Source organism: Styela clava, chromosome 3 (assembly GCF_964204865.1).
Source record: "Styela clava chromosome 3, kaStyClav1.hap1.2, whole genome shotgun sequence".
Taxonomy (NCBI): Eukaryota; Metazoa; Chordata; class Ascidiacea; order Stolidobranchia; family Styelidae; genus Styela; species Styela clava.
The window spans coordinates 11,552,705-11,665,026 of NC_135252.1; the positions used below are offsets into that span (position 1 = coordinate 11,552,705).

Here is a 112,322-nt window from a genome sequence, read left to right on the forward strand (position 1 = left end):
GGTATTTAAACCGTCATCATTTTAGTAACTCTCATCCTAGTTTGTTGAGTCAAATTAGTTTAATGGTACTCATGGCTAGATGCCTCCGCAAAATAATAGGACAGTTTACCAGTGCTCGGAAATGTTTGTGTGCCGAGTATTTCCACCGGTACACTGAGCGAAAAATAACAGCTGCTATTCAAATAACAAGGTGAAATTGTAACAAGAGGGCATCTAAGAGTTTAAGAGCAATTCCCCGAACTCAATTAGAGATTTGGATCGGCTAAAAAAACAGTGGAAATTGGTATGAAGTGAGCCGCATGGTCGATTTATTCTGTCGCCAAGATGAAGTCTAAGGATCCCACGCGGAATCAATAACGTTATGTATTGAAAACGTACGCGGCGTTTCAGGTGTTGCATACTAGTTAGTATTAGATATGGAAACAGTTTTCTAGTCATACACAATTATTACATCCACAACTTTGTCATTCACGCCACCAGTTAATCAAGTAATCATTACGATGTTCTCGAAATCCCGTTGTTGACAACACGGAACAGCCTTTTGTTGTGTGTTTGTGGAGGAACGTGTATCACGAGAAGTCGCTGGCGAAAAAGTGGATGTCTTTGCAGTTTATTGGGATGGACGAAGTGAAGTGAAGTTACAGTTGCAGTTAATGAATATTATAATTATGATGTAATATGGTATTAAGTATATATAAACTGTTGCGGTGTCCAGGGTCTATTCCTGCTTAACAGACACCAACAATTCTGGATATCTCAGTCTCTATCATACATATTATATTAGACTCAAAAATTTCAGTTTAGTTTGATATGACGTTAGCCTGAATCTAGTCCGAAATGTTCTGCCTCAGCTATTTTTAATTAATCAATGTTCCATTTTTTACAGATCCGTCGGTTATAATAATCTAAAGTAGCCACCGTCGTAGGCCTAGTTTTAGTAGCATTACGAATTCGCTCCCAGTGCCGAGATGTTTTCACAACAAAATACTGTTCTACTAGTGATTCTTGCTCTTCTGGCTACAGCGATTATCGCAGGTAAGGTGATGAGTATATATATAATGTGGCTAAATATGACTATAAGTTCTTACAATCACGAACATCATTGCCGTACAGTACATAAGATGGATTGCCTATTACATTTTTTTAAGTAAATGAGCAATTAATTCGTGGTATTATACACACCTTCGACGTGAGCTCGTGTAAAAATGTGCGTTTTATTTTGTTTAAATATAATAACCTACTCTTTGTGTATTATTTTCCACTTGAGTTGTTTATAAAGGGTATAATCCTACGTAAAATACGTGTAGTAAAGTATTTCAAGTGTAATTGAAAGACTATCGTAGTGTTCTTGTATATATATAATGCATGGGCGCGGTTTTTCGCTTGCTCTTGTGATACTTTATTTTGGAGAGATCTTTGTTCTTGGCTGTTTCTTCAGAATTCCACCGACTCGGTCGTCATAAAACTGGTCTAACGCAATCGTAAGCTGCCGAAAAAATTAAAGCGTCCCATTTCGTTTAGGCAGATAAAGACCGGCAATGTACCCAATATGGTGTGCCGTTTCCCACATTTCGAATGTTCAAATTCCTCACCTGCTCTGCTCATAAATAGTAATCTGTTTTAATACATAATTTTTCTCACGCTCTACCATGACGATAAAAATTTTATTGCTAATTAGTTTGGAAACGTCTGTTTAGGTAATTTTAAAAATTCTCATTCTTGCTAAAGAATTTCTTATTTAGTAGGAAGTAGGAGTGTATGAATTGTTTCTTGATACGTTTACACACCATACAAAAATTGCTTGTAAAATGTTAAAACTTCTTCTATAGCCTGCATCAAGATATCGCTACATGTGCAAATTAGTTGTGTTGAAGTATATATATTGTTATCGCAAAATGCTGAAATCGAGAAACATGTATCTGGTCAATTACAATTTATAGAAATATAGATTTTTCTCGCTATCAGGAACAATATCAGTTGATGGCCACGTATACACATATTTAAATATATTCTTGTGTGGACTAACAACTTCCATGTTGGTATTTTATCAGACGCAAAGCCTAGCAAGAACAACAAGTCCAACAATCCTGATTCCAGTGATGATAAGAAACACAAGTCGACAAATGATGGCACTTTCACGGCAAAGACGGGAGTGCAAAACTATGTGGCCAAGTGTTGGATGTATTGTCTTCGCAAAAACCTGTATACCTTCTATCTGAGGTGCCAAAATGTACAAGATAAAAGTGAGTTGTGAAATCTTCAATTTCGTAGATAAAATGATTTGGGTCGACTCAGCATCTTCAAGTGAAGAGACTTGTGAATAGTTGTGATGCTGGCTGTTTGTGGCAACTGTGTGTAAATGTGCCACTGAAAGATTGTTTTACGTACCCTATGTACTTGTGCACCCTCCGCAACACTTAAGAGACCATATAACTTAAGACCTAATGATGCACAATTTCTTTTTCAGCTACGTGCATGTATTGCAGATATTGGTTGAGATGTCCAAGCGGCTATGGGTATTTTTGAGAGGTCAGTATTTGCTTTTACTAATTATTTAAATCAGTGGTTCTCATTTTCTGTTAAATTCCTCCCTTAGCCTATTTTGGAACTATTCCTTCTTCCCTGTGAATATACCTACTTTATTAGTTTAATCTTCAATGGATCCTTTGCTAGTTCTATGGCATGCCGTACTCCCACTTTTGTACAGTTTAGGTTTAGGTAGATTGTTATATGTTCATGAATAAGTAATAAAGTAATATTATATTAGTAATAATACAGCAAATACAAAGCAAAATTCCTCACCTAAAATGACAAAATTCCTCTCCGGCTGGGTAACGTCGATTTCAAAGATCAACATTGGAAAATATCTGCCCTAATCTATTTAACCTACTTATGGACTTCTAGAGATATTCCTGTTTCTGAAAAAACGTTATGAATGTATAATTCGAAAAGTGAATATTAGTTTATCTGTAATATTGAAAGTGTTTTTCAATTATAATTTAGTTACGTATATTCACGTGGATGTTAGTCAGAAATGTATGGATAAATTTTATATACGTGTGTTAGTTCAATTTTCTTCAACAAGTACTTTCTATAAATACGATAAAAATATTTTTACAGGTTGATGTTGTTACAACTGCAACCAGCCATTTCCAGAGTGTTCCACAGTCCCAACCGAAGATACTTGAGGCAACACCTATTTTGTATTGTATGGAATGTGATATGATTGAAGGGAAGATGAAGATACCTTGAAACATTTGCAAATTTGTATACCGGTACTTCTATCGCATTGGAAGAAACTTTTGTGAACATAAACTTTGAATCTCCCCAGATGAGAACATTGTTGACACAATTTCATTTCGTTTTTGCTTGCACAATCGCATCGGGGTTTTGTGTGTATTTTGATATAATAAACATTCATATTTGCACCTTTGTACACCTTTGTCTGAGAGTATCAGACGCTGGCCAATGAATATGTAGTCTATATTATGCGTTTCGAGGTTTGTTCCGGGCAAGTGAGAAGTTGGGAGAGTTTGGATCTTGTTTGTTGCAGTAAGATGTTCTAGAATTCTACAGTGTTGTGAAGAAAGAGGTAACTCTTAGTAGTTTAATGGGATGAACAAATCCTCTGTAAATCGAATAATCTAATTATTTCATGGCTGTTTCTAAAACCACTTGCAGGCCTTAAAAATAAACGTTCCCGCTTTCGGTGTTCTGTGACTAGATGCGAGATTCAACATTTGATGAAATTACGGTTTCGTCTAAGGACTCGTGCATGACTTTTGGTTGCAAGTGAATATTTCACTAATAGTGATTACCGTTTGTGTGGTTATTGCAACTGCCTTATGCATCTACAAATTGTTGTCTAAACAAAGTAAACGATGCCTGCCAACTGTAGTATTATGGCGGTTATTGGAAGGTTTGAGTCCTCTCGCTGCCAGCCGGTAGAAGATCAGATTTATAAAATCACAACATTACCGTGTAACATTCATTTTTTGCAACTATATATATATATTCTACAATGTGTATATATAGAAAATTACATAAAATACGTCTGTGTGCAAACTATTTAATAATGGAAAAATCTCATTCAATCTGTTTTTATCTACTTTGTTTTCTACCAACTATATACTGTATACAGTACACGAAAAAGTTCGTTATAAAGAAAAAGTGAGAAAAAATAATTAATGGAAATTTAAAAGTAAAAGCTCAAAATCTATTGCCATCTGCTAATACATAAAGTATAAATTTATTTCGGCTCATTGTGATCATCTGGTACACATAGATCTCCAAAATGTTCGGAACTCAGTTCAGATAGTCTAAATGCCATAGCACACGTTTACAACTTCGCATACATTTGGAATTGAGAAAGGCAAAAAACTAGACTAAAAAAAGTTCGAAAAATGTATATCTGAGTTCGTGCAGTGTGATAATGTTATTAGGCTATTGAGAAATTAGTTTACTGATTATGCTTTATGATTGATTGCAGTAATTATCTTAGGCTACGTTGATTGTTCTTCAAGATCCAAAGAATCTCTGTAACCGCTGTCAAGACTCAATGTAGATTCTTTCGTGAGATATTGATGATTATCTTGTGACAACTCTGCTTGGTCTTCTGCGAAATCTTCCCGAGGAGATACTGGATTCTCATCAGTAAAAACTGGCTCCTGCGTCTCTTCAGAAATAGTCGCTAGCTCTTGATCTATTGGATGTTTAATTCGGATATTTTCTTCCAATTCATCAACACATGATTTATACCTCACGTGCATGTCATCATCTTGTCCTACTTCGTCTTCCATTTCTGCGTAAGAATCTGCGTCGCTTCCATCGCAACTCCCACTCGTATCACTTGCCGGCTTAGCTACAATAACCTGCCTGGCCCAGAATTTTTCGTTTAGAAGAGAGTTAGGGGGATCTTCTAAGCTATCGCTTGTATTCTTTTCGTCCTCATCATCGCTGCTACTGATGTCAGTAATTGCTTGCTCGTCTTCGATATTTTCGATGTCTTCATTTGACTTCCCTGTCTCAAATTCAGACAATTTTGTGGGTGGTATAACAGTCGAATTAATAAGCGATACCTGAAAATAAAAGTGATTCTTAATTATCCTCAAGACGTTGTATTAAGCGTGGGTATTTACTGAAATGTGAAGCCGATTCGAAACCATCATAACCGTACGTTATCATTCATAAATTTTCAAGTCACTCGATATTCAAGTAAATTTTTGTTTCGTGTGAGTACTTCGACTTCGGGAAATATACAAATCAGTAAAATTGCCTTATAAACATACGTAGAAATACCTTTTTTGTGAGTGGAACTGTTTTTTCTTTCGTCAATTTAAAATTTAAGCTGACGTCACTACCTACGTCATCAGTGAGCTCACGAAAACATTGCCACGATGTCCCGCCTTCCCAGCTCATACCACTGAATGCAGGAGGCGCTTTGATTTCTCCTTGATTTTGCACCCAGGGAAGAAGTAGAGATTTACCTTTTAAAAGAACACAAAATAATAGTCTCTCATTACATATAGTATTTAATATTCACACTGCATAAGATGTTTAAAGTAATTATATATTAATATTAACGATGTGTTGTTTTGGACGGTTTTTATAATAATTTGTTGCGACTTAGCACCTTAGTAACTGCATGTTACTTTATTGCGTATCACTAAAAACAATAAACAACAACACTCGTGGAATTATTGCACTTGTTATGACGATAATATTATATATGACCTTACCTGGAAGGTTGATTTTCAAATCAAATTTAAAATCATAATCAGCCAGATCTGTTACCGATTCGTTTTCAGTATTCGGTCGAATTGTAACCTATGAATAATATAGATTCACGATAAAGAATTATATAATTGAATTTGTTAAGTTTCAGATATAGTGCTATAAAATCTTTAATTGACAGATTCAAATGTTGCGTGGCATGATTCATATCACATATACTCGGTTATGACATATGTATATTAATATAACATCTCAGTAAACAATAAACAGTATCGTATTATAAAAACACAGTAGTTTTACTGTTATTCACTGGTATGGATGCGTAGTAAAAATTTGTTTTTCGGTAGTAATAAACACTGCTCTAAGGATGAGTAAAAAGCTGTTATTGGTTGTTCGTGTAGCATTAAAAGCGCTTTCGTCACTACGGCAATATTTAGATATTCCCATATGGTGTAATCAGTGCATTATATATTAAGATTGGACCCCTGTGTTGCATTCCATACTTTCTCATAAAATGAGTCAAGTGGATATTTTTTGACAAGGTCGGCAACCGACAAGCCTGTTTCCTTTTACGAATAGCCGGACGAATTTTATATTTTTTAACAATAGCAATCAACTGCGTAAAATCGGAATTATATTTTTTCAATGTCCAATTAATAGTCGAAGTCTAAATCTGTTCCACTTCTATACATGAGATGTAACGAATATGTCACCTTCAAGCGTGTTCCACTCGGCATTGCATCCGGAGGAATTATAATTTTCTTGTTATTAGGAAGTTCTATTACTCCTTTGCCTCCTCCTCCCGAAAACTTGTCAAAACTTAACCTGCAACTGCTCCTTAATAAATTCAAATTGAAACTGTAATTAATTCAGTGTCTAGGAAGTTGCATTTTCATTCATTACGATTTAATTTATTTCGATTTTAAATGTAGGCTACACCGTATGAGTAATACACTCTGATTTTTTAATTTAAATTATTTTACGACATTTTTTTGTTCATTTCTGAACGACGTCCGGTGCTTTTCTTTTTTGTTATGTCATTTTCTTAATTTTACTTGATGTTCAGTAAGAAGAAAACATCTGATTTTTTCAAGATGCTAGTTTGAATCAATTGGTTAGCAGCCATGATCAATCAATTTTTCTATGTGTAAGCAATACGAATGGTAACAAATAAAACATTGTTATTTCTATGGAAGGTTCATTTCTACGATTGCCTCTAGATTACCAGGTTTCACATTGTTACCATTCAACAAGTCCTGATTTGGCTTCAGAAGCAAATGAATCGCTGAATATTACTATTATTTTATAAACATACTTGGCACTGAAAAAGGTTTTTATTCAGATTTAGATAAAATTATGGAAAATGCGCATTATGGCTTCAACTGCATTGGATAATAAGGAAAATAAGTACTTTTTTTCGATGATCCAGACGGCCAAACCCGGAAAAAGCCTGAGGTAGATGTTTAAACAAGTTACTTGAAAATATAAAAGATGAGAATTCTCTGCAAAATATTAGCACTTCCCGGCAGTCAGTTTTAAATATACCCATGTCCATGCGCATACTTCCAATCGAATATTGACTGACCTTCCTGTTGAATATCCGCCTTCAGATAACACAGATCGACGAGGATATATAACTTCAGATCGACGTCCTCTATCTCCGCGAATGAAAGATCCATTTTTATCATATTCTGATGATGAATCAAATGAATTTTGCCGGTCATTCAACCAATTTTGCACAGATCGATTTGTTCTAGGCGTCGCTCCGTACAACAGTTGGGTATCCTCGGCTTCTACAAGATCAGTTGTTTTTGTTGTTCGCTCTGTAAGGGTGAAATTTGAATCAAGATAATGAATGTCATGAAGATAAGTTTTTTTTTCCTCGAGTGGTATCAAAGATGATCAAGTATTACCACCCTTCCGCACTATAATATCATTGTATATAGGGATCTTTTAAGCGAAGTTTGTGACAGGCGAACTTGATGAACCGTATTTCCTAATCAAAATGAGGCAAATTGCCGCTAAAGCTATTTTTGCCATGTGCAAATTAAATACATGACTGATTATTACATCTCGATATATCGTACAAAAGTCACTTGAGTTCTATATTGTATTGGTATTTTTGTGTTGTTCTTGCCAGCGACAAGCTTCATACTTTGTTTGAAGGGGTATCTTTTATTAGAGCAACTTGTTTTCACTTACAAGTTGCATTTGCCAATTTTGCGGACTACATGATTATACAAAATTCAAATATCTACCTAGTAAATCGTTCTCCTCTTCTTCCAATACTTTTCGAATTTCTTCCGAAGCTGCAACCTCAGATGCACGGTTGCCGTTGTTGTCTCTCAAACGAACCTTATTTAGCATAAAAATGATTTTTTTACAATACGATATGAAAATGTAGAATTATACGAATGATATTCAGGAATATTTAATATTTCTTTGTAGTAGAGTCCGCGTGGTTTGTTTAGGTTAAAATTAGTAGAAATGCGATCATGTATACAGTGCCATACAATGTTTATATGTAAAACCTAACTAAACATACCAGCACATTCCAGATTCTGACACCCGTCCCAGCCATGAAAGCTGAATGTATCTTACCTTCGCATTAAATTTCAGCAGCAAGAGAACAGAATTATTTGTCGATTCTGCGGCCACGTGGAGCGGAGTCTGGCCTGAGAAAATATATAAAAGTCTACAGCATAAATAGGAAAAATTCATTTTTGTGTAACAATCGCCATTATAGAAGTTCCGTAGCACCACCGTACTAGTTATTGTCTTAACTTGTTAGAAAGTTTCGCAACTCGATCGTTTATCGCAGGGTTCTTCAAACTGGGGATCGTGAAACCCACCATCACCGAAATAAAGCCAAGATTCTTTCTTTTGTGCGAGAATTTGTAAGCACATCGGTCTCGTTAATCGTATTGTCGATTTTGTTATTATTTTTTTTAAATACTTCCTGTAATATTAAATTTGACTTGATTTTTATTTTAGTTTCTGCTGTTCGCGAAAACATTTGGCAGTGCCGAGTGGGTCGTGATGAAAGAGGTCTATGGTATTAGATAGAAATGGCATATTTATGAAAAAGTTTATCAAGGGATGGATGGAAAGTTTTATCTTTCATTTAAACATTATGAAATTCTGTTTACACCCTTATTCATATGCGGTGAAAAATCATGACTAAATTAGCTTACCATGTCTATTTTTTAAATTAGGATTCCCTCCAAATCTAAGTAGAATTCCGGGAATAAGCGGATCAATCCCCCTTCTCAATGCACAAGCATGCAGTGGAGTGTCGCCATCTACGTTGCTAATATTAGGATTTGCTCCTCCTCTCAATAACCATTCAATCACCTTTAGATCACATCCGCAACAAACTGCACTGTTTATGCAAAATAATGAATATTTATCAAATATTACGATCATTTCCTATGGTTTGAATGTGAACAATATATTATATTGGGGTTCTATTATTATAAGGGTTGACTCTATTTTATTGTCTGCATCTGTCATAGCCACAGAAGGGCACACGTCTATGGTTTCAGATTTTTATTGTTTTCTTTGCGGAAAAGCAATGCTGAAACACGGAAATGATATTATAAAATCGAGCTTTGAGAAGTTTTAGATTGGGCACTGTTGTACCGCAGAGAATCTTAAGAATCACTTAAAGCCATTTCTCGCTTCAGTTGAGTCGTTTATACTGTATGATGTAATTACGATGATTAATTAATTAATAAATCAATTAGTGATTGAGGTTTCATGTTTACCTGAACAAAGCTGTGTCTCCGTGGTCGTTTTGTAAGTTGATATTTGGTTTGAATTTCAGAAGTAATATAACTGATTCAGCATTGTTGTGAAACATGGACACGTAATGCAATGCGGTATCACCTTGCGAGTCTTGCTCATCTGCGTGCAAAAATTATCATCTGAATTATACATCTTGACATGAACACATTCTTATTTGCAAAATAATAGTGGTGACCTCTGTTGCAAAAATTTTGACCTGTACTCATGCCTACACCTAAAAACATTCTTTGCGCTTCATAGTATTATCTGTGTACATAACATTGTCTAATTTGCATTATTAGTAAAAGAACATTTCATTATTACACGTTGGTCATTTTTGGTTGAAATACGTCTGAAAGTTTCGGAAAATAGTCTATTGATGCAAAAATACGACATAGCTAAAAATGTCAGTCGCGAACAATAATTGTTAGTCAGTGAAAAGTCGTTGGGTGAAAATACACGTCTAGAGGAAACATTAACGAGAAAATGAGATTGCGAAGATGGCATCTTAATACGAATATAAACTGGCATAGATGTGTTCAAAGTGACCCTGTAGTGGGTCAAGAACATACTGCGCTACATTAATAATGTTGAATTTTGACTTTGCAATGTGCTACAAATCTTACTATTGATATATATCAATAAATATTTAATCAGCATTACCCGCGACACTCGACAAACGCTATAATATTTTACCAATGCCTCCTAAATACCAACGCTATTATATGACTTGGCAAACAGTTCCGATCTCTAGAAACCCTTGTCGTCAACTGGTTGCCTCGATTAATGACTGGAGATTTTGTAGACATATACTTTGTTATTTGATCAGCCCTGTATAAATTGGATTTAAAATATTGGCACCAGGTACTGTCGTTAATACTGTTGTGTAATGTCGTATGTGTTAGTTACGGCGTTGAAGCACAAAAGATATTTGATAAAATCAGATTTGGGCGTAATTCAAGACATGCACATTTATTTTTCAACAATATTTTCGGAGATTGAAAAAAAATTTTTTTATGAACCTACCTACGTCATATACTCGATTCAGCACAAAGCTCAACATTTTTAGGTTGCTTTTCCGACTTGCCGATCTGTGTAACGCGTTCATTTTTAACGGTTTGGGAGGTGGCGTTTGATTTTTTTGACCTAGTTCATTGTCAGCTGTTTCTTTTGCCATTGTATCAACCAGTTGATTAAACGCTTCATTATATTTCATATCAATTTCAGTAGCACTCTCCACTTTTAGTTTCTGGGGTTTGTTAAAATTTTCATATTCCAGCAGTTTGTTGAGGTCTCCACCTTTCTTGAGATATTTTTGCAATTCTGACAAATCTCCTTTTTCTGCAGCTTCATGCAAACGATGATTTATTTCATCCGTGGTTAGTGTATTTCCCATTATTATTTAGTCGCTAGGTCATAATTAGCTTGGAAACTGAGTATAAAGTAGAAATAAATAAATAGTAGATAAATTTAAACAAGGCAAATTTTATCCGCCGGGACGTGGAGTAACCTCTAATTGGGAATGTCTATTGTACTCTTAGTTATCAAAAGGAGTGAGTTTAGATATGACAGTAGTACACGTACTGAGTCTCCATATCATCATAGCAGTATGGACATAAATTACAATGACCCACTATCTAACTAATCTCTGAATATCATCTTCCTTCCTAGACCATAGACAATACGGCACACGCACATAAAAGAACGCCAAAGTCTTCTAATCTCGACCTAAATAAATTGTATTTCGTAATATGTTCAACGACTTCGTTTGGTAACTGATAGATTCGTACATCTATACTGATAGTTTAAAAAACGTGAGCATGTCATAAAGAAACCGTGATCTCTTTGTTCCTTGAGTTAATTAGTGATATCGTTTATTTTTCTTCGCATCTTACTATATACTTAACTGTAAATACGAATATCGAAATACGAATATCTCTGTATTTAATGAGGCCATATAACTTTGGATGCGTAAAACCTAAAGCACTTGTAAATTGAAGTAGATTAAAAGAATGTTTAATGAGTGAAAAAACACAAAATTATAATCGCAACTCCTGTAATCTAATTTCGTCAAACAGTAGAAACTGGACTATTTTACAGTTCAAGTTCTTTGAGGGTCATTAATTCTATATTTCTCACAGGAATGGCTCAATTCAGGGCTATCACATGTACAACTATCATCACAAAATTTTGCTCCAAATGAGTACGGACGGATTCATTCTCATCCTATCTAAAAGGTCATCCAGTAGTCTTTGGATTAAAGGTCAAACTTTAATACCGAAGTCTATACATAAACTGCTGATAAAAAAGTAAAATTCCAAAAAATGATATAGAAAGAATAAAAATGAGAGAGTTTTTTCAGTTGCCCGTGGATCACATATACGTCTAATACAATATTATTCTTGTTTAGTATATGTCACTACTTATCACTTAATTAACGGAAATCACGTGACAGATTAGATTATTGCTTATTCCGGCGTTTCATCACCGCCAGACAGTTAAAGGAAATATTTAATCATTGTATATATTACAACAGTGGGAGGAGTTACTATCACAACCTCATTCAAATTGAAAACTAATTCATACTATTGTCGTCACAACTCCAAATCTGAAACTCCGATCTTTTAGTTTGTTTAATCATTTATAAAATTCAATACTCTCATTGAAGAAGTACAAGCAAGTATTGCTACAATGCTAATTTAAAAAAATGCTAATTTAGAAATTAGTACGGTACATTCAAATGTTAAATTCGTTCCTTTTGTCCTAGTCTAATGAGTAACTCGGACTATTGAGAAAAATGAAAATAAATGATATTTCGAGAGTCTACTCTTATTTACTTTTGACATGAGCTTAGTCGGCAATTACGAAATGGCAGAATGGTGACAAACACACAATTCACGTGATCGAATTTGTTTTTTTATAGGTTTCTTATAAAATAGTTTTCTTCACATGTCTCAATTTTTTTAAATTTTGGTTGAATGCATTTTGTGCTTTATGGTGGTCGTTGGGATTTCTCCCTCCACGAGTCTACATAACAAAGTACAGTAACATTTGGAAAATCGCCATAAAAACATGCCGGTTCTACAACACTGACGGCCATTTTTAATATTTCGCAGTTTTTATTATTCTTAAACTTATTGATTTGATTATTGTAATCATACACTATCATGTCTGCATATATATGCCAAATGATTTTCTATACTCTTTCGAATCAGAGGAGGCCCCGAATATAGTTAACATTCCTGCAAGTTTTGACCTTTTGATAACTGACAACTTAATCGATTCAATCACACCTTAACTAAGCTGAGGTAAGGCGGAAATGATATTCGTGATTGAACAATTAAATCTACATGAATGATGACCTGTGATAAACAATTTGTTGCATACGAAAAGAATACGTCATATATAGCTAAATTGATGATAGTATGAGTTTTATACCCGCGCTAATAAGATATCACATCTGTTTTAGTTAAGAGCCATGCGGTATATTTTGAATGTGGTAGCAATAAAGATTTGCAATATGTTTATTTTATCACATCCTCGAACAGGTACAGAACATCCTTTTTGCTCAAAAAACCTATAAAACAAACCGATCACATGGACTGCAGGTAATCGTGTTTATTAGCATTCTTCCATTTCATATTGTTGACTAAGCATCGCATGTCGAAAGACAGTCATACCTACTAAATGGGAGTAAACTGGCAAAATGTATATTGTTTTATTTTTCGCATTTGGCCGAGTTACTTATCAGTCTTCAATCAAATCGAAAAAATTCACCATTTAAAGTTAACGCACTAACTCCTATATTCGTAATTTTTCATTTTTCTTGTGATTAACATTGTAACAATGCTAGCTTGTACTTCGTTAATAAAATTATTGAACACATGATATTTTTACAATATTCTCGGACAAATAGTTTTTTATATGGCGTTTCACGTGTTAATTACTCAATTCAGCTCTCATTCGATCAAATAAAAACTCTTCGAAATTCCTAATAAAAGTATTTAAATTGGGCGTGAGTTTCGCAATGACGTTGGTTTCTTATTAAAACAAACCGCCAACCCCAAACAAACATATTTCATATCTGGGCAATTATTGAAATAAACGAATTTAATAGTAGCTTACTTGAAGAAAAACGTTAGCTGGATCGCTTTGATGTCGTTATTAGAAATAAAAAATTTAAAGCTCCCTTTAAATATTTTTGGAAAAAAAAATGAAATACTACTAGAAAAAAGTTTTTTTCCTGTCTACGTTGTCAAACTGATCCTATCCCATAATATCTGCCTAATTTCGAAATAGGGTAAATCGAATATCTGAACAACCTTATTCATTTAAAATATAAATACTGTGTTAGATACAATTGAACTATAAAGCAGTTGCTCCTACCAAGCTTACCCGTTTTGAAGCTGAATTCGACCTCGACCATAAGTTGACCATGTACTTCTAACGCGTCATCAATACCAACTACCCAGGTGTCTTTAGGTGTTCAACAAGACAAACTGGGATTTCTTGAACTAACAATCAACAAATAGTTTGTTTGATAAAGCGGGCTATATATGGGCCACAAATTATACATTTGGTATATCCACGTACTATGTTTGTTCAATCGTAACTTTTAGGGCGATTAAAGTGAATGAAAATACATTGCTTGCTTTTAGGGAGGAGTGCACAATATTATAGGTGGTTTGGTACACTTCTAGAATCAAGTATTTTATTAAATGCTTTTCCGTGTAATTCAATTTTCTGTTCTTATTCAGTGTATGTTCTTAGTAATATTCTCAACCACATTCCTCAACCAACGGGATATGGAGTTGAATTTCTTTTCTTGTATTTTGGAGTGTTAAACTTGAATGGATCTATATTAGGGAAATATAGGTAGATGATAATGTTTATTTTCTACCACAAGGTAAGATCCATGTAATAAGGGCGTCGGCGATGATGTAGGACAGTGAGACCTAACAAAATAGCGACATTATCCGACCATAGTTTACATTAAATAAAGCAGACTGAATAGTATGGGTGGGGGAACATACTGTTTGCCACATACCACCTACAAATTCTAATATCGACCATAATTGTTTTGCGCTTGGTGTTAGGTTACTGGGTGAAAACTTAAATATGAAACGTAAATGAAGTTCTGTCATCAAATATGACTTATTAAATTTGGGTATAAGCTTAGCCCTGTTGTCGAATTTTACATTCGATCAAAAGCGAAATTATTATTGACTCTGTGGAATAAAAGAATGTTTCTGTGGTATATCTTATGAAACTGTACTATTTATTAAATCCATATTTTGGCAGTGGAGAGAATATGAGGTAAAATATAATGTGTTTTTATGTAAATTAATAAAAGGCACATGTTTGGGTTGATTCAAACCCTAAAGAATTGTGTTGAAACCACGGTACAGACATTACACACTTCAATATAGAAGTGACCATATGAAGCCTCTATGCTTTCGTAATTACCAACTGGTTGAGCAGTATAAATCGCGCGGTTATCACCAGATATCGACTTCCATTACCCCAAAGTTTTTTTATTATCGCGTCTCGGCATCATGGGCACCGCTCAGCATTGAACCACTTGGGACGCTATTGAGCTGTTATATTCTTGAATAACTGACAACTTGGCTCATATAGGTCAGGTGATCGAGGTAATAAAAGCTATGAATCTGTCTATGTTAATATATCAAATATTACTGGGTATGTGAAATAATACTATAAAAATTGTTTTATAATGAGAGAATGGGCCCTTCATTAGTCTTACATAAAGACGTATATGCTTGCAAACATAAATGTAACTGAATCGTTTGAATCGACGGTACAGCAACCTTGCTTTAATGAATGCAAATGAGAAAAGTGAAAGGAATTGCCTTTCACTGGAATCTAGAGGATAGAAAACTGTTTGGCTTCATTTTGAATGCAAATATTGCTTTAAAGTCTCTTTATTCTGATCAAACGCATGATTAGAATTTTTTGATATTTTCCAATTATTTATATTTTGTGAGGGATTCCTGTCAGATGTACGCACTGGCAAACGTACAGCAAATCTCACATTGGTAAATAATAATACATAGAGAAGGCGATTGTATTTCACAAACAACATTCAAAGTAAAAAGCCACAGTTTGAATAATATTGTTTCGTGGGATCAGTCTGCACGACCAGAGGATGTCATCGAGGCTTTGGAGTTTGGACTATAGCTTCGTCTGTTTGAATTCTTTTTATTATTTATCATATGTTTGTTAATTAAATCATCAAACTAACATGTATAAGATCGAACTTATTTATTAACGAGAAGCAAGTCACTTATTAAACACGTTTAGTGGACATAGCGATCGTTTTGTTGGTATGTTGTTCTTTGACACTTTTTGGACACCTAGTGGAAATATTAAAAAACCTCTTTTCTCTTTGATCACTGGACCAATTGCTTTGAAATTTTTAGTGGTTGAAGATGAAATTTTTCTTCAGAAGGCTATTACTTTTATTTATTTCAAATATTTCTGTTAGCTCTATGAGATTTGTTTTTGTTCGCTATGACGTCACTGAACGTTCTGAGGACGCATATGCAGGCACTCCTCTTTTTGATGACGTGCCTTCAAACGTTGGCGTGACGGCGGATTCTGAAAGTCGCAAGTTTTTCGAGGTTACCCGTGAATGGTGGTGATGCTAAAGGTACGGTAGACCGTACTGTACTGCTTTGCTTGGTGTGAATATATTTGTAGACTGTGGTCTAGACTAGAGGTACGGTATACCGTGCTTCACTGCTTCGCTTAGTGTAAATATATTTGTAGACTGTGGTCGAAATGCTTCGCTTGGTGTGAATATATTTGTAGACTGCGGTATCTGCTGTTATAATACGGTGATAAATCGAATAAGTTGGTTTTGCAGAAAAGAAGCGTCTGGCATTACAGGTAGGAAGGGGAATTGGAATATTTCCAATACGTCGATAATATCTTTGTCAACCAATTTGCGACCACCGTGTTTTTGTCTGTTTGATTGCTGTGATGTGGTGCTTTGTTTATAATTTGACAAGTTTTGTTCGAAATAACCGTGTTCTTAAAATATATGACGGTCAGAAATGCAATTAGAAGCCCAGATAGAGAAGTTCTGGTACCGTAACACTGAACTAACTCGTAGCTGTCAGAAGCTTGAAAATCCATACAAATATAAGAGATAAAAAGATGAAACTTGGCAGGTGGGTAGAGTTGTTTTTCTTTTAACCACATTTGAAGGTTTCGCGTTTCTACATTCAAAAGAGGGGGAATAGGGGGGGGGGGGTGCGCAATTGCGCATTTCCAATACGTCGATAATATCTTTGTCAACCAATTTGCGACCATCGTGTTTTTGTCTGTTTGATTGCTGTGATGCGGTGCTTTGTTAATAATTTGACGGGTATTGTTCGAAATAACCGTGTTCTTAAAATATATGACGGTCAGAAATGCAATCAGAGGCCCAGATAGAGAAATTCTGGTACCGTAACACAGCGCGATGACACTGAACTAACTCGTAGCTGTCAAAAGCTTGAAAATCCATACAAATATAAGAGATAACAAGAGAGCTATGCTCAAATATATGGACACGTAGAGTCACATAATTTTGATGACGTCATAGCGAAAAAAAAAGTAATAGCCTTCTGGAGAAAATTATTATCTTTAACCACTGAAAGTTTCAAAGCAATTGGTCCAGTATTCGAAGAGAAAAGCGACTTTTTAAAAACGTGTCAAAGAACAAGAACAACAACAACATAATATTGAAACGATCGTTATGTCCACTATGTGTCCAAAAAGACGAAATTTGGCAGGTGGGTAGAGTTGTGTTTCTTTTAACCACCTTTGAAGGTTTCGCGTTTCTACATGTAAAGAAGGGGGAATTTGCGACCACCGTGTTTTTGTCTGTTTGATTGCTGTGATGTGGTGCTTTGTTTATACAGGTACGTCACCGCATAAGATTTTTGGGGAACTGTTCTACGTGTTCATATATTTGAGCATTGCTCTCTTGTTTTTATGTCTAATTGCTACTTTGCAGTCAATGAATGTCTGAACGACAGTCTCTTTCTCCTCGTTCTTCTGGAATTTCGTTTGATACTAATCAAAGATAAACTTGGCAGACGCTAATTTGACATCGAAGGCCTCAAATAAGTTTTTATCTGTTTCCACTTCGAGAAAGATCGTTCGCAATTAGCAATTGTGCCAAGTAGCCAATTGTGAGTAATAAACAATATGCAATGCTCTAAGTAGGAAAAACATCCCAGCCAAACTCAACTAACGAAGCAATAAAATCTTTGCATTTATTGGAAAATCAGAGTTGCCTATGTTGAATTAAAATAATTGTTTGAAACATATAAACCTTTTTGAGGCGCTTACTTGCGAAACCATCGTTAAAATGAGCAGCAAAAATGTTGCAATTGTAGAATATAGGAAGAATTTTTCTGGGGACAAGGGTCGGGGAAAATTCTTTTTTGACTCGCCATCACCACAGTCAGTCACACACGACCTAATACACAATGTCAGCTTCTAATTAAATAAAAACACATTGAGAACAAGAGAGCTACGCACAAATATATGGACACGTTAGACCGAGCGAATCAGTCCTTACCGGTACCTTTGACGCTACCGGTACCCTCAAAAAAGTTCTAAATTTCCAGTAGCAAGAATTGTGCAGAATCAAAACGTACAGCCAGTCATGACACTGACTAAAATCTGTGTTCCCATGGATAAAAAATAATACAGCAAAATTTTAGACGAAATATCAAATTTCATAGAATTCACGCAAAATTTTGAAATAAATAAAAGTAATAGCCTTCTGGAGAAAAATTTTATCTTCAACCACTGAAAATTTCAAAGCAATTGGTCCAGTATTCGAAGAGAAAAGCGACTTTTTAAAAACGTGTCAAAGAACAACAACAACAACATAATATTGAAACGATTGTTATGTCCATTTCGTGTCCAAAAACGTGTGTAATACCGCAAACTCTACAGCTTGGCTATGATGCCCCATACAACGTGCTGCCCGGGGCGGTTTCCCCTTTTGCCCAATCCGATGTATATATATCGCATATAATTATTGATACGGTCGAGATATAGCAGAAGACAATCAGGGTACTTGGCCAACAAAATCTTCTTCATACAGTATTCCTGTTAATAGACAAGCAAAGATTTTATTTATTTCCAGGTGTCACAATAGCCCAAACCTGTGAACCATCTTGTTTCAACGATCTTTTTTTAATTTTAACTTGTCGCCTGCTGATTAGAATAATATATAATATATATATTCTTTCAGAATTTGTGTCATATTCGGCAAAGTAATTACTAAATGTTTATGTAGATGTATAAGCTTAGCAATTTCTCATTTATGCAGTTTTACAGATGTAAAATTTCATGACGACGGTATAGTTGGAGTTTGGTTAAGTGAATTAATTTCTTCAGAAAATGTCATGTACCCAGGAACTTGTTTTCGCGATACTTGGTTGAGATATGAGAAAACACATACTGCATAATCGTAACACACAAAGTCATATTCGAAACAAATGTAACAAACTAATTTTGGAGTTATGAAATCTAATATATTACCCAGTCTATAAAACTGACTCTTTAGATTTAGACAATTTGGCAATATTTATGAGGCTTCTGACTGAAATTATTATCAAAACAACTCCCAAATATTTAAAGCTTTTGGTTCTTTGAGTTTTATTATGACAAAAGCCTCCAAAACTTATGATGATAATAATTCCTTTCAATGAAGTTTGTATCAGCTTACGATTCGTTACTGCCGATTATCATCGACAATAATTATAGTCGTTGCATTGCGTTGAAGATTGCTGGGTAGTCCGTGATCGATTTGCGACCACCGTAAATGCAATTATAATTTTCTCGGCAAAAATTATAACATTGATTCTGGTATCTTTTTAGGGTCCCATGGATGACGATTGGAGAAATGTGAAAATAATCATACCAAATGGGCTCTGAAAACCCTAAATAGGTTTCCGGAGTTAGAATTGCTTTGGTCATATTTGCTTGGCTATTCCGGGTTTTGAACTTAGCCTGAACCAGAAACCACATGTTGCCTGATTCAAATTCCCCCACTTTCTATTCTCGTTTTATCCTCTAGTTAACGCGTACACAATCAAAGATTATTCCATTTCATTTTGAGTAAGTTATATTTATGCATTATAAACAAGCATAAGAATAGAAAATATCTGCATATATAGTTACTTTTGTGGTTGTTCCGGTCGGTTCGTCTTTATCCCCACCGTTGTAATTCCTGTCTGAATGTACGGCTATCTGCGGACGGTGACTCCTACCAACGTTAATTATCATTCTGAACAAGCGTTTTCAAAGATATTGGACAGACAGATCGAGGATTTTTCGGTTTACATACAACTTAGAAATACGTAGTTGATAAATGACCAGACGCAAAATGGGATCGATACAAGCGGCTGGCAGGGACGTAAAGCATAGTATTAGAGAAACATCTCTAATATGGTTTTAGAGAAACGTCTCAGGAGAAACAGCTCATTGAACATTCATGTAAAGATTTGTACGTCGTTGCAAATTGAAACACCCAAATTTCAAATTAATTGTATCATATCATGCGACTTAAGCAAATTTGAGACATATTTTGTACTTTGTTTCAAGTGGGCAATATAACAAAATATTGCAAGGAAACTTGAGTGTTTATTATTGGATTGTGTATATAGTGTTCAAAAATTTGGTATTTAGTTATTGTATATTTTCTCACAAAAATAACCATACGGGATTTCAGCTTCACGAATAAATGAGTATGAAGAAATGGTGGGAAATAAAAGTATGCCAATTGGAACACCTTTACTTTAATAAATGAAGCAATATTTCCGTGGAAACCATGAACCGTGAACGTGAATTCCGTGAAATATAGTAACAAAACGATCCATATCATGTTCACTTTGTGTCCAGCTGTTTTGCGTTAGTGAAATGAAATAAATTATTCCATCGTTTCTCACGAGGATAATTGATGATAATGTGATATTGATAATGCTGCGATTTGTTCCACAATATATGACATCATAAAAGGCTCAATTAACTTTTACAGCGCACCGTGGAATAGTTTAGTAGTATGTTGAAAATAAAGTAATTATATCATAAATCGCTCGTGAGAACGGAAACTTAGCTATAATGTATCTAATAGACTAGTTATGGCTACTAATAATATGATGCGGCGGAATAATAAATGATTAAAGTGCAACGATAAAAGCACGTAACTTATAGGCAATCCAATTGCTTCATTAGAGCGTTTATGTATCTTATTCATTTGATAACGCAGTAAAATTCGCTATAGATGTTGTACTTAAAAGCTATTGTAAACTATGTTGCTTCTATCCAGTAGCGAAAATTACTACTTGGTCGCCGAGAGCGATAAAAACAGTTTGAGCTAATCATTCTAGCTAGATAAAAATAAATAAATCTGTCAGAAAGTGTAGTGCATGAAGAATGCAGTAGAAAAGTCGTAATTGAATTCGCAATTATCACGATATATAATTGTAATATTGAAGACATTTTCAGTTTTTTATGTTTCAGTTTCCAGATTCAGTTTTTGATCAAGGTTAGTATTTGAATTTCCCAGTCCCATCACACAAAATCGATTGGACTAGCGCATGTTGGTATATATCTGAATACATTATTTTTTAGTTTTGGATCAAAGTTTTGATTAGTTGAGTGCTTTTATAGTGCAATCAGCGCCGGATTAACCATTAAACAATATAAGCACGCGCTTAGGGCACCAAGCAAAGAGGGGCACCACAGAAATTTTAGAGCAGAATTTTATATAGTTTATCGGTGTTTATTAATTAACCAGAGTTCACCAGACGACTCAGACTTCAAAATGTTCGCTTATTTTTCGTCTTCAAGTATCATATTAGCCTTCTTTATTAAAAATAAACACTGAAACTTATTTATTGAACACGAAATGGGCCTAAGATTCGTTTTCTTAAATTTTTTTCTTTTAGTATTCTCCTTGTTGCTGCATTTTTGTTTTAAAAAAATTTCTTTTCTTTTCAACAAATGGACCAATGAACTATTTACACTATGTGGCGGTTCCACGACCGCATTTCAACGATATAGTGGTCAGCGAAGTCGGGAGTTTTTTGATAAGGTAGACCAGGGTGGTCCAAACCCTGTCATGCTGATACATTCCGTGCGGCTCACAGAACAATTTTAGCGTATATTTGTTATGAAGGAACGTTTTTGAGTTTTTTTTAGCTATTCTAAGTGGGGTTGGGATCCCGAGATTCAAACCCTTTTTCTAACGCTGTGTGCCTTTATTTTAGTAAAAACATTCCTCTGTTTTCGAGCGTCGGCCATGTGACAGTAGTGACGGAACGCAAAGCCGACTTAACGCCGCACAATCCAGTTTTATTTTAAATAGGTCCCGAAATACCAACTTAGACGGACTTGGTTGGTATATGACGATAGCACTAAGCTTGCTCACGCTGCAAGGTTTTAAATTACTCGATATAACAATTCGTAATAAAATGAGTGTCGCAAAAAGATGACATGGGGAAAACACGGCGGAAACGTATTTCCTTGCCCATCACACAGTGTCTGGTTTGATTTCAAGTAATATCTGTCACGAAAGAATATAATTTGAAGCGACATTAAACGGGAGATGCGCAAAATGCGACGGTAATTCTCGGGAATTAACTTTAAAATAACTGAAGTCTTTATATATATATATATTATCTTTAAAAGAACGCCACCCATGCAACATAATAATAGTTTGATTAGAACGGTAAACTCTCGTTGTTTATTAAATTTAAAGTAAGTAAATTCGCGATATTTCGATCACTTTTGGGTTTTCTCCGAATTGGGACCCGCGAGACCTCCTCAAAAGTTTTTGCGGTCCTTCAACCTAGCAACCTTGAACCACCCTGAGGTATAACAACTAGGTACCGGTAAAATTTCAAACTACAGTTGTGACTTGTATCCTTCGGTATTTCGATTCACGTTGAAACTGGAGGCTTGAATCTTTATTGTCACACTCCTTCAGGATTTGAGCTCAACCGATATGTCGGCCCGATATTGCGTGTTTGCCGATATATCATATATATCGACCGTTTACGATATATATATCGGCTATATATAACAGTTAAAAAACCTAAAAATGTTCGTAAAAGTTGTTTTATTTACTGTTGGTTGTGATTATTTTTAATGGATAATAAACTTATGTGGTTTATTGTTTTTATAAATAAATTACACATGAGGGGGCACCAAAGTCTTCAGTGCTTAGGGCACCAAAGGGGCTTATTCCGCCCGGGGGTGCAATACTGTACACATATAAAATGTCATAAATGTAAAGTTAATATTTATTTTTAAAGTTTTGTTTATGTTTAATAGACAAACTCCCACTTAGTGTTTCTTTTGTCAGTATGATTATCAAAGAATTTCGCATCGTCTTACCAATCAGTGTGGAAGAATATCAGTTCGCTTATCGTTGGTCTGTCACTGAAGCCGATAAGAATGAAACTGGAGGTGGAGAAGGTGTAGAATGGGTTATAAATGAACCAAGAGAAAATGATGAGCATGGAAAGCATCAGTACACTCACAAAATATATCATTTGCTATCAAAAGCACCGTCTATTATAAGAAAGCTGGCACCAAGTGGATCTCTCCAAGTACATGGAAGATCATTCAACGGGTATCCATATTGCGAAACCATAATTACTAACGAGTATATGAAAGATAGTTTCCTTGTTTCAATTGAATCAAAACATGTCTCAGATTTTGGAAAAATAGAAAACATTTTTGGTCTCTCTAAAGATGAACTGGATAAAAGGCAAGTGATAAACGTTGACATTGTGAATAACCCAATCGATCCAAGAGATCACACAGCAGAAACTGATCCGAAAAAGTTCACATTTTCAAGAGATGGAGTTGCAAGGGGACCTTTGGCTGAAGATTGGATGGAGAAACTAAAAGAAAATGATTCGACCAAACCCCATATGTGTGTATATAAACTTGTCAAATGTGAATTTAAGTGGTTTGGTTTGCAGGAGACCATGGAAAAAAGGATAATGAAATTTTACGCTCGACTATTTCTCAATTTGCATCGCCAAGTTTATTGCTCAATGAAGGAATGGTATGGTGTTGATATGGATGACGTGTTGACAAAAGAAGAGAAAACCAAGGTCGAATTAAATGAAATGAGAAATATCGGAACTGTACAAGGGATGACAGAAAAATGAAGTGCGCCGAAGTATTGTATATTGCATCAAAATATAATCTCATTCAATTTCAACCTCCAAACCCATAGCAATTTAGCACACCATTTCCAGTAATCGTGTTCAGCTGGGTAAAAAAACTCTCCAGTTTTAAAATAAGAATGTTACGCTAAGCATTTTGGATTGCAAATTCTTGTTGAATAACACTGTTTTTCCGCACTATCAAACTGCATATTCACCGCATTATTATAAATAATGTTTTAGGGCTTGTGACTGATGTAGTTTTTCGCATGATGTATTATACATATATATACAGTATATCTAACAAGGCTTGCAATATATTTTATTAACTTGTAATTTGCTCTCGCCACGGTGACTAGTATTTCAGGGTGTGTGGTGCTGAGGGTCGCAATAAGGGTATGGGTCTTGTTCAGACACAAGAATGTCTGAACCATAAACCATAAATAAAACAGAAGAAATCGGCTAAACGTTCTCTTTATTATAAGCAACAAGCTCACGTAAACAGTGTTTTTCTTTTGGCCAGTTTATGATTTTGAAACCCCGTTTGTTGTGTCGTAACGGGAGTAATTCTTTCCTTGAATGAAAATTTAAATTTGTAGGATTGTTTTAACGACTAGTCTACTAAGTTGAAATCAATGGTATAAATGGCATCAACAAATCGTAATTTTTCTCCCAATAGGAGCGCAATGATTTTCAACACCACGAAATAAAAAGATAATTGAATAAGATTTTTCGGTCTTGTAGCAATCTTATTAAACTCGTAAGACTAACCATGTAAATTTATCCAATAATAACTCAGAGAATCCCGTTTCCATTCATCGATCGTTGAAACATGAGCATCTAATTTGTTTCTTTCAGAAATACGAACTTTTAGCAATCACTTACTTTTTGTATTAACATTGATGTTATTTCGCAAAACAGCTTACTTTGTACGAAATTATGAGTGTAAAGTATAAACCATAAACATTGCATATTAGCTCGTAGTGCAATTGTGTGTTATCGTGCTTTGGTATTTCAGAAGATTTCAACATAACCGTTGAAATGAATCAAGTCTGTTGCAGTATGCTTTGTCCTTTAAAATTTTAAAACATTTAATAAAGTAAATTTTGACTTCCGTAGTATACATTGCATTTTAGATTGTTTGTTTTCATGGAAAACGTTTGTACGTGTTCACACCCTACTATTCTTAGAACCAAAATCGTTTCCGTGCACTTTTTCAATGCTATTGTCAATATTTCAATAAAAAATGCAAAAAGTGATTTAGAGTGTATTTTTTTATTGAAATACCAGGCATCGCTGTGGAACTACAAAAACAATGGTGCTATTTAAAAGCTGTACATACTGTCGGAATAATGATTTACAATTACAATTAGAAATTCTTGTTGAATAACACGTTTCTGTCCTATCAAATCTCGTTTGTGTTGTCATAACAGGGGTAATTGCTTTCCTTGATGTTTTAACGACTATAAGGCTACTTAGTTGAAATCATTGTGATCATGTCAGCGGCACGAAGTAGGGCATATGTGCCCATAATATAGTTTTAGCTACCATTTTGGTGAATAGGAAATTGGATTTATAAGCATATAGGCCCATTTTCACATAGAACAATAATGTAAAGAGTTTGAATGCAATTTTTTTAACCATAGTGGAAGACAAATGACACGTTTCAGACTTGAGAGGTATTATTATGTGTTTTCCCTCGCTATTTTTGCAGCTTATTTCTGGTCATTGTACTGGCTTGCTCTTTTACATTACTCTGCGGCTAAAGCTTACCTTACACTACAGCATTGTTTAAGCTTATATATACAACACTTAAACTTTCGAGAAAATATTATGTATAATTTATAAATGAAATAATAACAGAGAATAACTGGCTATAGAGTTACTCCTCCGGTGCCGCAGTAGGTCCCGGTTCGTCTTTAATGAAATTTTCATAAAGAATTTTGCCATCCCCATTCGTGTCCATGTAGGCAATCATTTCGTCAACTTCGTCTTCTGTTAATGCCTCTCCAATGGTAGTCAATGTATTTCGAAGTTCAGTAGCATCAATAAATCCGTTTTTATCCTTATCCAGAATTCTGAAATAGAATCAAGATAAACACGTATTTAAATAATCAAATAAATTGTTACGGGTGAAAGACCAGTCGGGCGCCTGACACAATCTCATTTCAGGCATTTGACGCTGGATCATATTTTTTGTTATCAGGCCAGATGCTATTCACTAAAAACCCTCCTCAGCGGCTTTCGTTCAGTGATCTCGCAAAAATTAAGAAAAATTAAGATAAAAATGCCATGGGTAATGGTTGACAAATTGCAATTTTAGTTTCACCAAAGAGAGAATTTATCATCCAGCCCATCCATTAGCTCGCAGTAATGAGTCGAAAAATATCGAAGATAATCGCAATTATGTCGGAGGAATATGAACACAGGATGTGAATCTTCTGTTAAAAATTCACGAGCGGTTTCGATTCATGACCCTATAGTGACACCGCGTGTCCCATCACTATTTAATTAATAACTCGCTAATTATACGACATAATTATCCAAAATCAATAGGCTTCTGGTCCGAGATATGATGAATGCACATGCCAAATTTGGTGGAGCAGAATCAGCCACGCGTTCGTGAGGTATCGCGTGCATCTAACAGACAAACAGACAAATACCTATCAACATACTTACCGATCTAAAGATCGATAAGTAACAAGACGACTGCGAATGTTATTTTGATGTAATTTCGGGTATTTCATTCGTTTTTTACTATAGTCAAAAAATATATATACGAATATTTTGCTGCTTTGTCAAAAAAAAAATTTGTTATCCCTATTTGTATAATTCGGAATGCCCTCGGTTGTTGGAAATTCCTACATTATCCACAAGAATTTAACAGAAATAGTAAGATCACGAAGCGTCATACGTTACAAACACAACGCCACGAAAACAAGTAACAACATAATGTCATTATATAATAACACCATTTGACTTTTGAACTGTTAAATGTAGCCACAATAGTTTCGAATAATATTTAAGATAGATTTATCATTTGTTCATGCCATAAAGAAGCAAACTGAAAATGAAATGACCGTCAACGACACGCATGCACTTGTTTAGAATTTAAATTATCAATAATGAGAATTTACCCAAAATTTTGGGACATAATTTGTACTTTCTTCTACATGAGCAATACCAAAATATTGCTCAGAAACTTTCCACGTAACTTTCCACAAACAATATAAGTGCAATTGCATGTCCAGTATTGCGGAGGCAGTTAAAGTTATGTGCATTGTACATATGAAAATATAGTTTATATAGAAAATTGCTTTAGTTTAAATCAGGCAATAATTTTGCAAAAACCAATAAAAATCATCTCAGTATTTTGATAAACAATATTACGTTCTATCCATTCTATGTTTTACCAAATCTAATGAATATCTTATCACAAGGTTTCAGTTTTCCACCAGCGATTTCACTTTTCAACATACATAATATGCAGCGGTATCAAATCGAAGCAATGTCAATCACAATTGTGAGGCAATAACGCAAAATAATTGAATAGTTTGAATTGAACAACTTATGCATTTATGCAATAATTGATAAATAACAGCAATTAATATTGCAAAGAAATGAATGTGTGCAGAGATTCACACATAATTGACGGGTAATTCAATTGCTTCATTACAGTGATATAAATAGAATAAGTTTTATAACGATATGAAAATCGTTATGGCTATAAGGGTTCAGAAGTTCTTTTCATATAAGCTCGAACACGGAAACATTTTGCCAAGAGGTGCTGTTCAGGACATCGCACACGTATATAGTTTCTATCATCGATATTGATTAATATTGTTGCACACTTTGCAATCATCATAAGTTTAATAATGAAGAGGAAACTGATGTGCCATAGCTATTAATATATGACACGTTAAAATTGATTGATCGAGTGGAACGTGAATCACTCCTACCACATGAACAAATAATTGATATATATATATATATATATATATATATATACATTTTGTATTTTCTATGGCGCATTATTTAGGGCTGCTGGATTTAAAATCTATTGTTGACTGCGATGCTCTCAGTCAGTGAGTGACACTGAAAACATGAACATCACCAAGAACAGTTTTTGCAATTCACCCTAAATCCAGCGCACAAGACTGTCAATTTGAATAAATTTTGAAGTGGAGTATTTAAAAAATCTGCAGAGGCAGAATGGTTGATAAAGTTCTTGGTTTGCATGAAATCACAGCAATTGTTAGAGAAATTTTGATTCAGGTTATGACTGCACAGACAGCATTTTGCTTTTCGGTTAGCTAACGTTCAAGTGTGTTTGTTGATGGCCACATTCTGATTGGGTAGAACCTGTATTATTTATTTGAATTTATAACCTAAAAGACTACTAACGTCCTCTTGAAGCCTTGTCAAATATTGGTCAACTTAAATTTGATGCGAGCTCTAGGTTGGTGGTAAAAATGCCTGAAATCATTATTGAGTTTCAGTCTTTTGTTTCAATTACACAAATGCCACACCAGGTATATATTTTTGGTTTGAATTTTGATTAAAGTAGCAACAAAATTGTTGTTAGTAGCGAAACCTACTACAGTCATGGATGTTTCAAGATATATATATATATATACAAGGTGTCCAGATATCGTTTTGACCTTAAATATATATATATATATATTGTACAGTTCATTAATCAATTTTATAAGTTGTAAACATATTTATGAATACCATGTTCATCAGTTTCTTACTTTTGCGATGAACCGATGTCGTCATGATCTTACGCGATACGAAGTTGAACTCTGTTAAAATTTATTCCATTCTGATAAATATATATCTTTGTTTTTTATTTTCAAAGAGTTGTGTTTTACTTAGTATTTCTTTTTGTCAATATGATTATCAAAGAATTTCGCATCGTCTTACCAATCAGTGTGGAAGAATTTCAGTTCGCTCATCGTTGGTCTGTCACTGAAGCAAATAAGAAAGAAACTGGAGGCGGAGAAGGTGTAGAATGGGTGACGAATGAACCAGGTGAGAATGAGGAGCATGGGAAGCATCAATACACTCATAAAATATACCATTTATACTCAAAAATACCGTCTATTATAAGAAAGCTGGCACCAAGTGGATCTCTCGAAGTACATGGAAAATCATTCAACGGGTATCCATCCCATTGCAAAACCACAATTACTAACGATTATATGAAAGATAGTTTCTTTGTTTTAATTGATTCAAAGCATGTGTCAGATTTTGGAGAAATAGAAAACATTTTTGATCTCTCTAATGATGAACTGGATAAAAGGCAAGTGATAAACGTTGACATTGTGAATAACCCAGTCGACTCAAGAGATTACACAGCAAATACAGATCCGAAAGAATTCACATTTTCAAGAGATGGAATTGCAAGGGGACCTTTGGCGGAAGATTGGATGGAGAAACTGAAACAAAAGGATTCAGCCCAACCGCACATGTGTGTATATAAACTTGTCAAATGTAATTTTATGTGGAGGGGGTTGCAAGAGGTCATGGAAAATATGATAATGAAATTTTACGGCCGACTATTTCTCAATTTCCATCGCCAAGTTTATTGCTCAATGAAGGAATGGTATGGTGTTGGTATGAATGACGTGTTGAAGAAAGAAGAGCAAACTATGATTGAACTAAATGAAATGAGAAATATCGGAACTGTACAAGGGATGACAGAAAAATGAAGTGCGCCGAAGTATTGTATATTGCATCAAAATATAATCTCATTCAATTTCAACCTCCAAACCCATAGCAATTTAGCACACAATTTCCAGTAATCGTGTTCAGCTGGGCAAAAAAACTCTCCAGTTTTAAAATAAGAATGTTACGCTAAGCATTTTGGATTGCAAATTCTTGTTGAATAACACTGTTTTTCCGCACTATCAAACTGCATATTCACCGCATTATTATAAATAATGTTTTAGGGCTTGTGACTGATGTAGTTTTTCGCATGATGTAATATACATATATATACAGTATATCTAACAAGGCTCGCAATATATTTTATTAACTTGTAATTTGCTCTTGCCACGGTGACTAGTATTTCAGGGTGTGTGGTGCTGAGGGTCGCAATAAGGGTATGGGTCTTGTTCAGACACAAGAATGTCTGAACCATAAAACAGAAGAAATCGGCTAAACGTTCTCTTTATTATAAGCAACAAGCTCACGTAAACAGTGTTTTTCTTTTGGCCAGTTTATGATTTTGAAACCCCGTTTGTTGTGTCGTAACGGGAGTAATTCTTTCCTTGAATGAAAATTTAAATTTGTAGGATTGTTTTAACGACTAGTCTACTAAGTTGAAATCAATGGTATAAATGGCATCAACAAATCGTAATTTTTCTCCCAATAGGAGCGCAATGATTTTCAACACCACGAAATAAAAAGATAATTGAATAAGATTTTTCGGTCTTGTAGCAATCTTATTAAACTCGTAAGACTAACCATGTAAATTTATCCAATAATAACTCAGAGAATCCCGTTTCCATTCATCGATCGTTGAAACATGAGCATCTAATTTGTTTCTTTCAGAAATACGAACTTTTAGCAATCACTTACTCTTTGTATTAACATCGATGTTATTTCGCAAAACAGCTTACTTTGTACGAAATTATGAGTGTAAAGTATAAACCATAAACATTGCATATTAGCTCGTAGTGCAATTGTGTGTTATCGTGCTTTGGTATTTCAGAAGATTTCAACATAACGACTGAAATGAATCAGGTCTGTTGCAGTATGCTTTGTCTTTTAAAATTTTAAAACACTTTATAAAGTAAATTTTGACTTCCGTAGTATACATTGCATTTTAGATTGTTTGTTTTCATGGAAAACGTTTGTACGTGTTCACACCCTACTATTCTTAGAACCAAAATCGTTTCCGTGCACTTTTTCAACGCTATTGTCAATATTTCAATAAAAAATGCAAAAAGTGATTTAGAGTGTATTTTTTTATTGAAATATCAGGCATCGCTGTGGAACTACAAAAACAATGGTGCTATTTAAAAGCTGTACATACTGTCGGAATAATGATTTACAATTACAATTAGAAATCCCTGTTGAATAACACGTTTCTGTCCTATCAAATCTCGTTTGTGTTGTCATAACAGGGGTAATTGCTTTCCTTGATGTTTTAACGACTATAAGGCTACTTAGTTGAAATCATTGTGATCATGTCAGCGGCACGAAGTAGGGCATATGTGCCCATAATATAGTTTTAGCTACCATTTTGGTGAATAGGAAATTGGATTTATAAGCATATAGGCCCATTTTCACATAGAACAATAATGTAAAGAGTTTGAATGCAATTTTTTTAACCATAGTGGAAGACAAATGACACGTTTCAGACTTGAGAGGTATTATTATGTGTTTTCCCTCGCTATTTTTGCAGCTTATTTCTGGTCATTGTACTGGCTTGCTCTTTTACATTACTCTGCGGCTAAAGCTTACCTTACACTACAGCATTGTTTAAGCTTATATATACAACACTTAAACTTTCGAGAAAATATTATGTATAATTTATAAATGAAATAATAACAGAGAATAACTGGCTATAGAGTTACTCCTCCGGTGCCGCAGTAGGTCCCGGTTCGTCTTTAATGAAATTTTCATAAAGAATTTTGCCATCCCCATTCGTGTCCATGTAGGCAATCATTTCGTCAACTTCGTCTTCTGTTAATGCCTCTCCAATGGTAGTCAATGTATTTCGAAGTTCAGTAGCATCAATAAATCCGTTTTTATCCTTATCCAGAATTCTGAAATAGAATCAAGATAAACACGTATTTAATAATCAAATAAATTGTTACGGGTGAAAGGCGCCTGACACAATCTCATTTCAGGCATTTGACGCTGGATCATATTTATTGTTATCAGGCCAGATGCTATTCACTAAAAACCCTCCTCAGCGGCTTTCGTTCAGTGATCTCGCAAAAATTAAGAAAAATTAAGATAAAAATGCCATGGGTAATGGTTGACAAATTGCAATTTTAGTTTCACCAAAGAGAGAATTTATCATCCAGCCCATCCATTAGCTCGCAGTAATGAGTCGAAAAATATCGAAGATATTCGCAATTATGTCGGATGAATATGAACACAGGATGTGAATCTTCTGTTAAAAATTCACGAGCCGGCGAGCGGCGACTATTTAGGGCAACATTATAATTCGGTATGAATCGTATCATTTCTTGTCAAAATAATAACGAGAACATCGGTCGGAGACCGAAGACTTAACGATCGAAACTGCGGTTTCGATTCATGACCCTATAGTGACACCGCGTGTCCCATCACTATTTAATTAATAACTCGCTAATTATACGACATAATTATCCAAAATCAATAGGCTTCTGGTCCGAGATATGATGAATGCACATGCAAAATTTGGTGGAGCAGAATCAGCCACGCGTTCGAGAGGTATCGCGTGCATCTAACAGACAAACAGACAAATACCTATCAACATACTTACCGATCTAAAGATCGATAAGTAACAAGACGACTGCGAATGTTATTTTGATGTAATTTCAGGTTTTTCATTCTGGTTTTTTACTATAGTCAAAAAATATATATATATATACGAATATTTTGCTGCTTTGTCAAAAAAAAAAATTTGTTATCCCTATTTGTATAATTCGGAATGCCCTCGGTTGTTGGAAATTCCTACATTATCCACAAGAATTTAACAGAAATAGTAAGATCACGAAGCGTCATACGTTACAAACACAACGCCACGAAAACAAGTAACAACATAATGTCATTATATAATAACACCATTTGACTTTTGAACTGTTAAATGTAGCCACAATAGTTTCGAATAATATTCAAGATAGATTTATAATTTGTTCATGCCATAAAGAAGCAAACTGAAAATGAAATGACCGTCAACGACACGAATGCACTTGTTTAGAATTTAAATTATCAATAATGAGAATTTACCCAAAATTTTGGGACATAATTTGTACTTTCTTCTACATGAGCAATACCAAAATATTGCTCAGAAACTTTCCACGTAACTTTCCACAAACAATATAAGTGCAATTGCATGTCCAGTATTGCGGAGGCAATTAAAGTTATGTGCATCGTACATATGAAAATATAGTTTATATAGAAAATTGCTTTAGTTTAAATCAGGCAATAATTTTGCAAAAACCAATAAAAATCATCTCAGTATTTTGATAAACAATATTACGTTCCATCCATTCTATGTTTTACCAAATCTAATGAATATCTTATCACAAGGTTTCAGTTTTCCACCAGCGATTTCACTTTTCAACATACATAATATGAAGAAACATGCAGCGGTATCAAATCGAAGCAATGTCAATCACAATTGTGAGGCAATAACGCAAAATAATTGAATAGTTTGAATTGAACAACGCATTTATGCAATAATTGATAAATAACAGCAATTAATATTGCAAAGAAATGAATGTGTGCAGAGATTCACACATAATTGACGGGTAATTCAATTGCTTCATTACAGTGATATAAATAGAATAAGTTTTATAACGATATGAAAATCGTTATGGCTATAAGGGTTCAGAAGTTCTTTTCATATAAGCTCGAACACGGAAACATTTTGCCAAGAGGTGCTGTTCAGGACATCGCACACGTATATAGTTTCTATCATCGATATTGATTAATATTGTTGCACACTTTGCAATCATCATAAGTTTAATAATGAAGAGAAAACTGATGTACCATAGCTATTAATATATGACACGTTAAAAATGATTGATCGAGTGGAACGTGAATCACTCCTACCACATGATGGACAAATAATTGATATATATATATATATATATATACATTTTGTATTTTCTATGGCGCATTATTTAGAGCTGCTGGATTTAAAATCTATTGTTGACTGCGATGCTCTCAGTCAGTGAGTGACACTGAAAACATGAACATCACCAAGAACAGTTTTTGCAATCCACCCTAAATCCAGCGCACAAGACTGTCAATTTGAATAAATTTTGAAGTGGAGTATTTCAAAAATCTGCAGAGGCAGAATGGTTGATAAAGTTCTTGGTTTGCATAAAATCACAGCAATTGTTAGAGAAATTTTGATTCAGGTTATGACTGCACAGACAGCATTATGCTTTTCGGTTAGCTAACGTTCAAGTGTGTTTGTTGATGGCGACATTCTGATTGGGTAGAACCTGTATTATTTATTTGAATTTATAACCTAAAAGACTACTAACGTTAGCGGTTAGCTAACGTTCAAGTGTGTTTGTTGATGGCGACATTCTGATTGGGTAGAACCTGTATTATTTATTTGAATTTATAACCTAAAAGACTACTAACGTCCTCTTGAAGCCTTGTCAAATATTGGTCAACTTAAATTTGATGCGAGCTCTAGGTTGGTGGTAAAAATGCCTGAAATCATTATTGAGTTTCAGTCTTTTGTTTCAATTACACAAATGCCACACCAGGTATATATTTTTGGTTTGAATTTTGATTAAAGTAGCAACAAAATTGTTGTTAGTAGCGAAACCTACTACAGTCATGGATGTTTCAAGATATATATATATACAAGGTGTCCAGATATCGTTTTGACCTTAAATATATATATATATATATATTGTACAGTTCATTAATCAATTTTACAAGTTGTAAACATATTTATGAATACCATGTACATCAGTTTCTTACTTTTGCGATGAACCGATGTCGTCATGATCTTACGCGATACGAAGTTGAACTCTGTTAAAATTTATTCTATTCCGATAAATATATATCTTTGTTGTTTATTCAAAGAGTTGTGTTTTACTTAGTATTTCTTTTTGTCAATATGATTATCAAAGAATTTCGCATCGTCTTACCAATCAGTGTGGAAGAATTTCAGTTCGCTCAACGTTGGTCTGTCACTGAAGCAAATAAGAAAGAAACTGGAGGCGGAGAAGGTGTAGAATGGGTGACGAATGAACCAGGCGAGAATGAGGAGCATGGGAAGCATCAATACACTCATAAAATATACCATTTATACTCAAAAATACCGTCTATTATAAGAAAGCTGGCACCAAGTGGATCTCTCGAAGTACATGGAAAATCATTCAACGGGTATCCATCCCATTGCAAAACCACAATTACTAACGATTATATGAAAGATAGTTTCTTTGTTTTAATTGATTCAAAGCATGTGTCAGATTTTGGAGAAATAGAAAACATTTTTGATCTCTCTAATGATGAACTGGATAAAAGGCAAGTGATAAACGTTGACATTGTGAATAACCCAGTCGACTCAAGAGATTACACAGCAAATACAGATCCGAAAGAATTCACACTTTCAAGAGATGGAATTGCAAGGGGACCTTTGGCGGAAGATTGGATGGAGAAACTGAAACAAAAGGATTCAGCCCAACCGCACATGTGTGTATATAAACTTGTCAAATGTAATTTTATGTGGAGGGGGTTGCAAAAGGTCATGGAAAATATGATAATGAAATTTTACGGCCGACTATTTCTCAATTTCCATCGCCAAGTTTATTGCTCAATGAAGGAATGGCATGGTGTTGGTATGAATGACGTGTTGAAGAAAGAAGAGCAAACTATGATTGAATTAAAGAATATGTTAAATATTGGAACTGTACGAGGGATGTCCGAAACCTAAAATAAACTATAAAAACTCTATGAATATATTGTATACACACGTTAAAATCATGTTGTTTATTCAACAAGTTCATTCAAGTATTGTAATTCACAGTATGCATTTATATTATATGTATTTATTCGCATATAATAAACTTCATTCAACATTATTCTGACTGTAGACACAAATAACGAGATAACGGCGATTATTTGGGCGATATATTCACAAATGAAACTCCGCGAAATCTAAAACAAATAAACCAAAAATTTTGTGGTTAAAATCGGAATGACGCTTGCTAAATATTTCCAATCCCGAACTGAAATAAAAATAAAAAACAAGATGCGTCGAATATCGAAATGCTCAGCTCTACCGATGACGTAATATTCCAACACAAAAGCTTATAATGACTATATGCGCTGCGACTCCAAAAAATATTTCAATTTATGGTTCATCACGTGCCGTGTTTCTCTGTGCCCGAATATCCATCGCGACACGCGAACATAATCTTGTAGGCAATGCGATATTTCTACTGCGATGCCATCCTCATTGAATGGTGTATCGGAATCAGCCAATTGTTTCGGATTTACCCATTGTTGTCGCTTACGGCGTAGACAATATTGTTTGAAGCCTACTCTCAAGCCAAAATATTCCCACAACATTAACGAACACAGTAAGTAAGTCATTACCTGAATGCCTTTGCTATTTCGTCTTCAAGTTCATGTGGCGGTTTTACGAGTTTGGCGTATAAATCTAACATTGTCTCATAGCTGATGTCACCCATATACTGTGGATCAATTTCCTGAAAATAACATATATATATATATATATATATACAAGTAATGCGCATATAGAAAAGTACATGATGGGTATTTTGTGCCCATTCATATGACTAGGAGAACAATCGTAATATATCGAGAGCAGCAAAAGAGAATGCAAAATAATAAATATATATTAACCAAATACCAGTTTGTATTCTTCTATTTCTTCGAGTGTCGGAGTAAGACCCATTTTTCTTAAAACGTCTCCAGCTTGTTCGACCTGAATAGGGCCTCCTTCTTCTTTAACAAAACTATTGAACGCCTCCTTGAATAACGACTTATCTTCGTCAGATAACCTTTCAACCATTGCAATAAACTTTTTAAACCGCTGTCTTAAAATTATATATATTAACTCTTAACTGTATATAGTTTTTGAACAGTCGTGTGGTTTCTACCGCAAAACTTGTGTACTTATACATATATATATATGGTTGATGACGGTTACAGCTAAACACTTGTCAGCTCTAATCAAGTGCTTCCATTACTTGAGGTATCCAAGAGCTTTCCATAGCGCTTGTAAGTATCTCCTTTACAACTTCATACAATCGATTACTATTGTTTTGATCGCATTCGAGACATCACGATACATAATGGGGAATCGCAAATTCGTACAATTACCGAGGAATGGCCGAAGAAACCAAGACTCTTGATGGAGATGGCATACTGTTCTCAAAAGTTCCAAGCCTTTATTCTATGTGGAGAAAATAGTGCAGGTCGAGATGAACCATAGTATTTCAATCATTTCAAGCTCTAATACAACTCAATTCGAATGCTCGCATTCCCGTTAATATTAAAAACATATAATCATATTACTCCTAACATGTCAAGTGGGACACGTGGTTCAAGACATTTTGGAGACACCGGCAAAAATGTCGCACGTATTGCCTTACCTGCAACGTAATACATTGTATGAATTTTTGAGAACGTACCTCCTGAAATGAATCTTTCCGCAACAATGACTATACCTTACGTCTACTCGATAACAATATAGACGTTTTTTTGATAATGTAGAGGGACGCGCAACCGCGCCTTGTTTCGGTGCATTTTCAGGAAAAACGATGAAGGAAAACGGAATTCTGGTAGTGAACACGTGACGCACTTTTAGGATTCTACTTGCGCCTTCCATGATTCCGAAAAACTCGACAAAAGATTTTTGATTTTTACTTTTATTTGTCATGAACATAAACATTTGTTAATTACAACCATGATTGCAAAATAGTTTTAGTCTTATCTTTAGTCAGTGTCATCGTTCAAGATAGGATAATACAACATACATTCCCTTTTGCGGCCTGTCCTAAAAAGTCAAAAGACCACGCTCAGAAAGTTCAGTGCTCACGGTAAAAATAAATGTTTCAGTGCTGTTCGAACAATCTTAAGTATCAGGATGGAAAAGCTTAGACTAATTTTGACCTACAGATTGAGAGATTCTGGATGGGTGTTGATGGTTGTATGTATTATTCGAGAGAGTAAAAGATAGAGGCTAAATGTATCCTAACACAACATGGCAAATAATAAGAAATTCATAGTTTGAGACAAAGTTAACAACTGCTTCATAAACAAAAACAATACAAATTCAAAGAACTGTTAGAAGTGTGGCATCATGTATAGCAAGCATTCTGATTGTCATCCCATGATTGTTTCATTTTGCGACGTACTAATTAAGCTAAACCAACCCAGCACTATTACTTACTCTAACTAACACCCTACAATACATATTCAGTCAATAGTAAAACTTAGACACATTTGCAAAAACTTTATACATAAGTGATTTTCTATTTTGTTTGCTGTTCTTCAAACAATGGATATTTATCCATAATTTCTTTCCATGTTGTCACACCGCTCGAAAGATCTGCAACAATTTGTGGTAGTTCTTCAATCTGTAAAAAAGAAATCATTGTTAGGTACAAACGGTTTGTTTTGCAAAACTTTGAACTAGAATAGGTAGGTAGAAGCTTAAATTTGAAAAACATCTGTTCAAAACTTTATCAAAATTAAAGGGAAAAAATCCACTCAGTTAACGCTAATAAATTATTAGTCACCAGTGTTGGGTAAGAGTCTCTAAGCCCGCGTCAAGTCGAGTCAAAGGTCATTCCAACCTCGAATCAATCACTGGTCAAATTTGACTGGCTGATGACAAACCCCCGAGTGATGAGTTATCTTGTTCAGATACTTTGAGTCATTAATAAAAGGTGACTCGAGTTGAGTAGACTCAAAACCTAATCAACTTTGGTAGCCACTAGTCAATTTATTGCAGGTAGTATACTAGCTTATGTCAACAGTTATCTTGTAGTGGAGAAATTCGCTAATACATAATAAACAAAGACATTTTAACACAATAATTGTTTACATTAGGTACTATTGATAAACCTCAGATTTGACATGATCCTAGCCGAATCAGTAACACAAATTTTTTTTGGTAATTTGTGGGGGATTTGATCTTACCTTAGCTCTAATTTGAACTAGTGTGTCTCGTTCACGTAGAGTGGCAGTATGTGGTTCCATTCTGATTGTATCAAAATCAACTGTGATTCCAAAAGGTATGGCAACTTCGTCAGTTCTAGCATAACGTTTGCCAATGGAACCAGATGAAGTATCAACTTTATGTGAAACACCAAGTTTGGTTAAAAGCTCCGCTGCAAATAGAAAAATGTTAAATACTGAATAAAACAATGAAAAAATGAATATATAAACTAACAACAGAAGAGGTACTACATGGAAACCTCATATATTAATTTGATATTTGCTTACAAAGATAAGAAATTGTCTCAAATCCAGAATATAGTTATCGCTTCAGTTGATGCTGTCTATAACAGGCTTGCAATTGACTACACATATTTCGATCTATCATCTGATTTATAAGATTTACCAGTTTCCAGTGGGAATTAATTCATAATAATGTAGAATATTTTTGAGAACATCCTTGATTAAAACAACTTAATCTGAACAATGACATAATCACAATTATGAATTGATTGTAAAGTTGAATAAAATATAGGAACAACAAATCCTAACCTAATATCACTAGCATATATCCTCCCAAGATATTTCACGTAAGCATAATTACAACTTACACAATGTTCTTATAAATGGATCGAACTCTGTTTTATTGCTCAGTGGAAGTAGAGAACACTTATATGGTGATATGAGGGGAGGTAGCGAGAAAAACTGTAAAATAAAAATATAATACTCCAATACACTTGCATCAGTATTGATTAGAGCAGGGGTCACCAAACTACAGCGTCCTTTCATCTGGCCCGAAATAACATGAACGAAGTTTTGTCCGAAATTCCTAGTTTATTTCGTAACATTGGCCAATCAGCAAGATGCAAAAAGTGGCGTAACAATAGCTTCTTCGCATCCACTCAGACAGATTCCCAGTCGTAGTTATAAACATTACCTCGTTTTTGTGATTTTGAATGGAATTCGCTAGTTTTTGGTTGTGTTTCGGAAATTTAAGTATGAAACAAAAAGGTCAATCATAGGGCTGGGCATTTTCAATCGAATATTCGAATTGAATAGTAAATTATTTCGAATTGGTTCAGAGTAAAATTTCGAATTGCGGCCATCTTGTTTTGAGTCTTCCCACTAAGGGTCGAGGTGAAGCCATAATTTTTCAATGCAATCCTGACATATGACTATTTTCTGTAGTGGGTTATTGATAAAACGTGTTTCTTATTGTATGTAAACACTCAGTAATCTGTCTGAGTGATTTATTCTATGTTTTCAGTAATTCATTTGTTGACAGGAACAATTACAATAAAAAAGTCGTTTGCAATTATATATTTACAAGTATTCGAGATTCGATTCGAAAAAAAAATCTGATTCGATTCTGAAATCACCAGGTGTTAGTATATGCTCAGCCCTAGTCAATCATCATTTTGCCTTCTTAGAAGTTGTATTATTCTAGGAATAGCTGTGATAAAATACGCTCAAATTCTCTATCGGTACGCAACATATTCTGCGAAAGATGTACTCTTGGCACATGCTTTCGGCGAAACTGTTACTGGTTCGTTTCTTATGCTAAAATGAACGTTGATCGTGCATTTTGCACTAATAGTACTGTAATCTCTCGTGTACTGCTCCAACTTCACAAGTCACGTTAACTTTTGTACTGCTTACATGCGGCTATGCAGCAATGTTTTGCTAACATCTAACCTAAGGATAGTTGTCTAAAAATATTGTATATTTGTTTTACTATGATGTTCTCAATCTATATTCTGCAATATAGAATTTGATATTCAAGTCTTCAGAAATGTAGAATTTATATTGTTGAATAAATTGAATTGATTTCCAAACTTTTGAGAATTTATTGTATTGCATTGACAAAAATATTCGTCCGGCTCGTTTCAACACAGTTTGAGTCATACCTGGCCCGCAGTCAAAAAAGTTTGGTGACCCCTGGATTAGAGGCATCCAGAATCCAGATAGCAAGCTAAGTAGAAATACGCCAGATATAATGAGCATATAATTCGTTGTCATAGCCAGAGGTGGGGAGATAAAGAATGAGATAAAAATTTTATGCTTTCAAAGAGTATAGTAGAAATCGAGGTAGAATTTCAAAGTTTTGGGATTCATTAAGACAAATATACAGTAATAATTTGTTTTAAAAATAGAGATGAATTACAGATAATCAGTGATCTAATTGTTTTTCCAGTTTTTACATTTTAAGAACTTTTTCAGCGCTCCCATAGTATGTGCACCAAGATGGTGGACACCGGAATGTAGTATGTGTACTAGGTTAGGGTTAGGACACAATTTTATTCTAATTTTCCTTATTTTAGTTCTATCACGAGTTCGGGGACCAGCCAAGTGACTCCTGTAGTATTTGTACCTGAAAATTATGACCTAATCCCAACCTGGTACACATACTACGCTCCGGTGTCCGCCATCTTGGTTCACATACTAAACGAGTACCCTATTTTCAATAAGGCCTTTATGGTAATATTGTGAGACTTTCAGATAAAAACTGTACTAAATAATTCCTAGAATCAAAAAAATAGGAATTCGGAGTACTGAACCCAATTATTTACAGATCAATTCAAATATGATTGTTTTGATATCATTAAGAATGATCTGTTCCAAAAATGTATTCACATTCTACATATAAGTTAATCTGTGCTCCCGAAGTATGCGAACCAAGATGGCGGACATCGGAACGTAACATGGGTAACAGGTTAGGGTTAGGCGATAATTTTTTTCCAATTTTCCTAATTTTAGTCCTATTATCAGTTCGAAGACTAGCCAAGAGCCTCCGGTAGTATTTATACCTAAAATTATGGCCTAACCCTAACCTAGTACACATTTTACATTCCGATGTCCGCCATCTTGGTTCGCATACTTCGGGAGCCCCAGTTAATCACATATTAAACATCTTACTGTTCTCTGTTCATCTGCAGCACGTATCCTGAAATTATGTTCTAATGTGCTGTAGAGTAATCGACCAAATCCAAAAGATGGTTCGATAACTGAAGGAACAAATTCTTCCACCTATGAAATAACAAATGTACGGAAATCAAAACTCAAGAATACTTCATGCAAACCTAATGATAATTAAGTTTAGGATTGTCTTCTGACCTGTACAGTTTTTGAAGATTTCTTGAATTTCATCATTTCTTTAGTGATTCTGAATAGCTTCCCATCACAATCATTTAAATCATAGGATCTAGAAAAAAAAGAGTATTGCACAAATATCTGTCAAATAATAAATGAGTTCGTGGAAAATCCTGCAATTCCGTTTACAAAAAATTTGTATTCAATAACATGTGATCACGCATTTGACTTGGGAAGCATCAAATTGTCTCACTGAGCAATAAAAAAAATAATAAAAACGCTAAAGAATTGAGTTCAAATGAAATAATGCTATTAAAAAAATTGGGTTTTAAGAATTTTGAAACTCAAATTTAAATGTGACAAAACATGTTGTTTTGTCAACAAAATCTAGGATTTATGTGTATCTTATTAATGATATGAAATAAATGTATGGGTTTATTAATTGATTGCAAGGCAGCAACCTAGAACCGCGTCTGTAGGTCATCATCCTATTGTATTAGACAGCTTATTATACTACATAAGTTGAAACCATATAAATCCCAATTCCGGATACTGGATATTGATCTAATAAATATGTTTCGTTAAAATACTGTATAATGTGAATATCAAGCATCAGTATTCATTGAATTTTTGTCTTTAAGTGCTGATGAATGACTTACAAACTTGCATAAAACATTCCCATGTTCATAAACCCAGCGAAATTTAGATTTTTCTCAACATTATTTAAATAGTAGATCTTACCCATCAGCTTCAAGTTTACTTTCTAGATTTTTGATTGCTTCTTTGTCAAGATTTGATAATAATGATTGCAAGGCTTTTGCTTCAGCTTTGAAATTTTTTCCGATCAATTGCTTGTTTGGAATCATTTCCAATACTTCAACTACTTTGTATGAAACGAGTTAAGAAAAAAATCCAAATGTTGTAATATATTTGATAAATGATTGAATACGGCTACAAACTTTATTTGGACAAAATCATCAATACATCTATAGGGTTCAGGTTTTCAAAAGAATTACTCAAATTTTCTAACAAAAATATACTTCAATTTTATTGTAGTCGCACATATATTAAAGTGATGTGATTTCAAAAAAAGATGTATAACTTGAGCTTTGAATAACTAAGTTGACTCATCTTGCTAATAAAAACACAAAAAAATATGTATTTTCATACCAACTCGAAAACACAGTTCAGTCCATATTGTTAACAGCTGTAATGTTTTACTTTCATAAGTTTTTTCGAAACAATTACGAGAGCAATAATGATAAGTAATTTTAAAGTTTAGGAAAAAGGATATAGGTTCATCAAGTGGTCGTGTTGCTACAAGATCAACATTTGTTGCTTTGGCATGACAAGTTAAATCATAGCATGATCTGTCAGCACATCCAACACATTCAATCCATCCCTGTTACAGAAAATACATACATGATATACAAAAATGGAAAAACTAGTGTTCATTTCCAAGCAGATATATATAGGCTACTATAGAATTCGAATCTACAATTCTTCTCAGTTTCGAATATTCCAAAATGATCTCCAAGCAGGCCATGTTACATGCAAAATCTCACTTTGAAAAATTAGAAAAAAATGTTGTAATATCTAATAAAATAGGATTAATTATGAACTTTTTGAAATATCATTTATTTCAATATTAACCTAAGCTAAATTCTTTCATGATATGTTGATTCATGTTATAACATCTTAGATATAAACCTACGCCCTACATCAACTCAAAAAGAATTTGAAAAAAATTTGACAATCACAAAAGCTTATTACAAAGCATGATGGGAGTGCTGAGAAAAATAGTATTATACTGTGCTGAATGGTGTGTTGATTTTTAAAAGCTATGAACAGCAGAATAAGAGAATATCCCGAAGTAATCTATTACCACTACTTACATAAGACGTTTTGCATTCTGCATCCCAACAATCACAAGCATAATGAGCCATTTCATTATCCATATGTTGTCTGAATCTGAATCTCATTGGGTTAATTCCAATCTTCATACAGAATAAATATATTCTTCCCATGAAATATCCCAATGTCTCATTATTTACTATACCCTGAAAATAAACATCAATAAAATCGATATAAACATTGTTGTGATTAATAATGTAAATATAACTGTAATAACATTGCATCAAATTCTTTTCAACATGATTGACTTGGAAACCTCATGGTGTCAATTTTGTATAACAACTTTGCATAACTTTACATCGCACAAAGTTGGGAAGTATATCAAGAAAGACGACTTCTTACATTCAAACTTTATTCATTGAAGGGCCTCATGCAATTTAAATTAAGATCCACTGTTAAATCTGGCAAGCGATTCTGGTATCCTAAGCCGAAATGTTCATATTTCGAGTAGCTGTTAGTTCAAGCATTTTATTGAAAAAACACTGAAATTGAATTCACAAACTATACAAGAAAACAAATTATCAATAAATTCTTTCTGGTATATCTGAAACATCTTATGAAAAGAAACACATAGAAATAGGAGAGACCACATAGATAATGAAATCATTAAAAAACAAAAGGGTTCAATGAATGTTTAACACAAGCACAAGGAAATAGAAGATGACAGTTGCTATTCATAGTCTTCCAATACAAACCTCCTTGACTGCATCTCCTAAGTTATGCATGCTAGCTGCTTCACCACTCAATTGAGCTCTTGCTGAATACATCATAACTTTTAGATTTGCAACTGATGTGAATTTAGGATGATTTTTGTTTAATGGATCAACAAAATGTTCAATCTCTCCCATTGGAAACTCTCTACAAATGAGAATGAAAGTGACAACACATTCTTATATATAAACATACATTTTTTAGAATAGACGTAGCATGTCACAGAACAGAATATTGAGTCTCCAACTTGGCGAGAATGAATTTAAGACAGTAATTTTATTTTGAATTACAATATGAGGTTTTTCTGTTTGTTTTCATTGTATAAAATGAAGACCTACATACCGAACTCTTATAAGTCCAGATCTTGGTGAAATTTCATTTCGAAACGATGTTCCAATTTGAACACCAGCAAAGGGTAATTTTCCTTGATTAAATTCAAGTAATCTCTTATAGTTGAGAAAGATACCTTGCGCTGTTTCTGGCCGCAAGTACCTGCAAAAGTAAATGAGAGTATTTGTAACACACAGATGTTTTGCTTAGTTTCTTTTCATTTTAACTAATAAAAATATGCAACAGAAAATACCCTGGAATTGCTCCACCAGGTCCAATGTCAGTCTGGAACATCAGATTGAATTCAAGTGGTTCAGAAACATCATTTCCAGATACTGGTGATTTCACTTTATATTCTGTCATTAGTTTCCCAAGTTCTTCTTTTCCGTAATTATCAATCTGCAATATAAAAAAAAGTTAGAATTTTAATCTGACGAAAGAATCATGCTATTGAAAATGGGATCAGCCCGGATTCCATTTGACATGTGAATATTAAATGCTAATATTACAGCTGAATCAAAATAAAATGTGCAGTTAACTACAAAAAATAATTTCATGTTTATCTCACTAGAGAAAAGAACAATAGACAGCTTGAACATAATTTTATGGGAAACTATTGCGTCTCATCTGGTGTGGGTCTTTATCAATTATATAAAAGTCAACTGGTTTTATGGTATTTGGACATGGTTTGTAATGGAGGTGCTAAATATAGATAATGGCTTCTTAGTCGATTGAGTAAATCATTCAACAGTAGAGATAGCCAAAAGTGTTTGTAGTCAAAAATGAGTGCTAACATACCAACTCACAGATGCACAATACAGTATTGCGATCAAAGTCAACATAATCATGTTGGCAGTAGAGAATGAAAATATCTGGTTGTATCTATCTTTCACCCATGATGTAATGAACTGAGCAGGCAAATAGGCAATGCATATATGGCCATATCATGGCTGCTCGTATAGCAAGTAAAGACACTTTGTAGACAATGACCTGATTCATAATGTTTTTCATCTTTCCTTTCTCCTCTTCTGAAGTTTTCTTGCTTTCACACAATTTTTCTAAATGACCTTCTAACAAGTGATCGGCACGAAAACATTGACCATTTTTCACATCTTTTACCATCAGATCAGCAAATCTTTCAACATGACCAGAAGTTCTGAAATCATATCATAGAATACGATTATGAAAAATGTGAATTTTTTTGTTACTATTAAACATATTCATTTTTCAAACAATATATTTCGCTGCCTAGATTTATTCAATGCAAATCCCCACTGATTATAATAAAGATTATTTACTTGAGAACAGGCGCAGGTGTTAGCATTGTGCAGTCAATTTCCAACATCTGATCTTCCATTATAAAATGTTGCCTCCATTCTGCAATCATGTTATTCTTCAACATGCAACCCACTGGCCCAAAATCATATAATCCGCTGACACCTAGATTAAATAAAATGGTGGAAAACCAAGAAATATATTGTTCTGCAATGCAGATATAATGATATGATATCCAATGTACTTGGGTGGCATTTCCAATGTATAACATATTATTGCTAATTAATAAAGATAGATATATCAAATCATGATATGAAACATTAAACTAGAACAGAACATAGCATTTAAGCACAATAAACTTCAGCACAGAAAAAAAGCACTGTGTCCAAATTCATTTCGATTAAATTCATACAAACCCCCATATAATTCAAATGCTTGTCCATAAAAGAATCTTCTTTTGATAGTATCATCAAAAACTTTTCTTGGAAACTGTTCTTTGGATGCAAGTTCATTTTCCTTTTCTTGAAGTTTTCTCTTTCGTACTTTCAACTCTGCGATAGCTTGTTGTAAATCAACAACAGCAGCATTGCTTTCTTTTAGTGATCGAACAATGTCACCCTGTAAAACAATGCTTTAATATGATAAATATAATACCAATCCTCACTAAAATATGGTTCAAAAAGTACATGATTCAAAACCAAACACTTAAAACACACAGTGAAAAGAAGAGGAGTTGAACAGACCTGCTCTTTGACTGAGAGTCGCAGTGGTTGCATTTGTTTTTCCATTTCAATTTCATCCATTGTTTCGTTTATGTCTGGAGACAAATGTTTTATTAAATTCTTTCGATAAATCTCTTGTTCTTTTAATCTTAGTTGCAGTTCAGCTTCTTTTAATTTTTTCTTCGGAACCTGATTGAAAAAATATAATAATAAAGCATACCAATCAAAACATTATACTGGAATAGTGTTCAAGTACGGACATATAACTGTATAATTCACGTCCAAATCAGTGAATTGTCAGACAAATAGGAGAAATTAGAATACGCCGTTTAAAACTATGTTTTCAACGAGACTATTAAACTTTTTAAATCTGCAATCTGATGCTATTAAAAATTCAGCAATTAGGATTAGGGAAGTTGAAAATCCTATTGCCATCTAGGGCTTCTTGTCTGGTTACAAAGTCCTGAAGTCCATGGATGTTCGGTATGAGAATCACAATTATTATCAGAGTAACTCCCACGGGGTAATCAGAGGTGTGATGGAAAGCGTATTCCTAATGCTTACAGGCTTAGCACAACGCAATTACAGAATCCAGGAATCAGTGAACCAAATGAAGTTGTAAGGTTAGCATACGGTACTTCAATCTATATGTTTCGAAGAATCAACAACTTTTAACAAAATTTTAGGTGAATAAACACACGGCACTGTCTTTAACAACTGAACAATACATTTCTGTGAGAAAAAAACTTTTTTATTCTGTTTACTCTTCTGTAATTCAGTACCTAAATCAGGTTGGATAATATTTTATATTGCCTGGTATTTATGTCAGTATGCTGATTATGGAGTAAAAATAAAATTATACCTGCCCTATAGCATAGATAGACTACTATTTGATATTACAGTAGGTATTATTGAAATCAGGAAATTAACAAAATATGGCAAGGTTCGAAGGTACGGTACCGTACGGCAGTACGGTCTGACGGTAGGTATTTTGCAAACTTATCTGCTTAGTTCAGTAGTTCGTTATTGCAGTATTGCCTACTGTCTGACTGTTATAGCTAATTAGACAGTTATTTTGTATAAAGACAGTATAACAAAATAAAACGGGTCTCACCCGAGCAGTTGGGGACGCAAAATATCTTTCCCAATTCAACAGTAGCGAATTCCGTTGCTGATTTTTACGCAGCAAACAATTTTGTAAATTAGTTGCTGGACCAAATTTCAAACCCTTCGCCAAATCTTTTAAGTTCACGGAAAAAAATGTTCTTCTAATATTCATACAAACGCTAAAAATCAGCACAATTAGAATGACATGCAACGCAGTTTACAGAAAAAAGTCGTCGTAGTATTTTTTTTTTTTTTTTTTTTTTTTAATGGGATAATATAATAAATTATAACAAAAAGTATATAACCATTCGAGCAATCATAAGATAAATAATCCAATATTCATTTTTCATATGTCCATTCCATCAGTGTTTGAGGTGTTGATCGCATCGGCATACAATTCATCAATTTTTAGTATATTGAGTTAGATTATGTACAATAAACGTAAAAAATTAAATATATATTAGACATGTTCATTTTAATATATACTAAATTTATACACACTAGATTTATAGTTCAAATACAATTCCTTAGTATTTCAAATTCTCTGACAAAATTTAGTGATTTTCTATTTTTTTCAATGTTGAGTCTGTAAGTGATTGCAGTTTTTATTTGTTTGATAACTAGGTGCTGATTAGGGGGATTACCTTCGAATATAACAGAATTTCTTTGTATCCATATTTTATATCTAGTGATTGAAATTAAATAAACAATAATATCTAAATCTCGTCTTGTAATGTTGGAATGTAACAAATAGCTTAAATCCAATGAAACACAAGTTTCATAATTTTTCAAAAGCCTGGCATTATTTAATTTCCTTACAGTATTTTCCATAAAATCAAAAACATAATCGAAATATTCACAATTCATAAATAGATGGCTAACAAATTCTGGTTCTTTTCCACATAACACACACATATCATTTCCTGCTATATTTCTTATTCCAGGTTTTGTTTTTACTGGTAAAATATCCCACATTAACTTGAAATTAAAGGTTTTCATATAGTTTGCCAGAATATTATTATGAATATTCTCACATGCAATATTTAAATTACAATTGCGTAGAAAAATTAATCTGTCCCCATTCATAGAAATAACAATTTTTTTATAAATAGTTTTATGCATATCTTCTTTTATATCTGTACTACTTATGTTATGCTTTCTTAAAAATTCTAATATTAATCTATACTCACTTTGAGGACAAAATCTATGTAAACATGTATTTTTAGTTCTAATCCCCCAAAATGTACTAAGTTGTTGTCCAATATTGTATTCAACAAAGGACATACAAATATGATTGTAATCCTCATTATAATCACATTCTCTAGCTTTATAATAATCCAAGACACTAATTATGTACATGCACATTGTAAAAATGGGTATGTTAATAATATCATAACCCCCCAAATTTTTTGGTTTGCACAAATTATTTGTTATGGGTTAATCAAGATCGGGCCGACGTTACTCCGACAATACGACGCGGACGCGAACGAAATGAATGATGAAATAACTAGTAAAGCGTAACAAAACATTGCACGTGTCGTTCCGCACTGGCCAGTACGACATGCAGGGTTATATTAAACTTTATAAATACGCTTTCTAATACTGTACCGGTAGTGTAATTCACTTTTCTGTTCATCGGTCGAGAGTCGCAGTCAAGTCTGACCGTGGTAATTTCACCTACAAAACTGTGAAATGAAAACTCGCAGCATATATAAACGCAAGACAATATGCTCAGAAATAATCAAACGGTAGCCGATATTCTTCGTGATTAAAACTTAAAATAAGTATTTGCTTGTCCTTCAGACGTCTATATTTCATATTTGGGGTTTCGCGAAGTAAACGCCGTAAGCCCGCAACTGCATAAAGATCACCAAACACAAATGTGGTGTGAAAAAGAATGCTAGGCTATAAGTGATTTAATAACGCCAATCAAAAAAAATAGGATGTGAAAACACCATCCAAATTTTCATTTTTTAAAATAAATGTGTCTCTAAACTGCATGGGACATAGCTGCTTGGCTGGAAATTGAGTAGATTTGATTTGAACTAAACCAACGCCTATTTCAATAATTTTTTTTCTGCGTCATGCGCCCCTTTTTCTTAAGACTTTTGAGAGATCAACAAATTCTGCATGCCATATCCTGCATATCACTTAAGACGCTAAGCTAGGCTACTTGACTTTGCTTGTCAATAGTAAACCGCGAAAAACTCATCATGGACGAATTACGCCAAAATTAAATTTAACTCTGATTACCCCAATCAACCAGATTGACTAATTTTTTGTGTGTTTGAACTTTTTGTTTGTCAACAGGGTCTCCCAAGCGTCACTTCAAGCTGAATACTTTTTTTTATCACATTAAAATTCACATATTTTTGTTTGTTTGGCTTTATTTGAACAGTCACAGCGTTTACTTCACTAAACCCCATATTTGTGTGTGTGTTTTATTATGTAACACAGGTTTTAAATAAAACAGTTTATGATATGCCCATCTAAATTATGGTATTTTTATTCGCAGACTTCTTGATACAGTTGCTGGGTTTACAGGTTTAGTGTAGTTAAGCCATGCTTGTAATTCGATAGCATATAATTTACTCGAAAGTTGTCAAACACTACACTAACTTGAACCCCCTAAACATCTACTGGCATAATTTATTATATTGCAAACTAACACACATTTGGATTCCCATCTTATCCAACTTATCGAGTACGGTACATATGAAAGAGTCTGAGAGTGGTGCTATGAGCCTCTTATACATTAACAAGACAACAGTTTTCAATAACATAAAACAGAATAATAAGCATTTAAATTTGAAGCAACCTTTATATTTATTTAGATTTACATAGAAGATAGTGTAGTTTTCATATGTGCATTTTAGAAGAAAAATAAAAAATCATGCTCGCCAATATAGCTCCTGAAATATTGGAAGCATATGCAAATCTTGACATTAATACGTTATTACAAAATCCTGCTTCATCCATCAGACCTTTGCTACCTTCTCTCAGTCGCATGCTGTTGTGTTCTTCATTGGACAAAACATGGAGGTAAAATATGAAGATGTGAATATATTTTTTCAAATTTGTTTATTCGAGAAATTTATAAAAATGCTCGAATATTCATTCCCATCTTACTCTCTATTTGGTTTTTAGTATAAATATCGATTATTGAGAAATTGCTGTTCAAATGCAATAATAATTTGAATTGTCTTTCGGCATTCGCATGTATTGTTATATACAAGTAAAAACGCAAATAGCTTATCTAAATTGAAATCGTTGTTAGGCATATATCGTATGTATCTTTGCTTATAGTTCATAAAACATTCTAATTGTGATATTATCTAACACTGAGTTCGTTAAAAATTCATTTCAATATTTTTTATTTTAGATGGGAAGAAAATCAGAAAGATCTAATGCAGTTATTATCAGGAATAGAAGATGTCAATGACATTGTCGCTCTGTTATCTGTTGATTTTCATGCTTTAGAAATTGATGCTAAAACAGAACAAAAAACAAGGTGTTTATTCTTCTATTTTTTATGCATATGTTTACATTTCAACCATCACAATCACCAAACATTGAGATTAACCTCATTACTTTGTTTCAAGAATTTTAAACTCAACTTTGTGTTACTGTTAGTAAGATTGCCATTTGTAAAATTTCTACTAGTCTCATAACTGGGTCTGGGCATTTTCGAATACTGTATCTGATGATTTCAAAATCAAATTTCGATTACTTCGAAAATATGAAATCTATCACTCAGACAGTTCGATGAGTGTTCACGCACAAGAAACATGCCTCATCAATAACTTACTCAGGTGAAAAGAGTCATATGTCACAATTGTGTTTTAAAAATATGGCACAATAAATAAAAAAATGAATGATTCATCTTATTCTTTGGGTGGACACAAACAAGATGCCGACGATTCACAATTCTCGCCTGAACCGATTCAAATAATTTACTATTCCATTTGAATACTCAATTTAAAATGCCTAGTTCTACGCATAACCAATCATTATCGTTCTTCATGTATAAAAATATAGTGGGAGTGGAATATTTTCATGCTAGTTTTCTCAAAGTCAATTTGCAATCGAGTTGGAAATAGAAATATTTGCATAACTATCATTAAATACAACTGTAATATTTTGCACAAGTAACTTTGACTAATACAAGAAAAGTTTCTTTAAGCTTTTGGCATGCACGATTAAATTATGGTATAAGAATAATTCGAAGCTTTTTATATATGCTTAACTTTGAATACTACCTTTCGAAAATTTTGACATCAGTGTGATTCAGTGTGTAATTTATGATACAGGCCTATCTAAGATTTTCAAGAAAGGCATAACTTCTGTTAATTTGTTTTATAGGCAAAAAATTACAACTGGAGGCAGAAGTGTAATTACATCCAATCTCCAAAAACATGGTCTCATCTTAGAATTTGAAAGAAGTGAACCTGCTCGAAAATTGCGTTTACTGATTTCAGATATCATGCCATTGCTGGTTGCATTTTCAAATTCAGGTTACAAGATTATAATAAAACTATCAGAATGATTTGAATTTTTGCTGCTATGCCTGATGCACTACGTCTAACCTTTTCCTTAATTAATAGAAAACTTCATTGCCTAATATGAAATTTGTATCATAGTTATATATATTGTAGTTATTACGGTAAATACAAATTTGATAATTTTATGGTGCCATATTTCTTCTAAACAGGTGAAGGATCAAAATCCTTAGTCTTAGATGATGATGGATTTGCTACAAAATCTGAATTATTTAGTTGTATTGCTTATCTTCAAGTTGTTTCTGATGTTCTTTGTATTGCAGTCGCAGGTAAAATAAGAAACAAGCGATATTTGGGTGCTAAAGTTCTCAACTTTCTGTAAATTTGATTTTATTGTTGATGTTGTAAACTTTGTTAAACCTTGTTATAGATGTTGCAACTTGCAATGGTCATACTGATTGTGTATACCATATTCCCGTATGAATAAAGTTTAACATAGCTTTATTGGACACGTTTAGTGGACATAACGATCGTTTCAATATTATGTTGTTGTTGTTCTTGTTCTTTGACACGTTTTTAAAAGTCGCTTTTCTCTTCGAATACTGGACCAATTGCTTTGAAATTTTCAGTGGTTAAAGATTAATTTTTTCGCTAGAAGGCTATTACTTTTATTTATTTCAAAATTTTGCGTGAATTCTATGAAATTTGATATTTCGTCTAAAATTTTGCTGTATTATTTTTTATCCATGGGAACACGGATTTTAGTCAGTGTCATGACTGGCTGTACGTTTTGATTCTGCAAAATTCTTGCTACTGGAAATTCAGAACTTTTTTGAGGGTACCGGTAGCGTCAAAGGTACCGGTAAGGACTGATTCGCTCTGGTCTAACGTGTCCATATATTTGTGCGTAGCTCTCTTGTCTCTAATATGAAGTGAAATTTTTAGCAAAGTATTTATTTCTGTTTGTTAGAATTGCCAACATTATTAAATATATTGGACATGGCAGAAGCACTGATGTATGTTCCCAATGGAGGAAAGGTTTTATGTAAATTGGTAAGATCACTTTTGATATTTCCATCAGCTATGGTTATTTGAACTCTGTCAAAATCTTTGCCTTTCAGTATCGTTTATTATATGCAGGACATTCAAGATAATTATAATGCAATTCCAGATTTCTAAACCTACTTGTCAGATAAGTAAGCTGTATGTGTATCACATCAACTACACCTATAACTTCCTGTATTTTTGGTGCTTCCATGTGAATTTGAATGTGAACGTTAAGTGTACATGTGATTCTTGAATTATCAAGTGAGGCATGCAATACGACTGACTTAGTCATATGACGGCTCATCATCTAATTAATAACAGTCTTCAATCTTCGATGTGCGATAAGCAATGATGGCCAAAACCAAGTCTTTTACTGTTTCGAATACATTCTGAGAAAATAGTTTTGAATATGGAATATTGAATACATTTTAAATACGCTCATGTGAAAAATTACATAAATCACCATATTGTTCTCGTATTGATCACATCTAAAACAGCATAAATATATAAGGTCATTGCTTTTGCTGTGTTGTTACTTACCAGTTGAGATATCGTACATTTGATCCATTGATACATTGTCCGACTGCTAAAAATCCCTAATTTTTGAATAAAGATTTACTATATCGAATATAATGAATTTTGAATTTATTTCGATAATCGATTCGTTCTGAACATCCCTGGTGACAAGTTATTTTTTTAATGCATGAGCTGGTTGGAGTTCTTTTCCTTGCTTTGATAAATTTGATTTCAATATATTCATATTTTACAGCTTGCAAACAATCCTGCTTCAATTTTACCAGTTTGTCAATGCATTATTAAAAATCATACAATGAATGACATATCACAGTCAAAGTCAAGCATGAAATGCATTGAGGAAAGAAGAAAAAGTTGTATCGAAATGATTTGCTCCATGAAACCAGATATTGCTTCTAATATTAGAGCATTGACTGTAAGTAATCCCAAGTATTTTTACCTTAATATGCCTGATAACTTTTCTATGACAAATTTTATTGGGTTTACAATTGATTAATCGAATCTATGATGGATGCATTTTTATTGAATACAAAGTTTACATGTGGATCGTTGCATTATTATGCTGTTGGTCTTGATGAATAGCATTCTTTTCCTTTTTCATCTTATGAATAATTGCATTTCAAAAATATGGATTAATAAATAAACAAAGAATCAAGATGGCGGCGATTCACAATCTCGCTTGTACCAATTCAAATAATAAACATCATCATATTTGTCATTGTTCCATCTTTTATCAAAATACTAGCATATTATATTTATTACTGGACACAAGATCGGCACCACATGGACATGGACCCTTTTTTCTAAATTATTGTTGTTGTGACAAAACATTAAATTCTTTCCAACTACTGGTACAATCACTTTCATTAGATAGTAGTCTGTGGGTCCTGCTATTTTGTTTATAATTTTGCATTTTTTGAAAAAACATAACATTACACATGTTTCCATCCTCCAATTATGGCACCTTAGTGCTCAACAAATGGCGAGGCATTTAAAATAGGTCTCATGTTTTATTGGGTCTAGAAGTTGAATTGCCTTGGATAATATATTCAATTTTCCAGGTTCAATATTGTAAATTGCCAAGCCTAGCAATATCACTTACACTTAATCATATCATGGGATCTCACATAATGAGTGATGGACGTGTCAGTGAATTAGTAACATTTGTCAGTGGTCTTCTTCTTGGCAGCAATGCTAAAATTAGATCATGGTTTGCTTCATATATCAAAAGCTCTCAAGATGTAAGTACTATTCAGACTATTAATAATGGGTATATTGTAAGATTCATTTGTTCATTTTTGTATTCAATTCTGACTATGTTGAAGAACTTCATTCAAGCTTTGATTATAAATTTGAACAATTTGGGAGACTCGACTTGAACTCTTTATATGCTGTTCAATGTGGTGTAAGGAAATTTAGTGGTTTGCATGTTTTGACTGTCACTTTATATCTGAAATATATACCGGCCAGATATTTGATAAGACGTTTCTATCGATGATGAGTTTGAAAAATAATATTAATAGCATATATATTATACTACTTATATGTCCCCAATTCTTTACCCAATTTCTCACAAAAAGATTTAGGCCGGGTTCATACTCCATCCACCCTAGTTAATAAATCAGTACACTGAATGACAGAACTACAAAGTGAGTAGCTTACTATGTCTGAGTGCCTCTTTGTAGGGTATGAAGCGAAGGATGAAGCCTAATAATTGTGTCATAAAAAGTGTTTTGGCTCTCAAATTATACTATTGATGACATTGCAGTTGTTAATTGATAGTTTTTCTTCCCAGATTCACCCAAACTATTTACGAAAAGAACTAGAGAAAGAATTACGGACTATAGTTGTATCCTCTCAAATAATGAATGAATCTACTCTAGACTCCTCATTAAGACAAGGTATTGTGGTTTTAAATCATTTTGTTTCTATCTGCTTTCTTATTAAACATTTAAGTTTTATTTAATCCGGTTGGTATTTTTCAAAAGATGTTTATGCTACTTTGGGCTAATAAATCCATTTGACAATACTTTCAGCACTATATATTCCTATGTATTTCTGTCCATATTTATAACTTCATAACCCATCTATTTGTATATTTCTCATTGCTTCTTGTCAATACAGATTCAATGATGGAAGATGATTTGATTGATACAACAATGTGTATTTTAAATGAAGAACAATGTCTAAGAGCAACTACGTTGATTCGACTATGCTGTGCATTGAAAGCAATAGCAGGACTCAAGTAAGGCTTTTTTCATTGTTATGTTATTTTACACCCATCTCCTCAAATTCAAATTTGAGTATTCAGATTTATGTAAGTTATATTTGGTTTCAGGTTTTCAGAAGTGGAATCAGATTTAGTACTTCGCCTCATTACTTGCTTTCCTCCTCTCACAGCAGCAGGAATTCGTTTTATGTCTCTTTCATTGAGTATGTTGCTTGCTTGCTCTGCTTTGATTGTGTAAGTCTACTTGCTTTTTCGGTGAGGATTGTACTATTCTTCATAATCTTCAATTTCACCTTATAAATGTTTTTATAGGGATCAAGATAAAGAGAAACGTTCTATAAATTGGATTAAATGGCTTGCAAGCCGATCTTCAGAACTTCAAAAGTAAGCTTATTATGTTTCATATTTCTTTTGGTTTTTGCATTATTATTAAATCAAACCTGAATTTACAGGCCTCCTTTATTCTTTGTTAACAAGCTATGGCAACATAACATAGGTTGCTTCCGAAAAGGAGGTTCTGTTCATCGAAGAGTTTTCCATTGAAACTAGACAATACAAGCGTCTCCACTCTTCAGCAAGAATTTATTCGTATTTATAGGATGTTGTTATTCAGTATCTAGTAACTACCGATACACTGCTGTTTTACTTTAAAGTTATATTGGGTATTCTAATGATATTTCAATTATCGCTATCTTCTTTAAAAAAACATGGTTGTAAAGATAATGCATTATTATATCACTATTTCTTCTTGCTTTTTGAAACAATCAACATAAAAACAAGTTTTATTAAATCCATTTTTGAAGCAGGCAGCTTTATGAATAACATAATGTTGAAATGATAGTTTCATTTTCAAACTCAAATAGTTATAAAATCCGTAACCTTTTTGTTTTTGTGACTCATAGTGCTGGTCCAGAAGGGGGATCTTTTGCGGAGCAATTGCTCTTGATGGCAATTCATCTACACAGCGATCAACGTCATGCAGTTGCTGAGTTAGCTTGTTCTACACTCGGAATGAGAATTAAAGTTCCAACGTCTTCGCTCACAAGAATGAGACAAATTTTTACAGAAGAAGTTTTCACCACTCAAGTCAGTGAAGCCTTATAATTATCATTTCTATGTTATTTGTGATTTATTGATACAATATGAATACTTCACTCATTTATATATACTCTTACATTCTGTGGGCCTTTTAAAAATACTTGAGGATGAGGAAAGATGGCTACCGAGAATTTTCACCTTGGTGTAAATCTAGCATATGAATAACTGTTCTCTCTTGTGCCGTTACCAGTACATACCAGTTGGGTGTGGGATTAGTTAGCCAGTTATTTGTTTCAGATGCATGGACTTGATAGTGGAGGAAACCGTAACCGACCTCCGGTTAGGTGCAGTGGTGGGATTCAGCCGGTTTGCACCAGTTCTATAGAACTGTTTCACGGAATTTTATGAGATCAGCGAACCGGCCAGCATTACTGGTTACTGTCAATGTTCTGTTTTTAACAGAACCGGCTGAAGAATATGACTTTTGTGAAGGAACCGGCTGACAAAAAATTTGAATCCCACCACTGGTTAGGTGAACCACTCAACGACGACGAGCGAACCCATGCATATATACTTATCTTATCTATTTAATTATCGTCACTGCCACTGTATGAAGTAAACGTAGAAAGCTATCCTGATCCCAAGTTGCATATTTTTACAGGTTGTCGCAGCTCATGCAGTAAATGTTCCTGTCACTAAATCACTCAATGCCACAATGACTGGATACCTTCCCCTACATTGTGTTTATCAACTACTTAAAAGTAGAGCTTTCTCAAAGAGCAGAGTCTCAATTAAAGTAAGTTTTTTTATATACTTATATATCCTCATATTATATAGGAATTCCCAAGGTTGGTACTTGGTATGAACATTATCGACATTCAATTCTTATTAAATTTCAGGAATGGATCTACAAACAAATATGTACAACGTCATCTCCACTTCATCCTCAATTGCCATCTTTAATAAGACAATATGTTTCTACAGTAGTAACCCCACATACTAAAGGTAGGTTAATATAGAATTTAGCAATATTGAAAATGTTTAGAATGTTGCCAGTTGATTTTTAAAATTTTGATTTTTAAAATAATATTATTAATAATAAATAAATATTTGAATTTAAGGTCATGATAAAGGAATGTTAAACAATCCCTTGACAGAAGAAGAGATAATGTCAATTTTCAGTGACAAAATAACACTTGATGGATCTACTGCTACATCACCTGACTCTACTCAAGAACCAAGTCTCACATCACAACTTTTAATTTTATATTATGTTCTTCTGTATGAAGATTCTGTATTAAATCACATGAAAACACTGGGTAGGTTTATTATCATGTATTAAATAATATAATATTTTTGCCACTATTTTCCACGATTAGCCAAGTTCATTGATAGAAGGTCCTATAATCCAATTTATGAAACGCGCTTCTGAAGCTTTTGAATTTGCAAAATCAAAATTTGGTTGAATTGTCTTGTAAAGAAAGTAGACATGATAACTGATAAGTGGTTTTTTGATAAGGGTATAAGTATAGTGTCACAATTAATATACAAGTTGAGAATTCAATTGAAAATAAAAGAAGATGACATGCATGGTAAATTTGATTAGCGCCACTAAAAGTTATTCTGCAAATGGCTCAACCAATGATTATTACTTTGATAACATAACAATTATGACATGTATTTAATTTTTCAGTTACATTGCCAAGCGGTCCTAAGCGATATCCATCCAGTCTCATCAATAATATTCCTGTTAAACTACTGTTACACAGAGCCCAACTTGAACCACAGTCATGCGATAGGCTTTATCCTGCTCTTCTTGGACTACTTGCCACACATCTTCCCCATCTCTGTCAGGTAACTGAGTTTATAAATTAGTTGTAGATATTTCATGCACTGACCACTGCATAGGAAGATATTATCTGTTCAAATCACAATTGCTTGCCGTTGATGATGATAAACGAAAATGGTAATGAAATTCTTTCATCTCTTTCACTTATATTCATGTTTCATGTATTATCACAATGCCCAAAGCCCGATTAGTATCTATTCTAATAATGCCTTTTCATTAATATTTTAAGGCACAAGGTAATATCATGCATATAATTCTTTTAAGCATAGTGTTTTAAACCTCATTTGAAGTTTTGGCAACTTTTGTAGCTTTCCATCCTCTTCTCATATCTGTGAAAGGCGGTAACACCTTTCAAAAGATCAAGATCTTTTGTTGACCAAATAATTCTTGGGTTAGCAATGCCTTTTTTAGGAATTATGTTTGAGAAATGTCTATTCCATAATATATCATAATATAAATTCAGGTTGAAGACTGGATCTCGGAATTAGATGTGACATCATCCATGTCAATAGAAACAGGGCAGCCTGAACTAGGCAAAACGAAAAGTTCGTTTTCACCAGACTTGCTGTATAAAGGTATTTTTTGTGTAGATGTGTCTAACTGTGGAACTCCGATCGTCACATTAGGCCTGACTTAGCCATCAAATGTTTAAATTTCATGCCCCATGCCCAACTCATCATGGTTGATTAAATTAGATGGGCTCTATTGATCTCGAAAGTCTTTACGGCTATCAAACACATGGTATCCGTGGCCTTTTTTGATGTAGTGTTTTATAAAATGTCATGCAACTATAATTTAATTCAATTTATTTAATCTCCTGTTCCAGCATTTTGCAGTTCCATACAGTGACACCAGGGGTCCGCAACCGTTTGTCGCACGCAGACCAAAATTAAGGGTTGCAAATTGCAATTGCAAGTCATTGGCGGGCCGCACATACTTTTAGAAAGTTGAAAATCGAGCGGAGGACACTATTCATAATAAAATTCAAGCAGTGTTACATTGTGTTGCATCTCAAAAAGTTCCATTTGAATATTTTCGGCACCATGGAGCCCTTTACACTTAGCATCAACTTTTCTGCGTTCTGTTGTCATTTGTCTAATTATAATCAAATTATAGGCTCATTAAACGAGTAATTGTGAATTTTATACTTGTTGTTAGATTATAATATAATTTAGTCTACGCGTGTCTCCCAATAAATTCTGTTACGTAAAGAATATAATCGTCAAAACAGCTGTTTTGTTACTATAATTCAGTGAAGCTTCGCAGGCCGGATTATAGTACTCCGCGGGTCGGATCCAGCCCGCAGATCGTAGGTTGCCGACCCCTGGGTTACACTCACCTTCTAACCAAGATCTTCAAAAGGAGAATATTCTCCTGCAAAGCTGCACAAGATCTGCTATAACTCTTATGCTGTTACTGTTATTCCAGGTCTTCTGCATGCTGATGTTAACCCTGCGCTTGCATTGATGCATCTCCGTACATTGACATCCACTAAATTCAGTACTCAATTAACAATACCATATGCAGAACCTCTAACAAAAGGGTTATGGAAACTATTGGAAGAAGACGTGTCACGTCGAGTAAAGCAAGAAGCTTGTAAATTGTGGTTGAAATTAAATTCTGTTATTCCATGCAAGTATGTTGCTTTTTAATATTGTATTTGGGAATATTCTTTTTGACATAGTTGGCTGTTGTGGTCAGTGGCGTCCTGCCCGGAGACAAGTTTGTGCAGCCCACAAGAGGCTTTATCCCCCAATTTTCAACCAGTTGTTTATTATTTGAATTAATTAGTCCACATTTCATTCAAAATTTTCATGTGTTTATTCCACATTCTAGTGGAAGAGGCTGCGAAAATATATACAACTTGAACTCATTAATTTTGTTCCTGAAAGATGGAAAATTGTTACAAATCACTACTTGAAACCAACATCCATTCTTCACATATTCCTTAAAATTAAACTGTTATTTATGTTGTGTGACATGTTATTTACTGTGGGGCCCACGGCAAAACTGAAATACAATTTGTGGCCCCAAATGGCATTTGGGTTGGACATGACTTATCGATCGAAGTAACTTGACATGTGGTGGTTTGGGTTTGTCATATGATTAAGCCTTTTAATTGACTTTCCTCTATGAACATCTTTTTCATATTATGATGTACTTAGGATGATACAAGTTTTTCATTTTCCATATGGAGAAAGGAAGATTACCAAAACATCAGATGCTTTGACTTTATTTTCTTGTAATTTTCTTGGACTTTATAAGAATCATTATAGCAGTGTTTGTATTATACTATTAAGATATTAGCAAAATATTTATTTGATTTTTCAGATTATGGGTCCTGACGTGCAATGAGTTGAGATCAAATCCATCAAGAGGTTCTGAATTTAAATTGAAACAACAAGATATAACTTTAGATAATCTTGTCGAAGATCCTCTCACCATACTATCTCTGGACGACAGAGTATTTCGAGGCCCAGAAATTCTTTCTATTGTTTTGAGAATGGTCAGCGCATGTCTCGCAGCATCAAGGGTTCATTATTCTGCTTTGGTGAAATCGAATCCAACTATTCCACCTGTTACTACACCTGCTATACCGGTGAGAATGTTATGAAATTTTATGTTGGTGTTTAACGTCTCTGATAGGTTGGACATTTGAAACTAATTAAGAAAATTGTTATGTAGCCCATCTTTACATAAGTTTTCTACGCCGGGAGTATTGTTTGATTATAACTAGAGCAGTGATTATGCACCTTTATATTCTTGTGTTAATTTTTTGACGAATTGTAACGTAAAATTTACCTACCCCTCAACTGCGGATACTGTCAATTTCATTAAACTGTAAGTGAAATATAGAAAAAAGGTCCGATGCTAGTCGGTTCTCTTAGCTGTGATAGCTTAAGGAATATCAATTGTGTAACAGAGGATGTTGCAGTCTGCTGTTAACAGCCACATTTGGTCATATACTTTCTTGCTTGAAAAATTTACCCCCAATACCAGTCAAAATTTACCCTCAAACATGGGTTCAATTCATACTGGTTGAGAACTCCTAAAATATTTTGATGAATAGTACAGACAGTTTGGTTTGTTCCAAATAGCCTTGCCGTCAGAATGCATAATACAAAGGAGAGAGAAAACTGGAACGAATGATCAAAAATTCCAACTTTTTCTTTCTGCTTTTTTTTTAAATCAAATAGTAAAATAAGACCAACCAACCATTTTCAGAGTCGAAGTGATACACCAACATCCTTTGCGCCACCTGTATCTGATAATGAAAAGGAGGAATTATGCTATGCATTGGTCAGTGCACAAGATAGTGCTGCAATTCAAATATTAATAGAAGCATGTCTTCCTACTGCAAAAGATTGGGAAGTGGCTGGTACAATAGGAGTCACAAGGAAAGGTAATTTGGTGACATCTTCGGATATGGAAATATCTTTACTGTGTGGTCAAATTTACTTATTTTAACTTCTCAGATGAAATTGAATTTCGAAATGTCAATAAGACTGCTTAATCATGTGCTTTCCTTCGGGTACCAATCCATTATCTTGCATATGAAAAGTTAACCAGGTAATAGTTTCATTTACGTGGACTTGATGGTTGGTGCAAAAGCTATGACCGACCAGCACCTATGTGAACCACCCTACGACCTTGTGGAGTCCAGTAATTCTCTTGAACGTTATCATAGGTACTGTATTGGAACCAGTGACGCACGCTGGGTAATCAGTGTCGTGATTAGAAGTGGTGTTTGTAACACTTGGCGTAATGCGTGAGCCAGATGGTGATTCACGTTCGTTCTTTGGTTCAATTGTTACAGGGTCATGCTATTTGTGTTTTGTTATAAACCCCTACTTTTCTGTTCTTTTTTGCATTAATCTTTAGGTGAAGAGATTCCTGGGAATCTATTGACGTCTTTGCGTGAAATTCATTGTTTGATTTGCTCAACACTTCATCAAATGTTTATAGCAAATCCAAAAGTGGCAAAATTAGTGCATTTTCAAGTGAGTATCTGAGATATTTATTAAATTTGTATATTTTACTATTTGATAATTTTTACTTGGACCTTGAGCAACCACCTCCTTTGAACCGACCTTATCATTTTACCCCAGTTTATTTGGCAAAGGCCTTTACGGTGCCTAATAAATCTGTGTCAAGGGACAGTACAATAAAACATATACCTAAACATACAGTATTTCAGTTATTAGTTCATTTTTTCTTTAATCTTGAATTTTTTTTTTTACTCCAACTTTAAGCGTTTTTACTATCGAACGTAATTGAATTATATTAGACAACCGGTTATGTAGAGAGTGATATTTCCTGACTTCTTTTTCATTTCTAAGCACTCTCTTTTATTTAGGGATACCCCAGTGAATTAATACCTGTGTTTGTGGGCGGTGTTCCTTCCATGCACATCTGCCTCGATTTCATTCCTGAATTATTACAACAACAAAACATAGGAAAACAATTATTTGCAATACAACTGGCGTCTCATCTATCGACACACTATCCGCTACCTAAGTCATTATCGATTGCAAGGTTGTGCGTCAATGTTTTATCTACGCTGGTATCAGGTGACGTTTCTCTTTTTGTAACAATTTTTTGGGATAGAATGATTTTTGAAATTATGGAACCAGTTTCATGTGTTTCTTTTAAATCTTTATAATTTATTGTTTGTGAGCCAGCCTTAGCTGTATCCAATTTTTATTAATTGGCATCCAAGTACAATTGGCTTTCAATATGATTCTTCAGTATTCAAACATTATTCAGCATTTTTCGTCTTCAGTCTAAAGACTTCCTGAAAATGATAATTCTAATTTATTCCCAAATCTAGATTTTTGTAATAAACTTGGAAGCAATTTGAAGACTTGATTAATTTATGACGTCCCTATGATAATTGTTTGGAATAAGTAACAGATTGAGCATCTTTGCGGTTTTCGCAAAGCGGATATGTTGTAGTAACCATGTAGGCAACTTCAAGATTTAATATTTTACCTATCTTCATTCCAGTTCTTCCTGCCCATCAGCGATGTGAATTTTTTTCTCTTGCTCTGACGTCGTTACGTCGATTCTCCAGTGCGTTTCCGCCTTTGTTACGCAACTGTATCAGTATTCTTCTCCATTTATCACGGATATCACATTGTCATCTTGCTTCACATGATTCGTCAGTACCAAATGAAGTAGATACAGGTAGATTTTTTTAATCCCCTATTGATTATGCTTACACCAAATCGGGATTAGCGAATCTCGTTCTAGTCAAATTTCCAAGTCCAGGCGAGCGTCTAGCTTTAAATCAGTGGTCGGCAAACTTTATATACTACTTGCCAAATGTGACAATTTGGGCTACATTAGTTCCCACCTATAAACAATTGCCACATTAAACTTCGAATTATGACGTACCCGAAACCCTATTCCTGTGTTAATAGCAACTGACGACGAGTAAACGACACACACCCTTCGCAGATAATAATAAATTTATGAACAATTTTTGTTTCATGCATTAAAAGTGAGATCGTTCGAGGGTCACAAAAACTGCTCTGATTGATTATTCACTTAGATATTATGAGTTAAGTAACGCTGTTCCAACCAATATTCTTCTTGCTAGTTTGTAAAAAAAACTATTACATACTCTGATTCAATATACTCTCAAATACGATCACACTCGCTGATAAAGTAATCAAATGATATTTAAATAATTTTTTATCCGTATTATCGAATTATGTTTTCAGATGATCGAGACGAAAATAACGTGGAGGAAAATTCTGAAGTAAGACCAAGTGACGAACACGCGAATTTATACCGAGACGTTCGAAAAATGTTCAATCATATTGTCATGGATGCATTAGCTAAATATTGAAATAAATCGTGTACTTTCATATTAACACACTCTCCCGTTTTCTCATCATTTGTGGTTGTCTTCGCACTTGAGGTCTTGTTTGGTTTGCGTCTTATTCTGGTTTTACGTTGGCGAAATTTATACAACGGCTCCATGCCAAAATAGTCATTGTAAAGCTCGATGGCAAGGTGGTCCCGCAATTATCGCTAGGACGACCCGCAATTATCGCTAGGACGACTAATCCATCCGAATGAAACTTTCATTCAATTTTAGATTTGATTTGTAATTTAACACAGTTGTACTTGTGAGTACACGCAGCTGAGGCGCACACAGAATAGAATTCGCCATGTTGAGGCGTATTGTCAATGCGATTGGTACCCCTACCGAGGGCTATGGAGTCGAGATTTGGTTGGTTTCACTGAAGCTGTATATTCAAATTCCTCTGAATCGAAATTCTGAATGCCCCTGACCACCATGGGCTACGAGCCTACGACAGAAGTCCACATTTTCTACAGTTTATAGAAGTTGACTTGGCGGCTTGAACAGGCTTGCGTACGCTAAAGTTTTTGGTCTATTGTAATTCCCTCACTGCTTTCGACGGCAGCAGGACTTTACTCGAAAACCATCCAGCTTCTGCATCTGTTCCATATTACATGTCTTATAAGCTTCAATGCGAAAGACGCTGTTCATGCATGCATCATTCGGGAAATTTTCTTAGTGCACCCAGTGTATGTCCTAAACGCATCATACGCACTGGTAAATAAATAGCTTCTATATTACTCCAACGCAGCGGTTCCCAAACTATGGGTCGCGACCCGCTGGTGGGTCGCAAAAGGAATCTTAGTGGGTCGTGGGAAATATGTAGAAAGCTTTGATTAATTATACTGGGTATTAGGATCGGTGGCGACTCGAATACGTAAATCTTCAAAATAACAAAAGAAATTGAATTTAAATTCTAACCTGTGAAAGTTTCCTTTTTACGATCTTCTCGAAGGAACAAAAATCTGCTACACAATGAATGACCATGTGGCTTTTTTACGCATAGCAGTTTTGTACACTGTATAGTACTTCTTACCGTGTTTCCCCGAAATTTAGACAAGATTTAGAATTATTTTTTTTGTAGAATAACGCTGTTTTTTTTGGAAGATGACTTTTGTGTTCATTTATCAAAATTAAAAATTGTAGAAAATCACGAGATTTTTTAATAAACATTATATAAAAACCGACATCCATTGTTTTTAATTTGTATTTCCTATACAAAAATCAAGTGACAAATATCAAAATTGTGACATCACACGACCTTGAATAGTGGTGTGAACTTCACCTTACCTCAAGTCATTGAATCCCTCTCACACATTTTAAATTTATTTTAAGGGTAGGGTTTTATTATGATCATTTTTAAAAGTCAAATTAGGTCTTATTTTCGAGGAAACACGGTAGTTTTGTAATGATTAGCCATTGCTGTGTTCTGTGGGTCACCATAAGCTGTGGTAATAAATAGTGGGTCCCAACTCTAAAAAGTTCGGGTACCACTGCTCCAACGGATGTCGACTTTCGAGTTTTTCCTAAATGGTGAGGCTTTGTTGTTTTTTCCGCCAATGAAACCCAAGTAGTTTGTGTTTATTTTGTTCAAATATTGACAGTTAAACACTCTCTGTGCATTATGGCTTGTACCATACTTCACACAATGCTCTAAATTTACTACGCGTCGCCAACGTCTTCAGGGAATTGAAAGGTATGTTAATTAGAGTTCTGGTTGGCTTATGAGTTTTTCATTGAGAAGGATTGTTAAATATCGAGTCGGTCATGAACAGTAAATATATACCTGCAGCAGTGGTTCACGAGAGCACCATCCATCACTCGTGGAACAGGTTTCAGCCAAATTTTCAAATTAAGTCCTGTTGAACAAGTTGCATTGATTTAGTTTATTGTATGTATTGAGGCTACTGCAAAACAGTTCAGATGTGTTGCTGCGATCAAAAGGTCGAGAGAGGAACGCAGGTTTTAGATTTACCTCCTTGCATATCCACCAATGCACTTTGTCACTTAATATAATCGCAATGGCTTAATAACGCACTGTCTTTGTTGAACCAGAAAGAGTTTACCGTCGTTATATATATGCAAGCTACCTTCATTGTTACTTGTCAATCGATCATAATTTTTTAGTTAACAATTTCTTTGCGAGTCTCGGGAATGTTATGATATAATTATCGTTGTCGCTACTCGAAATCTAATGAATGTTTACCAAAGGCGAAATCGCAGAAACACGCGGTATACGATACCTCAGTATAGCAAGATGCTGTACATTATACGATTGTGAAAATATAGCTAACCAACTTTACGAAAAACTACGATATTTACTTACGAAAAATTTGATATTTTAATGGAAATTCGTCACATTATGGGAAAATTGAAGTGAATCCGTCAAAACTGTTTGAAAGTAACAAAGTCGCGACAACCATGGATGGCTTAAAACTCCGACGTTAATTCTCTAAAGTGGCTGTTTTATGAGCTAAGTCACGCTATTAAACTACCGAGTTACAAGAATATCGCTTGCTGTAAAGTGTTTGAATTTCAATTGTCTGTTATTATCTAAATCTTTTGCCTGAGCCTGACGCAACCAAACCACCTACGTAACTATTACTTAGCCTATCCGCCAATTTTATTGGCGTTACTTCTCAGGTGACAGTTATTAGTACAGGCTAACAAAGAATCAGGATATGAGTCGCACTTATCATAAAACAGCTTTACCATTGAGTGTTATATGACTAAACTGTAGAATTTATTTGTTCCAGAAATATCGGACGACTATGATTCACATTTGTTGATTGCGCTGCGTGGCGTAAGATAAACGCTGTGTCAAATAAACGTATGCTATTGTTTGAACGTATATTTCGTGGCGACTATTGGAATATTAAAATTCAGGTTATTGGGATTTATTGCTCCACTTTCTACGGCACACATTATTCTTTTTAGTCGTAATGGATAATTTAATTGAAATCGAAGAAATGTCGACGACCAATGGAAATAGTGAGTTACATTTACATTCATTGTAGTTTTATTTGTGCTTTTAATTTTTGAATTAGGTGCGACGACAATAAACTTTTACAACTCTTGATGGTTGTATAAAGCTTGATATTCACATTGCGACTATGCGAATCAAATATGCTAACTTTCGTGTAACTATTTTTACCTCACGTGGCAGAAAATGTGCCAAAAACAAATATATATTTAGATAGTATTTAATGTATATATAGCTTCAGGTGAAGGAGTTCATTCCTAGTGTTCTTGATGAGTGGCCCTCCCTTATGCAGTAATTCTGAAACTAATCACAAGTTCGTGATTATGTAACTTAATTCTTCAATTCGCTCAATTCAAAACTTGTAATTCTTTCTCCGCCAAAATCTCGACGGCATTTTTGAAAGTAATTAGTCCCGCAATGTCATGGGTCAAAACACTCTAATATTTTTTATTACAAACTAAAATGTTTCTCATACAGGAAAATGCAAGATTTCTTTGATATAAAATGTCACGAAAAATATTTTTATTTGAAATTCTTATTCTGTAGTTGTTTCTAATAGCTAAGGTTGTACGAAAGTATTATTGTCGCTTTTCTTTTGGTGGCCGCTAGGTGTACCCTTGCACTTCAATGTTTATCATATTAAGTTTTACAAATGTGGTCATGATCGCTCCTGAACAAAAATAGGGGTCATTTATATTGTTGTGAATACCATGGCGTTATTCGTATAATTATAACACCTACATCACCGTGAGAGATTCGTTGAATTTGATATAATTGTTTATGTTTCAATTAGTAGCGATCTAATACCGCATTTGGATTTACCAATGCTATAATGTTCCCTTAAAATTATATATATGAATAATAGCAGATCGTCGTCATTCATCACTTTATATATTATCTTGTAACTGTATCGGCTTTCTGAGTATTTTGGTACTCAAATATGCATTGAGTTTCTCTGTCGAGAATCGCAATTGCTTGGTCGCCAACCGTAAATAAAATGTCCAAATTCTCACCAGCATAAATATAAAAGCTAATTTAGTATTACGTGCATTATAACAGCAAGCATATGGAGTGAGATTTCATTGTCGTTAAATAAGCCATATTACATTTTAATGACCACTAATTTCCCGGAAATTGGATAGAAAAATTGTGTTCCAATATTCTTCACGTACGCTCGATGGATATCGTGACTTGACTCAAGTTCAATATATTTTGATATAGCGTAATCAACATGGTAATGAGTTGAATAATTGCACTAAATTTGGGTATAAAATTGCGTGCAAAATTGTTTTCGAAACATGTATCACTCCAAAAAATGTTTATGCTAAAGTTAAGTTTAGTGAGTGACTACTTATGGTTGTTAGAATGCGGTACGGGGTGGTAATTTTGTACCCATGAGAAACTTGTTATGATTATGGTTATATTTACGATATAAACAATCTATAAACCATGGTACGCGTAAAATTGTGATAGAAAGTGTCGACTATTCTGTTAGATATAAAACATTTGAAAGAAGTTTCGTTTTACCAACACAGAATCAATATTGTGAGCCAGCAGCACGCAAAACGTACTGTACTCTCTATTTACGCCAGAAATATTTCTTTTTGTAATTCTTAAGCGTATTATCATATTATCACTTAATTAACCCAGAAAGTATGTGGGCTGGTATGTTAATGCTGGGTTGTTAAGCCAACCGCATAACCACCATTTGGTCAAAATCAAATATTATTCATCAAACTAGGGTGAGAAAGAGTAAGTAAAGATATTGTCCGGTTTTGATGAAATCGGTGTGAAAGTATAAATAGGAAAAGAGTTGTAACCGACCATTTTGACTTTAAGCACCACGCATAAGCCTAGAAGTGTGAGCTTTGGATTCAACTATGTTGCATTGCAGGATAAAAATTTCGATTCAAAATCCATGTCTATAACCTTATCAATATGTAACAAGTTCAATTGCCAATGCTGAACCCGAAAGATGACGTTCTTTCCAAAAATATCGAATCTCTCTGTAAATCATTACATGCACTGAGACTAGTTTTGAGTAAAACGTGTGTAATTACACTTTGTTGCGACATTAATGCTAATCTCGGGGGTCTTCCGTACAAAGCCTCCACCAACGTTAAAAATAAGAAAATTAGTAATTATTCAGTTAAGGTTAGGGTTAGGAATGCAAATTGCGCTGGAAATGCGAATTTTTGGATCATTTTTAACCCCAACTGGATAATTACTAATTTGTTATTTAAAAACTTGGCGGGGATGTTTTCTGAATTCTCCCGTTTTTGCATTAGAGGCGGGGGGCTTTGTACAAAAGATCCCTAATTGGTATCATTGTGCCGCCAAACTATATTATTAAACAAAATTTTTGTATATTAAAATTTTCAAATTATTTTGAACCTTATGAACCTAAGCATAGTGAACTGTTTCCACTCTCTCATTTAATCCTATCCGACCGAATTAAAAATAGCATAATAATAATAATTCCATTATAATAATGCGATATATATTTAGATCATTCATATACTAGTTTGCTTTCAAATACCATTATAGCTCGTTCGAACTATACAGGACATGGTTTCGTTGATATGTTCCGTAGGAAGAGTTAGAAGGATACAGCATATGCAATTATAATGCAATTTTATAGGGAAATTACCGCGAAATTACAAGTGCCGGCGTATCAATTTACATTCCATGCTGGTTTAAAACTAAAAGGTTATCATGTGAACTTTAACAAACTTAACAAAAATAAACAAATAAGCATTAGAAATTGTGCTGTGCCAGTATGATCAATGAAGGAATGATAATTTGAACTATTATTACGAATAAAAGCGTTCATTTGATGATAATGTTTTTGTAGTGCATCATAGGCGCTCCCTTCGCAGTGGTATGGCACGGGTGAATCAGAATCATAAATACGTTCTTGCGATGTCGTCGTGATAATCAGTGAACACGAGAAGTTAAGCATGGTTTTTTAAAGTGAATGAAGCAGTTGTTAGTAAGTTTGATACAGAAGAAACGCGTTTTTAAAATTCCTGCACTGGATACAACGCGATGTTTAAGCGAGGAGTCATTCGTGGCCAGTAGTCTACAAGTCAAACTCAGCTGAACCTGACTGGTTGAATTGCAAACAAACAAAAAAAAACGAACGTCGGCTGTGGATTCGCATTGTATTTATGACGACTCCACATACCCAAAACGGCAAGTTATTACCTACCTTTGCATCTACGCAGCATTGGTACAACGCAAGATACATAGTTGTGTGATTTTCTCTGAAATGCCCGTAATTGACTTCGGAAACTTCGTAATTGGCATGAACCTACATTTTGCTTCTACCATATAGTTTATACTGGTTCATAATATTATTGGTAAGTCATTGTTTCTCTCTGATAATAACCGATGATTCTGTAAAATATAAACTTGGTGACTCGTATGTTTCCTGTGCGTTGTTGCTTGTATACAAAAGCCCGATAGTAGTTTCAAAAAATTAGCGACGCCTTTATTATTATGTTAGGTCATATTTAGCGGGATGCGACCATTTCCTTTCTGGCGTGGAACATTAGTTACAATGGACGGGTGACACAGAACCAGTAAGTAGATTTAAATGAAATCACTTAATTTAATGGGGTTACGTGAAATAAAGAAAAAAAGTGCAGTATTTTTGTAAGTGAGGGCAACTTTCCGGCCGAAACGACCCGCATTCGCAAGTGCAGAACCCGTTGATTTTGAAATGCGGGCGCTCCTGTGTTGATTTTGTTCGCCTACTTTATATCAAGTTTTATAAGGACGGAAGCCTGTGAGCAGGGGTTATATTCACTTGGCTAACAAAGACAGCCGAACTCGTGATAAAACTAAAATAAGGGAAATCGGAATAAAATTATGGTCTAACCTTAATCACACACTACGGGAGTACCGAAATGCGAATAATTTTATAAAGGCCTATGGCCTGATGTAAGAGTATATCCGCCATATGCAGTCTTACGACATAAAGAATTACACCATATTACAAGCAATAGCTTTCCATTGATGAGTTTGTTGTGTATTAGCACGTGTTAATTTTATACACCTCAGCGATGATTTATGGACATTTCCTAACCATGGATATTTGTCATATTTCACAGGCATTTATTTTTTAACTCAATCTCAGGATCATTTTTTTCCAAGGCAAACTCAAAGATGATGACAAATTTCTAACGCTATATATACATATATGTACTGTGCAGTAATTTGATAATAATTCTTTGAGAAATTCCGCATTTATTTTGGCATGTTTACGCGGTTTTAGTTCGTATTCCCATTTGTAATGAATTTGTTATTTTGTAATTTCCGGGATTTTCAATCCTAACTTGTAAGTCAATATGGTACTCTTTCAACGTACCATTGGTTGGTATTTTATTTTGGTAAGGTTCAAGAACCCGATTAGCTACTTATTTTGTGGAAGGTATTCTGGCGCACCTCTTCTAATTTGAACAGTTTTTGAGTGGGATATTTTCCAATACCCTATCTTTTTGGGTTATTGAGAAGAAGTGGGTTTTCAGACTGATTGCAAACATTTATGCTTTCAGGAATAATTGACCCAAAAAATGGCATGATGACATGCTGGTATAGGATTCGGTCATTTCTCATTACCAGTCGCTCTTCATTGTGCACTAAGGCATATTCTGTCTAGTATTATTAAGATTGCCGTTTTGGTACTCCTGAAGTATGCGCACCAAGATGTCGCATAACCCTAACCTGGTACACAATCTGAGTTCAGGTTGAGCGCCATCTTGGTGCGCATACTTCAGGAGGTCCGCTGTTTTGACGTATAGTCTCTAGCAAAACAAAGGTAGGAATCATAATGTGGTGACTCACAGCGTATTAAAACACGAGCATTCTCGATTGAACGTAAACGCATTTTCCACATGTTATTGCAGTAATATTAAAAATTTAATCAAAATGCGGTTCTTAGCATACGTTGGTTGAATGATTGATATATTATAATGAATTCACAGTGGTTAATTGAGTATCATCTATCGACATGTGGGCGTTTGTCCGCTTGTGGAAAATTGTTACATTTTGCCTTCAAATATGAGTCACTAATATTTTAAAAATTTAAACATCGCTATATGTACGAAAAATGGTAGAAATATGGTTTGGAACCGAGATCGATAATATTCCATGTCAAAATATCTTGAAATTGGCCATTTTTAAAGAGCACCCCGAAAAACAATGTCGAAAAGGGACGTAGGGGTGCAATATTTCAAAATTCATGATCACGTATAAGGAGGCCCTTGTGACGTGACAATAGAGAGTGCTTGACGAAATTTGGCAAAAGTAGGAGACTCATAGGAGACACTTACACTGTTGAAGTTCGGAAATACCCAATCCATTAGTTAAAAAAAAATACTTTTCTTTGTCCTTTCATCAACAACAATTTTCTGGAAGCATAATAGTTATATATTGGTCACAGACAATAATACATATTATATTAATTCCATTTAATTGATTTAATTATTTCGATGAAACGATTAGATTAAAAAAGTTGACAGACGGTATATAAAATATGATTGATGTGTTTGAATTTCCCCTCAGAAAATTTCTTCTATTCATCAAAATTGATTTTTGCTTTTTCTAGAATTCTAAAGTGACCAGTAAGATATGAACTTGTGGTACTGATCTTACATACGCCGATGAAAATCTTGTAATGTTTTCTACCGGATTTGAATTTTTTTGTTGACAATAGGTCAATTGATAGGACGTCGCGCAAAAATAACTCGTAAATATTTCCCCGAGATTTCAATTAAATTTTAGATATTTCAAATGCCAAATAGTTATTCACGATTCTGCGGATTTCTGCTTTTTATAATGATGATTGATTGCGACTGACCTGACATTCTGAAGATAATTGTGATGACGTCATCAAGTTATTGTCTATTAATAAGGGATATTTAATTTTTTGTTGCATGAATTTAATACGTTTCTACGGAAATAGAAAGTTGCTGTAATGAAGTGATGAAAGGTCGCTTCGTCTCAATGTCAGAAACAATACCAATTGATTGATTAGAAATCTTAAAATAAAAACAATCAGCAATTAAATGAGATTTACGCAACATTTCAATCCAAAATACTGAATATCACATTATTGCAAAGCATCAATACTTGCTCAGTGCAGAAAGAATGAAAACAATGTAGTCAATGTTCTACTGGTCGTAAGGGAAATTTTCATCCTCATCTGGTTAACATTATATTTGAATGGAAAATAAGTTGAACGCCATGGAAATTTGGTCTGTTTTTGTTAGGCTACTGACTTCACTGCATTTAGTAAAAACCATTTAGAAAATATTAACATTCACTGGTATTAGTAAGTATTGTAAAACACCATCATCCAAATTTATTTTCGCATTCGACTGTGAGCTCACCGTAAAGATTGTTCCCACGCAAATGTGATCAACATCTCGCGTAACAACCAAATTACGACGTAGAAAGGGAAATGTGCGTCGAATTTGCCACGTCGATTGGCTTAATATATTACCTTCTTTGGGGTATTGGTGTCAAATTACCGTGGTAATACCTATATCCGACTGAAGTCCTCATAACAAATGACGCACGTTCCAATCTATATGACCGGACTGACCTACTACTGGGTATGTTGTGTTAATTTGCCACCATTTGGCCGGACGGTAACCTTCTCCAATCCGAGCTTCTTTTCATAGTCAATCAATGTCGACCATGCTGTGTTGGTGGTTCACGTTGCACGTGCCACTTGTAATGGATACTAAGAAGGTCGACAAATGGCAAGCCCTTGGGAAATGGAGTATAGATTACACGCAAAAGCTGCGTGGCGCCTTGCTGTGCCAATTGCAAGGACGTTATTTTATCTTAATAGCCGGCATTCATTTAGTTGTTATTAACTTTTTGTGGTCTTTCAGTAACCTTGTGCTCTGGCTCAACTTTCGTCGGTCGCCACTTGATAAGATGGAGTCGTTTCATAACCAATTCTGCACCCAATTGTCTGAGTTTTGAATTGAAAATAGATTTTGTATATCGAATTATACATCCGATTGAATTCCGTAATGCTTCAATTCCTATCAAAGAACTGATGAATTCGAACATGAAAGCGTCGACTTTAATTAAAACCGTCACACTACAAGTATTTTGTATAATGAATTTCTCGTTGACCGTTTTTCTCTTCAGGCGGTGGGCATCTGCTGAAGAAGTAACACGGACAAGTATAGCCTAAATGTGTCTTGAAATGTATATTTAAATTGCTTTACATTCCTCAATTGTAGTTACGTTCACGTCATAGTTATAGTTAAATTTATTTTGATGTTAAAAGTACATGAATTGATTTTATAAAACACAATGATTCTAGTAAATTATTCTCTTTCCGACAGTTAGTATTATAAAAAATACTTGCGGTGCATTTATGAACTTGCAATGGTTTTGCGTAGTGCAGCGCGGCAATGGTTTTAAACCGTATCTCACTTTCAAAAATTTTGCTACCAAGCGTTTCCATACAATCTATAACAAATAATTTAAACACGCGATCGGATCACATGAAATGTAAAAATCGGAATGTCACTAGATCAAAGCCTTACCAAATTGTGGAGGTATACGACAATTAATTTTTATATGGTATCAATTGCAAATGTATTCAAATTATAATCCATAAAGGTTTATCAATTATTGTGGAATAAATACATAGAATTCGTTGGAATAAAATTATGAATTTCACGCTTTTCAAATTATTCGTCTCTTATCAACGTCAATTTGAATATGTTAAATAATATACCCATTTTTGGTGTCGACATAAAAGTTGGCGAATTCTCGTATCCGTCAAAAATTCTTCTCTGACATTTGTCGTTGTGGTTACGCACAGGCAATTGGCGACTCAGCGACTGCTATGCACATCATAATGTACAGAACATTGCTTGACGATTAGCAACTTTAAAGCCCAGTGATCCTGGTATTACTGTTTAAAGAACGTATTGGCCGTTGGATGTTATAGGGGTTAAAGGCCATCCATCTTAGATTTATGGTATTGTCTAGTTCTTGGCAACTAAGCATTTATTATTATCGTCGTATTGAGTAGCTGATAATATAATCTAAAATGTTGATGAAAATATTCACATGTCATTCATTACCTGGTTTTCCATCGTGAACCTTCTCCTATGCGATTTTAAGTCTCTTAATCCTACGAGATGACCAATTTAATGCCGGGGGATTTATATCACGCCGGCCGTTGATTTGTCGCTATTTCGACGTTCACGCATATACTTTGAAACGCTTGGTGACTTTCTTACGTTTGAAGAAGTCGAAATATGTAATTGGAGTCAATTGGCCAATTAGGCTTAGTATAATGCCGCGTAGCGCGGGATTAAATTCGTTTGATTCGTTTTGTCAGACTTCAAAAGGCAAGCTGTTGTAGTAAAGGTTTAGAATTTCATATTTCAATCGGCATTAGAGACAAATGTACATCATCGTGTCGAACAATAATGGCGAATGAGATGTGTCTCACATCGTAGAACGTTTCCTTGAGTGCGAAGTTGGCACTAGTTAGTTCTATTCCGACGCCATACAGATTGCACTATTTTGTTGGTTTCGATAGACGGTGCAGATTTAGGCGTAAGATATTTCTGGATTTGGTATTTGGAAAATGTTTTGTATAATTTCAAAGTTCAAATGTTGAACATAGTTTCGATATGCCTGTGACGTAGTTATGAAAGTTTGGATTTCACCGGGACACAGGTGAATTTGATGCATGTCAGTTGTTTTATAATTTTGATGAACGATATATAACTTTCATGTATGTGTTTTAATAAGAATAGAATTTTGGAGTGATTTGGAAGTAACACGACAGAATTAACTCAACTCTCATAACAAATATTGCAGTATCATATTTCGTATTTATACTAAAAATCCTCGTCCCAATTATGAAGATACAATGATTACTAATTACAAGCAATTTTTCGATCTGTTTCAGATTAGAGTTTGCAATCGGTTAGTCAATTATTTCCATTCATCATTTTAAAAATATGAACGTTGAGTAAAACAAATCATCTCGTGCCATCAAATATTATTCGTTCAGTTTCTCTCTTTTAAAATGATTGGGCCTGTATTCAGGCCTTCAAATAGGTATTTGAAATTTGTGATTTTGGGGTAGAGCGTGGTTCTTTTTTGAGAGTGAGCATGCGTAACACCCCGACAAAAATATTGCGTAGGCAAACACGTTTGCACGCACGGAAGACTGTGTTTCCTTGTATGGAGAATTACGATATGGCGTCAGTCTTTATAATTTGCTACACTACGACCTGAGTTCCTATTGAGATCTAATGTATTCTGATGAACTCGATAGATTATATTTCCGGAAAGGATATTGTTTACAAATACAATTACTTGTGGATAGAATTGCTTGAGTTGGCTCAATTGTACGTCTGTTTGTCTAAAGTCACTTTGAGGTCACTTGGGTATTCCATATTATGTAGACGACATTTGGCAGGTATTCCAGCACGCATCTGTCATTAGGCAACATTCCAGGAATCGGTTAATTTTATTGTTCGTTCTATTGAAAAAAACATATTTTGCCAAGTCTGATTTAATTATGAATTTCGTCTTTGTCTCAGTTTATGCTCGAGACCGCTTTGGGTGAAATGGATCTCCAGCTGCGTGTGACTGCACATATTGTTGAAAAATCTGAATGTTTATTGTTTAATTAAACTGGCTTATCACGATCTTTCAGTCAGAGAAAATTAAATGTAGTCAGAAAATATATCATCACGTGGATTATAGTTTTGTGGACTACAAGTGACATTTTATTTAAACATATCGTCGGTCATAGATTGCCCCTGTTGTTTTTATTTGTCCCATACACTAGTGTGGGCTTACTTCCGTGTTCATAGGCTTGTGAATTTGAGTTTAAAAACGGTTTAAAATTAAAACAAAATCGACGTTTTAAACTATGGTTTTTGCTTAAGTTCTTTATAAATATGGGCTTCTATACCAGTACCACTTTATTAATATATGTAGGCCAAGCATACCACAGTGTTTCACTATTTCAGTGTCCTGCTTTTCGCGTTGCTTCATTTTCAACTGTATTTATGGCATGTTAATATATGGTTCCGTGAGTTAGTCTATTTATTAAAATTCAGATGCTACTCAATAATGTGTTTCTTCACTTTATATTTCATACATTTACTAATGAAAGCGTGGTTATTCGTTTGTATTAAGTTGGAGCCATTGGTTTTATGGCAGAATTCAAATAATTAGGCAAATTTTATTACGTAATCAGATATTTTGACCAGTCAAAATCCTTAATGCACGACTGGACATTAGTTCCCTTGTATAGAAAAAAAAAATCACAATATGATGTTATCGGCGTTTACGGCTTAATTGCTTTGGCGTAAATTTAACGGGCATCTTTTCTATTGAAAATATTGCGTTAGGTAGAGGTTTTCAGCGAGATCAAAGTCACAATCTTACAGCGTTTTTCTCAGCCTGTTTGTTTCTTTTTGATGGTATTTGGTATGCATTTTTTCTGACAATTTCATCACGTGTTTAAAAAAAAGAGACAGGCAAATACCTCATATTTATAAACCAGTGTAACAAAAATGAGGAGATGAATGTCACACTGCGTGCGTTGGTGATTCATGTGGTTATTAGTTGTTTCTTAGTTTTCTTAATTTTGTTTAAATTTGCCGCAAACCTCCAGGGAAAACTTATAAACAAGACGTTATCAACATTTTTAAACGCATTTATATTACTCGAATATCATCGCTTGATATTATTAGTCTGGTTGAGTTCGTTTTAAATGAATAAGATGTCCTATAGGTTAGCCATATTCGAGAATTGCGAATAAAATACAAAAAATAACAATGAAAGACAGGTTAACCGTTAGAATAAGTTTTCATTTTTACCTAACCATGGTTTACGAACGGGCCGTAATTGAAAGGTACGTTTGGTGCGGAATCAGTATTGGTCGATAGGTCTCAGATGCGGAAATAGTATGTCAGTGAAATTCTTGTAAATAGTTCTAAACTCGTTAACGTGTTATGTAAGTGGGGTTCATTTCTATCTCAAGCGAGGCCGTCTTAAAATATTGAGTATTTGGAATGTATTCAAGTCATTGACCGTGTTTATATAAATTGCCACCAAATCGTCTAAATTGTCATGGTAACTCAACAAACGGTTGCTAATGTTAAGTGTATAATCCACGGTCAGCCGTTCGTAATCATCTGACGTTTCATGACTAAACGCTTTGGCACAGCACCGTGTTTATAATCTTAAGAAGTCATCCTTTATTACCATTTAACACATACAAGACATTATACGCATCATGATTCATTTTGGAAAACTAATATTGGATATTTAATAGCGGTTTCTTGCGGTACATCATTCCACAATGCCCATGGGATGTATTGAGTTCTAGCCTCTGATCCTTTTATTGGAATGAAATTAACCTATACCATGCAATTATATTTTGTATGAAATGAGAGAAAGGGAGGTATCGGAAGATAGAGATACGAGAGAGATGTACTGGTCAAGTATAAAGGTCCATCTGGCCAGTCACGGACACAGTAGTAGATCGGGCAAGGCATTTCGAGTTTGAGTTATAAATCAACAAGCAAATCGTTTTGAAATTAATTTCAATACTACTTACTTTTAGCAGAATAATATCGTTTTAGCATCAAATAAAATATATGTCCGGGCAATTTTATGTTAGTAGTTTTTCGCTTGGACGGATTTCAAATTTTTAACTGCGCCAGATTACAACTTGCGTAATGTCTCGCCTCGCATAAAGCCTCATATTTCACACTAGATCTTATCAGAATATCGACAAATTACACTTATAATGGGCAAAATATTATAATGCCAAATGATATTACGTCTAGTCGTGACATGCAGACAATGGTTGGAACAATGTAGAAAGAATAATGGATTTTGATTGGTCCTTTTGTTTTCAGACACTTCCTTAATTTACTGAAAATATTTTAGCTTAGTTCATTCAATATATCGCTTGCTGGGTAAATTGTAAATTGAAATGCTGAAAACTTAGCTTTTTATGCAGTAATTGAAAAAAAAATAAATCTAGGAAATGAGAGACCAAAATAAAATTTCGTTAGTTAATATCTTTCCGTCTTACCTATCATATCATTTATCTATTTTTTTCGGTTTGTAATCAAACTGAATTTATAATGTCTGATCACGCCGAAGCCACAAATTTTTGAGCAATTTCACTGTGTGTCTTATACTAACGCAGCAATTTTACTCGGTATTTCTTGGTTCTGAAGGGTATTTTTTGACTAACTGGCCATTCAAGCTTGGAAAACGTGCGTTAACGTGTAAACTTAATGTAGTTTTTCAAGTTTCCCCGTCTCAATATATCGAAGGTTTGGCGTAGCACAATGTACAATGAATTCGTCAATATCCGATCAACTCACGGGAAACTTTAATATTACTTACTTATTATCTGGTGGTCAAATTAACAGTTCAAGCAGCATTGTTTATTATTATTATATCCTTTGAACCTATGCGTCAAAAAAAACTTTACCTGAACCATATTGTAACAGGATTTATGAGCATTTGTGGCAGGGGTAAAAACTGTGCGTCACCGTGCAAAGCAGAAGCTCAACTTTAGTAGTTTTATTTAACATACGTGGCACATTGGAGATCAGTCTTGGATGTTGTTCCGATAATATTTTAGTAGAATAAGCAAATCCTATTTGTATAGTATAACACGGGAAAATATTACTGAAAATTTAAGACGAAAATTAGTAACAGTATGAATTCAAACTCAGACAACAGCAAACAGATTTCTGACTTTGTGAGAATAGGCTGTGGATATGTAGTGCTTAACTTTTTGAAGAATATGTATTGTCTAAATAGCTTTTAGATTTTCGGTGGCGATTTTTTTAATTTATGAGTTTTACTTGAACATATATATCTTTTCAATGTTATTCTGACAAGTTATTCAAGAAACGTAATTAGGTTTGTTCGTGGCATCCATTTCCTTCATTAAAAATAAAATTGTTCATAACCAATATTTACGGTTGAATAATTACTTACTCATTACGTATATTTTTTTTCGCCTTTATAAACAATGCGTACTTGATCATAATTGAAACGGAGAAAATATTATTATGAGTTCGAAGCGATGAAAGCTATATTCAAGTAGCTATTGATATATATAGGAGGTTGTCGTGTTGTAATGGCCAATATTTATTTCATTTCTCAAACTAAGTTTATGAAAAACCTTGAGTGAGTGGCTTTGCCTTTTGCCCTTTGCCTCGTAATATTCTAAACCGCGTACACAACTCTGTAAAACTCTGTGATTCCAATACCAATGATCCGTTGTCTACATCCGTTGAAAATTGGAGACTAAGTTACCCGCAAAGTCGAATAATATTTTTAAAATGGTGATCAGCGCAATATTTTTCGGGGCTTGAATATCGTTATTTTTACTGTTAGTCGAAATAATTATAAGTGATGCGAAATTATATCCACAAACTAATAATGTGTTTATACCATAAACAACTTACTGTTTAACCATGCCCCATAGAAAATCAAGAATATACCAAGAAAAATCGAAATATGAAGGTGCTATCCATCTCTGAACCACGTATGAAAAAAATTTCATTTTACCTAATTAACATAGTTGGGGAAATTAGTTTGCCTTTTTATGCTTTTTAAAAAGGCGTGGTTTGGATATCTGTTCTTAGAAAGGTCGGCCACGATTTCACAAATATATTTTACTTGGAAAAAGACGATTGGAATGTGGCACAAAATTTATCAAATTTGTAAAACTAAATTAGAATAAGTCACGTGTAAGAATGAACCCCTAACACAACTTGGCATATTATGCCCTTTCAACTTAAATGCTTGTATATTTTCTCATTATTACTTTATATTTAAGGTATTATTCACAATTCACCGCTATGAATAATCAACGCGGATCTGATATTTGTGACCGATTAAAAAATTGAAACTAAATACCAAATTATACTGATTCTGCAGTTTTGATTATTGTTACACTTAGGTGCGAACTGCCGACAGATAATAAACAGCTTCGCTATATATTATTTAATTAAACCTCCTGAAACGTTATCTTTATTCGCCGATGGCTTCATGTAGTGTAGATTAAGAGGACAATTGGTATGGCTGACAGCGGTCTAATAAAAATCAGTTCAATTTTCGAAGCATTTTGAGCTAAGTAGACAAATTTCGTTGTGCTCAGTAATATTTTATGAATATCATTCATGAAAATGTTAACGACTAGGGCAAATATATACAAATATATTTCAATGGAGACAGAAATTTTTCAATGCATAAATAAATCTGTAATCCACCCAAAAATTTTCTAAATATGTATATAAACAATGACCTCACCAGAATTAGTTAATTTCGGCATTTATATATATTTCTTCTTTTGTCTCTGATATTTTCACACAGACCATCGTCTGTCTACATGGTTGAAAAGATTATCGATTTGATTTATAATAACTGTCATCATAATCTTCTTTGGGCGTACCCAATCGGAAGGTTAAATTTAGTTTTGTGATTTTCATGTATAAGCAATAGTCGTATTTCTATGAAATAGAAATTTATATTGCATAAAAGGATTTGGATAAATTCGATGTTTATGTAGGTAGCGACGAGGTACTTATAAATTGGGCAGTATATAAACAAAATTTCAAACGTAAGTGACTGTGTAAGCAATAGTCAAAAGAATTGAACTCAAATACAGGTAGAATTCAATCTTTAGTCTATGATTTGAGGAAATGTTAGTTAGCTTGTGTTGGATTCTCAATAATGACTTTGATCCGTACGGAACATGACTAAAATAAATCGGTACAATAAATGAACAACTTGCAAAAAACATTCCGCAAGCGGTACATGGCAATGGCATCTTGAAGATTTTATTCAGACCACCAACATTGCTGATTAATAACCAATCATCGGTAGCACAAATATATCATGTCTTTTAAGTCTTATGCTAAATGTAAAGTTACCTTGAGTTTAGAGCAACATATTAGCGAGTCAAAAACAATTGCCCACACTTGAAATACTACGTAACACGAATGAAATGCTTTGTTATGTTACACATTGCTATGCAGTATATATGTCTATCTCATGTCTGACAAAAAAGTTTTCCGTTAATACAATAAATAAAAATGCGAATATTGTTTCGGATCAGGATGTTGTGAAGATTGAAAATCGCCACCGTGCACGTGTGCGGCATGCCATCCTGTGTTGATTTTCGGCTTCGAATTACGGTTACTTGTAACATAACTCTGTTGAACTTTGGAATTCCTTTATTCACAATTTAGACTTTGAAACGAAAGACACAGTTTTAGTTATTGCACCGGGATTTGATTTGTAGAAAGCCAAAATATGTTTGTCTAAACTTGGTCACACAATAATACGCATCTCGTTATTCAATGCTCAGTATATCTACGGGTAAAACAGAAGTCCTTGCAATGTGTTTCCACTTGGTTTGTGGTGTTATTACGTGAAGGGGTCATAAATCGGGAACCGTGGTCTCAATTTTCAGGATGTCGTGAGAGAGACCGATTAGGTTGGGTGCTGTTGTGTAAAGATTTTGATATACCCTATTATTAACTTAAATGTGAAACTGAACAACGCGGTCTACCAGTGGACCGCAAATTCTGATTCCTTAAATTCATGTAAAGTTAATATGTTCTCTCTATAAAAACAGTAACCATGTTCTTTTTAAAACGGCCTTCTATCGCTATCCTAGATGTTTGTCCAATAAAACTTTGTTTCGTGTTTTTCTTTGCACAAAACTATTTAAATAAGTTTGTTACATATATCCAATTTTGTTAATTTTTAATTTGTTTAAATGAAATCGTTTTAAAATTTTCACACCATATATGACCAAATTAATTTTATTCAAATATATTTCATGTCTTCTCTATCTTGGTTTACATTTTGACTTTGAAGTTAGACCATTGTGATGTAACAATGGTTCCTAAAATTAGAATTTTACAATAGACAAATTGTCGTCTAACTTTTGAATATCTTAAAGTAAGGTCTAGACTAGACTGTACGTATTGCTCAACGATTATTTCTTCTAATTTCAATTGTGTTCATCATTATTAATAGAAGTTGTTGTTTGGTCTCGAGTTATCAACGGCCATACCTTTGGTAGAAAACTCAGTCAAATCAAGTTGCATTAATTTTAGTAGGGCAGATATAAATCAAATTAATGTAATTTTAAATAAGTATACAATTATAAAATAGATATTGGGGTATTGTTTTTAAACGACCCGATATCAAACAACAATATCAGTCTTTTAGGTATTAGCTCCAAGTATTAATTCCATGTCTTTTCAAATAAAAATTATTTTTGAAAATAAAATGGGATTTTATCCTTTTTATTAATTATAGTTTCCTGTTTGCCTTTCTCAGTATCAGGTAGAGTGTTTGCAGCTTTTTCGAGAAGTTTAGATCGTGCTACAATATCAACGACATATGAACCCATGGCTGTAAATCAATGTATTATTAACGAAGGAACAGACGATGAATTGGTAAGAATTGCATGAATTTCACGAACCAACTGTTATATCAGCGCGTTCCACATAATGCTTAATGCCTGTCAAAGTAAAATTTGCAATTGTCTTTTAAAATTATAAAAGACGTTGGTTGATTCGCTCGGTACATCGCGTCTCAGATTTATTATCTTTGCCTGTTTACATTTGTGGATTTTACCATTATTTCGTATTTGTGCAATATCGCCGTTTAAAGTAATTAAAAACTTGCGTGTTAACTATTTATAAAATGCATGAATCTGAAGTGACGTCAAGTGTCCAAAATTCGAGCGTATTTCGATTGGGAATTTTTTTTTGAATTCTTGTGCAATAGGAACCCTAATCAGCACAGGAAAAAGGTCCTAAGTAATTGGTATTTGTCAAGACTAAGTCTGGAGTAGAGTACTCAACAACTCAGTGTAAAAATATAATAGTGTATTCTATAATATATTTCATTTTATCAAATTATACCAATACCAGTACCATTTTTTTATTCCAGAAATGCAGGTCTTACAGAGAAACATACGAAAGAAAAGCATTATATTATTTGTTGACCATTTGTACACTTGGATTGGTTCTTCTTATATTTTATTGGAAACCAGAGTGGAGGGTGAGTGACCTCAACTGAAATATATGAAGTATTGCCACTATTTCAAACTCATATAAATTTATTTTGTCGGGAATTTTGCATAAATTTTTCGACCCAATTTGATAACAACCTTTAAGATTATTTTAACAAAACTAGTGAACAAAGGATATTGGCTCCAATATACTTACTCGATAATGATGTTGTTTTATGAACCCGCAAATCAAGGTCCTTGGCATAATTCCCCAAGCGTTGACAGGGGAAACTTTATGACGCATAAAAATTTAAAGTGTTGTGTGCCAAATTTTCAATGTTTGTTGAAAGATGTATTTAACACATTTCAGTTCCAATACAAATGAATTAGATAGACTGATAGAGTATGTAAGTTTGCTTGCCAATGTGTCTGTCGGGACCAATAAGATATTCCTTTGTGTATATATGTAATGCCTTTAATAATAATATATATACTTTTGGGAGAATTTGTGAAAATAACAAACAAATAACATCGATGAGTGTTAAAAGATGAATTGTCGATTTTCCCTCATATATACTTTCACGAGCATGAGTGGCTTAATTCTTGTTTTGTTTGAATTATTTCTTAAAATCAAAATCCCTTGGACTTACAACGCCATAAAGCTACAAGCGATCATTGGCCTGCGGAGAAATGCAAAACCCATCTAGGAATCTTTCCTGGGGTAGGATCCACCAACAATTTTCTTGTGTCCTGGTTTACGTGTTCGTGTGCAATTTTAATCACAAATATACTCAAACGAATATCACGACTTACTAAAAAATGATTCAACACCACATTATCTATCGTCAGCAAATTTTGGCTTCTGATAGCTTGATATTTTTGGAGTAAAAACTTGTTATGAAGAATATGATGCTATTATTAAAACTGAGAGGAAGTCATGGAACAAATTTCGATGAAATATTTGTCCGTTTAATACTATGCTCTCAACTATTTATACATTTTCAAAAGCAATAAAGTTTCCAATTCATTGCTTCGATTGCCAACGATTCAAAATTAGAGTTAGTTGAGTTAGTCAACCATTTAACAGGTTGTTTTGAGCGTTTGAAGGTAGCCTGCCGGTAAACAGCACATAAGCTTTTTTACATAAATGCTAAATTTGGAAATTGCAGGTATGGGTACGAGCTCGTGCGAGTGATGTTGACAGAGCCACACATTTGGTGCTTCATGATAAATATCAAAGAAACCACGTCAAAACAGTGAAAAGGCTTGATCCAATTGATTGCTCGTAAGATATTTTTGTAATTTAAATTACACCTGGCCAAGTTTGAGTCATATGTGAGTCTAATTTATAAAGGTCCACATTTAAATCCCTCGTACTTGGCCATACGAAATCTGATGATAAAAGCTTAATTGATCTGTGATTTAAAATTTATTTTTGTTTCCATTATCAGGCAATTTCGAAATGGTGACATCACTACGGATAACGCGGTATGTTTTCGTATTATATTATTATTTATTTTATCAATTTATAAAAATTACTTTGAAGTTTCGGAAAATATAATATCAATTTTTTAGAAGTTTATATATAATAAATAAAATTTAGCTGAATCATTATTCTTAGTAATATGAAATATCTCTCCTTCTTAAAATTAAGGTGTAATTTATTTTTCTTACGATTATCTATCCATTTATCCACTTTCTATTATTTCCATACTTTGGGATAAATTTCCAATTTGCGTCATTCTAGAATTTTAACAGGTAATAGGTTTGTTTAGTCCATATCATCCCACGTTTTCGTTAAAACCACTACGGTCGTTCGTAAATTGCGTCACGTAAATAGCAATTAGATTTGAGGTTTGTACAGATTTTTTCAAAAATTATTTTTAGGTTTCTCATATATAATTACATTGTGGTTTGTTTATCTAACCTATTTATATCAATAAATACCCACGAAGTAATTGGGGTTAATAATTTTAGCATTTTTCTATATTGTTCAAAGGTGACCGCGACAAGGTCGTAATCAGCAATGTTTTATACGTTTTCCTTATACACCGATCGTTTTAGAACACGTATTCTAACTGTCATCACGTTTGCGAAACTGGGCGTCGAACCAAAACTAGAACTAAAAAATATACAAACTTACTCGAACGTGAAAATTTATTATTTGATTTCCCGAACTTGCAATTATCTTCTAAATTGATTGGTATTTTGAACAGGAGAACGATGCTCTAATCGCGAACGCGGAACCGACACGAGGTGTGAAATTTTTAATTTCGAAAACGTCAACGCATCGTAATAGCCTTCTAGCGAAAAATACAATCTTTAGTCGCTGAAACTTCTTAGCAATTGGCCTATAGTAGTTGAGGTGGAAAGCGGCGAATTTTCATACGGTAACAACAACAAGAATAAGTATACAAAATGACAATACGATCCTTAGGTCCATTTCGTGTCCAATAAAAGCAAACACAAACTGCATTTTACCGATCCAATGATAATCTTTAGTTGGTAAATTTTGCAAAGACGATAAATGAAAACAATTTTGCAGATTTAGCAATTTACTGTTAATAACAAGTGCGTAGTCATACGCAACACATAATTTGGCTAGTTAGCTGATGATTCATGCTTGCTATCTGCAATTTCTTATGTATTTGAAATGGCAAAACATCGACTTTGCTTCAATCATATAACGAACTAATTAATATGATTTGTGGTACGCTTGTAAACCACATTCTTCTGTATAATGTGAGAAGTGAAGAAAGGCTATAATTTTAGATAGCCATCTCGAATTTGCAGTCATCTCAAATTAGAACTCCATAAATCAAGCATGAAATATATATTATTTTACTATTTCTTTGCGAACACTTTTATTAACTATGCATATATACTTGATTTAATAAAAAAAAATTATTTCAGAAAAGAGAAGATCTAGAATCGAAACATGACGATGCCGTCCCATACTTTTCTCTATCCAGCATAAGCAAAAATGGACTTCAGCCCACTAAATATTTTGAACATAAATTTCATAAATATTTATGGAGACATGACACCTTCGTACCGCTGAGGTAAGGTTCATCATAATACACTATATATATATACGTTTGAAGTTTGAAATCTGGATATTGTACCTAAAACATGATCAACTTATTTTCAACTTATTACCACATAATTTCAAAATGTATTTTTTCAGTATTTTTTTAATTAAAGTTTTTATTTTGAAATAGGAAAAATTAGGGAAAAAATATTCAACTGATTTTGCACTATGCACAGTCGTTCCCAGTATTTTTTTGTTTTGTTATTTACAGTTAACATTGTTCTGAAAATGACGTCTGTTTATGTTCACTCTAAACATGTCACAAATAGTCGATTGTGAACAATGTGTTAGTCAAATATTCCGAAACGAAAAATAAATAGTAAATAAATTATTGGCAAATAAATCCGTAGAACGATTTAAGATTAAGTCAGATTTTTAATATAAATAAAAACGATTTTGAAATTGTAAAGTAAAAATACTTTTGAAACATTTTCAATTTATCTACGAAAACCGATTACCAAGTTTCGAAACGCAGTTATCACAATTGGAAGATTATTTTTCATCGATTCGTCACAAGTGAACTAAACTCTCCTATAGGCAGAATAAATGCTGTAATACATGCGCCATAATTTACTTAGACTTGAAGAAGCAGCCGTTCTGATTTGCCTGTAACAACTAACTTGCTTGGCAACTAAATTATTATTACCATTATACAATTGACATTGACCAATATATGTGTAGACAAAATTATTACATGACCAATGTAATTCATTATATATCTCACTTGATCGAAGAAAACGTCATATTATGATAATGTAAAGATGCCATGACGAAATATCGTTGATCGAGTCGTGTTAAAATAAATCTGCAATACGTCAGTGTCTGTCCGTTATTTAAGATTTCCCTCATTGAGTTCAAGATTGATACTAATTCTTACATACGTCTTGTGTTGTGACTAATTCATAATTGAAGTTTTTTCATAAAATATTCTGGTAAAAAGGTATTTGAAAAAAAACGAAATTACTACGTATTTTTCATTGAAACTTATTTATTATGTTTGTTTATTTATCTTCGTAAAATTAAATACGATACCACTAACTTTGTAAGAATTATTTTTATAATTTCTACGAAGCTAGAAGTCAATCCCTGTAAATTGAGAATGATTAGATTCAATAACCTATTTTCATTAGTAAACATTGCTCTTAATTGGCAGTACGCATTTTGTGTAGCTTCCCTTAAAATTAAACGAGCTATCTATTTGACAACCCTCTGCGGAGGCGACGATTAAATACAATTGGGACGATATAAATATATACATCCCTATTCCTTTAACTATCCAAGAATCGCTGCATTTCTCATGTATAATACATTTTATTTCTTATAACAGAGGCCTTGACTGTGACACAACAATCGAAAAAATGAAAGAGATGAAATCAGGATTGAATGAAAGTGATAAACCAGATCGTCGAACATTGTTTGGCATCAACACAATAACAATTGAAATTACTCCGATTGTCGTTCTTCTGTTTCGCGAGGTAGAACAGATGCATTTTGTAGTATTAGTACATATATATGTGGTATAACACAATCTCTCATTTTCGTTATCCAAAAAATAATAAAACTTACATTTACAATAATATTTATACCCATTGTGAGATTTCTGGAAGTATGCACCCATTAGATCTCGTTGGTCATTATACTAAAGACCATATCCATATATATACTTACAAAAGGTAGCAAGTGGGCCTCTTGTCCAAAAGTATGAGTTTTCGGAACGCACTCATTCCTAGTCGCGATATCAAACTAATTTGTAGCCGCAAACGCCAACTGATTCATACATCGGATTAGCCATTACGTAGCTTATATAAGCTCGAGCAAATACTAAAAAGAGTCATTAGCCATACTTATAATTTGGTTTCAAACTGACAGTGGCGGTAATCGACTTCTCGAAAAAAATGCCCTTATCCACCTCACTATTACAATTGTAAAATTGAATCAAAATAAGATATGTTGTGTTAGCAAGTAATGATACATTTGAACTTTTTTAGATCCTCAATCCATATTATGCATTTCAACTTTTTGCTGTCGTTGTGTGGTGTGTGGATGAATACTACAGTCTACCAGCTGTTATAGTAGTTATGTCGACTGTATCAATCACATTATCATTATACTTGACGAGAAAGGTACGATTGCTAAGAAACTAGTATATATCTATTGCATTTATTGTATATATATTATAACGTGACAGATATTCATTTTGCTGAGGCGCCCGCGGTTGGTTGCACATGATACAATTAAAGTGAAATACTATTTACTAGTATTTAGTTTGCCGATATTGAATGTAAATATAAGATTTAAGCAGGTAGTTTTGTGAGAACGTACATTTGCGAGCCTGAAGTTTTGCGTGAATTGTCTTTTGCGTGCCAATTACTAAACAACCTCGATTCTAATATTCAATGTACATCATGACCAGACGTCTTTTACTATTACATTTCTATTTCGCTTTACAGCAAGATATTATGATTCACGATATGTCTTCTGGTTCGGGAACAGTTCGTGTATTAGTAGGCGACAAATTTGAATCACGTGACAGCAAGTCTTTGTTACCTGGTGACGTCATAGAGATAGGGGACAAAGTTGACACACTTTGGTGCGATTGTGTTTTGTTGTCTGGAAATTGTGTCGTCAGCGAAAGCATGTTGACAGGTATAAACAAGTTTGCAAATTGTTGTTTTAATTTTGCTTTAGACTTCGTTCTCTCACTTTTTTTTCTATGTCACATGTCTGTCACCAATTGCTTTCATGGACTTGTCAGTTATTTCACGACTCTTCTTGCTTTTGTGAAACTGTACTCATTCTAACTGTTTAGATCGTTTTTGATAAGTGTTTAAAATTAGAGTACTGCATACTGTTGTTTAGCAAATTTTACAATGAATTGCTTGGTAAATTGCATTTTGTATGGAGGTACCAACTTCTGGATGTGATAGACATGAAAAGTGTTTAGGATGCTCTATACTAGTCTATGACTCATACATAATCTTTTTACATTTTGGATTCTGAACTAAATAATAAGATGGGTCTAAAGCCACGGAGTTTTACCCTCCACAGCAAATGTGGTTCAGGCACGCCACTGGGTCATTTCTCTAATAAATATTTCCAAGATAGCGTTGCTCGTTTTTTTTTTGCTATGTTCCCATAACAATTTCAGCATTCTAGACCGTTTTCATTGAATAATCAGGTGAAAGTGTACCCGTTCTGAAAACTCCTCTCGTGTCGTCTACAACTGAATTTGGAATGGAATTCTACGATCCTAGTCGACATAAACAACATACATTATATGGAGGAACTAAAGTTGTTGATGTTCAACATCATCAAACAAATAATCTACCAAGAGCTCTTGTCATTCGGACAGGTTATTTTGAAAAACTGTCTTTGTGATTGTCACTAATTTACATAATCTGATTCGGCTGATTTATTATGCCTGTTAAGGGTTGTAACATTGTGTAGTAGGCATTGTCAACCTGGAAGAGCGTAACATCCCGATCTCAGCCTCAATACTTGAAATGAGTATCTTTCAGTATTTCATCCCCAGCTTTTCATTTTAGGGGGTATTTCCAAATTTACGGGGTGGTATAGATGTTTATCTATTAGCGATAAAACTATTTATAACTGATAAAAATGTGTTCAGTAATCGAACGGCCGTCTGCCTTTGTATATACGCTCCTTTCTGGATATTCAATTTTTTTAGGTTTAGGCTGTTGATGGGCGCCAGATGCTTCCATGACTGCAGTCACTTCTTTGCTCCTGTTTTTTTTTATTGGCCTTAGCGGCTGCCTTGGTTTCTTTCACATTCCCGGCCTTTCCGGTAGTTTCCTTGATATTCAAAGTAGGATTTAAAGTGTGATGTCTAATCTCAAAATTTGTGAAGGAAGGGTTGTTTGAAATTTTATATGGGGTGTTCACCCCCTATAGGGGGGTGCAGGGAAATCACTTCCTCTACATGTTCTGTCGTTTGGCCACAGAAACTAAACGGTATATGTAAATTACACAACACACAATGGGGTTCATGTATATTTTGCTCCATCTTAGCCTGTGGGCAAACAGATTACGATAAAAAACTGCTTTTATGTTAGTTTGATCGTTCTCAATTTTTATTTATTTTACTTCGCAATGAATATGTGCTATGTTTTTTAAGGTATCATAGAGTAATGTAACGGTTAGTTTTGTATTTTATATTTTCAGGTTTCTACACCGAGAAAGGGAAAATGATTGAATCAATGTTATCACCGAGTCCCATGGATTATAAATACTACAATGACAGTCTCAAGTTCATACTTGTTATGCTACTACTGGGTAAGTACCTGAAACACGTTTGCAATAGTTCGAAAGTAACAAGTTAGAGATCTCGAGTTTAAGCTCTGGATAATGGATCAATTTGCGAGGATGTTATGCTTAGTTTCTCTTCTTGCGTAGTAATGATGAGGAACAACAATATACAAACACTCGCTTTCCTATATTATCTATGTAACCATGATATTTTATACATTCTTTGGTACAAATCTTTTCTAAGTTGTTGCTCAAATCATCATGCTTTAATCCTAAGTCTAAAAGTAATCTACATTTAAAAAATTATACCTATCCATTTTCGGTTCACTTTAGGATCGTCGTGATAAAACTTCGTTGTTCGATTTGACTTGTGCTTTCGAATAATAGCAGAAATAGCTGTCACTGTCAGTGATGTTCAATATTTTAAACAACTGAACGCTATATTTTTTCTCTTAGATATGATAAGTTCAGGCCACACACACTCAGTGCTATTCCTTCATTTTACTTCAGTTCTACTGTATTTTGAAAATACCCCAATTATTTCATCATATCATATGTTTTAGGATTATTTGGTGCAATCCTGGCAATCGTCTTCTTAGCTTCTCTCGGGGTAAGTATACACATTACATTGTTTCGCACCATATATTAGAATTTCCATTTTGACACATTTTTACTCTTTTACAGGCGCCAGCTTCTTTCATAGTAAAACGAGTACTGGATCTGATAACAACAATAGTACCACCTGGGCTACCGGCAGCTTTGACGGTTGCCACAATATATGCCCAGAGAAGGTATGATTACTATATTTATGTAACAGTGCATTTTGTTGAGGTTAAAATCGTATTTATTCACAAACATACCACTTTTGCCCTGCGTACCGTACCGCATACCATTGTTGTTTTGTAATAAAATTACATAAGGAACCTTTGAGCTGTATGGGTCGTGTGTGGTAAACCGTGATGGCCGCGTGTTTACAAAGAATAACAGTCACACAAATCGCAGTACAAGTGTGTCACTCCACATGGCAAATTCGGTGATTAACGACACCATATGCTACTAAAGGATTATCCGTTTTCAAGTAATATATATGGGTCCACTTCGACGTTGGAGCGTTTGAGATTTGAAGAGTTTTGCCATAGAGTTAATCCTTTGTCGCTAAAAAATTTTGAATGGGTATCTAGTTATAAATTAAATTTGGTTATTTTACATTCAGACTAAGACTAGCAAAAATATTCTGCATATCTCCGCCACGAATTGCAATCAGTGGAAAGATCAATTGCATGTGTTTCGACAAGGTAAAATAAATATGTTTAATATTATAACTTAGTATGATTCAGAGTACTCCCGAAGTATGTAAACCAAGATGGCGGACACCGGAACGTAGTGTGTGTACCACGTTGGGGTTGGGCCATAATTTCAGGTACAAATACTACGGGAGTCACTTGACTAGTCCCCGAACTCGTAATAGAACTAAAATAAGGAAAATTGGAATAAAAGTATGGCCTAACCCTAACCAGGTACACTTACTACGTTCCAGTGTCCGCCATCTTGGTTCACATACTTCGGGAGTAGGATACCTGATTGAATGAGGGTATAAATGATGCAAAGTGAAGGTACTCATTACATTGAACTCAGGAAAAGAATCAATCTTGGAATCCGCTATTTTACAGCTACTTTTTGATAACAGATTCGTTATTGTTCGGTTTTTATAGACTGATTTTCGTATTGAAATGTCGAATAAATGAATATTCATCATGTTTTCTGCACGCAACCTATTATACCAATATTTAAATAAACATTCTGTGATTTAGACTGGAACACTTACTGAAAATGATCTTAAATTATGGGGAGTTGTTCCGTGTAAAGGGATCGAACAAGACAGCACTCAACAAATTGCATCAGGTGAGTTTAATCTTCACATTATTATTATAGAATAACTTGACATTTGATTACGTTCTATATAGATATATTTTAAAAATTATAAACGATATCTTCCGTTGTGCAAACAAATTCTCCATTCTTGTCGCTATAACCAGAAAACAAGTTGTCCGCGGTAATCATTACTTGCAAATTATGGAATCAAATTCAAATAATATATGTATTGAAAGAGAGTGATGCTCAGATATATGGACACGAAAGTCAAAACGAAGTGATATGTACTAGGTATGCAATCTGTCAGTTGACATGCGATACCACATTCTTCACGACTTCGCCTGACCACCAGATCGCTAAAGCGAACGCGGACCAGCCACAATGTGCGCAACTTTTATTTTTGATGACGCCATCACATACAAAAAACGAATCCCTCTGTGCCCACATGAATTTTTAGCCTCCTAGCGAGATACAATATTTAAACACTGAAAATTTAAAGCAATTGGCACAGTAGTTAAAGAGAAAAGCAAAAACCCGATGTGATTTTCTACGGTATTGGGTAATTTTTCGTTTGAATTATCAGAAAACAGGTTTCTGTGTGTACTTTAGTACTAAGGTTGTTAATCATTTGATCTTCGTATCCATATATTCGAACAATACTTTTTTATTCATGAAAGTTATTGAAGATATTGGACATATATTTTTGCCAAAGCTATATTCTGGCAGAAGACCATTACCGCAAAAACACGTTCTGGCAAAAATTATATTCCTTTGATACTATATTCTCGCAGGAATCCGTTTAGATTATCCCATGCATCAATCATTTTCATAAAAAAACGGTCCGAATGAGGGGTTTTTGCGAAAAAAAAACACGTTGCACGTTTTAGTTTATTTTAAATTCAGGCTTTTTAACTATTGGCTTGAGCTTATAAATAAGCAAACAACTGGTTGTGAGCAATAGAGGTCATTCCAATCATTAACATATTTGGATCTTTAAATAAAATATGCCGCGATTCAAACTTGAATTTTAATTTAGGCTCTCGCCTGACAAATAAGCGCAATTGGGTCTGTTTGCTGTGCGTGTTTTTATTCTTTGATATTGGTATCCACTATGCTAATTTTGTTATTCTTAACAGCCGAAAACGAGCCATCATTTTATGATACAATCCACGATTATGAAAAGCTTCCTCAATACGGAAAGACAGGCTTAGAATGTTTAAACGCTCTTGCATGCTGCCATTCTCTCGTTACAATTGATGATAAAGTAACTGGGGATCCGGTCGACCTCGAATTATTTCAAGCCACTAAATGGGTGAGTCTGACTTACTAGTTTTGATGGCTTTTTGAAAATTAAATTAGTCATATTACATTTTGATATTAAACTCTCATCGGGCCATATTAATGGAGCTGATTTTGAGAGTTTTTTGATCAATGTAATTATGGGAAATACGTGTATGGTTGATATTTTTCAACGTTTGGATGATGATTTTTCACTTAACGAGGAACTTCAAGTCTGAGGAAATATTACACACACAAGTGACCGTTTACGGCCTTATTTGAAGAATAAGTTATATGTGGTATAAAGAAAACCCTCGAAACAGTGGCGTAGCATCCACCCCGCAACTCCCGCGGTCGCGGGTGGGCCCACAGCGCAAAGGGCCCAAGCGGTTAGAATTTAGAGATTTAAGCGGCAAAACCAAAAGCTGCATTGCAAAACCAGTAATGCACATCTTATAACGTTGATGTTAGTTCTGCTCAAATCGTTTTGTTACGTAACAATGCCAGGGAATCGTCGATTTTCGGCGTCTTGTGGTTCGATCGCACCGGCAAAATTACGAAGGCTGTCAGAATGATGTCGAGAGCAAAATCTCTCAGTGGCGCACAGAAACGCATAAAAACGGCAGAAGAGGAAGCACGTATGAAAAAAATTAAAGTAACCAAGATAAACGGCAAATTTTAGGTTACCATTGCCTTTCAATAGCAACATGTTATGCTTTTTGACGAAATAAAAAAATTTCTTCTTACTTGCATCAGGATCACTTGCCGGTTTACAGTTTTTCTCTAATTCCAAATCATAGTAATTGAAGCTAAGGAGATATAAGATATAGTAACGTAGTATAAACCAATAAATTCAATAACATAACATCCTGTCAGTACAGAACAGCATCTCAGTGACTCAGTTTTGGTAACAGGGAACAGAGTAGAAGTAGACATTCACTTTATTTCTCAGTAAGATTTCGTGTAGTTCTGATGGTGATATGGAAGTTTAATCCGGAAGGTTTTCTTCATGTTCTACTGGGTGTCTAGTAGAACTCTGACTCTTTCCCCACTCATATATCTTTCTTATGAATTGCACATACACAAAAGTGTGACTTTAGTTGTAAGCAAACTTTGACATCCCCAAATTTCTTGGAGCTCCTGTTCTTTTTACTGACGATTGTTGAGACGGTTTCTTTCTTGCAGATGAATAGTTTCCAAGACTCCCAAATGCATCCTAAATCAAGTCAACATAATATTATAGTTATCGGGTTATTTTTTTATCAAATCTTGTCTTTAAATACCATATATTGCCAGCTTTATACATCGCCAGAAAATCTTTTTCATATTATTCATTCTACTAATAGCACATACGTATACTATTCCTACTACAGTTTAATCATACAGCATCAAAGATTCAAATATTGATCATTCCAGTAATGATTCTACACAGAAAGAATGTTTATGAATGGCATGAGGTCTAGCGCAAAAAACTTTTGAACTCTGCGCATTATCTCGTGCGCTACGTTAGGTTATATTTGTATCCCAACGGTAAAATATGTACCCAATATGCCACTCGTTGAATGCAACGAAATGCTACCCTGGCCTCTAAAAATTTACTGAAAAATAGCTGAGAGTGTGAATATATTCTGTGATTTATGTTATCAAACGAACTTGGTTAATTTGGTATTGAAAGCAGGATGTTACTTTCCTTGTGAATTATGTAATCATTTTACATTTTAATAAAATAGAATTCAGAATCAATTCTGTCTGTCTATACCTTGTCAGGGGCTCCGATGGCTGACTTAAATCGACCAATGCAGCAATACACGGTGATAATAATTAGAATTCCCAATCCAAAAAATACTCCAGGCCAAAATAGACTGAAATATGTAGAAAAAACATTATTTTATTTTTATATTTGAAATAGATATTAAAACTAACCTCAAAGTCAAAGTCCTTATATCAGAACATATATATATTTCGTTAACTAAGGGAGTGTTTTGTTCATTAACGTATAATCTTCTGGTCATTCGCATTAAAACGCTTCTTCTTTGTCTTAAAGTAAAGTTCGATATGTAGCAATGTTTGAATACGACAAGATAGTTTGTCTTAATTTTTGAATGAAAAAACAGGAAAATACGACTAAATGTGGGACTAAACTTCTGAATCTGTTTTTCATATGTCCAATATTAAATTTTTAAGTCGTTACCAGTGAAATATTGTCCATTTGTCGAATTTCTTTGTAAGAATTACATCAGCAAAGTTTCTTGAATCATAATGACACGGAAAATTTAATCCTGGCCTACCAATGCTATGTTGTAGTGAATTTATTCTCCGAAAATCAACACTGGGATCCGGAAGACAGGAAGGTTGAATAGTACATACTTCCTGAAGTGAGATAAAATTGAATTAATAACTCAAAAATTGGAGGTGTCAATGTCAAATCCGCTGTAAGCTTATAATTGTTAACCGTGGTAGTCTTAGATTATTTCGTATTCACAAAAATAGATTGTATCCATGTGATTTCGTCAGAAAAAAGTCATAAATCTTTATATAGATGCATGGGCAATAAAAAATATTAATATAAAGCCTGCAACAAATGAATGCTAAATAATAAAAATGAGAAAACGGACTAATAGTTCAATGAACGATATCTCAACAATCGCCTATTTGCAAGTTTAAAAACACCTAATGACATGCGATTCCAATGTAATCATTTCAGTTTAATCAACGTTTCAGATGAATATGGTAAAATTAATCCCATTTTAGTGTTGCAATCACACTATTTAACGTAGGTTATACGCCATGTTCTTGTAAACGTTATTCTATATATTATGCTACATAACAGTGTTTATGCTTCAGTCCCCTTCAGTTTACTTACCCCTCTCTTCGAAAATTGTAATTCGTTCAATCTCAGAACAGCCCGTATTGCTTGAGCCGTGTATACTTTTGTTCTTGTTTCAGGCCTAATACCAACATTTTCAATAAAATTTCCGGGTTGTGGATATTGTAGTTTTCTGTAATGCATTGTATAAATACCATTTCAATAAACTGTACATCACAAAAAAAAAATTTCCAAGTAAGAATATGTATGTATATAACATTGTATGGATGTATGAAACGTATTACATTGGTAATAATTTGCCTTGAGCCAATAAAGCTGACTTACAAGTGTCTGTCGAAATTTCATATGTACGTTTTTTCTGTTCCAATTTTCCGATCGGGTATATTTTTTCAAAATTGTTATATTCGGAAAATTCACCTAATTATCTTTGGGTGTCTATTCACAACTTCGCGTCCATCACTTCACCAAAAAATAAAAATTTTCTCAGATATACTAAACTCTAGAATTCCTGATTTATAATATTCATTGGATAAACAGCTGTAAGTGACTGGGTGTTCAAGGCTTTGTTCTGTTTCAAGTGTGTAATACTAAAGAACCATAACGCTACCCACCTCGATGCTATCAGATTTTCGGATTTTTGTGATGTTCTATTCAGTTTAAAATTGTTTTTCGCGTCTACATGAACGTTTTCATTTTGTCGTTTTGCTGTTTTATAAACAACAATAACTTGTAAACAAAAATATCCTTCTCTTGCACAACGTTTCGGATCGTTTCGTCCTCCTTCAATAAATATCCTTTTTAACTCTGAGCGTATTACTGTGCATTGCTGCAATAAAAAATCATTATCAAATTATTTTAGCAATGTTGTTTTGATATTATCATAAGAAATTCTATATTCGAATACACAACAAAACGGATGAATAATAAACATAAAAGAATGATGTTTTTTGCTTAATTTGAGCTCACTCTTTTAAAAAACTATGACAAAGTGAAAATATTCGGTTTTATTGACATTGATTTCGTCAAAACTTCATTTATATATTTTCGGAGTTTCAAGACTAAAAAATGAGTATTTTGAGATTCGATAATATTGCTTTTAGAAACAGGATTCAGTGTTACAATGCAGTGCTAAATTCATTCCCTCAAAAACATTATTTCACCATGTTTATGAGAAAAACAAGTGCACCATACAAAATCCTTGCCGATGGCTAGAAATAAGCGTTACATAAATATGCCCAACACAAATTACAATAGGTATATAGTACTTCGAAAGTGATTCTTATTCAAGGAAGCAATTCTATTGTTTCTCCATCCATAATTGAATTAATATACCAATCTCAATTTAATATTAAAATCATTACTTATCGTAACTTACCGTAGTTACTAACTTCTGACTCTGTAATGCAGGCAATAACATTGTAGATGACAATACTGCAAGAAGTACAATTGAAAATAACAAAACTGCAATTCCTAGTTGTACAGTTTTTACCTCACCCCCAGTAAAGCGATACTGCGTCATATTACAACACGCTAAAGACCCCTTTCCGCCTAGTGATCCCGACCCTGTATTAGCACCGGTTGAACCACCACCCGAGCTTTGTCTTCGTGAAATATCCAATTTCATGTTCATTTCTGTTATGACATATTATTATTGATTGTCCAAAGCACAGTAATCTTGGTTCCGACTCCTTGTAATACCAATTCAGGTTTAATCCACGGCTTCATCGACTTGTCTAATCTCCGTGAAATGAGAAATTTGTTTGCCCTCTCCTCAATCGGTGTATGACAAGGTCACCTTTCACCGGCAGCTAGCACTCCAATGGAGCCTATTTAGTTTCAATCGTTCGGTTTTTCAACCAATAGCTAAATATGCAACAGTTAAATATGCTTAATTGAAGCTGAGAAAACTGTAAAATAAACTAGAAGTGATGAGCATTTCCAGTTAACTAAGTCTACTATAAACGAAGTAGCGTATATCTTTTCACTCTAATATAAAGTCTATTCATGAGAATGTCATTTATATAAAATTGCTAATTGATGTATTTGTCTTTCTACAACTTTATACGCCTGAAAGTTGTTTCAATTGCGCCTAAATACCGCTTAAATTAACGACTATTTTGATAGTGTCAAGTCAGCTCTCGTTGTCGGCCTGGTGCGATCGATAAATTTCAATTTACTAAAAACCCTTTACGGCGTTCGATTATGAATTTAAGCAGGGTAATTTGTAAATTGGTTAAATTGTATGGGCGTTGGTACACAAAATATGTACTATTTCTAAAATAAGTAAAAAAAATCAACTTCATTTCATGGTCAAAACAGTAATAATTTGATTTTACGATCCACAATTTCACAGTGAATTCCTTCGTGGACATTCGATTGATAGCGATTAAGCGGAACCCTGCATTAGCCTACCATGTTAAACCCTGTGTTTCTTAGAATTTATGTTTTGGAGAGTTAAACATATGCCAATAGACTTGAAGTTATTGATTTTACATTCTTTCTTTTTTGATATGTGGATTAATTGACTTGCAACAAAAGTTTTAATGCAGAACTGGATCATATGGCGTGAAATACCGCATGATTTTATTTTTGATAAAAATATTAGGGATTTGTTGAATTTAACCATAGAATACATCTGAGTATAGGCGTGGTGGCAAATATATTTTACCTTTGAAACATGATTAAAATGCAACTGACTCGTTCACAATTTTGAAAAAGAAATGTCAGTTTATAATAAACTGTGACCCGTTGCCGAATTTTCTCAATTTGATGAAACATTAGCTACACTGAATTCTTGATTTGTAGCCACAAATTCGAACCGCTATAAAAGTCACGTTGATGTTACTTATTTTCAAAAGAATATTTTTGATATATGTCTACAAGATTTGTTTTCAGACTTATATGGCCGATAATGGAACTATCTTAGTGCGTAGTCTTGAAATTAAATCTCTAAAATCGATTTGGCGATGTTTATGCATCAAATAAATAGCTTTCAAAATTGAAATCGATATATGAGTTCATTATAGGGAGAAGTTAAGTTTACTCTCATATGTAAAGCTGTTTTATGATGGAGGCATTAAATATTAGTGCTCTCTTTCATTTTAAATACCATCAATTAAACGCTAACGATTTAATTTTATTGGCGTGATATAATTTCAAAAGTATGCTCATCAGAGAAAATTGTTCTTCTTCACTTTTATATTCCCCTTCCTCAACCCATCATTAGTTAAAGTAATTTGGTGGATATTGTTCGCAGAAGTTGACATTACCGAGCGCTTTTAAAAAGTAAATATTTTGTACCTCAGTTCAAATTGGAAAATCCAAGTTTTGAAAACAGTATTATCTATGTGTATTTCTATTTTCAGTGCTTGAACCAATCGACCGAAAAATGGAGTCAAGGATGTTCATGTGTGGTTGCTGCCGATGACAATAACGTGAGTATGGTTCCATTTGAATACGTGGATGTAATACATCTTAATAAGTTGTTCAAATTAAGATCTTGTGCACTCACGTGTATAAAGCTTTGTAGCATAAAATAACAGGATACTTTTGTCCTTACGGATCAAAACGTGTACGATTTAGTAGATACACAAATAAAGACACAACTTAATTGTTATTTTCGCATCGCATTGACTTGTTCATTCTACAAATAGAATTTCACCCAGATAGAAATGAAAAAAAAGCATTTTCCTTTATCATACATAACATTTTTTGTAGCTTGCAACGCTCTTGAAAAGACTTTTGAAAATCCACGTTTTCCGACCGAACCTAGCTGTTACGATCTAACTAATTTAATATAAAGTTTGAGTCGTATTGCAGATATTTGTATTACGATTTCAGATGGTGACAATTACTGCTACGCTTTTGATATCCCTTTTCCAGACTAAACCAGAACTATTGTATTTTATAGTTGGCAAAGATTGCTATTGCTCGCGTCTTTCAATTCAATTCGGTGATGCAACGAATGAGCGTCATTACAAAGTTACAAGGAGATGATAAAATGCAAATTTATGTAAAAGGAGCTCCTGAAACAATAATTACATTATGCAATCAAAAGTCAGGTACGTCTATGTACATGTTATTTATACGTAGTCATTCGAGTATACATGCGTTGGAAAGGTGTTGTACCTGTTTTTTCTCACACTTAAACAATAAGAGCACGGAATGCTACTCAAGTAGAAAAGTATAATGCCAAAGTATATGCACATTTTACGTCTTAAGATATTGTTTTTAAAATTAGATTTATATTAATATATTTATTCTTATACATAACAGTGCCTGCAAACTTCAAGCAAAAACTTCAATTTTACACAAAACAAGGTTACCGCGTGTTGGCGCTAGCACACAGGTAATAACGTTTCAAGCCTATCAAGAATAAAACAGTATAAATTTGGTTGCAAAATATTTTGCATCACTGCCACAAACAATGCTATAAACAGGATGAGCATATAGATCTACCGAGTCTTCGTTCAGAATAGAAGGATTAACTAGCTCTGATATTAGGATAGTTAAATAGGTTTAAAGAAACGTGCATATGATCAAAACAACAGCTCATACTCAATTTTTTGAGTCATTGTGATAATGTGCGGGTTGTTTTCGTTAGACATCAACTTTTCATTCTTCTTTTATAATGATTTAATATATATATTATCATTATTAACAGAACTTTGGAGAACCCTAACAATGACATTAGCATTATGGAAAGAAACATTGTTGAATCATCCCTCAATTTCTTGGGTTTGGTTGTCATGGCAAATCCTCTAAAACCACGTACCACGGAAACGATTTCTTCTCTGAAAACGGCTAATATAAGAACAGTCATGGCTACAGGTATATAAAAAAGAACTATGAATACAAAATTCAATTTATTTGAAACAGCTGAGTCTCGCCGCTCATTTCCTACCAATCTGTTTGAGGCGATAAAATCCGACGCAAAGCGCGATCACGAGTTTTCTATTTGGGCTATTTAAAATGGTAGATCATGCACCGATCATGTGGTGATGGCGTTGATAGGAGCATGCACATTTTATGCGGTGATGACATATATAGATTTGTTAGAATTTCTCTTGCTCAATCGTGGTAGATATAGATTTTTGTACAAGTCTAAATGAATTTTATTCTAGTGTTTAATTTTATGTTCAAAATATAAAACATGCCAAAAATTTAAAGTACATGAGATTTTATAGCAAAAAGTCAGTAAGTAATGAAAGGATCATGCAATGATAAATGTATTTTAATCACTTAACTAAACTGACATAGTCTATATCTTGAATCACACGAACGAATTGACATGAAAATTCTTTTTCGCAGGAGACAATTTAGAAACTGCTTTATATGTTGCAAAGAAATGTTGCATGATTAATGAAGCTGATAAAATTGTTATCGTCGAAGCAGAAATTGAAGAAAATACAGGGGATCTGAAAATATCGGTATAAGAGATTTTTTATATTAAATTTTTTTTAAATAGTGTTATTACTACAAACAAATTATAAATCATTAATTACAACTTACGAGATTCTCTAGACACCAGAGTTTAGCCTGCTTGGCGAATTTATTGGACACGTTTAGTGGCCATAACGATCGTTTCAAAATTTTGTTGTTATTGTTATTTTCTTTCGTCATTATCATTAAAAAATCGCTTTTCTCTTCAAATACTGGACCAATTGCTTTGAAATTTTCAGTGGTTGAAGATAAAATTTTTCTCCAGAAGGCTATTACTTTTTTCCCCGCTATGACGTCATCAAAATTATTGCCATTGGGTGGCGCTACGTGTCCATATATTTGAGAATAGCTCTCTTGTTATTCAGATGATCGTTGCCTGGAAAATTAAAATCGATGTTGAGTTTTTGAATTGAAATACTGCTTTTATATTAATAATTAGTTTTTTAATTTTCATCTCTACAGCATCTTATGATATTTTTTTTTATTTTTAGTGGAATCTTGATTGTACACGGAGAGGAATAAAAACAATGAATCCAAGTCACTCTAAGAAAACTGCTATTGAAATAATTGAGGTAAATTTGAACTACGTTGTGAACACTTCAATCGGTCATATATTTATCTTTATAGGGCAGATGGTTGGTTTATATGTGCTGTGGCATCTTATGATCCCACCACATCGGGATATATCTAACAGCCAGTTACGCGATTGAATTGTAGATAAAAAGCATTCTTTGTAGAACCACCTGGAATGCTTTTACGTCATCCTTGCATTCATCTCTCTTTCCTTCCCAGTGTACGCAAGGTTTATTTTACAAAGCCATTATAAGCCTCATTGAATGACAGATTCAGACGGTGATGCAGTAAATGAACTACTCTTGTAGAAGAACCCCAGGAAGGGAAAGAGAGGGAAACCCATGACTCTCACACCAGAATAAGCTCAGATAAATATAAGTTAGAATTGCTAAATCAAAAACATTAACGTTATTAAGTTACATACATTCAGCTCAACATGAGTTTTATTTAAATGAATCAAGTCACTTAATTATTCATTTATTGACAATTTTAGTCACAACTTGCTCCTACATATCACCTCGCTTTGACTGGTAAAACGTTGGTATTACTTCGGGAACATTCAACAAGATTATTCTACCGAGTACTTGTCGGAGCTACTGTGCTTGCACGAATGAAACCAGATCACAAAAGATATCTTGTTGAAGGACTACAAGAAATGAGGTAAGATACATGAAATACAGTTTGTGAGAAAATGTTTTGTTGGTTGATTTTTTTGTTCAGATGTTTAAGTTCACTGTGAGTGAGACAAGATGCGAGAAATCACTTTGGGAGTAAAATTCGACTTATATTAATTATTTTGCTGGAAAGTAGATATATTGTGATTATTTGTAATTAAATAAATTGTGAAGCCAAAATTTTGGAATTTTTACCTTAAGATACCAGCGTCTATTATCACACTAAAGCTCGAGTACCAAATCTCCTTCATCATATAAAATAAACAAAGTAGCTTTAATCAATATAGTTATAACCTTTTTATATAACAACTTTGACTTTTTTTTTATAAAACCTTCAAGATTAATCTTACCAATGTTTATTTTCTTTCAGTTACATCGTCGGAATGTGTGGTGATGGAGCAAATGATTGTGGTGCGTTGAAAGCAGCTCATTCTGGTATTGCTATTGCTGAAGCTGAAACTTCCATTGTTGCTCCATTTACTTCTATGAGGAAAGATATTTCAAGTTGCTTGAAACTTATACGGTATGTATTTTTGCTGTCCTATCGTATACCATTAGCTTGCAGTCAATGAATTATTCTTAGAATATACTGCCTTTTAAATGTATAAAGCGAAACGATGTATAAAGTAAATTCAATCACTACCTCTCAACAAGGTTGTCGGATTATTCTGTGACGTGGCGTAAAAGTATCATGGTGTCACAATGCAATATGCCTTATGATTATGATGTCATATTTTTAAGCAACATTGTGGTATATAAACCTATTTTCAATGCCACCCTTCTATATCCTGAATACACCTATGTGTGTTTGTCCTTGATTGTTTGTACTGTGACCAGATGTTCTGTCATTTTTTAGTGAAGGCAGAGCGGCGTTGGTGACTTCATTTGGAATGATCAAATATCTTTGTGTTTACTGCTTCGCTCAATATCACTCTCTTCTTATACTATTCACCGTGAGTAGATTTTGATCTTGGAGGCGGTGTTCAGGGAAGGCCCGTTTTCGTTTCGACCAGTTTCGTAGAAAATCTAATTTACAGTAAAACATATAGTATTAAAATGAATAGCAAACAGTAATCACATAAACTGATTCAAAAGCATCACTATTTTTTTGCATGTTCTCGTAATTATATATTTAGCTATTTAAAAAAAAATTGCCGCAAGATAAAATCTTCTTATATATAAGCCCGCGGAATTGATAAAACTTTACCACAGATATGAGTCGCACTTATTGGTCATACACAAAATGGACTGTTGATGAAAAAAATGGTCTTTCTTATATAGTTAAAAATGAGTAATAGGTTTGCTATTAAATTTCTACTTGGTTATCTAGAAATATTATTCAGAGTGTGATAAGAAGTGAACATTGACTTTGTTCAAGAGAAATGTTCCAATATATATATATTTCTATTCTTATTCATCTTTACTTCTATTTTCTTATTTTCAGATAAACTCCTACTACAGCGATATGCAGTTCACTTTTGCAGATGTTGGACCCACGGGACTTGTGACGTTGTTTTTTGCAGTCGGTGGAGCTGCTAAAATGTTATCTAAAAAACCTCCACATTTATCTTTAGTTTCACCGATTATGCTTGTTTGTTTGTTCCTACAAATAGCATTGTTGATTTTATTTCAAGTTTCATCATTCGTTCTTCTTCAAAATCAGTCCAGCTGGTAAGGAAAATATATAATGTACACGATGTCTGGTTTAAGCCACGATTATTTGCTCGCCCAATTAATTGGTCATACATTAATTGTCCGTCTGGTCGGGGGAAATTTACGAACAGCTCCGACCTTTTGGGGAAATCCTATTTTGAAAATAAAAGTTTTGGCGTATGTAAGCTTTCTTCAACAAACTGAATGTTTTCCTGTAGAAACTGTTGGCTTCATTTATTGCCATTAAACACTGCAATTTCGACACCGAACTCGAGAAATTTACGACATGAAATTTATTTTCTCTAATATTTCTTCGGGTAACTAATGCTGACAAATATTTATCACTTTTTCTATAGGTACACTAGGCTGGAGCCAAATATGACTCATCCAAAAGATAATATCCTTTGTGCAGAAAACACAGTGATGTTTTATACGTCCATTTTCCAAAATATGATGTTAGCGTTCATTTTTTACAAAGGTCGTCCACATCGTCAACCACTGTATAGAAATGGTAAGTAATATCAACTTTTAAGGTTACTACTCATCATTCCTCCGCTTATTCATTGATCCAATGTCAGAACAAAATTCAACTTTGAAACCATATTTATAGTTAATAAGGTCACTTCTGAAAAGAGCATCCTCGCTAAGCTCAATCACTAACGTTACTGTTTCCCTGCTGTCTCGCAGCGCTTAGAATTTCTTTCGATTTCCAATTCGACAATTGTTTTGAATCTCTACACGATAAAGCGATAACACGTTACACGACAACTTTCATTTTGCTTGACGCACTCTCGCGCTTGCTGGCTGCATTACCATCAAGTGTCGAAACAACATCTAACTTAAAATATATTCATAGCCAATCAGGTCTCTGATAGAGTTGAATGTTAAAAATGAATTTTATGCATTACTACCGACCGAATCAATATGAAACCATGGGTGAATATATCAAAATGATGTTGCATTTAAAAGTAGTACACTCAATAAACATTTCAGGGTTTGTTGATAAAAACGTCCCTTTTCTACACCCTCATAGATATTACAGATTTTAGATTAGATTACTTTATCGTAGTGGCAGTATGCTCTTAAAATCATTTCTCGAGTCGAGCAGATTCGTGCCCAGTTGTCCAGACTTCCTGCGATCGAACACGCATTCTTTTCACATTTAACAGATGCTGCCTTTGGAATTTATAATCGAATCAAATAATTTTTGTTTCAGTGCCTTATTTTGTTGGTTTTCTTCTATTGATGATTTGGTTCGGAATTTTATTTTTCGCGAGGATTCCCGATGTTGATGAGTTTTTTGGAATTACAACATTGAATAACGACAATGTTGGATTTAAATTCATGTTATTATCTTTATACATTGCAAACCTGATATGTGCCATTATAGTCGAGGTGAGTGAGTAGAATGAACATAATAAAAAGTATATTAATGAAGTCCACTTCCTATTTGAGTTAACAATGCGCTTTTGCTTCAAGCCACATTCAAAGATACAAGACAATAAAATAACGTTATGTCATATTAAATTCCGATGTGACATAACCAATACCTTGAACATCTCTCCACATTTTCATATCGATATCCTCCATCTTGCTACATATACGTTGTTGTAACTTTATGAATATTAGGTGCCAGAAATATTAGTATTGAGTAACCATTAATCAAGGCAAGTGAACTTATGTTTTCACACAACTGCACCCACACGTATATGCACTTCCATTGCCTTATCTCACTAGTCAGTAGTCACCACCAATTTTAACTCGGTGCACAACCTCAAGGAAAAAAATTCGGATTTTCTAGACCTAGGGTCAATTTGTATGCTCTCAATACTGTAGGTTGACAATAGATGCTTTTTAAAGTTGAAATTTTATTATTCAACCTAAATGCTGTTGGTCGGTCGGTCTTAGCTAGTGGTCGCACCGAACACTACCCGATGTATTAAATGGGATAGGCAATTTTAAACTATAAAAATACCTGTTTTTACAAACCATCAGCAGCTAACATATCAGCTTTGCTTGTTTAAAACTTGGAAAACTTGGTTCATTTATTTCCACTCGGAGAAGGTATTTTTATGCATATTTATTTTTCAAGAAATTTCTCCTTGAATCTGAATATTTCAATCGATTGCTGAAGAAAATCTTTCGGAAATGTATCACAAAATCACGTCCCAGAAATAACAGAGTAAATGAAGACCAAGTTGAAGATATACACTATCTTAAATTACAAACGGACTTGAAGCTTGATTCAAGTTGGCCACCAGTAGGCCAGGAAACCATAATTAGAACGTAGCTTATAGCATTAAACGACAAATTTGCATAGCATGCTCTTGAACCCTAACTATTGTCTTCATTTGTTTTTGTTTTCTTCTTTAATTTTCCTCTTCCATCCACCAATATTGCCTTACTACAGCTTTTCGATTTTATGCAATTTTCATTGTTCTATTTTGTAAGATATTCAAGCAGGGAAGGGGTGAAATATTATATAGATTTACCACTGCCGCGTTCTCATTGCCAGCTATAGTTATTATTCTCTTTTACTCAGCATTTTTATAGCCGGCAGACTTGAAACCAACAACAGCGCATGAGCGTTATTTATGAAATGTAAATCCACACGGGACTAAGATTCAACACACTTTTACCATATCATTTCCCTGTCTGGGTTTGGATTACAAGTTGAGACTACAGCCCAATTTTGTTCTGTTTTTCTTTTCTCATTCTCAAATATGTTCCCAATATTTTTGTAATATAATATTCAAGTTCTTCTTACTATACTTTTATATAAAAATGTATTTTTCAATTCACAATGTTGCAGGCTTTTGTCGAAAATAAAATTGAAATAAATATGTATGTTGATTATATAATTAAAAGTTTAGATCCTGGACACTGTATATATTTGCAGATAAGACTGATTCAACTAGGCTGCATTACACTTACGTGAATAAAGTCATTAGGTGTTGCCTTTGTTAATGTATACATGTTTGACAGAACATGGGGAGCTTCAAGAGAAACTTTGCTTAAACTTTACAGGGTTAATACGTTCAATAATTGAATACGGAATAGAAGCTTATTATTTTGCACCAAAGTATGTAATTAGGAATATATCCCTGTTACAAAATAAATCTCTTCGTATTTGCTGTGGCGCTTTGCCCAGCACACCGATATGCTGCCTAAATGTTACCCGTAGAGAGATTCCGCTGAAATTTCGTCACCGACAGGCTTGCATGAGATATAAAAGCAAAATTTTATCGATTACGCAATATCCCAATACCAATATATATAATAGAACAAACATGGCACAAGCTTTACCCGAAGTCACCATTGTTTTAAACCTTCAACATGCTAACCACATCGGATGTTTTCAAGCAAATTTCGGTTAATCGTGGACCCCTCTTCAGTCACCTCCTTGGGAAATGGAACTTCCAAATATTGATGTGTCCCTCGCGAATATTATTTCGAAAACAGATCTCCTATACCTATAAGTAAACTTGTATGTGATGAATATATTACTGAGAATTACAGTCAATACTTATGGATTTATACGGATGGATCAAAGACGGATACAGGATGTGGTTTATCATTTTGTATTTTAAAGTATGACGTCTCAAAAACTTTTACACTTGACAAAAAATTAAATTTGTTCACAACTGAACTTTATGCCTTGTACAGAGCATTGCTTTGGACAGTATTAATGCAAAGTGCAACCTGGAATGGAATAACTATTTATCACACTCGAAAAAGCAAAACATTTCAAAGCATTCTTCCCTTTGGTTAAAGAACAAAATTCTTGCAAATTATCTAGAAGATATGAAATAATATTGTTCAGACTACAAACAGGCCACTGTCGTTTGAACTTTCATCTTCAAAAAATTGGAATCCACGACATTGGACTTTGCGACACCTGCATGGAAAACGAAACCGTCGAACATATAATATTACATTGTCCCAGTTATGACTTCCCAAGATCAATTTTACTTAATCATTGCAAAGAACTGAATATAATCTCCGTGAACATTATCAATTTGCTAATAAATCCCAGAATTATTTCCTTTGTTATAGAATACGTCCTCGTAGCGGGTCGAAGCATTTGAACACTCAACGCTTAATATCACAGTCCTGGTGCACAAAACTAAGCCAGTTATGAGCACCATTAAAATAATACTAATCATAACCCCTGTGGACATTTGAAACATCGCAGTCTCGGTGTCTAAGTTGGAAGAGAGTCATGCTATATATCCTCAATGAGCAGTGAGGTAATCTCACGCAAAGTACAATTATTCCTTGCTCGATGAATGGGAAACGAATGATATTGAGTAGATATTAAAAAATTAAAGAAACATATTTTCGGTTCGTATCGGATATCATATCTTATTCATTAACTTTGGCAACCGATAAATAACGAGATAGCAATGCTCAAATATACGGACACGAAAGCCAAAACGAAGTAGTATCAAAACGTTTACAGCAGTGGTTCCCAACCTATCTACCCAGGCGGACCGGTGAAAAATTGAAATGTCCGGAACAGAACAGAACAACATATATTTGCGTAATATAAAGCAATGTCGGGCACTCAATATGCTTCTAGACGAAAAAGGTACACTTGAAAACATTCCACACAAAGAATAGCTATCAAATAATGTGCCGGCCAAAAATTGAAATGGGTAAAACATAAAATAATAACATATATTTGCGTAATGAAATGCAGGGCTGGACACTCATTATGCGTAAGAAAGGCACATGTAAAACATCTCACATAAAAAACATGTACATGCGGAATCATGTACAAACACAATTAACTCTAGTGAGAATTTTGCTTCTGTTTCGTTTCTACTATAGGATTGCAAACGAGGCCTCGAAGAAGTTTCTGCAACACACAGCTCTGCAGCGGCGTGCAGTCGATTTCTTTTGCTATACGTTTTAATTAATAAAGCTAGTGATGAAAACGTTTTTTTCGCATAACGCAGTAACTGGTTGAAAATACGGACAACAGTTTGATTGCTCGATTACTTAGCGATGGGCATTCGTTATCAAGATATATTCACAATTGTGACAGTGATTTTTTAAAAATCTGGACTGTAAAGTAGAATAACAATTTTAATCAAGCTTGTTTTTAGTTTCATCGGGTTGATCATATTAATCCCTCTGCAGTTGATGGACGCCTCAAACGAAATGAATTTACATTACAATGACAAAGTCGTCGGTGACTTGGCAGCAGGCTCAAAATCCTACTGTGTCTGCTCAAAATACCGGAAAAGATCTCCGCGGCCCATGCTTTTTTACGCGTCTCGTGACCATCTGCAGGGTCGCAATAAGTTCATATCTTACTGGAATATTATACTGTTCTTGACTATTTTCTGGTTTAAACAAAGCACGCGTGCCGATTTTTAGGTTTCTGAATCTTGCGAGATCTGATGGTACGTATTCGAGATGAATCGGGAGCGAAAAGTGTGATTACTCGACGCCAAGATGTCGCGAAAGACGTCGCCAAGATGTCGCAATATGACGGCGGAGAAATTGCGAGATAAACCAACGCAACCTCGTCTTCGGTAAAGCGATTGAGACGGCACAAAAACACAAAACTTCTCGCGGACCGGCAAAAAAGCTTCGCGGACCGGCAGTTGGGAGCCACTGGTTTACAGTACCGATAGTCTGACCACCAGATGTGATCACGGAATCACGCATCGATTCATACAGAAGGCTTTGCCAACGAGGTCTTATATCTGACATGCTATCAACTATAATAAAAGCTCGAA

General features: G+C 34.1%; 7 protein-coding genes and 2 pseudogenes across 11 annotated transcripts; 5 read left to right on the plus strand and 4 right to left on the minus strand.

Moving 5' to 3' along the window:
- Positions 1-871: 871 nt before the first annotated feature.
- On the plus strand, positions 872-3,428 carry LOC120342485 (uncharacterized). Its single transcript, XM_078111043.1, has 4 exons — positions 872-1,035; positions 2,052-2,243; positions 2,468-2,529; positions 3,121-3,428. Exons 1-3 carry the CDS (start codon positions 969-971, stop codon positions 2,524-2,526), a joined length of 318 nt encoding a protein of 105 aa, XP_077967169.1. The 5' UTR covers positions 872-968; the 3' UTR covers positions 2,527-2,529; positions 3,121-3,428.
- A 530-nt stretch (positions 3,429-3,958) lies between these two features.
- LOC120342483 (uncharacterized) lies at positions 3,959-10,967 on the minus strand. The gene is made up of 10 exons (XM_039411324.2): positions 10,546-10,967; positions 9,501-9,639; positions 8,928-9,115; positions 8,335-8,408; positions 7,992-8,088; positions 7,319-7,556; positions 6,447-6,570; positions 5,739-5,826; positions 5,299-5,486; positions 3,959-5,078 (listed from the first exon to the last, which is right to left on the minus strand). The coding sequence occupies exons 1-10, from the start codon at positions 10,913-10,915 to the stop codon at positions 4,503-4,505; spliced, it is 2,082 nt and encodes a 693-aa protein (XP_039267258.2). The 5' UTR covers positions 10,916-10,967; the 3' UTR covers positions 3,959-4,502.
- An 11,629-nt stretch (positions 10,968-22,596) lies between these two features.
- On the plus strand, positions 22,597-24,988 carry LOC120342258 (phosphatidylinositol transfer protein alpha isoform pseudogene; annotated as a pseudogene).
- Positions 24,989-28,624: 3,636 nt separating this feature from the next.
- Positions 28,625-29,443, plus strand: LOC144420838 (phosphatidylinositol transfer protein alpha isoform pseudogene; annotated as a pseudogene).
- Positions 29,444-31,247: 1,804 nt separating this feature from the next.
- Positions 31,248-36,761, minus strand: LOC120342961 (uncharacterized). The gene is made up of 3 exons (XM_078111060.1): positions 36,301-36,761; positions 36,024-36,136; positions 31,248-31,507 (listed from the first exon to the last, which is right to left on the minus strand). Exons 1-3 carry the CDS (start codon positions 36,460-36,462, stop codon positions 31,312-31,314), a joined length of 471 nt encoding a protein of 156 aa, XP_077967186.1. The 5' UTR covers positions 36,463-36,761; the 3' UTR covers positions 31,248-31,311.
- Positions 36,762-37,305: 544 nt separating this feature from the next.
- Positions 37,306-49,270, minus strand: LOC120342611 (glycine--tRNA ligase-like). The gene is made up of 17 exons (XM_078110810.1): positions 49,189-49,270; positions 47,772-48,003; positions 46,679-46,846; positions 46,352-46,553; positions 45,959-46,100; positions 45,651-45,816; positions 44,914-45,059; positions 44,673-44,822; positions 44,315-44,477; positions 43,601-43,765; positions 42,999-43,107; positions 42,447-42,591; positions 41,730-41,817; positions 41,532-41,642; positions 39,227-39,320; positions 38,598-38,788; positions 37,306-38,032 (listed from the first exon to the last, which is right to left on the minus strand). Exons 2-17 carry the CDS (start codon positions 47,934-47,936, stop codon positions 37,928-37,930), a joined length of 2,310 nt encoding a protein of 769 aa, XP_077966936.1. The 5' UTR covers positions 47,937-48,003; positions 49,189-49,270; the 3' UTR covers positions 37,306-37,927.
- Positions 49,271-50,572: 1,302 nt separating this feature from the next.
- LOC120343119 (integrator complex subunit 2-like) lies at positions 50,573-64,840 on the plus strand. Its single transcript, XM_039412232.2, has 24 exons — positions 50,573-50,806; positions 51,147-51,275; positions 52,127-52,278; positions 52,476-52,592; positions 53,234-53,316; positions 54,080-54,259; positions 54,906-55,085; positions 55,640-55,745; positions 55,969-56,089; positions 56,183-56,308; positions 56,387-56,458; positions 56,977-57,160; positions 57,774-57,908; positions 58,012-58,117; positions 58,234-58,431; positions 58,806-58,966; positions 59,425-59,536; positions 60,390-60,597; positions 61,293-61,560; positions 62,187-62,364; positions 62,844-62,962; positions 63,319-63,532; positions 63,969-64,148; positions 64,688-64,840. The coding sequence occupies exons 1-24, from the start codon at positions 50,658-50,660 to the stop codon at positions 64,813-64,815; spliced, it is 3,606 nt and encodes a 1,201-aa protein (XP_039268166.2). The 5' UTR covers positions 50,573-50,657; the 3' UTR covers positions 64,816-64,840.
- Positions 64,841-67,621: 2,781 nt separating this feature from the next.
- Positions 67,622-109,417, plus strand: LOC120342340 (polyamine-transporting ATPase 13A3-like). 5 transcript variants are annotated; one of them, XM_039411125.2, is made up of 29 exons: positions 67,622-67,824; positions 84,218-84,336; positions 84,836-84,946; positions 86,066-86,181; positions 86,348-86,384; positions 87,810-87,958; positions 89,315-89,462; positions 89,976-90,110; positions 90,438-90,633; positions 91,166-91,339; positions 92,170-92,280; positions 92,817-92,863; positions 92,938-93,044; positions 93,467-93,548; positions 94,065-94,155; positions 95,262-95,437; positions 101,596-101,664; positions 102,141-102,291; positions 102,506-102,578; positions 102,894-103,060; positions 103,541-103,659; positions 104,164-104,244; positions 104,739-104,905; positions 105,290-105,442; positions 105,776-105,872; positions 106,364-106,590; positions 106,929-107,083; positions 107,789-107,967; positions 108,665-109,417. In XM_039411125.2, the coding sequence occupies exons 1-29, from the start codon at positions 67,776-67,778 to the stop codon at positions 108,860-108,862; spliced, it is 3,684 nt and encodes a 1,227-aa protein (XP_039267059.2). In that variant the 5' UTR covers positions 67,622-67,775; the 3' UTR covers positions 108,863-109,417. The 5 variants fall into 5 exon arrangements, with proteins under 5 accessions (XP_039267059.2, XP_077966627.1, XP_077966626.1 ...); XM_078110501.1 differs by lacking the exon at positions 67,622-67,824 and adding an exon at positions 69,264-69,361; XM_078110500.1 differs by lacking the exon at positions 67,622-67,824 and adding an exon at positions 71,155-71,178.
- LOC120342341 (calcium-activated potassium channel subunit beta-3-like) lies at positions 95,461-100,076 on the minus strand. Its single transcript, XM_039411129.2, has 6 exons — positions 99,606-100,076; positions 98,842-99,056; positions 98,267-98,402; positions 97,595-97,773; positions 97,163-97,265; positions 95,461-96,619 (listed from the first exon to the last, which is right to left on the minus strand). Exons 1-6 carry the CDS (start codon positions 99,858-99,860, stop codon positions 96,500-96,502), a joined length of 1,008 nt encoding a protein of 335 aa, XP_039267063.2. The 5' UTR covers positions 99,861-100,076; the 3' UTR covers positions 95,461-96,499.
- Positions 109,418-112,322: the final 2,905 nt, after the last annotated feature.

Excerpts from the sequence above, each read along its gene's own strand:
- LOC120343119 (XM_039412232.2), top strand. The coding sequence starts at position 50,658 with ATGCTCGCCAATATAGCTCCTGAAATATTGGAAGCATATGCAAATCTT. Across the intron at positions 57,909-58,011 it reads AGAGCAGAGTCTCAATTAAA|GAATGGATCTACAAACAAAT; the intron begins GTAAGTTTTTTT and ends ATTAAATTTCAG. Across the intron at positions 58,118-58,233 it reads AGTAACCCCACATACTAAAG|GTCATGATAAAGGAATGTTA; the intron begins GTAGGTTAATAT and ends TTTGAATTTAAG.
- LOC120342485 (XM_078111043.1), top strand. The coding sequence starts at position 969 with ATGTTTTCACAACAAAATACTGTTCTACTAGTGATTCTTGCTCTTCTG. Across the intron at positions 1,036-2,051 it reads GGCTACAGCGATTATCGCAG|ACGCAAAGCCTAGCAAGAAC; the intron begins GTAAGGTGATGA and ends GTATTTTATCAG. Across the intron at positions 2,244-2,467 it reads CCAAAATGTACAAGATAAAA|CTACGTGCATGTATTGCAGA; the intron begins GTGAGTTGTGAA and ends TTTCTTTTTCAG.
- LOC120342341 (XM_039411129.2), bottom strand. The coding sequence starts at position 99,860 with ATGAACATGAAATTGGATATTTCACGAAGACAAAGCTCGGGTGGTGGT. Across the intron at positions 98,403-98,841 it reads GAAAATCTGATAGCATCGAG|AAAACTACAATATCCACAAC; the intron begins GTGGGTAGCGTT and ends AATGCATTACAG. Across the intron at positions 97,266-97,594 it reads AAATGGACAATATTTCACTG|TCTATTTTGGCCTGGAGTAT; the intron begins GTAACGACTTAA and ends TACATATTTCAG.
- LOC120342961 (XM_078111060.1), bottom strand. The coding sequence starts at position 36,462 with ATGGTTGAAAGGTTATCTGACGAAGATAAGTCGTTATTCAAGGAGGCG. Across the intron at positions 36,137-36,300 it reads AAATAGAAGAATACAAACTG|GAAATTGATCCACAGTATAT; the intron begins GTATTTGGTTAA and ends TGTTATTTTCAG. Across the intron at positions 31,508-36,023 it reads GAAATAGCAAAGGCATTCAG|AATTCTGGATAAGGATAAAA; the intron begins GTAATGACTTAC and ends ATTCTATTTCAG.
- LOC120342340 (XM_039411125.2), top strand. The coding sequence starts at position 67,776 with ATGGATAATTTAATTGAAATCGAAGAAATGTCGACGACCAATGGAAAT. Across the intron at positions 87,959-89,314 it reads GACACCTTCGTACCGCTGAG|AGGCCTTGACTGTGACACAA; the intron begins GTAAGGTTCATC and ends TTCTTATAACAG. Across the intron at positions 94,156-95,261 it reads CACTCAACAAATTGCATCAG|CCGAAAACGAGCCATCATTT; the intron begins GTGAGTTTAATC and ends TATTCTTAACAG.
- LOC120342611 (XM_078110810.1), bottom strand. The coding sequence starts at position 47,936 with ATGAATATTAGAAGAACATTTTTTTCCGTGAACTTAAAAGATTTGGCG. Across the intron at positions 42,592-42,998 it reads ACGACCACTTGATGAACCTA|AAGTAGTTGAAGTATTGGAA; the intron begins TATCCTTTTTCC and ends TCGTTTCATACA. Across the intron at positions 38,033-38,597 it reads TAGTTCAAATTAGAGCTAAG|ATTGAAGAACTACCACAAAT; the intron begins GTAAGATCAAAT and ends TCTTTTTTACAG.
- LOC120342483 (XM_039411324.2), bottom strand. The coding sequence starts at position 10,915 with ATGGGAAATACACTAACCACGGATGAAATAAATCATCGTTTGCATGAA. Across the intron at positions 8,089-8,334 it reads TGCTGAAATTTAATGCGAAG|GTTCGTTTGAGAGACAACAA; the intron begins GTAAGATACATT and ends ATGCTAAATAAG. Across the intron at positions 6,571-7,318 it reads GGCGGATATTCAACAGGAAG|GAGCAGTTGCAGGTTAAGTT; the intron begins GTCAGTCAATAT and ends GAATTTATTAAG.